Source organism: Haliotis asinina, chromosome 1 (genome assembly GCF_037392515.1).
Source record: "Haliotis asinina isolate JCU_RB_2024 chromosome 1, JCU_Hal_asi_v2, whole genome shotgun sequence".
Classification (NCBI taxonomy): domain Eukaryota; kingdom Metazoa; phylum Mollusca; class Gastropoda; order Lepetellida; family Haliotidae; genus Haliotis; species Haliotis asinina.
This window is the reverse complement of record NC_090280.1, coordinates 43,648,286-43,769,003: the sequence shown is the minus strand read 5'-3', so window position 1 is coordinate 43,769,003 and position 120,718 is coordinate 43,648,286. Positions and strand designations below refer to the sequence as shown.

The 120,718-nt window shown below is 40.0% G+C and overlaps 1 protein-coding gene across 2 annotated transcripts; it reads left to right on the top strand.

Annotated features, from left to right (window-relative positions):
* Window positions 1-64,360: 64,360 nt before the first annotated feature.
* On the top strand, window positions 64,361-120,508 carry LOC137291725 (protein c-ets-1-B-like). 2 transcript variants are annotated; one of them, XM_067823199.1, is made up of 10 exons: window positions 64,361-64,700; window positions 65,080-65,193; window positions 74,743-74,878; window positions 106,182-106,301; window positions 108,403-108,603; window positions 108,935-109,039; window positions 109,696-109,758; window positions 110,030-110,236; window positions 114,323-114,580; window positions 115,967-120,508. In XM_067823199.1, the coding sequence occupies exons 2-10, from the start codon at window positions 65,083-65,085 to the stop codon at window positions 116,308-116,310; spliced, it is 1,545 nt and encodes a 514-aa protein (XP_067679300.1). In that variant the 5' UTR covers window positions 64,361-64,700; window positions 65,080-65,082; the 3' UTR covers window positions 116,311-120,508. The 2 variants fall into 2 exon arrangements, with proteins under 2 accessions (XP_067679300.1, XP_067679309.1); XM_067823208.1 differs by lacking the exons at window positions 64,361-64,700; window positions 65,080-65,193; window positions 74,743-74,878 and adding an exon at window positions 96,406-97,027.
* The last annotated feature ends 210 nt before the right edge of the window (window positions 120,509-120,718 follow it).

Below are 120,718 nucleotides of genomic sequence, written 5' to 3'. Positions count from 1 at the left end.
ACATCGATAAAGGGAGGTTCACAGATGTTCTGTGGTGAAGTGCTGGCGGAACACTTACCATAATGGCCACCTTGCCTCTCTGTACTCACCTACAGGGAACAAGTGAAGCGGAAATCCTATTGGCAAAATGTTGCTTCATTTGAAAATACGTCCTCCATTTTGAACAAATTAAAGATGGTTCTCAGACTGATCGATTTAACGAGTCAACACTCCACGAATGTGTTGATTACAAAGTTGTGTGCGTGCGAGTGAGAGCGTGTGTACATATATTTGTGTGTATGTGTGTGTAAATCCCAAATATGCACACCAGGAAACGTATTTTCCAGTAGCTTGATGATGCATTACAACTGTATTCTTCTCCGATTGTATCTGATACTTAAGTAGTGCGATGACACATTGCAGCTGTATTCTTCTTAGGTTGTATCCGACACTTAAGTAGTGCGATGACACATTACAGCTGTATTTTACCATTTGTACGTCGTTGGTTGATCGGCCTTAATCTCTTGGGATTTGCATGTAGGATTTTAATAACATCTCATACTCACGCATATTTGCACGACACCTATCATATCAATAATTGTTGACATTATCCACTCTGCGTCATGCATGTTTGTTTTGTTGATATGGATGGTTGTTCAAGCTTCTTCTGGTACCTCAAATTACTCGTGTAGTTTGCTTGTAAGTAAAAATGTTTGCCTGCTCTCATTTACTGTAAAAAGTTATTGCTCATACACTAGTATTTGGTTTGGCCATTTCATTTACCTTGTACGTAGGTAAGTCGTGGTTAAAGAAGACCTCTGAAGGTATAAAACTATAGACCATAACTTGGTGGTACCTTCACTGTAAGATAGTTCATCCTTATTACACTCGTGAGTCGGTGTTTTAAATGAATTATTAAAATTCAATAGTTTCTTTTTGAATTCACAAATATGTAGGACTCAACATTCACTTTACTTGACACAACGCTATGTCTTGGCGGGCCGGCATCTGGAAACCATATAGCGTGGCGTGTAACGGTGTCTTTATAGTTACACATCCCTGACAACAATACCTTGACGTGCTCTCTCCACAAAGCACGGGTGACAAGAACAACAGCAAGAACCACCTGTTATCTTCCTGCCTACAATTTGTTTCTCGCAACATAAATGTCACTGATTTGCATTGCAGCATCATTACACCTGCATTTCCCCATTCCACATGTTGTTGTTCAGGTCTACACTACATTGCTATATTGTCTCCATATGGTGCGTATCAGGAAAAACACTGTTCGTTCAACTGTTCCTCATGTCTGACAGGCTTCTGCACTCCTTGTCAGGTGGGTATCTCTTTACATTCAACGATGCATGTCGCCATTCACGCCTATGCCTATGCCAACGCGATAGATGGCATTTCTGTCCAGTTGGGCATGACATCTTGAACCGCTAGCTTTAAGTATCGACAGTTGTGCACGTCAATGGTCGTGTTCAAGTTACGTGTTCAAGTGCGCCAACTGTATGTACAAATGTATTGGTGTAGATGTAATTGGGAAAGGTACCATTACCCATCTGCTGTCTTCTCCAGGTGACACGTTATTGTCCACCGTCAGAGTGTATGCAGTGGGATTTGCACATAAATAAATCCAAATTGGACAGTTTTAATGGACCGAAATCATATACAGTTGAGAAGCTGTATGTACCATTTCGGTATGGTGTTATGAGTTCACTGCCAAGTTAAACAACATCTCTTTGCTGTGGGTAGTGCTCCTGTGTAATAGGAAGAAACGCGTTTTTGTATTTTAATGATAGCTGTGACAGATATCTTCATTCTGCAGCTGGCTCGCGATTAGTGTCATTTATTTAATACATTTACATTGCCAGTCCATGGTGACATTTGTGGGTACAACAAATCCAGATGATGCCCCACGATCACCAAGGTGGAACTGGTGAAATGAGATGAAATCTGAGAATTCATCATCCCACTATATGCCAGACATCCAGTGAGTGAGTGCGTTTATTTTTACGCTACACTCAGCAATGTTCCAGCTATATGGCGGCGGTCTGTGAATAAACGAGTCTGGACCAGACTATCCATTGATCAACAGGATGGGGATCGATCTATGCATTTGGGATGCGATGAATTGTGTCAACCAAGTCAGTAAGTCTGACCACACATCCCGTTAGTCACCTCTTACGACAAGCATGGGTCACTGAAGATCAATTCTAACCCGGATCTTCACGGGTGCAAGACATTCAGATCTATAAGGTACATTAAGAAAATAGAAATATTTCGTTAATTTCCGATAATGGTTAGGATTATATTATCTTATATATATATATATATCGGATGTGACAGGCCATCGTCGCCACCCTCATCTCACAGCGGTGAGTTCCCGGCTTCTATTTGTTTATTCGTATTACCAGTCAGTTAACTACTGGCTTCCCTTGCTGTCACCTTGTCCTTGTATGATGATTACAAAGATCAAGGTGTTCTACAAAGCGGTAGCTTGTCTGTCAGACTGTTTACTAACATTATCAAAAGTTTCTCAACTGATAAACAATCAATGATGTTTTGGAACACTGAAATATGTTTATCGGCAAACACATGCATGCTATTGAAAAGCAACTATGAGTGAGTATAGGTAAAATTTGTGAATGGAGTTATGAAAACAGTTTGAAGTTTTCAAAATCCCAGACCAGCGTAGAATTAAGTTTTCTCTTAAATATCTGTGTGAACAATGTTATATTAATCCACGTTCTATTATGAAGTACTACACACACACACACACACACACACACACACACACACACAGAGAGAGAGAGAGAGAGAGAGAGAGAGAGGGAAAGAGAGAAAAAGGTTTTCTTACTCCATCCCTCCTTATATATCTGTGCAACAACAGAAGCTGCCACAAACAGGGATCTTCAACAAACTGTTCATCACTTGGTGAAACAAACATGGATCTTCACAACAAACGGTATATTACCAGTTGACACCAACTGCAATATCATGTACAGTTTCAGTAGTTCTATGATCGGATGTGAGCAAAGTTGTTTTTTCGAAATAACTCCCAAAACCTCTTTTGCAGCAATATACAAACTATTTTTCCCATTTACTTTTTTCGGAGAATTAACAACATACATTTCATAACTGCCAGCAACAACATCTTTGTCAACACGCATTATTTTTGCCGGAGATCATGTAGAACTAAGCAGCATTTGTTCTGATTAGCCGCAGATCATGTAGAACTAAGCAGCATATGTTCTGATTGACCGGAGATCATGTAGAACTAAGCAGCATTTGTTCTGATTAGCCGCAGATCATGTAGAACTAAGCAGCATATGTTCTGATTGACCGGAGATCATGTAGAACTAAGCAGCATTTGTTCTGATTGGCCGGAGATCATGTAGAGGTAAGCAGCATTTGTTCTGACAGGCCCGAGGACATGTAGAGCTAAACAGTATATGTTCTGAGAGGCACGAGAAGATGTAGAGCTAAGCAGTGTTTGTTCTGAGTGGATCGAGAACATTTAGAGAAACGTAGCATTTCTTCTGATTAGCCTGAGATCATGTTGAACTAAGCTATATGTGCTCTCACTGGCCCGAGATGCAGAACTAAGAAATATTTGCTCTCACTGGCCCGAGATGCAGAACTAAGAAATATTTGCTTTCTCTGGCCCGAGATGTAGAACTAAGAAATATTTGCTCTCACTGGCCCGAGATGTAGAACTAAGCAATATTTGCTTTCTCTGGCCCGAGATGTAGGACTAAGAAATATTTGCTCTCACTGACCCGAGATGCAGAACTAAGAAATATTTGCTCTCACTGGCCCGAGATGTAGATGTAAGCAATATTTGCTTTCTCTGGCCCGAGATGTAGGACTAAGAAATATTTGCTCTCACTGACCCGAGATGTAGAACTAAGGAATATTTGCTCTCACTGGCCCGAGATGTAGATCTAAGCAATATTTGCTCTCACTGGCCCGATATGTAGATCTAAGCAATATGTGTTCTGACTGGCCCGAAAGGATGTAGAACTAAGCGGTATTTGTTCTGACTGGTCCGAGATCATGTAGAACTAAACCGTATTGTTCTGATTGGTCGGAAAGCATGTAGAACTAAACTGTTCTGATCTAGGGAAGGTGGAGGACCCAGTAGATTTTGGTGACCTTCGCTTAATGTTCAAGGTCACGAAGACACTTTGATGATTTCAGCATGTTCACCGCCATGTTAAGCATGTCAATACGATATCTCAAGAACTGGTCACTGGATTTTGGTATTCATCAACAAGCTTCACCTAGGGAAGGTGCATTTAACTTCTTCTTAAACTACTACCTTCACTTTCACTACTTTTTAAGTTTATTTTGATAATGTACGGATTATGTCACCTTAATGACAATGGTTGTTTTAATGGGCCAGAGTCGATGTTGAGCTATGAAGTATTTGTTCTGCCTGGCGCGAGAACTTGTAGAATACTGGTTGTATGTTGCCTGCTCCATATTCTAGATGTGTGAAAGAAGAGAAAACTTTCCGTGTAAATGATTTTGGAACCACAAAAACACCCTCGAGGATAGTTAACAATCTTTCTGATTTATGACGTAAAGAGTTTAGAATTCCGGAAACACTCCCCGAGACTTTGAAATTGCATTCTCGTTAAATTCCCGTCCGCACGCGACTTTAAAAAGTCACACATTGTTCTCATTAAGGTGGCTGTTTTGTGTTAACCTGTGCCCTGGCACCATGTATAAGACGGGGCTAAAATTCCGTTAAAATCACTTAAAATATTAAATTGCGCGAGACCTCGCGACGCACGAGATTTAAGCAGCTGTGAGCACGTGGCTTGTCTTCAACCGGAAATGGTTCTCTCGTTTAGTTGATGTCAGATGTTACATATTTCAAGACACGGTGTTGGTACGATCTATTTCACATTTGACAAACAGCAAGTTACGTTTTTACATTCATGCTGGACACCTTCTTCATTTGCTTGCTTGCGATCGTTTTTTGCAGGAAATGTAAAGAAAACCTCTAGCTTCTTAGTAACACTGGATTATTCTTATCTATGTTCTTTACTACATATATACACGAGTGTGGCAAAGGTACAAAAACGAAGCTATCTTTGTTTGTGGTCGATTTAGTTTTCTTGAAAAAATAAACGAATTAGGAGGTGTTAAATATGTTCACACTACGGTTAGCTATAACTGTATAATGTATTCGATAGTGCATTGACCCACGAATCATGAAGAGCTGTGTGGTAATAAGCGCATCGTCGTTATTTTGAATCTCCATTTCAAATGACAATGCTCTCTTGGTTCGTCACACATCTGTCTGGAAATCTGCCTCCATATATTACAACATGCTGTTTTCATTTCTCCATCTCACCCCGTACTGCTCTCATGTCTCCATCTCACCCCGTACTGCTCTCATGTCACCATCTCACACCGTACTGCTCTCATGTCACCATCTCACACTGTTCAGGAGAAGGAACGGTGTTTGTGAACGTAGAGTATTCGCCTGCGTTTTGTTTCTGAAATACGAACATTCGCGAAAACACTCTTGACTTCGTGAAACACGTGGAGTTGAGCCTGCACGAGTTTTTCCCCCGATAGCAGTTTTCAATAGAGTTTTGGTAGAACTTCGGACGGGAGCGGTCGTGTTTTTGACGACCCCTTCCATGTTGTATCTGTTAGATTGGCGAGCAGTTTAGTTTTGATAGAACACTGCGTAACAAAAATGGTAGCAGAGCGTGGTTGTTAAGTTTAATGTTGTGTTATATCTGGGAATAGGGCTCAGTTCGCACGTTAGTGGTTGTTGTGCGGACGCTTTAAGGTAAGTTTAATTGAAGTTAGGTAGTCAACAATTGTACTGTGTGATTAGATCACTATTAGTTAGTGAATCTACACACTGAAACATGTCACAAACAGGACCAAAACAGATTAACCATGACGGCCGTGACTATGTAACCGAGATAGCAGAACTTAAACGCAAAAAGGCTACAGCGAAATCTGCATTTACTAAAGCAACCAATAGACTTGAGAGACTTATTGATGAACAGAATGTTCAGAACCGGAGAGAAATCAGAAATGCAATTGACATAGTTAATGATTATCAGCTGCGGGCTATCGAAATATGTGTGTCGTTGTCTGTAACATTTCAAAGAATAGGAGATAGAGATAACATGACAAAAGTTACAGACGAGATTACCCAAATGGAAGTAATTGGGAATGGAGTACAAGAACGAGCTCAAGAGTGTTTGAGAGCTAGGTCAGATGCGAGCTCATTTAGCAGTGATAGAACTGGAATATCTAGATTGTTTAGGGTTGAAAAAGGAAAGTATATTCCTGTTGTCAATTCTCACACACAGCAAGTGGAACCACAGTCTAGGTTAATTGATGATAACTCGGGTCAGATGTCACAAGTCAATGCAATTGATTTAGGTCAGTTGAATAGGCCGGAAACCCCTACACAAGAACATGTTAGGCACACAGCTTCCCAAGAAAATGTAGCGACGAGCAGTTACAATTTGGGAAATGATATGTGGAGGCAATTGAGACGCGTTTCCATTCCTACTTTTTCGGGTGATGTCAAACAGTATGAAGGTTTTAAAGCGGCTTTCATGGCTTGTGTACACAAGGCTCCAGCTACATCTGAATATAAGCTCTTACAGTTACGTCAGTACATCACTGGGGACGCAATGAAAGTCATTCAAGACTTGGGTCATAGTGCGGCTGCATATGACGTAGCACTGGATAGATTGGAGAGGAAATATGGTGGCAAAAGACGCCAAGTTACCTTACAGTTGGAAGAAGTGTCCAGCTTTAGGCCCATTCGTCCTGGCAATGTTAGGGATATTGAGAGGTTTGCAGACATGCTGGACATAGTCGTGATCAATATTAGAGATACTGACAGGCTAGAAGAGTTAGGCAGTGGAGCATTATACAATCAGTTACTAAAGAAAATGACAGAGTCCATGTTAACTGATTATCACAGATGGGTATTTGACCGAGAACGCCAAGAGTCAGTGGAAACACTGCGTGAATGGGTGTTGCAAGAGGCTGAATTTAGTGTTATGGCATCAGAAACATTGCATGGTCTATCCCAGAAGGGAAAGACTATAGCTAGAGGTCAGAGCAAATCAGGTTCGTTCTTTGGTGATCGACAGACTGACATGAGAGTTCAGTGTGCTCTCTGTAAAAACAGTCATCACATTTGGAAGTGTAAACAATTCAAGTTGATGAGTGTTCCCGATAGATGGGAAACTGCTAAAAAATTAAACCTTTGCTTCAGATGTCTTGGCACTAACCACCAGGCTAAAAGTTGTAATCGTAGAATCACATGTGGAATAGATAACTGTGCTGCATCACATAACAGGTTTCTTCACTCGACAAAACGATGTGAAGCTACAGAAACTAAAAAGCAAAAACAGCATGACACACAGTCTCCACCTGTAGTTACAATGTCATCATCTGAATCCAGCAGGTCAACGGTGTTGTCACTGAGGACAGTGCCAGTAGTTCTTAAGAATGGAAACAAAAGAATTATTGTTAATGCACTATTAGATGATGCCAGTACACAGACTTATATCAACAGGGATGCAGCCTTAGAATTAGGCTTATCTGGTCCTTCACAAAAAGTTTCTGTTAATGTCCTCAATGGGCAACATGAATTGTTGGACACCATGTCAGTTCAGGTTGGCTTAGAGAGTTTGGATGGATCAGTTAATACTACAATATATGCCTTGACAACAACTAGGGTTACTGGACAGATGCAAGTTGTTGATTGGCGTAAGTATGCAGGTAGGTGGAAACACATTGAAAACATTGATTTTCCTAAGGTAAAGTCTCCTCATATCATAGATCTCCTTATTGGCATGGACTATCTTGAACTACATAGGTCCTATCAGGATATCATTGGTAAAGAAGGTGATCCAATAGCACGACTGACTCCCTTAGGGTGGACCTGTGTTGGTAGAATACCAGGATTCAGAGATGTTCGTCACAATGCAGGCACATATTTCACAGACAATAGGGAAATTGAGTTGAGTTCAATGTTACAGAAACTCTGGGAAGTTGATGACGTTCCGTCTGTCACATCAACCCTTACCAAGGATGATGAATCTGTCTTAGCATCTGTGAAAGACACAGTCAAGTTTGAAAATGGTCGATATCAAATTGGCATTCCTTGGAAGGAGAGTGTGAGTCCTTTACCAGACAACTGGGATATAGCTTACAAACGCCTCTGTAACACAGAGAAGAAGTTATCAAAGAATGAACAGGTTGCTGTAACCTATGATGGTATCATATCTCATTATGTTGAGAAAGGTTACATTGAAAAGGTGTCTCTTGATGAAAACAATTCATCACGTGGATGGTATTTACCCCATTTTCCTGTCGTGCGTCCAGATAGGGAAACCACGAAAGTCCGAATTGTCTTTGATGCATCCGCAAAATGTGAAGGCGTATCACTGAATGACACTATTCACCAAGGTCCCAAACTACAAGGTGATCTCTTTCAGATATTGCTTCGCTTTAGAAGATACCCAGTAGCCATAGTATGCGACATAGCAGAAATGTATCTTCAGATAGAAATGTTGCCAAAAGACAAGTCATTCTTTCGATTTCTTTGGAGATCAAACAATCAGAATGAGAGACCAGATATTTACCAGTTCTCGCGAGTAGTATTTGGAGTCAATGCTTCTCCGTTTTTAGCTCAGTACATCACACAAGAACATGCCCGACGATTTCAAGACACTTTACCAAAAGCTGCTGAAACTGTGTTAAAATCGACGTACATGGATGACAACATAGACTCTGTTAGAAATGAGTTGGAAGCCATTGAGCTGTATGAACAGCTTTCGGAGTTGTGGGGAAATGCAGGAATGTGTGCAAGAAAGTGGCTAAGCAATTCTCCTGAAGTCTTGCAGAGAGTTCCAATAGAAAACAGAGCTACTGAAGTTGATCTTGGTAGAAACGAGTTGCCTACTGCTAAAACACTTGGTTTGACGTGGGTTGCTAAAGATGATGAGTTCAGCTTTCATAATACCAATGCACACAACAATTGGATACTTACAAAGAGAGGTTTTCTTAGAGAACTGGCTAAGGTTTTCGATCCATTGGGATTTGTGGCACCATTCCTCATCACAGCAAAAATCTTAATGCAGGAAATCTGGCTTAAAGGCTTAGATTGGGATGAAGAGCTTCAAACTGATTTGAAACAAAAAGCATTGCTTTGGCTCAGCCAATTGAAAGAATTAGAAAGTGTTACCATTCCAAGGTGCTTGCAATTCAGTTTGGATATTGAAAACAGGAGATTGCATGTGTTCGTTGATGCATCAGAAAAAGCATATGGGGCAGTTGTATATAGTGTGACTACCTATCAAAATGGGACAAAGACCAGTCGATTAACAGCATCAAAAAGTCGGGTGGCACCTCTAAAATCAGTCAGCATTCCTCGAATGGAGTTGGTGGCGGCAGTATTAGGAGTCAAGTTGATCTTGCCTGTTCTTAAAGCTCTTGAAATGAATATTGCTGCTGTGACACTTTGGACAGATAGTCAAAATGTGTTGTGTTGGATAAAAAACCACAGTCGCAAGTTCAAAACATTTGTAGCCAATCGTGTAGCTTTCATCCAAGAATACACCACTCCTAGTCAATGGAAGTATGTTCCTTCCCTTCAAAATCCATCAGATGTTCTGTCCAGGGGTGCAACAATTGCTGATCTTAAAGGCAAAGCATGGATGTCAGGGCCTGACTTTCTGGAAGAAGATGTAGCTGAAGAACCAACACAAACTGTGATCACACCAGCATCAGATGATTGTGAAGTGAAAATGCCTAGAAAAATGAAAAGGCAGTCATATACATTAGTGACATCTGACTGGTGTTGGCGGCTTGATGCAAGGAGACATTCAGATTGGCAAAAACTCCTAAGGATTACTGCATGGGTTTGTAGATTCGTGAACAACAGTAGGTCTGAACTAAGTTTGAGAATCTCTGGAGAACTTACTTATGAGGAGCTTCTTGATGCAGGGATCTATCACATAAGCCGTGCACAAAGGGAAGAATTTAACAAGGAAGTCTCCGCTCTGGAAAATAGAAACCAGTTGTCGACAAGCAGTAAACTCCTTGGACTGGATCCCATGCTTGATGAAGATGGGTTGATCAGATGTAGAGGTAGATTGCAACATGCCAAGTTTTTACCATTTGATGCAAAGTTCCCTATAGTATTACCAAGGAGAAACTGGGTAACAAAACTGATAGTGAAAAAATGCCATGAAGATGGAAAGCACATCATTGGTACAAACCAGATTCTTGCATTACTATCTGCACGTTACTGGATCATATCTGCTCGCGAAGAAATCCGTGAATATGAAAAGGAATGTCCATGGTGTCGCAGAGTCAAGGCGAAGCCTATTGTGCAGATTATGGCTCCACTTCCACAGGTTAGACTGAAGTACTCGTTACGGGCGTTTGATCAAACTGGTGTTGATTTTGCAGGACCTTTCATGACAATACAAGGTAGAGGAAAACAAAGAGTTAAGCGCTATCTTTGTCTTTTCACATGCCTGGCAACGAGAGCTGTGCACTTGGAAATGGCATATTGTCTTGACAGCGACTCATTCCTAAATGCCTTTTACAGGATGGTAAACCGCAGAGGCTTGCCTAGTGTTGTGGTGTCAGATAATGGAACAAATTTTACAGGAGCTGTCAAAGAGTTGAAACTACTTGTAGACCAACTTGATAGAAATCATATCCAAAGTTCATTGGCAAATCGTGGAGTTGTTTGGAAATTCAACCCACCATATGCTCCGCATTTTGGTGGCAGTTTTGAAGCAATGATCAAGGCCTCAAAAAGAGCTATATATGCAATCTTAGGCAATAGTGACATTACTGATGAAGAACTTATCACTGCCTTTACTGGCGCTGAATCATTGATCAATTCAAGGCCTTTAACTTACCAAAGCACACATCCAAATGATGACGTTCCACTTACACCAAATCATTTTCTTCACGGTCAGTGTGGTGGAAACTTTGCTCCTGAGTCAGTTGATTATGCAGAATTCAGCCCAAGGAGACGGTGGCGAAGAGTCCAAGAACTTGTACACCACTTTTGGAAACGGTGGATGTCTGAATGGCTTCCTTCTCTACAAGTAAGGAAGAAATGGTTTACACCAAGTCGTGATCTTGAGGTTGACGATGTTGTTGTGGTTATTTCCCCGCAATCACCAAGAGGGAGCTGGATCACAGGACGAATCATAAAGACATATCCAGGCAGAGATGGGCACGTTCGAGTTGTCGACATACAGACGAATCAAAGCGTTATGACAAGACCAGTGACAAAGGTGTGTCCACTTGAATGGAATGTGTCAGAAACCAACACCGAAGAATGCTTCAGGAAACGGACAGGAGGTCAACAGGAGGATTCAAGGAGCGGATAGAGGAGCGTAAGAAGGATTCAAGCAGCAGAGGAATTCATAGAGGAGCAGCAGAAGGATTCAAGAAACAGGATTCATGGAATTAAGTGAAACATAATTTGTGTGGAATATTCAAACATTAAGGACTATTGATGGAAGAATTCAAGAATTCATGGATGGAGGATTTAAAGAACAATTCAGGGATGGACGATTCGATGGAATCGAAGCCAGGACATAATCATTAAAGGGAAGTATTCAATTGACTGTATATTGACATGTTTTTTCTTTTCAGGAGATAAACTGTTTTGTGACATTGAACAGTATACTTAACGAAGTGTTATGAACAGACTTGCATTTTTTCCATTTCCAGGACTGGATATTACAAGAACTTTCTTTCAGGATGTGTTTCTTTGTATTTAAGGAAATGTGTGAACTTTCTGAAGTTTAGTTGCGTCATTGTCACATATGTTTATTTATTATGTACTGTTTTGTGATTGATTCGTTCATTTGAAATGGACCCGTGAAGGTTCCGGGGTAGAATAGGCCTTCAGCAACCCATGCTTGCCATAAAAGGCGACTCAGCTTGTCGTAAGAGGCGACTAACGGGAGGATCGGGTGGTGAGGCTCGCTGACTTGGTTGACACATGTCATTGGTTCCCAGTTGTGCAGATCGATGCTCATGTTGTTGATCACTGGATTGTCTGGTCCAGACTCGATTATTTACAGACCGCCGCCTTATAGCTGGAATATTGCTGAATGCGACGTAAAAGTAAACTCACTCATTTGAAATGATAGACTTGGATCTATCATTTGTAGGGGGGAATGTTCAGGAGAAGGAACGGTGTTTGTGAACGTAGAGTATTCGCCTGCGTTTTGTTTCTGAAATACGAACATTCGCGAAAACACTCTTGACTTCGTGAAACACGTGGAGTTGAGCCTGCACGAGTTTTTCCCCCGATAGCAGTTTTCAATAGAGTTTTGGTAGAACTTCGGACGGGAGCGGTCGTGTTTTTGACGACCCCTTCCATGTTGTATCTGTTAGATTGGCGAGCAGTTTAGTTTTGATAGAACACTGCGTAACACACACTGTACTGCTCTCATGTCTCCATCTCACACTGTACTGCTCTCATGGCTCCATCTCACATCGTACTGCTCTCATGTCTCCATCTCACATCGTAGTGCTCTCATGTCTCCATCTCACACTGTACTGCTCTCATGTCTCCATCTCACACTGTACTGCTCTCGTGTCTCCATCTCACACCGTACTGCTCTCATGTCTCCATCTCACACTGTACTGCTCTCATGGCTCCATCTCACATCGTACTGCTCTCATGTCTCCATCTCACACCGTACTGCTCTGTCTCCATCTCACATCGTAGTGCTCTCATGTCTCCATCTCACACTGTACTGCTCTCATGTCTCCATCTCACACCGTACTGCTCTCATGCATCCATCTCACATCGTACTGCTCTCATGTCTCCATCTCACACCGTACTGCTCTCGTGTCTCCATCTCACATCGTACTGCTCTGGTATCACCTTTCAGCTCGTACGGGATTTATATCTCCATGTCACATCGAACTAGTCTCTTTTCTCCGTTTCATAACCTTCTGCTGTTATGTCTCCTGATAACTTCTGCTGTCATGTCTCCTGATAACTTCTGCTATCATGTCTCTGCAGTCGTGACTGTCTGCCATGATATCCCCATATATCTTCTGCTCTCGTGTCTCTATATATATCATAACTTTCGGTTGTCATGTCTCTATACATCTCAAAACTTCCTGCTGTCTTGTCCCTACATATCTCCTAACGTTCTGCCGTCATATCTTCAATTCGTGACGCCTTGACCCTGTCTCGACCTCAGGACTTTTTTGGTCATACTTCATATTTCCATCTTTCCAAATATCTTGATATATTACCGCCTCACCACGCTATGTCAGACCCTGTTAGCATGTCTGTACATCATATCACTAACTAAAACATTTACCCTGCTATCATATATCTGATTGATTATCACATATCAAATTAAAACAAAAGGCCAGTTGGTGCTTTAAAGCAAGGCTGGTCTGGAGCCTGAGGCGGAAGTGCCTAATTACCCTTAAACTATAAACTTCATTCATAACGCACGCGCTTTGGTCACGTGATAGCATCGTACATGTCACATGTGGTGTTTTTTCTGTCTGACATTTTGATAATAGGGCGTGGATTATTTAATTATCTTTTGGAGCAGGCTACTTAACTCTAAACTGAACCCTGGGAGTCGAGTTCCTCGCATACGACTACCGCCACTTTCCCATTTGTTACTGGCCACTGCTAATGTCTGTCGCTGTATACATCTCGCTGTGTCTGCTGCCGAGTTACGACTCACTCTCACCGGCACTATCGCCATCCTGTGTGTTAGTACTTCATGGGTATAGGCCATCTAGATGTGTTGATTAGGGTTCCTACAATCTTGAAAAAGCCTGGACTTTTGGGGGGAACTAGCGTTAAAAAGCAAGAAGAATCTATGGTTGCCTTCAATAGCCTGGAAAAAGCCTTGAATTTCAAGTTAAAGCTTAAAGTGAATAGAGTGTCTGCTAACCCATGCGACACAGTAAGGACGGTTTTCCGTCCAAAATGTCACTAGTCCCAAGATACCATAGGCCGGTAAACCAGCCAGGCAGCAGTCAGATCAAAATGATATATAATTTTTAGGAACCTAACTAGTGTTAGCCAAGAGCCAATGTGTTTGGGATTTGGTTATTCATGAACATTTGGCCTCGTAGTATTTATTACATACCTTTCTAAACTGATATGTTTAGCAAGTCCTGGGAACAATCTCTATGCAACAGACTATAACATTGCTCAGAAGCTATTTCTTACTATTTTCATTAGGTTTACGTCTGTAATTACTTGTCGTATTGGCTTTAATTTTGCCAAGAAAAGCCTTGCAAAGGCCTTGTTAAAGCCTTGAAAAATCCTTAAATATTGGTCTTGAAATTCTGTGTGTTAGCTCTTATGGGTATTTATCATCAAGGTGTATTGAACGCCATTTGTACTCTCTGGCCTGCGGGTTAGTTCTCCGAGGGTATAACTCATCTAGGTGTATTGAATGTCGTTTGTACTCCATACCCTGTGTGTTGGTTCTTCCTGGGTATAGCTCATCTACGTGTACTGAACCTCACGTGTTTTCCATACCCTGTGTGTTGGTTCCTATGGGTATAGCTCATCTAGGTGTATTGAATGTCGTTTGTACTCCATACCCTGTGTGTTGGTTCTTCCTGGGTATAGCTCATCTACGTGTACTGAACCTCACGTGTTTTCCATACCCAGTGTGTTGGTTCCTATGGGTATAGCTCATCTAGGTGTACTGAATGTCGTTTGTACTCCATACCCTGTGTGTTGGTTCTTCCTGGGTATAGCTCATCTACGTGTACTGAACCTCACGTGTTTTCCATACCCTGTGTGTTGGTTCCTATGGGTATAGCCCATCTAGGTGTACTGAATGTCGTTTGTACTCCATACCCTGTGTGTTGGTTCTTCCTGGGTATAGCTCATCTACGTGTACTGAACCTCACGTGTTTTCCATACCCTGTGTGTTGGTTCCTATGGGTATAGCCCATCTAGGTGTACTGAATGTCGTTTGTACTCCATACCCTGTGTGTTGGTTCTTCCTGGGTATAGCTCATCTACGTGTACTGAACCTCACGTGTTTTCCATACCCAGTGTGTTGGTTCCTATGGGTATAGCTCATCTAGGTGTATTGAATGTCGTTTGTACTCCATACCCTGTGTGTTGGTTCTTCCTGGGTATAGCTCATCTACGTGTACTGAACCTCACGTGTTTTCCATACCCTGTGTGTTGGTTCCTATGGGTATAGCTCATCTAGGTGTACTGAATGTCGTTTGTACTCCATACCCAGTGTGTTGGTTCCTATGGGTATAGCTCATCTAGGTGTACTGAATGTCGCTTGCACTCCATACCCTCTGTATGTCAATACGTGTACTGAACCAACTACACATGTGTATGTTACTGCATGTACTGAAGCAACTCCACATGTGTGTGTCACTGCTTGTACTGAACCAACTCCACCTGTGTGTGTCACTGCTTGTACTGAACCAACTCCACATGTGTGTGTCACTGCATGTACTGAACCAACTCCACCTGTGTATGTCACGGTATGTACAGAACCAGCTCCCCCTCTGTGTGTCACTGCATGTACTGAACCAACTCCACCTGTGTATGTCACTGTATGTACAGAACCAACTCCCCCTGTGTATGTCACTGCATGTATTGAACCAACTTCACATGTGTGTGTGTCACTGCATGTACTGAACCAACTACACCTGTGTTTGCTGCTGCATGTACTGAACAAACTCCACCTGAGTATGTCACTTAATGTACTGAACCAACTCCACCTGTGTATGTCAATGCATGTACTGAACCAACTCCACTTGCGTATGTCAATGCATGTACTGAACCAACTCCACCTGTGTATGTCAACGCATGTACTGAACCAACTCCACCTGTGTATGTCAATGCATGTACTAGACCAACTCCACCTGTGTATGTCAATGCATGTACTGAACAAACTCCACCTGTGTATGTCAATGCATGTACTGAACCAACTCCACCTGTGTATGTCAACGCATGCACTGAACCAACTCCACCTGTGTATGTCACTGCATGTACTGAACCAACTCCATCTGTGTATGTCAATGCATGCACTGGACCAACTCCACCTGTGTATGTCACTGTATGTACTGAACCAACTCCACCTGTGTATGTCACTGTATGTACTGAAACAAATCCACCTGTGTATGTCAATGCATGTACTAGACCAACTCCACCTGTGTATGTCAATGCATGTACTGAACAAACTCCACCTGTGTATGTCACTGCATGTACTGAACCAACTCCACCTGTGTATGTCAACGCATGTACTGAACCAACTCCACCTGTGTATGTCACTGCATGTACTGAACCAACTCCATCTGTGTATGTCAATGCATGCACTGGACCAACTCCACCTGTGTATGTCACTGTATGTACTGAACCAACTCCACCTGTGTATGTCAATGCATGCACTGGACCAACTCCATCTGTGTATGTCAGTGCATGTACTGAACCAACTCCACCTGTGTATGTCAATGCATGCACTGGACCAACTCCATCTGTGTATGTCAATGCATGCACGGGACCAACTCCATCTGTGTATGTCAGTGCATGTACTGAACCAACTCCACCTGTGTATGTCAACGCATGTACTGAACCAACTCCACCTGTGTATGTCAATGCATGCACTGGACCAACTCCATCTGTGTATGTCAATGCATGCACTGGACCAACTCCACCTGTGTATGTCACTGCATGTACTGAACCAACTCCACCTGTGTATGCCACTGCATGTACTTAACCAACCCCACCTGTGTATGCCGCTGCATGTACTGAACGAACTCCACCCGTAATACGTGTTCTACATCGCCGTGCTGGCATTCGGGATTTAACACAGGTTATTCAAGCTCTGCATCGCCGTACTAGTTTTAAGTAATTTACAGGCATTTGAAAATATACTAAATAATACGAGTGCTTTTAACATTAACAGCTTTGTCTCGTGTCTATGTGTTGCTATATGATTACTTTACCCGAACAATTTAGAAGCGGATCACCTGTTAGCGGTATATGTCATTCACACGTGATGTGATTACGGTGTCAAACGACGCTGTATTTACGGGTAGACTGTCCATGAAACCACGTGTGCACCCAGACTGAATGTTATGAATGAATGCCTGGAGTTGGCCTCAATGTACAGTTGGCGTGTTCGGTTGGTTCGTTTTGTTCACCGTGGCGTTACTTTGTACATTATGTCATCGGATAACAGTTTTTTCTTCATTTTCGTAACGAGGATGCAGGCAATTTAGTTCATCTGGCTGTTCCAGTGTTAGTTTGGCATGTTTTGACGTGTTTTCATAGTTTACTCCCTAATAACTCAAAACTCTAAACACTTATACCACTGCATACAGTTTCTCTCTATACTTCTGTCTCTGTATGTATCATTATCGCTTTGAGCATGCCTTTGGGTGTGGAACAGGCGCATTAGAAGTATGCATCTATTAATATGCATGCTGCCTGCCTGTGCGAAAATTCGAGATCTTGTATGTCAGGGTATGTCAGGCGTTTCTACAGGAGCAATATGGTGTAGCTGCGATGTATATTTGTAACTTTGTATTTCAGGTTCCTCATTTGTATGTGAAACAGTTTGGATTAACTTTAATTTTAAAGTACTGTTACTTTACATAGGCAAGGAGGGTTAACCTTTATTTTATAGTAGAGTTACTTTACATAGGCAAGGAGGGTTAACCTTTATTTTATAGTAGTGTTACTTTACATGGGCAAGGAGGGTTAACCTTTATTTTATAGTGCTGTTACTTTACATGGGCAAGGAGGGTTAACCTTTATTTTATAGTACTGTTACTTTACATGGGCAAGGAGAGCGCGTGCGTGGGTGAATATGGTTATACGCCGCACTCAAGAATATGCCACGTATATGGCGGCGAGAAAAAGAATAATCGAGTCTGCTGGACGAGACAATCAAGTGATCAAAAACTGCGCAACCGGGAACCGATGACATGTGTCAACCAAGTCAGATAGCCTGACCAAAGTAAGAGTAAGAGTAAGAGGCGACAAACGGGATCGATATATCATCAGTTCCCAATTGATCGATCCTCATGTCTGGTCTGATCACTGGATTGTCTGGTCCAGACGTGACTATTTACAGACCGTCGCCATATATCTAGAATACTGTTGAGTACGGCGTAAAACTAAACTCCTTCACTCACATTAACTGGTCGTATGTTAATTCATAGCACTCAAAATGCGCCCCTTCACAATGGCGTGTCTGACACGGTAACTTTCAGACTGAGCGGGTTGTCGAAAACGCATGGTCTGAATTCCATGTATCAGCTCACCCTTCGCTCCGATCGAACACACCATCCGTTAGTATTGTTGGCGTGGCGACAAACTGCAAGTGTCCAATGTGAGGTGTAAATATAGCTGCAACGACTGTTTACCGGGTGCGTGAACGAAAGGCGCCAGCGGCTGAGGGAGGTCAACATTCCTAGTCTTCACCAATACATGGCCTAGCTGTTAGAGTCTGATAGAACATCAAGGTCTGTGGAGCGATAGTGAACCTGTTGGTGTGTCCCATGGGCTACATGTATTAATGCAGGGTAACCCTCACACTGGTGCATGGGTGAGTGAGTGAGTATAGCTTTACGCCGCACTCAGCAATATTCCACCTATAAGGCGGCGGTCTGTAAATAATCGAGTGTGGACCAGACAATCCAGTGACCAACAACATGAGCATCGATCTGGGAACCGATGACATGTGTCAACCAAGTCAGCGAGCCTGACCACCCAATCCCGTTAGTCGCCTCTTACGACAAGCATAGTCGCCTGCTATGGCAAGCATGGGTTGCTGAAGGCCTATTCTACCCCGGGACCTTTACGGGTTCACTGGCGCATGGGGTTACATGTATGACATGTCAGTAGGCAGAGATCTATTTGAATGCCAGTCTTACGTGGAAATGGAGATAGTCATTCAGCTTCCAAATCCCCTTGAAATGCACCCGGTGTAAATATTCACCGGTTTTTCGGGTGTATTTCAAAAGGCATACTGTCATACAGACCCTGAAACAAATATATCCAAGGAAACCCACGCAAGTATTGAAATGTGGCAAGTCTAGCTTGCAAAAGCTTAATGAAGAAAACCTACTGGATCCTTTTCATTGTATTTTTAATTTTCACTATGAGCGCTTTTTCTGTAAAATATGTTTATTTCAGAGACTAGCTGTTAGTGTACAGAGATAAATAAGGCATGATATAAAAGATGATATTTTCATACTTAAGGTCTGTATATGACGGTTGATCGAAAAACGGCACCAGACTAACTTGGTCGTAATTTACAATATTAGGATATAGGTGCAATTATCACTATTCTACGGTTCTACAGCTACGGTTCTTGTCACGGTGTGGCAACTTCAGCGTTCTACTTCCTCCTCCGACCTGACGATCAAATGACGTAAGGCTATCTGGGGGAATGTCATATCGCCTCATTAGCATATATTAAAATGAGTATAGCTTGACTCACGGTAACATGGCACTTATCTTTCCAGGAGTTGAAACTCCCGGTGACGCGGGGGGCAGGTAGAAATATGTGTGTTTACAATGTATGCTAATGTTATGCTTGCGGGCATATTTATCGTCCCCTTTAGAACCTGAGAATGTGCGTGTCATCGGCTAAATGACACAAAAAAAACCTGTATTAAGCCAGGATACCGTTACATCAGAACATTGTGATTGTGGTAACCACAATATCGCGACACAGAAACGACCGGGAGACCGTCACTACCTGAACACTGTGACTACCAGGAGACCGTCACTACTTGAACAATCTCTCTACCTGGACATTGTGACTACGTAGAGACTGTGACTACCAGGAGACTGTGACTATCTGGACACTGTGACTACCTGAACATTGTGACTACTGGACATTGTGACTATCTGGACATTGTGACTACTGGACACTGTGACTACCTCGACACTAGGACTACTGGACACTGTGACTATCTGGACACTGTGACTGACTGGACATTGTGACTACCTGGACACTGTCACTACCTGGACACTGTGACTATCTGGACACTACGACTACTGGACACTGTGACTACTGGACACTGACTACTGGACATTGTGACTACTGGACATTGTGACTACCTCGACACTACGACTACTGGACACTGTGACTATCTGGACACTGTGACTAACTGGACATTGTGACTACCTGGACACTGTCACTACCTGGACACTGTGACTATCTGGACACTACGACTACTGGACACTGTGACTACTGGACACTGACTATCTGGACACTACGACTACTGGACACTGTGACTACTGGACACTGACTACTGGACACTGTCACTACTGGACACTGTGACTGCCTGGACACTGCGACTACCTGGACATTGTGACTACCGGACACTGTGACTACCGGACACTGTGACTGCCTGGACACTGCGAGTACCAGGAGGCTGTGACTGCTTGGACACTGTGACTATCTGGACATTGTGACTATCTGGACACTGTGACTACCTGGACACTGTGACTACTTGGACACTGCGACTACCTGGACATTGCGACTCTCTGGACACTGTGACTACCTGGACACTGTGACTATCTGGACACTGTGACTATCTGGACACAGTCACTACTTGGAGACTGTGACTACCTGGAGACTGTGACTATCTGGACACTGTGACTATCTAAAACACTGTCACTATTGGACACTGTGACTACCTGGACACTGCGACTCTCTGGAGACTGTGACTACCTGCACACTGTGACTACTTGGACACTGCGACTACCTGGACATTGTGACTGCCTGGACACTGCGACTACCTGGACATTGTGACTACCGGACACTGTGACTACCGGACACTGTGACTGCCTGGACACTGCGAGTACCAGGAGGCTGTGACTGCTTGGACACTGTGACTATCTGGACATTGTGACTATCTGGACACTGTGACTACCTGGACACTGTGACTACTTGGACACTGCGACTACCTGGACATTGCGACTCTCTGGACACTGTGACTACCTGGACACTGTGACTATCTGGACACTGTGACTATCTGGACACAGTCACTACTTGGAGACTGTGACTACCTGGAGACTGTGACTATCTGGACACTGTGACTATCTAAAACACTGTCACTATTGGACACTGTGACTACCTGGACACTGCGACTACAAGGAGGCTGTGACTACTTGGACACTGTGACTACCTGGACATTGTGACTACTGGACACTGTGACTACCGGATACTGTGACTACTTGGACACTGTGACTACCTGGACACTGTCACTACTGGACACTGTGACTACCTGGACATTGCGACTACAAGGAGGCTGTGACAACTTGGACACTGTGACTACCTGGACATTGTGACTACTGGACACTGTGACTATCTGGACACTGTGACTGCAGAACACTGACTACTGGACACTGTGACTACCTGGACACTGACTACTGGACACTGTGACTACCTGGACACTGACTACTGGACACTGTGACTACCTAAAACACTGTCACTATTGGACACTGTGACTACCTGGACACTGTGACTATCTGGACACTGTGACTATCTGGACACTGTGACTACCTGGACATTGTGACTATCTGGACACTGTGACTGCTGAACACTGACTACTGGACACTGTGACTACCTGGACACTGACTACTGGACACTGTGACTACCTGGACACTGACTACTGGACACTGTGACTACCTAAAACACTGTCACTATTGGACACTGTGACTACCTGGACACTGTGACTATCTGGACACTGTGACTATCTGGACACTGTGACTACCTGGACATTGTGACTATCTGGACACTGTGACTGCTGAACACTGACTACTGGACACTGTGACTACCTGGACACTGACTACTGGACACTGTGACTACCTGGACACTGACTACTGGACACTGTGACTACCTAAAACACTGTCACTATTGGACACTGTGACTACCTGGACACTGTGACTATCTGGACACTGTGACTATCTGGACAATGTGACTGCTGAACACTGACTACTGGACACTGTGACTACCTGGACACTGTGACTATCTGGACACTGTGACTATCTGGACACTGTGACTACCTGGACACTGTACCTGTAAGGAAACTGTGACTACCTGGAGACTGTGACTATCCGGACACTGTGACTACCTGGACACTGTGACTATCTGGACACTGTGACTACCTGGACACTGTGACTACTTGGACACTGCGACTACCTGGACATTGTGACTATCTGGACACTGTGACTACCTGGACACTGTGACTATCTGGACACTGTGACTATCTGGACACTGTCACTACTTGGAGACTGTGACTACCTGGAGACTGTGACTATCTGGACACTGTGACTATCTAAAACACTGTCACTATTGGACACTGTGACTACCTGGACACTGCGACTACAAGGAGGCTGTGACTACTTGGACACTGTGACTACCTGGACATTGTGACTACTGGACACTGTGACTATCTGGACACTGTGACTATCTGGACACTGTGACTGCTGAACACTGACTACTGGACACTGTGACTACCTGGACACTGACTACTGGACACTGTGACTACCTGGACGCTGACTACTGGACACTGTGACTATCTAAAACACTGTCACTATTGGACACTGTGACTACCTGGACACTGCGACTACAAGGAGGCTGTGACTACTTGGACAATGTGACTACCTAGACATTGTGACTACTGGACACTGTGACTATCTGGACACTGTGACTATCTGGACACTGTGACTGCTGAACACTGACTACTGGACACTGTGACTACCCGGACACTGACTACTGGACACTGTGACTACCTGGACACTGACTACTGGACACTGTGACTACCTAAAACACTGTCACTATTCGACACTGTGACTACCTGGACACTGTGACTATCTGGACACTGTGACTACCTGGACACTGCGACTGCAAGGAGACTGTGATTATCTGGAGACTGTGACTACCTGGAGACTGTGACTATCCGGACACTGTGACTACCTGGACACTGTGACTCTCTGGAGACTGTGACTACCTGCACACTGTGACTACTTGGACACTGCGACTACCTGGACATTGTGACTATCTGGACACTGTGACTACCTGGACACTGTGACTATCTGGACACTGTGACTACCTGGACACTGTGACTACTTGGACACTGTGACTGCTGAACACTGACTACTGGACACTGTGACTATCTGGACACTGACTACTGGACACTGTGACTACCTAAAACACTGTGACTACTGGACACTGTGACTATTGGACACTGACTGCCTGGAAAATAACTTCCTGGACACTGTGACTACCTGGAAAATAACTACCTGGACACTGTGACTACCAGGATGCTGTGACCGCCAGGACACAAATCACTAACCCTTTTAACAGTGTCAGTTACCCATCTAATGTTCTCTTACCCACATGTTTTTGTTGGTGGTGGTTTTAGTCACTTCAGTTTGATTTAAACATCAGTTTTACAAGCCTTCAAGTAAGAGACAACATACATAGAAAGGCACAATTACATATTCAATCACATTATGTGCTGTGAATAATAGACTAAATGCAAGATCGTGGAATCACAATGAAATGCAAGTACTACATCATCGCACGATGAAGCCATAACAGTGACAATGCTGGTGATATATATATATACATGTATACATATATATATATAGGTAGGTAGGTAGGTACGTGGGTGGGTGGGTAGGTAGGTAGGTACGTACGTACGTGGGTTGGGTAGGTAGGTAGGTAGGAAGGCAGGTAGGTAGGTACGTGGGTGGCTGGGTGGGTGGGTGGTTAGGTAGGTACGTACGTACGTGGATGGGTTGGTAGGTAGGTAGGTAGGTAGGTAGGTAGGTACTCGATGTTCTCGATTACCGAACCATATACTGAACACAAATCATTATTACCCAGTTTCATTTTAAGCAACTCTTTATTTGCAAGAATGAGTATTGAAACTCTTTGAATTTTGTGTCTGTTTGACTGTCTATATTGCAGAAATAAAGTCATAATTTAAATGATCATTAAATTCGCTGTCATATATTTTACAGACTTTGGGATAAATCATTTGAGATGTGAAATTGTCATTAAATAATTTTGATCATTCAAATCATTCAGAGGGGAACAAACTGACAATTTTTAAGTATTTGTATGTTTTGTCGTATAATATCTTTTTATTTTTCGGAATACTGAGAAGAACACATTTTAGATCAAGCATCGTACTCCTAATATCATATTTCGCTTAAAGTTCTGAAAATGTAAGGAAATCTTGGTCATTGCAAATATATATCCTTACTGTGTACTATTCCTTTCGGAACCAGTTAAATACAATGAAATTAAGGTGTTTACACAGTTGAAATAACCAAATGGGTTGCATAAAAATTTAATTATATCCTTGTTCCATCTTTGTATTGTTTACTAATATTTGAGCTTGATAGATGTATGTCTTTCAAACGGAAACAAGTTAAATCAGAATTTGACAAACTTCTCTTTAAACATGCAATTTTTAGTGAATCAATAAAGGTGTTGATATCATCCATTCTCAGATCACTTCTCCATATTTTCGTATTGAATTGATTCGTTTTATGTTATCTTATTTTTCTTATCATACCATTTGATTTGAAAAATAAGTTATTCGATTTTGTTATGAAATCTTTTGGAGGTTTGGAAAGAGATTTGAGAACATGAATTATAGATAATAGATAATCTTTTAATAAAGGTTATTTTGCCAGAGTTAACTATCGCTTTTTTCCAGTTCAAAAGAATTCTGTTGATACGTTCAAGGCTCTCATTTTTTGATCACCCAATTTTCAAGATAACCATTTCGCCTCATTCCCAAAGCATCAAAATTGTCAGAATACCAATCCGGCCTGAAAATCATGGGATAAAGTTATTTTACAACCAGCCATTGCGCCACTTTTGCTTTGTCAGCGTTTATCTTCAGTCCAGATATATTGTTGAAGAGATAAGAGTTTTCATTGCTCCAATACGAGAGGTTTCCGCGCCTACAAGAATAACTCAGTATTGTCAGCATATTGGACAATGATACGTTCAATTTCGTTTAACAATATGCCCTAATTTTTGTTGTCTCTTATCATTATACCTAGTATTTCGGCTTCAACTAGAAATATAATTGGATCACCCAGTCTAAAACCCCTCTCATCATTACAATGATGATTATTGAAATTCAATATCTTGCTGTATATTGTTCTTGTTTTTGTTGTTGTTGTTGTTGTTTTTGTTTTTTAGCCCAGTTTGATTATCATATGTATGGACATTTAGTGTCTTATTTAATTCAATTTGTCATACATGTACTTATCATTTGGTACCATGCATTTAGGAGTGTGACAGGACGTCAATTCTTCAGAAATCTTTTAACTTTGCTTGGTTTAATAATATAAGTGATCACTCCTCTATTCATAGTCACAGAAATTCCAGTGATAAATTTCCCTAACGTGTCTCAGAACCTATTTTTTAGGATCCTTCCAGAAAAGTATAAAGTATTCGATGTAAAAACCATTCACATTAAGGGCTTTTGTTTTTTTGCATTGAGTTAATAAATAGTTTATGCAATTTCTTCAATGCTAATTTTCCCGTTCCAGTTCCTCTGACTGGTCTTTATTCAAATTATTCTATTATCTTTGTAAATATGTCTCTTATCCTCATTATTAATATCATTACTTGATTTATAGACGTATTCGTAAAATCGTTTTGTATGATTGTTTATCGACCCGTTATTTCTTGACCATAATCAATAATGACGATAATATAGATTAATTTGTGCAGCCTCTATGGCAAAAATAATTTATCTTCATAACATTGTATGTCATTGCGAATTTCTCTTCATTTATTTCTTCCTCTTTTATTTTTTCAAGTTCGATTTTATTTTTAGAAAGATTTGCAAGAAGTGTTTCATCGACAGTTTGAAAATCTTTACATGATTCATCTTCCAAAAAACATATTTTGCTCCAGTTCTTTACATTTATCGTTCTTATTTTTCTTTATATATGAGGAATAAGAAATAGGTTCAATGAGTAAGTGGGTGAGTTTAGTTTTACGCCGCACTCAGCAATATTCCACCTATATGGCTGAGATCTGTAAATACTCGAGTCTGGACTATATAATCCAGTGATCAACAGCATGAGCACCGATCTGCGCAATTGGGAACCGATGACTTGTGTCAACCAAGTCAGCGAGCCTGACCACCCGGAAATAGGTTCAAGCTTTCTGACTGTTCCAAGACGAGTTTACGATCTTGCGGGTTGTTAGTTTTCTTATAGTTGTTACGATCTATCGACGCGTACATAACAATGTTTCAATCTCCACATACGGATATTTAATTGTTACCCATTTTTCTATTTCCTATATAAATGCATAACCTCTTCATCTGTTTTTTTTTTCCACCGGCAGCCTATGCAGTTGGCTGATACTACACGTATTTTGAGGTCTTTACCCATGACTAATTATTCTGTAAACATGAATGTTGTTTTACCCAAGTGAAGGTTTTATGTTTAAGTATAATAAAGGATAGAAAAGATGTAAAAAAGACATCCACTATTACCATGGACAGTGTCTGTAGATGGGTAAGTTTTCCCCCACCCCCGTGGAGAAAGAGAAAATAATTAAGGAAATCATGAATATAAGATACAAAGACGATATTACCAATCGCCTTAATGACAAAGTAAGAATCAACTCAAGATCTGATTGGGTAATTCTATCCAGGAGGGTTAATCAATGTCACAACATATAGGTCGTGCTTTCTGATCCGCATCACACACGTTGCACGTATTTCACATGCGCACCTTAGCGTAGCACACTCAGTGGTGAGTAAATCAAATGTCACACCGCACGTGGAGGTCGTGCTTTCTGATAAGTACAAGAGATCGTGAACGTGATTCGTAAATCAATGGGGAAGAAATAGGGTTACTTACGTTTTGTGAATACACATCAAACAAAATACAGACATTATCCAAATTGAATGAATCACACAAGTGACACATCTACTTAACCTTCCTTTAACCAGCTAATTACTCTTCTCGTACACACATATATATTTTTATCTTACCTATCTGCTTCCCCTTCTTTTACCCATCCACTTACCCTGCTTCTTACTCTTCTCTTATTTACATGTTACTAATATCTTACAAAACTTCTCACCCTTCACACACCCGTCAACTGACTTCTCTTACCGATCTACTTACCATTCTCTCACACATCTACATACCCTTCACTTACCTTTACTTACCCATCTACTTACTTTTCACTCAGCCATCTGTTTACCCTTTACATACCCTTCACTTCCCCCATCTAGTTACTCTTCTCTCAGCCATCTATTTACCCTTCACCCTCCATATATATCTGACAGAGAGGCTTTAGGAAGCCAGATGTCCTCATGTTGGTATTGATATCTCAAAGGCAATCATTTCGACCTCAGATGTCCTCATGTTGGTATTGATATAGTCCAAGAGATAAGGTCCATTTATTTACCCCGAGAGGTCCAAAAGGTTTGAACATTGGTTCCTATGGAAAAATGTCTGAATTTTCAGAATATGTCAGTCTTACGAGTCAAAACTTGACCAATTTTTCACTAGAGGGCGCTGAAGTCATGACTCAGCAGTTTTTTTACCCACTACCCCACCACTGGAAATTTTATTTTTTTAAATATGAAATAAAAAGAAAGGGTAACATATTGTATATCATATGAAAGCCAACACTTTTGGCTTTAATACAATTACAATATGTCAATACACAGAAAAGGCAAAACTTACATAAAAAATGGTAAAACGCACAACTTTTGTTTTTCACTATACATACAAATAAACAATTAAAGAGTATTTTTTTCTGAGTTTGAATTGACAAATATATAGCCAAGTTTTTTAAACTAGAATTAGAACTTTCTATTATTCTTTAATGGATCTGCAACATGTTTTGTGAGGTAGCTGACGAATTGAATTTCAGGAAAGGGAGATAACTCTTGTCTCTTGAATTAAGATACCTCCACTGTTTTTTGTCCTTAACACATAGCTAGGGCAAAAGTTAAATTCAACTGCACTTCTTCTACATCTGCAACCAAAACTAATAGTTGGCAAACAACACTTAGCACAAAGAAATTATTTACAAGGTAAGGTAATCCATAATGTTTGATCAGATGTTGCAGTTGAGGGATATAAACAATTGCTATTTTTCTTTTAGTAAAGAAGAAAATTCACACTTTCTAATTTGTTTCTTTGAAGAAATCTTTCAGTTAGATTAGGTTCAAAACCTCCTGTTCATAAAAAATTGAAATGCCTGTAAATAGTTGTCTGGTACATATTACATAGGCGGCCATTTTTACTATGGAAACATGTCACAAGTTTTTGTTGTGCCCTGAGTTTTAGGCTTCCCATCGATGTTCCTGTGGCTTTTATGTAAGTATTCTTTTTCTATTAACATTATTAAATGTTCTGGAGTGAAATAACATATTGAAGACAGATAAAAAAGAGTAAACAAGTGAATATGCTACTGAATCAAAGTTACAATTCAAACACTGTCCATGCCAAACTTTTGGAATCAGATACTATTTTCCTAACGATTAATTTTATTTCCATATGCGTGTGCTGGTCAAACGTTTTGTTTGTGGATTTTGGTTTTATGCGTTCAAGTTGAGTATAAATTCTTTGCGTAAATGCATTGTGTTTTCTTACAACAGATTCAGTGCATGATATTGGCCTCTAACTAATATGATAGAATCCTGGATGGATTGCAGTTGGCTCTGTAAAGCTGAAGGGAGGACTGAGAAGAGGAAAATATCAGGTTTGTAGATGCCATTTAAATCTGTCGGTAAATTGATAATCTGGATCTGGTTGTTTCACAATAAAAAAATAATCATAATTAAAAATTAAACTATGATTAGTTAGTCAATGATTATCTTCTGTTGTATGAAACCCTTAATCATTCACCCTTTGTATGTTCTAGGTGCTGCATTTTTACGTCAGTGGAATGTTCAGCAATGAGTAATCTCCCTCTGACATGCATTCTACATGTGGACACAGACACCCAGGAGCCTGTGACACCGTTTGACAGTAAAACCTGGCAGACAATACAGGGAGTTGCCAAAAAAAACGACTTGAAAAATACTCTTTGTCAAAGTATATGACACTGTGTACATACTTGCGAAATGTAGATGCAATCGATGATTCACATGGTTATCATATGACTTGCTATAGAAAATTCACAGCCATACCAAAAGAAAATGAAAAGCCAAAAAGTGCATCATTATCTTTAAGATCACAACACCCAAGTGTGACTGTTACATCTTCGGGTATTTTTGACACTGTGTGTATTTTTTGTCGAACTGCCACAAAACGGAATGGGAAGGAAAGAGAACGACTTGGACAATGTGAAAGTTATGAGGCTGCAAGTAATATCAAAACTGCTGCCAAGATTCTGTGTGATCAAGATTTATTGACCCACATTCATGACATTGACTTTATATCAAAAGAGGTCAAATATCATCATTCTTGTAGGAGACTGTACCTGAAAAGGGCACAGATAAAGTCTCGTTCTACCGATGAAACTGTGAAAGAATCAGCCGGATGTGCCCAAGAAAATAGACACAGTGAAGCTTTCCGATCAGTGTCAACCTTGATTGAGGAGCATATCATTGAAAAGAAAGGTGCAATTTATTTAACTTCCTTGCATCATAAGTATGTTACGTTGCTTGGAAGTGAAAACAATTACAGTGCACAGAAAGTGGAAGCAAAATTGCTTGATAAATATGCTAATAAAATCAAAAGTACAAAGCTATCAAACAAGAAAGGAAAGGTGATTCATGCCCCTCATCTGTCTGTCGAAGTTGCCTTGCTCTATGCTGAAGCTTATGAAAAGTCTACCAAAGCAAAGCTTATTGATGCAGCACTGATCTTGAGGCAAGAACTCCTCAGTCAAAAAGACAATGCTGGTGACTTACAATTGCCTTTAACAAATGCCATAAGAAACGGTAATGGCCATCCTTCGGAGGATCTGATGGCTTTCTTCCGAACGCTTTTTACCGGCTCATCTACTTTGAGTGAAGGAAGTTGCAAAGCTGAACGTCACGTACAGTCTGTGTGCAATGATGTTTTGTACATTGTGACAAATGGGGTTGTTAAACCAGCAAAACATTTGACACTTGCCATGGGGCTGAAAAGCATGACCGGCAGTAGGAAAGTGATTGAAATCCTAAATCATTTTGGGCATTGCGTTGGGTACCATATGGTGGAGATGATCGAAACTGAGTTGGCAGAGACAATTCAAGAGTCTAACTCCTCTGTTTCAGACGGTCTTCTGAAACAATGTGGCCTACATACAGGAACAGCCTGGGACAATTATGATGAGAATACTGAAACCCTATCAGGAGCAGGAACTTTACATGACACATTTGGTATATGTTACCAAGATATCTCGTTTTTGCCCACTGCATCTGAAGCTTGCCAACCAAATGGTTCCCTGAAACCAGGCAAAGGAAAGAGATCATTTCAAGGCAGGCAGTATGACATTACACCTTACAGAAAGAAGCCTAAAATACAGACTTTTGAATACCAGGTGGCAGAGGATATGGTGCCAGATAACTATGTAAAGTACCTAAAGGTGGACATGTTATGGATGATGGGTTTTTCTTGGAATCAGCAAACACCACTTTGGGTCGGTTGGAATGCCAGAGTAACTGAGGACTTGTTACCACGGCAAAAGATAGGTTACCTGAAGAATCTGACTCAACCACCTACACAACTGAATGTTGTTGCCCAAACCCTGAAAGTGTCCCAAGATGTAGCAAGGGATTGCGGTGAAGAGGTCAGCCTGGTAACCTATGACCTTGCTGTTGCCAAACTGGCTCTGAAAATCCAAGCTGAAGAAGCACCTGCCTATGACAACCTCTTCATATGCTTTGGTAGCTTCCACATAAGCTTGGCATATTTTGCATGTCTAGGATATCTCCTTGATGCTTCAGGTGGACCATATCTCTTGGCTGAAGCCGGTATACTTGCTGGTGGTTCACTGAATGGGTTCCTTTCTGGCAAACATTACAACAGGTGCAAAAGGATTCATCTGATACTATCACTCGCCTTCTGGAAAATGCACTTCAGACCCTTCTGTGACAAATATCCTGAATACATCACTGATGAGGTGAAGAATCTCGTATGGGAACTTGGAGGAAACCCAACACCAGAGTCTGTTCAGTGTGCATTTGAAAATAAGGATCTCCAGAGAATCATGCAAGCATATTCAGCATATTCAAGTGACACAAGAAATGGGCAACATGGAAAAACTGGACAATTTTGGATGATCTATATTGATCTGATATTGATCAGCAGGGCATACAGAACATGTGATCTGGATCTCTTTGTGCACTGTCTTGGACAGATGTGTCCAATCTTCTTTGCAATGAACAGGCCAAACTATTCACGCTGGATGACACTGTATTACCTGAAATTGGTGAACATTGACACCACACATCCTGGTGGAAGACAAATGCTTGAGAATGGAGGACTTGCAATCAAGGGTACCAGTTGATATGGCACTCGAACAAACAATTAATGCTGATGCTGCATCCCGTAAGACAGGGATAGGAGCATTCTCCCACTCTGTATCTGCTCTTAGTCGTTGGATGGTGACAAGATCAGTGCGAACGACAGTCGTTTCAAACCTCCTTGAGATGGCCGGTATCAGAAGCTTAGATGAAATAACTCATGACCAAAGACCATCACGTGTCCATAGGGATCAGGAGGATGTTGCAAAGCTTGAACAGGCCATTGAAAGTAGTCTCAATCCATTTGGGGACAACTGTGACAAATCACAACTGTTTTGCATCAGTTCAGGTAATCCTGTTCCTGAAGACATAGCCTTTGACCTAATTTCTGTCAGGGAGAAAGGACAGGAGTGGTATGAACAGTTTAAAGATGGATGTTTCAGTGATGCTGACAGGTTTGAAAACCCAATACCAAGGCGTAAAGTTAAAAACTTTGCATCAGCTGGAGTCCAGGCTGCCCTGTCTGGTAAAGACAAGGTGGTTAAAGATCTGAAGTGTACCACAGATTTGTTTGGACGCTTACTGTACCTCGCAACAACAGCGAAATTAAACCTTGATGAAGTATTGAAATATCCACTCACACCCGTGCCTCTCTGCTTAGGACATATTGATGGTTCCCTGAACAAAACTGCTAAGTCAAAACTCTTGTCATGTCTTGAGAAAAGGATTGACCACAATCTGGAAACAGTCACTCCTGATGCATGTGTTGTTGATGGTATGTATTTCATACAGTCACAAACACATTTGCCAGCCACATATGGAGATGTTGCATTCACTATTCTTTGGAAACTATGTCAGATGGGCAAGCGTGTTGACTTTGTTTGTGATACATACAAATCCCCATCTATCAAGGATAGTGAAAGAAGTCTTCGTGGGAAATGTGAACTCAACACAACCATATCTGGCCCTCTTCAGACAAGACCAAAAGATTTCAGTCAGGCATTAAGATCACCCTCATTCAAGACGTCCTTTCTTGCTGATGAATGGTCAGAGGACAAATACAGTTCATCATTGAATGGACATGACCTATATGTTGCCATTGATGGAGTGTGTTACCTTTTCTGCTCAGCTGCAAATTCAGTTGATAGGTCTATTGTTCAACATCTTCAGTCTGGACACGAAGAGGCAGACACTAGAGTCATATATCACACTGTCACAATAGCAAATGAACTAACATCTCCAACTATATCTATCCGTGCATCTGATACAGATGTTCTCGTCCTTCTCCTTCATCACGTCCACCGCATGCCAAACGCCAGAGTAATGATGGATATTGGGAGTAGCAAAAACAACACCCGTCGTTACCTTGATGTGAGCTCACTTGCGAAAGCTATTGGGACAGACATCTGTCAAGCACTTCCAGCATTTCACGCCTTTACGGGTTGTGATTATATTTCAGCCTTCGCAAGGAAAGGGAAATGTCGCCCATTTCAGATAATGGAGTCTTCTGTAACTTTCACTGAGGCATTTGCAAGACTTGGCAGGATAGAAGAACCAACAGAGGAGACTGTTTCTAGAATTGAACACTTTGTCTGTACAATGTATGGGAAAAGCGCTATCCACGATGTGGACAAAGCTCGGTACAGTATCTTCAAAGATAGATATGCCCCCAAGGCAAACTGCTCACTAGACAAGATAAAGGGATGTGATCCAAGTGTTTTTCCTCCTTCCAAAGATGTCCTTTTGAGAAAACTTTCAAGAGTCAATTATGTATCAGCAATTTGGAGAAATGCTCACATCTCCAATCCTGTTTCATCCAGCCCTGAGAAACATGGTTGGATGTTGGTCAATGGCAAGTATGTGGCGTCATGGTTCACCGGGAATCAAATGCCTCCATCATTCCAAATGAATTCCTGCATTACTACGTCAACTGCTGGTGAAGATGATGATTCAGACTCATCAGATTTTGGATCTGATAGTGATTCGAGCTGTGTTGAATCCTCTTACTAGTAGGTAATGCTTTAAATGGCACCAATGACCAGACCTATATAATATTTACATGTGTGCTCACTTAAAGAATGGCTGACATGAAGCAACCATTAATAACACTTTAATTGGTTGCAATCACTTGTTTGATAATTTCATTTGTGCTAAGTGTTGTTTGCCAACTATTTCTTTTGGTGGCAGATGTAGTAGAAGTACAGTTACATTAAACTTTTGCCCTAGCTGTGCGTTAAGGACAAAAAACAGCGGGGGTATCTGAATTCAAGAGACAAGAGTTATCTCCCTTTCCTGAAATTCAAATTCGTCAGCTACCTCACAAAACATGTTGCAGATCCATTAAAGAATAATAGAAAGTTCTAATTCTAGTTTAAAAAACTTGGCTATATATTTGTCAATTCAAACTCAGAAAAAAATACTCTTTAATTGTTTATTTGTATGTATAGTGAAAAACAAAAGTTGTGCGTTTTACCATTTTTTTTGTAAGTTTTGCCTTTTCTGTGTATTGACACAGTAGTGAGTACAGTGATGCATTTAATATTGTAATTGTATTAAAGCCAAAAGTGTTGGCTTTCATATGATATACAATATGTTACCCTTTCTTTTTATTTCATATTTAAAAAAATAAAATTTCCAGTGGTGGGGTAGTGGGTGAAAAAACTGCTGAGTCATGATTTCAGCGCCCTCTAGTGAAAAATTGGTCAAGTTTTGACTCGTAAGACTGACATATTCTGAAAATTCAGACATTTTTCCATAGGAACCAATGTTCAAACCTTTTGGACTTCTCAGGTAAATAAATAAGGCCTTATCTCTTGGACTAATATCTCAAAGGCAATCATTTCGTCCTCAGATGTCCTCATGTTGGTATTGATATCTCAAAGGCAATCATTTCGACCTCAGATGTCCTCATGTTGGTATTGATATCTCAAAGGCAGTCATTTCGACCTCAGATGTCCTCATGTTGGTATTGATATCTCAAAGGCAATCATTTCGACCTCAGATGTCCTCATGTTGGTATTGATATCTCAAAGGCAGTCATTTCGACCTCAGATGTCCTTATGTTGGCGTTGCTACCTGAAAGGGAACCCACTTCATATGGATGTCTTTAAGTTGGCAATATTGTTCGTATCGTTTGCAGAGCAATTTCATTTCTGTTTGGGCTACTGGTAGTCGCATTTTCCCACAGCATTGGCTACCAGGCAGACAACGCTTTCAATGTGCAGGTGAACCATATTCCCAGCTCGGCTACCCGGCTGCACGTTCCTGCTTGGATCCTCAGTAGCAAGAGGGCGCGTCCGTGTGCGCGCGTGCCTCCAATTAGAGATTATTTACAAGGTTTTCCATGACTTCTTTGAATTATTACAACTGCGAAAGTAAATAGAAGCATATTCATGTCTTGAGTGTGTTTTTCATTAAACTTTGACGATTTCATGGGCCACACGTCTGTACTTGAAGCGCTATGGGATACTGACTGTCCCATGTGTTCAAATTATTTTGGCCCTGGTGTTTTCATAAAAGATAAAAAATATATTGTCCGGCTTGTCTAATACCAAATGTTCTCGCTAAATCCTCGCATGGATATGGTGAAGATGGATGTTTCCATGGCTCAGTAGCATATTTAGTTGAGCTGATACTATGTTGAGTCCACTACAAATGTACAAAAATGAGTCAGAATTTGCTGAACGTCAAACTCATTTCCCAGAGACATTTTCTGTTGTTAAATAAAATGCAATGAATGTATATACTTTAAAAATACAACTCTTTTGGACCTTGGTCCTACAGTGATTATGAATGCAAACTTGATCTCGGCACTGTTAGACGGAATAACGCACTGTTAGACGGAGTGACGTCAAGCCCAGTTATTCTAGTTGTTAAAGCGTTCGTCACGCCGAAGACCCGGGGTCGAATCTCCAATTGGTGTGAAGCTCATTTCTGGCCCTTGCCTGCCATGGTGGTGCTGGAATATTGCCGCCAGTCAGTCAAAAGACGGAGACATGTTGACACGGACAATGACACCTTCATCCATATTGAGTGGTTCAGCTTTAGATGAGAGTGACATAACACTGACAGAGCTAGGTTCGTTGAAAGCTCACAGCAAGGGGATAAAGCCTTAGTTAATGTCTCAGTGACGTCAATAAAACTGATATCTTAATTCGTCTATCCAAATTTTCAAATTGTTATCAGTAACAGTAGTTAATGTATGTTTATTCCCTTTCTTCAGGGTGGAAGGCAAATCCTGTTTGTTTTACGCAACACAGCAATATAGTTCAGTGAAATGTTATTATGAAAAAGGGTATGTGAAATCTGAAATCGAAATATGCTGTCTGATGTTGCCTTGACTTCTCGAAACAAATCCTCATTTGTATCTTCCACATGTATGTTCCACGAGTGAGCAAGGCTAAACTCGGCCTGCAGACCTTGCTGTATGCTGCACGCTTCCCAGAGCATGAACAAGAACTCGCAACATAGTTTTGTATTAACAGAAGACATCAGTTGAAACTTCGTTCGTCGGGAACAGTGGCATCCATGTGAATCAGTCATCTATGAAATGGAGCTTGCCCGGACAAGTTTCAACAGTATATTATGTCATTTGAAAGAAACTAAGAAACACATATGCAGCTTTAAATGTAATTAAGCCGACATTTGTTACCATTCGACGACAAACGAACGCAGTGATTAATCGAGGCAATTATTGTAGGTCAGGGTCGCCAATGATCGTGGAACAAACCGAAAAATGAAAGTAAACATTCTTTGCAGAAAATAAAATGTGCAAATGCCAGTAGAGCTGAAACTATATACCTATGAGCGACTTTATTTTCTCTACCTATTGTCTTTTTTTAACAAAAAAAATTGTAAATACAGTCAACATAACACCCGATCATATGTTGAGGTTCAGTAGTATACGTCCGAATATTCGTACATTTTTTAAACACACTATTTCACGTTATATGTTGCTGAAAAGTATGATAACATGACACATAAACCTTGACCAAAAACTAGTCTCTGAAATGAACATATTTTACAGAAAAATATAATAATTCTCATTCCACTTTAATATAAAAAAAGTAATGTAATGAAATGGCGCCCTGAGACTTTCTTTTTTTAAGCCTGAAGCTAAGGAAATCTAGACTTGCCACATCTTCTAGACTTGCGTGGGCTTTCTTGGATATATTTGCTTCATGGTCTGTACGACAGATTAACATACATCGTCAGCGTTTTATTGCTGAGGGTCACATTAATAACGATCATCGGACATAACCGTCACAAGTATCTGGTATTGTCCCAGTCAGACAGAGTTAAGTTAAGCCAGTGTGGGAATGTGTCCCATTCTGCATACACTTAAGAGGAGGGATTAATTACCCTCACTCCACAGCAATAATGGGACAGTTTAATTAATCTACGCGGTGTTCAGAAGAGTGGAGAGATTTTTGACTGAAATGAGCTGATTATTACAGTACATGTATCCGTATTTACGGCTGTTAATTTGTTCCAAGTTGCTCAAGTCGCTCTACCTGTAGGTACATGTTTAGCGTGCCATTAGGTGTGTTTCTCGGATATTCTCTTGTATAACTGTTCACAATAGCTACCTTCAGTTCTGTTTAACCTTAACTACATTATTCTAAATATACTGGACAAAAATTGTTAAGGATATATGTAAATTTTGAAATTATGAATAATGGTGAATGTATTCATTCACATACTGATAAAATATGAATCCTGAAAATACCAGTATCCCTAACTTATTTTGTCAAGTGTAAATATGATGACCATCAAGCAGTGTTTGACGTCTGGGCGGTATTCAGCAATATGTAAACTGGTTTGTGGTGTGTACCTTTATAGTACATATTGTCACTGATGCAGTCTGTACCTTGGGTAACGAATCTTTACCATGTTCATCTAATGGCCTTTACATTTATGCACCTTTATAATTGATTGTAAACATACTCTAATCATTGATTTAAATATTTCTATTGCTGAACGATTATGGGTACATTGATTCGGTGGTTCTCTATTTTACTCCGGTCTTGTGTTGTGTGGGTTGGTTGTGCCAAGATAGCTGATTCCCCAGTACTCCAACAGATAGACATATCGAGATACAAACGTACTTGCAGTTCGACTGTAAACTCTAACATGCCTAACACTAAACAAAACACAACCCCTTATACTTCTTCTCTGACCTTCGCTTCACCAGGAAGATAACGCGAATTAAATAAATTTTATGCCTGGAAATTATATTGAGAGAGAGAGAGGGGGGGGGAGAGGGAGAGAGGATGGGGGAGGGGAGAGAGAGACACTAGCTAGATGTAGAGGCAAGTCATACATGTTTGTGTACAGATTCCCTTCATTTAGTACAGACTGTACTTGCACACAAGAGACTTCGGAACTGTACGTATATATTATATAAGCCGCGGAGTTATATATACATGCATCACTATGTTCATATCATGTTTCCGCATGTCAGTCGTGAAATGGAAATATAAAACATGTGTGTTTAAAATCTAACCGAAATGCATCACTAAATATGTTTATATATATTCGAAAATCATTCGTTTGCACTGTCTTCGGACTGACAATACTACGACAAAGAGGTCTAAATATTTAGTTTAAAGTGAGAATGGAAACAGTTTTACTACATCCTGTATGTAATGCTGCACTTTCCGAACCGCTGGTGACGCGAGGTTAGGGGCGGGTCGAGCCGACTTCAGCAGCCTGAATACGTCAGGGAATGTGTACTGGGCATCCTGCCTCGGTTGCAGTTACAGCGAGCTATCCGCCCCTGCAGTGTACAGGTCTGCACTGATGCGCCAGATATGCCATATATGGGGTCAGAATATGTTTTTCATTTCGGTAATAATACCTATTTAAGTGGGGAAGTTGGGATTTCACCCAACTTAGTTGATAAATTGAAGAAAGACGTACCTGTATGTACATCTATGTCCGTCTTTGGTTTGAGCGAGCTAGCTGCAAAAGTAGCTGTTTCAGTTAATTCACGTGTTTTCAGCTTATGCTGGAGGAAAACCAAAAGCGGCGCAGCTCTAAGACACCGAATACCAGAAAAGAATGGGCATTTTCTGATAAGATAGATTCAAACTCATGAGTAGCAATGCGGAAACTTAGACTTTTGTTTGAACCCCATATTCTGGTTTGTTTGACACACATTAAGAAGTGACACGCAAACGAATGTACTTCGTTTTCTAGTGAACCAGTGTTTGCTTGTCTCATCCTGAAGAGCAGAGTCTTGTATTCCCCACCCGGATGGAGTTGCGAGAAGCCCGTTTCAGCTATTCCCCACCATGCCAGACCTAGAATGTTGCTTGAGAGCGGCGTAAAAAGATACTCATTCACTAGAGCACAGGTTGTGAAACTAACATCATAGATGGGAATGCTGGGGTGCGCACCCCACATTTTGTCCTGAAATTGTGTTAAATGACCTTTGAAACTAGGGTGAAAATTAAATGTGCACCATTCCCATCCTTTTCTCAACAGTGTGCACCCCTTCTCCCCTTTTCTTAACAGTGCGCACCCCACCCACCCCTCTTTCTATAAAAACCGCACCCGCCTCTGAACATGATTTTATGTACACGTCACATACGAAGCGTGAAACGTACGAAAACTTTACGTGACAATAAGCCGGAGAATATATTTTCCGAAATCATCCCAAACTCTGTACAAGATCAAATATTTTGTACAATTACTTTCTAATAACATTTTTCATTATGTAAGAAAGAAACTGTTAGTTTTTGCTTTCAACTTAGTTACGTGTCTTGACCGTAGTTGGAACGTTCAAATATGAACTGGTGACTGTTTTCTATTTGGTAAATACAGGGACAAGAAGGATTATATGGAAGAATAACAATACATGGATGAAAAACTTCTTTATTAATCTGGCAGCAATAAAGAACTTGATCATCCATTGTTACCCTTTCTTACTGTCTCAACTTCTAAATGCCTCCCAAAGTTAAGAAGGACAATGTACTAGACATTCGCTGCAGTGTACCTCAGTCTGTCACGCCTTGAAACAAATATATCCAAAACAGTCACTGTAGTCGATAAAAGTCGACAAAACCAGCTAACCGTAGTTTCAGGATGAAGGGAGGTTGGGGTTTTATCACATTTATTATCACGAATCAACAGCTGACTCTTTGTAAAATATTTTCAATTCCAAGATCAAATTTTAAATGTTGGTTTTGTATGGTACAGCTGGGTCGTAATTTAGCGTATCTATTCGTATGCATTGTAGAATGTACTCGCAAAGGCTGGATTTGGGTAGTCCTCTCTCATATGATAAAAATGGTAAAGTCAGTGTCTGTCTATTCTAAGGTATGATATTTTATTGGTTAAAACCAGAGACCATATACCAACGTTCTCTGGTAAGAAGATAACAGTGATCCGTGCGATGTTTTTACTGCTACTGCGGTTTGGGACAGTTTGATTTATCAGTTACATGAGGAGAGATTAGATCGGAATGTAACTTAGATTTGAATTTTAAACGTAAGTTTTGATTCACTTAAATACGGTCTTTTCCTAAGGTGATTCAACCCTGTTATGAAAGAAATAGCGATAAGTAATATTAAAGTAGGATTACCCAAATATAAATATATTTAAGCAGACAAAAACACAATATTCTCTCTACTGTACTGTGATTAAATTATACCAAGGTTGATGTGGGTTGGTAATTGACCTTATTTCAAGATGTTCTGTTCGTATGCTGTTGTCGGACAACTGCTAGTCGGTGTGCTTTGGTAATTGATCTGATATGGAGATGTTTGAATGCTATATATCGGACAACTGCTGGTTGATATGGGTTGGTAATTGTTCTGATATGGAGATGTTTGAATGCTATATATCGGACAACTGCTGGTCGATATGGGTTGGTAATTGATCTGATATGGAGATGTTTGAATGCTATATATCGGACAACTGCTGGTCGATATGGGTTGGTAATTGTTCTGATTCCGGGACGTCGAAGTTCGTGATCGCTTTTCTGAGACCTTACCATCGAGAGATATTTCATCGGAGTAAAACAAATAAGGTTCTAGAAACGACATTTCAGTGGAGTAAGAACTAAGGCCGTTAAGGGAATGAAGGGAAGGTTGTAGTTTGAACAAACTAATAGAAAACAAAATCTGTCATCGGTGATCTCCCTTTATTCAAATATCTGATATCTAATTTTAGGTATGATTTCTATCACAACAATTATTTGCTCAGTTCTCAAATTTTATAAGCCTGCATATTTCAAAATGACCAGTGTTTGAACCCTGTGTTAGTGCATGAGTCAAGCCATTTCTTGCCATTAAGTAAACTATTTTGCCTCGTTACAGTTTGTTGTTACAAGGCCGTCAAATGCAGATGGACATCTTACAGTAGTGCTCATTGAGCTTTGTTTGAGCCTGGCCAATGTGGATCACAAAATATTCAACGTTCATATTGCTCATGATAGACTTGTCAAATTGCGCTAACATTCATTCTCCAGTTATGTGTATTTCTATATTTTACAGATCCCAAGGGACGCTACTGCTGCGATCACGGATTAGGTTGCACGAGCTCTCTAGTACAGTAGTCAAATTATATTTCAGCGTTTCCTGTGAATCGTCCTATCGTATTTTTGAATCCACCGAATCATTAGCTCTCTCGGATGTGCGCATTAAGTAGGACAAGTGAGAGGAAAGCAGTGTTCAGAATATACATTTGGCCTACATTTATAAGCGTCAGGCAGCGACGCTTGCTAGGTTTTGCTCGCAGGCGGAAACGCTAATTGCACACGAGTGGCCTTTTGATCCGGTTGTCACGTGACATGGTCACGTGATGCGTGGGAGGCAAGAAGTGAAAGCGATCCATGTTTTCTCTTCGCACGTGGAGGCGCTCCTCCACGCATGACTGATCTCCGGTGAAAAAAGAACCTGAGAATATAATACCACAAATAAGACTATTACACATTAACTGAAAACAACAGACTCATTTAAATCAGCATAGAGAGGTGGACGACAACGTCGGCTCATATGTTAACGTGTAGATATTTTGCAGTTCGAGCTCTCCTTTTCTGTCATTCTCGTCGAAACATTAGACATTCAAATGTTAACACAAGCGGCATGAATACGAACATCTTCAAAGCAGCAGGTACTAATATGAAGACGACCGCAGCCAGTGGTGCTTCCTACAGTGTGATCTCGGGTATAGTGTAGAAGTACCGGCGCCAGTGAAGTACAGATAAGCATTGACATAAAACTTTCTACGGCAACATATACTCACAACGAAGTCATGTCGGCCCCAGCTACTTCACCTACTACGTGGAACCTGCTGTTCCCATTGTGGTCCAGGTTGGAACATTTTGTTTGAACTATCATCATTTTCAGGACGAGATTTCAGATGTCTTAAAAGTGGTTACTATCCCATTCAACGAGACAAGCTCAGCATTCGTTCAGTTTCCAGATTCGCTGTTGATTTTATCATCCGCTTTATCTCCTCCATCTATACGTTTCTCTCTTCAGTCTATCCATGCTTGGAGCCAGGGTGCGGGAACATTAAATTATGGAGATTGCATCTCCGAGACTACTGGCTGAATGCTTTAACTATCAGACGAAATGATGAGTGCAATTACACCACGACCTGACAGCCCAGTGCTGTAATGACCTTTTGGTCGTTTCCAGAAGGATACACTTTTGCATTTTAAACTCGTTTTGTCATATAGAGCGGTATAGTAACACATGGTTGTAGAACTGATTCTTTCAAAACGTCCACGGCGCTGTATTTGATTCCTGCTAAAGACCAGATAACGAGGTGGGGCAACATCACAGGATGGTAACGCTGAATCCTTAAATACAGGTCAAGAGAAAAGTACGGAAAAACAGTAACGCAGCATGGTAGCGCTGAGTCCTTAAATGCACGAGGAAAGTGGAGGAAAACAGCATCACAGGATGGTAGCGTTAAATCCTTAAAGACTAGTAACCAAGTGGAGGAAAACAGCATCACAGGATGGCAGCACTAAACATATAAATGCTGGTCACGTAAGGGCCTCGAAAAGATGGCCTCACAAGATGGTAGCCCTGAATCCGTAGATGCAGATCACGAGAAAAACATCACAAGACGGTAGCGCTGAGTCCTTCAATACAGGTCACGAGAAAAGTAGGGGAAAACAGCATTGCAGGAAGGTTGCACTGAACCCTTAAATATAGGTCACGAGAAAGGTAGGGGAAAACAGTACCATAAGATGGTAGTGTTGAATCCTTAAATAGATGTAGCGAGAAAAGTAAAGGGAAAACAGCATCACAAGATGGTAGCACAAAATCCTTTAATACAGGTCACGTGAAAAGTAGCGGAAAACAGTATCAGAGGATGGCAGAACTGACTACAGATCACGTGAAAACTAGGGAAAACAATATCACAAGAAGAAATATGATGAGAAAAGTAAGGGCCTCACAAGATGGTAGCCCTGAATCCGTAGATGCAGATCACGAGAAAAACATCACAAAACGGTAGCACTGAGTCCTTCAATACAGGTCACGAGAAAAGTAGGGGAAAACAGCATTGCAGGAAGGTTGCACTGAACCCTTAAATACAGGTCACGAGAAAGGTAGGGGAAAACAGTACCATAAGATGATAGTGTTGAATCCTTAAATAGATGTAGCGAGAAAAGTAAAGGGAAAACAGCATCACAAGATGGTAGCACAAAATCCATAAATACAGGTCACGAGAAAAGAAGGGGGAAAACAGCATCATAGAATGGTAGCGCTGAATCCTTCATAAAAGTAACAAGAATGGCGCTGAATCCTTCAATACCTATCACGAGAAAGACATTTAAGGGGATGTATTATTAGTGGATGGGTGTGGTAACATTTGATGTCAGACTAATGGTTATTAAGACAAACTAACAAAAATACGTTTGACATACGCTTTATTCATATGAAAATGACCACTGGCATAGCTTGGAATGTTCAAACCTTCCGCGTTTCCCAAACAATTCTTCCTTGATTCTGACAATTTTAACCGGCATTTCTAACGTTCCAATATGATATTTGGAAAACATTTTTCTGACAGACTCAGTACTGGGTGTGGCTCATTGTTGTAGGAATATGATGATATTAACATATTTATACAGGCCACCTGCCCTCTCAGATTTGATCAATTTATTTCGGTATGTATTCTACAACTGGTGAAGAACGGTAATGAGAGTAACATGAGCACACACACCTGCCTCAACAGGAATAGCGGGCCGGCTTTGTCTCAATAATAGGCCCTTGCCCAAGCTATGAGCTATGATTAATATATCACCTGACAACGCACGTGTCCACCTTGTATTTATAGGGTGTATTTTAACATGCACTGTCCATTGTGCGCTATACGGGTATGGGGCGTTATCAAGCCTTGCTTTCCAGAGTTTATATCAAAACTAGTATCTTCCGAAGATGTAACAATTAGGTGACACTCAGCTAACAAAACAAACAAAAAACTGTTAGAAAATTCTTTGTTACAAATGGGTCCTGACTGCTGTATTATCGTCTTTTAGGTGAGTAAGTGAGCACTGTAAGTCACATCGTCGATATTTCACCCATGTCGTCATTAAATCATGTTATAGATTTACAAATTACAAATAAATTATAAGCATCTGCCAACGAAGGACAGTGGAACAACTAGTTTATCACAGATAAACATTTAAAACTACATGTCGTAATTAAATCTAAAACAGTTTAACTATACAAGACAATACAATATAAAACCAGGCTGTAGATCGCCAACAACTGAAGGTAGATCACCATACTACTGTCTCGTTTTTCATGTGATGAATTATAGCAGAAAGTTAAACTGAAGGAGTATCGCTACAACAGATGAAGTATCGCTACAACAAATGAAGTATAGCTACAACCGATGGAGCAGAACTATAACAGATGTACAAGGGTCACAGCAAAATGAAGTATAGCTACAACAGATATGGTATAGCTACAACAGATAAAGTATGGCTACAACAGATAAAGTATGGCTACAACAGATCAAGTATGGCTACAACATATCAAGTATGGCTACAACATATGAAGCATAGCGTATAGCTACAACAGATGAAGTATTGCTACAAAAATGAAACATGGTTTATAGCTATAAGATGAAGTTTGTAACTACTACAGATAACTATGCTGCTCTAGTATATTTGGTGGTCATGTCGTGGTCTGAATGGTTCCGTTCCTTCCCTGGCCAGGTTTCCCACAGATGATCTGAAACACCTCAGACGCTACTTTATGCTTCTTGGAGTCCCAGCCGTCTGTGACGTGAAAATATATTCCAAGAGACGAACGCTTCAAAAATTCACTGTCACTTTGCAAATCTGAAATGGGTTCGTTCTGGAGATTTGAGATCTCTTGTAGAAAGGCCCGGCCATGTGTATGGTGGCTCAACCCTGAGAAGACATTCCTTCCAGTATAATAAACATCTATTAATCTTCTGTCGCTGAGCGAACCGCAAGGGTCACGACTCCCGTGTCATACAATGGCTTATCTTGCGCAAGGTTATCGCACAGTTTACAAAATATCGCGCGACTAACACGCTGCAAAGAGTAACACGCGTGCTGTGCCGGATATCCGGGGTCACACTTGAACTAAAGGGACAGTAAACGAGGGACGCTTGATGAGCGAGAAAAGTTTGTTTGTAATTAGGGTAGCCCGGAGAAATTGGAAAATGATATCATAGGTTAAAAGACCATTCTAAACATAATGTATCACTAAATAAAGATAAGTAAACCCATTACACTGTGCCCACAATACGATTCACAATACCAGGCAACATAAATACTGCAGCTGTACAGCTACTTAACTGACACCTAGTTTGCTACTGGTATTCCTAACATTCAGCCTTGATATTTTAACATTTATTTACGAAACTAAAATTCAACTGTGTCGCAATACCTCCTATGTTCAATGAGTGGACGGAAGTTACATCCGCATTGTCTGTGTATACATACATTTTATGACCGACTGCGAACCAAATAAATCTAAGATATTACTATGTAGATCTGACCAAACTCTACTCACTGATAAGTAGTAAAACTTCGGTTCTCCAAAATATTTTAATGTTCCTTCGCGATGTCATGAATACCCGATCTAAATCCCTTTCAAATGTAACATAACTGTATGTACTATAGGCCTGTGGTCTTTTCAATGCGAATAAAGGTTATTAATATTATACCAGAGACCATATTATAGATGGTCTCTGATTATACTTTATACTCAATGTGTCACATAAAGAGGATGGTAAAAATATTGTGAAGTGCCTCTTCTAGTTATTTCCATTCAAATGTGTCAGTTATTTCATTTCACCAAGTTAGTTTTAAGGTAAAGCCACTTTGAGTTACCAATACAAATGTTATTCCTTAAGGTCCGTTACTCTCCCAAACAATGTGGATCGTGATGTATTAATGTTATGACAGCACGTCAGATGAAAAATCAGCTTTGAAAAACGTGTGCCAGAGAAAGAAAGGTTTGTGAATTGGTAACTTTATTGCAGTATTTGTGGCCTGATTAGAAGTGCATCGCCTTCAACACGATGGACACATAAAGGCCACTGGCAAACTGCTTCATATGGCGACGGCAGAACATGGTTCTTGGTTACTAATATGTTCAAGATGTCTCTGTGTGTGATTTCGGGTCTTTGGAACTGCAGACCATGTTCAACTGAAGGTGGCAAAATAAAGTAAGGATGACCAATCTTTAATCCAACTCCTTCTTTAAAACACGTTGAAGACGAAAAGTTAAACGTCTATCTATTATAAATGCTTTCACGCACGCATGTTTCATCATTTTCGGGGGCATGACCTTTTCTTGTTCACGTTATCACACACCTTCAATAAAAACTGCACATCCGTTTTCTTTACACCAGCAAAATAATCTACTGATGCATTGCCCCAAATACTCCGTCTGCAAACCAATAATATCGATTTGAAACTATGATCGTTTGTTAAACATGTTTTATCCTAAGTTTTTAGATGTAAATGTTCAGTTGGCAAGGTAAAATTATAAGGATTTATAATTTTTATTTCACTTTATCTATTTACTTTTTTGTTAATATTGAAATTCATCGGTACATTTAATGGAAGGTGAACAAAACACTTAGACGAATTGCAAAGGCTAGTCAGATTGTAGTCTCGGTTGGTTGTTGGAGGTGTCAGTTTCAGTCCATGTACTGTCAGTCACAGAAATTCGATGTATAATGTCACGATCCAGCAAACATATGTAAACTATTGCTTAGAGACCAAGATCGATATACCTTTAGATATAGCTTGTCGTAAGAGCGAGTAACGGGATCGGGTGCTCGGGCTCGGTGACATGTCATCGGTTCCCCAATGCGCAGTTCGATACTCATGCTGTTGATCACTGGATAGGCCTGTCCAGACTCGATTATTTACAGACCGTCGCAATATATCAAGAATATTGCTGAGCGCGGCGTAAAACTAAATACAATCATCTTTCGATACTCGTCATAAAGCAACACTGAAGGATACAAAATAGAACTAAAATATAAACATAATTTGAAATAGACGGTATATAAACACGTCTTCAAACATATTCCAAGAATAATAGTGTAATTACGACGCTAGGGAGTGAGTGAGTGAGTTTAGTTTTACGCCGCACTCAGCAATATTCCAGCTATATGGCGGCGGTCTGTAAATAATCGAGTCTGGACCAGACAATCCAGTGACCAACAACATGAGCATCGATCTGCGCATTTGTGAATCGATGACATGTGTCAACCAGATCAGCGAGTCTGACCACCCGATCCCGTTAGTCGCCTCTTACGACAAGCATAGTCGCCTTTTATGTCAAGCATGGGTTGCTGAAGGCCTATTCTACCCCGGGACCTTCACGGGTCTACGACGCTAGGAGAGGACAACGTCCTTGCGCGTTTTCCGTTGAAGTGAATAATGAATGTTTGGGTTACGTCAGCTCATAACACACACTATCCAGGCGAACGGTGAACAAGATTGACTGAGTCTGGTATGTTGACTGACTGCAAGCTGTCCTGGGCTGGAGACACGGAACAACGTGACAGTTCATATGGTCAGTCTGGCCTGGGAAGTCGGTGTTAAGTCTAAATTGGCCACCGATACAATCCACAAATGGAAACCTTCCTCCATTTGAATCCGTTCCGGGTCGTTTTTGAGAAGTGTGGTGAACTTGGAGTTGAGGTCGGATTGCCAAATACACATTAGTATCACGAAGGACGTGGGGGATGAGCTACGCTAAGATTGACTGTCCGTTTCTTTTCTTTGTTCCCAAATTTAGAAGGATCAATCAGAGTCAGCTAAACATTTATGACACGTGAGAGCTGCTTGATCGAAACGAGTTTAAGAAAATGTACACAGCGTTTACATAGGTGCTAAACAGACGGATGAGGCCTGCGAAGGGTTGTGGGTGATAAACACGTGATCAGTCATTCATTCATTCTAGCAAGCAGGTCATTGAGCTGCATAGGTTTAACTAGAAAGCTGCAACGCAGATGGCGTAGCCCTTAATCAGAGTAACCCTGGTGCCTGTTTCTTGTAGTACTGTAGACTGCACCACGGTAACCTACAGGTGCCTGTTTGTTGTAGAACTGTAGACTGCACCACGGTAACCTATAGGTGCCTGTTTGTTGTAGAACTGTAGACTGCACCACGGTAACCTACAGGTGCCTGTTTGTTGTAGTACTGTAGATTGCATCACGGTAACCTACAGGTGCCTGTTTCTTGTAGTACTGTAGACTGCACCACAGTAACCTACAGGTGCCTGTTTGTTGTAGTACTGTAGACTGCACCACAGTAACCTACAGGTGCCTGTTTGTTGTAGTACTGTAGACTGCACCACAGTAACCTACAGGTGCCTGTTTGTTGTAGTACTGTAGACTGCACCACGGTAACCTACAGGTGCCTGTTTGTTGTAGTACTGTAGACTGCACCACGGTAACCTACAGGTGCCTGTTTGTTGTAGTACTGTAGACTGCACCACGGTAACCTACAGGTGCCTGTATGTTGTAGTACTGTAGACTGCACCACGGTAACCTACAGGTGCCTGTTTGTTGTAGTACTGTAGACTGCACCACGGAAACCTACAGGTGCCTGTTTGTTGTAGTACTGTAGACTGCACCACGGTAACCTACAGGTGCCTGTTTGTTGTAGTACTGTAGACTGCACCACAGTAAGCTATGGGTGCCTGTTTGTTGCAGTACTGTAGACTGCACCACAGTAAGCTAGGTGCCTGTGGTGTGGTAATATAGACTGCACGACTGTAATTAATGCTGTCTTGGATTGCAATGGCCAAGGCACTGGAAAACAGTAGAAATCAGAAATCTACAGAAATCACAATAACCTATCCATGCCACAGAATCACAATGACCTAGCCATGTCACAGAATCACAATCACTTAGCATGTCACAGAATCACAATTATCTAGCCATGCCATATGGTCACAATCACCTAGCATGTCCCAGAATCACAATAACCTAGCCATGTCACAGAATCACAATAACCTAGTCATGTCAAAGGATCACAATCACCTAGCCATGTCACAGAATCACAATCACGTAGCCATGTCACAGAATCACAATAAACTGGCCATGTCACAGAATCACAATCACCTACCCATGTCACAGATTAAACAATCACCTAGCCATGTCACAGAATCACAATTACCTACCCATGTCACAGGATCACAATTATCTAGCCATGCCGCAGGATCACAATAATCTAGCCATGTCACAGGATAACAATCACCTACCCATGTCACAGAATCACAATCACCTAGCCATGTCACAGGATCACAATAACATAGCCATGTCACAGGATCACAATAATCTAGCCATGTCACAGGATAACAATCACCTACCAATGTCACAGAATCACAATCACCTAGCCATGTCACAGGATCACAATAATCTAGCCATGTCACAGGATAACAATCACCTACCCATGTCACAGAATCACAATCACCTACCAATGTCACAGGATCACAATAATCTAGCCATGTCACAGGATAACAATCACCTAGCCATGTCACAGGATAACAATAACCTACCCATGTCACAGGATCACAATAATCTAGCCATGTCACAGGATAACAATCACCTAGCCACGTCACAGGATAACAAAAGACTGTGGGAGCACAACAGACTGTGGTGTATTTCTGTTCTAATTTTACTGTGGTCCGGCAATGCGCCAAAGTTAAGGTGACCCAATGCTATGCCGGTTATGCACGAGACTACTAGTCTAATCGTGCGTCGACGTAACAGCGGTCCACTTCTACGCCAGTGTTAGTGTGGTCCTGTCCGAGGCTGAGGTTAGGGTGATCCAGTACTACGCCAAGGCTACTGTAGCCCTAACATAACTCTTCAGACATACATTTACCTGTACTGGGAGCATAGTAACCTTTACAGGCCCTCTTTGTATATATACATCTAATCAGAGGGCACGTGGTGTGCACACCATCATTCAAAAGTCCGCCATGTTGAATTGCTTTGCTACCACTCACTGATAATGAGTTGTCCGCCCACGCACCCGGGAACTGGGGGGAGGTGTCGGAGGGGTCCGCCGTCATCTCTAGCACAGTACATCTTCATAATACACGCACGCACACACAGAGTGCATCTTCATACTACATGCATACATACATACACACGCACGCACGCACGCACGCACGCACGCACACACACATACATGCAAACACACATACATACATACTAATATCCTGTCTCCTCCCCTTTAGTCAGTACCTCCTCTCTCGGATGCCATCGTTCACACAATCAGCCTAACTTCTCTACGGTGTCTCCATTCCTACAGTCAGCGCCATATCTCTACCCTGTCTCCACCTCCAGAAGTCAGCCCCATCTCTCTACCCTGTCTCCACCTCCACAGTCAGCTCCACCTCTTCACCCTGTCTCCACCTCCACAGTCAGCTAAACCTCTCTACCCTGTCTCCACCTCCACAGTCAGCTCCACCTCTTCACCCTGTCTCCACCTCCACAATCAGCTTCACCTCTTCACCCTGTCTCCACCTCCACAGTCAGCTCCACTTCTCTACAGTGTCTCCACCTCCACAGTCAGCTCCAACCTCTTCACCCTGTCTCCACCTCCACAGTCAGCTCCACCTCTTCACCCTGTCTCCACCTCCACAGTCAGCTTCATCTCTTCACCCTTTCTCCACCATCACAATCAACTCAATCTCTTCACCCTGTGTCCACCTCCACAGTCAGCTCCACTTCTCTACCCTGTCTCCACCTCCACAGTCAGCTCCACTTCTCTACCCTGTCTCCACCTCCACGGTCAGCTCCACCTCTCTACCCTGTCCCCACCTCCACAGTCAGCTCCACCTCTTCACCCTGTCCCCACCTCCACAGTCAGCTCCATCTCTCTACCCTGTCCCCACCTTCACAGTCAGCTCCACCTCTTCATCCTGTCTCCACCTCCACCGCCAGCTCGATCTCTTCATCCTGTCTCCACCCCCCACAATCACTCCCTCCTCTCTACCCTGACATAATCAAGCAAGTACAAGAATATAAAGAAATAAGAACGAGCACACGACAGATGAAAAAAAACAATGCCAAATATACACTATCTATTTTCTTAGAAACATATTTCAGTCCCGTGAAGACAGTTCAAGCGGTTTTTGAATCAACTGTCACTCCCCCTGTACCCGCACACCTACCTCGGGGTTCAGGTTACAGTGTGATTTAGTATGGATTCAGTCGGATACAGTGTACTTTACGAGCTGCACATGAATAACCAAAGGCCTTGACAGAACCTGTGACAGTGGATATATTCCAGTGTGGAATGTGAGGTGTCATATGAGACATAATAACAATGGTCGCCATCTAAGATGAATGTTTGTACGAATGTCAAGATGTTTAATGCAACAAGTATTTTCAAACATTTACATATGGCATTTTAATGACAGTTGGGGTCTTGTTCATAATTGATTACAGATGTGTGGCTAGATTCACAAAAATGCCAAGCGTAAATATTTGAATTGTTTACAACTTATCTGCGACCCTGAAATGTAATTTGTGAACAAAAATTAGATTTTCACAAGATAATGGTATGCATACGCTTTTTGCAACCCACCCGACCTGCACAATAACTGCATCCCTAAATAATCTACATTAATCACTCACACGACTACCATATAATTGCATGCATTAATCACTCACACTACCACCATATAGATGCATGCATTAAATACCCACACGACTACCATATACCTGCATGCATTAATCACTCACACTACCACAATATACCTGCATGCATTAAATACCCACACGACTACCATATACCTGCATGCATTAATCACTCACACTACCACAATATACCTGCATGCATTAAATACCCACACGACTACCATATACGTGCATGCATGAAATACTCACACGACTACCGTATGACTGCATGCATTAAATACTCACACAACTGTCATTACAAATTGTTTTAAAATTACGACACTGAAACTGAGTGACACAGTAGTACAATATAAATGTGGGTTAAGACAACGCCATAAAGTTACACACTTCCTAGACGATTGTTCACTTTGTTTGAGATTACACTTAATTAAACAAACTTAAGAAGCGTGTTCACCACTTTCTGATGAAATTTGGGATTTCACATTTCTCCACTTGAAATGTGTGAATACAAGGTATCAGCCATTCCACTATCACCTGTACGAGGGTGCTTGCTTCAGTGGCCATTCCCTCCTTGTAATGCACCTGTGAAGGTCCCGGGGTAGAACAGGCCTTCAGCAACCCATGCTTGCCATAGAAGGCGACTCAGCTTGTCGTAAGAGGCGACTAACGGGGTCGGGTGGTCAGGCTAGCTGACTTGGTTGACACATGTCATCGGTTCCCAATTGCGCAGATCGATGCTCATGTTGTTGATCACTGGATTGTCTGGTCCAGACTCGATTATTTACAGACCGCCGCCATATAGCTGGAATATTGCTGAGTGCGGCGTAAAACTCAACTCACTCACTCACTCCTTGTAATGATAGTATCATTTGAGCTCACTGGGAAATACCTGAACATATACACTGGCTTGCGTAATAGCGTATTTCTAGTTGCATCGTAGACTGCGCAGTGTATATGAAATGACAGTTAATTGCACACGTGTCGGGCACAAGGAAGACCATGTTATGCACCATGTTCATGGTGGCTACATGAAAGGAACAAGACATGGTTTTTCTCACGATGATGAGTTGGGAGTACATGTCATGCATGTGTTTTATAACTGTAAGCAGAAGAAAGGCTACAAGCCCTTGTACAATGTATGATAATAGACAAAAGGAATGGCAAGCATAAAAACTAGAACATATTTTATATATTTACGATAATAATGCGATATGTTGCATAAACGCTTCCTTATTTTGCATACATACACATTATTGTATTAATAATTGCTATATTCTATATTTACATCAATATTTAATATATATCTTGTTCTTAATTCGTTATATTCTGTGCAAATATATATGAAATGAACCTCATCTTCTAAAAATGTTCTCACTAATTACAATTCTCATATATTATTTCTTCTACCCGTATTCTTCATTGTATTTAATTCACCTAATCTTAAAAGTGATAGAATCTTCCTAAATCTTCGTATATAAAGTTGACAAATATGATTTCAATGTTAAACGTACCTTTGACACATTAATGGAAGTTTAATTTTGAATGTTCATTTATCACAAATAACACAAGACACAAAATATACACAGGATGCTACAATCTTTAACTCGTTAAGAACACTGCTTCACAAATAGGTCAGTGTTATCGATATTTAGATAATATCGAAATAATATAAATTTATTTCCTCACTTTAGTAACACATGACTTGCGGTTATTATGGTTCAGTCTTTTCAAGATAATATAGGTTTGTTTTGGGTATACAGTATCTTCCATAATGTCATGTATGTGTTAGCAGGGACAACAAAATGCCAACGGAGCATGATTAGTGTTGTTACATTTGGGGTTTTCTTTAAACAATAGTGTAACGAATGTACGTATGCTTTCTAAAAACAAAACTAATTTGTCCTTGGTCTCTTCACCCTATGGATGGATAGTAGACAGACAGACAGACAGACAGGCAGACAGGCGGGCAGACGAACAGACAGACAGATTGAGAGTGCGTGAGTCAGAGAGTGAGTGACTGCATTAAGCAAGCCTAACCTATATCCAAGATGAATTTCTTCACTGACCAGGGAGAAGCAACTGCAAGCCCTGTGCTTATGCACTGCACAAAGGTCATGCATCAAATTGCTGATAAAGCGTGTGTAAATATCGTGCATCTGCACAGTTGCGGTTTGGTGTAAAGTTTGGTCCAGAATTCCCCAATTTTCACTGAGTTCCATTATTTACTGAACTCGTAACAACAACCTTTTCAACAGTAAGAATTTGTTTTACATTGCATCAGTTCATGTGTAAACAGTACTTTTAACGGTGTAGATTAATTGGCTTCATTTACACTAGTGAGTCTCAACTTACAGTCTACATATAGAGTCCCCTACCTACATCGCCACACGCCACACTCTGTGAGAGGTGTCACTTCAGGAATTAATCTCCTTTATTATGGGTACTTCTACTTGTAATTATAATTGCTTGCGAGTGTCTTGCGTCATTAAAACTAAATGTTCCTTATTTGAACATGTTAAATATACTTTTAGATAAATAATGTGGGGTCCAGCAATTCAACAATTATTGTGTTCAGTGTTGTTATTGTATGTCCGGTAATAACTAATATGGAATATAGTCCCGCAGCTAATCAAAAACTTCAACATCTGAATATCCAATACAGGTAACCACACCGACGGCCATACAGCCTAACAGATAAACAGTCATGCGCACAACATCATGAGTGAGTGAGGCCGACATGTGCTTAAGCTGCCGACATTTGGGCAGCACCGGTTGTTGGCCGGACTTCAAACACAGGAACACAACTGAAATGACCTGAATTTAGAAAAGGCGGCTTTTTTATGTTTTCAAAGTTATAAATAGAGGGATAGTTTGCCCAGATGATCTTGTCTTGAGCTATTGTTTGCTGGCTTACCTAAGCATACGTGAGCCCGTTCCGGCCCTGTGTGTTTAGGCTCGACTAGCGTCACGCCCAACCCATACGGAGCCGCAAGGTCACGCACAGCGCTCAAGGTCACTTCGTTGCTGCCGTTATTCTGATTTTATACTTTCTATTTCTGACGTTATAACACTTTTCACGAACCAGTGTAGATGCCCCAAAATGTTCATATAACCCTTTGTCTAACAAGTATGAGTCAGTGATATACTGCTCCTGCTGAGCAGCCTCTGTCCAGTGGGAGTGTGGTCATCTTCTTCGAATAAAGAAAACTCGAGATTGAGTTTGAAGGTTTACACTGAGTCCATATTTCATAATGGTGGCGTAATAGGGTATTGTATTGCACCATGTCACCCGTTTCGTGTTGGAGATGCGTGAGTCATGGTGTTGGAATGGTTAAAGAATTGTACAAATGTTTCTCTCACTTGAAGTTCCTTCCAGAAAATGGTCTGTTCATAAAAAAGTGCTGTGATATTGTTAAGACGCTCAAGTGGTGGTACCATCAAGACCTTCTCATCATTACAGCAAAATTACACTTCCTAACCATATGAATGGAAATTTAATGTCCTAAAAAATAAAGAACTGATATCGTACACAAGAGTTGGCTAATATCATGAACCCGCAATACAAGTAGATAAAAATATGTTGCAATGCAAAACTCACAAATATTAATGCATTTAAACAGTGAACACAGAACACCCTTTTTCAGAATCAAACCCGTGAAGAACGAACACCTTTTTCTGATCCTGTATGCTATCAGTATAAACACGTTATTCACACATTAGACTAGGGCTCAATTGATCTTCATTAGATACGATAGCTATGTGATGTAGTGGCTTCGGGTATGATTCAAGAGTCACACACATCCAGGAGCTATGTCGCACAGCCTCAGAGCAAGCTGCACAAGGGCGGAGCGGATTTGGTTTATCGATCAGTTTGAGCGTTTGACACAAGTCTGTTTGAACACTGGAAAATCTGTCCTCATTGTTTAATGGTAGTTTAATAGCCCAAGCTAGATACTGGAGGCTTTTGTGCACGTAGTGGTAAATACAACAAGTGGATGGGCGGCGTCGAGTTGGGAGCAAATATAGTTGGAATCAAGGTTACTGTTTGGGAGAAAAAGTCCGTAGCAAGTTTGAGCAAGGATTGAAGAAATACTAGGCGTAATGGGATAGATGATGTGAAAGAAATGTGTCACGATAACAAAAAGGGCAGAATTGGTGAATAATGCGCGTTTAGTAGCTTTGAGTTAATGACACAACTACTTTTTAAAACGTCTGCTTCAATCTGTATTTCATACACGAGAATCATTCATGACTGTGAACATGATACAATATAATAACAGATTAACCTCCCTGAAAATAACTACGAGACCAAAGCCAAGTGGGTCGACTATAATTATGAGTGTGTCGTGAGGGAAGAGCCAGCGAAGGGCCCGAATTCTGGGTAATGGGGTCACTGCTTAATTGAATGACGTTTGTGATAACTATTGATTGTCATTGAATGGTCGTGACAAGGTGCTGTGTATATTTCATATACTTTGTACTGTGAAATCTGTCATTTCGTGAAATGACAAAGGAGGTCAGCCATTTCGCGTCATTTTGAGTAACAACAATCAATATATACTTCAGTCATTTCATGAAATTTCACTTAATAACTTAATCTACAAAAGTGGATCAGAATTTCAACATCACTTATTGTCACTAACAATTAAAACCGCCACGGAATCACAATCTAAACCTCATAGTTCGGTCGGTACCACAAAGCCAAAATAAGTATAACTGTATTTTCAAAAATTCTAAAGATGACATTGAATTTTATGTGTTCAATCTTTTGTTAAACTTTCCAAAACACCAAACGATGCCTTCCTGGATTGAAAAGTAGAGCTGTCAAAACGTTTATGTCATGACAATGTTTGTGAAACCACAGTAATATCTACAGTAATATCTACATGAGTAAACACAATCAATTAATGTACCTCCTTCATACCCTTTTTCGTGCTTACAAAAAATGCTACCATATCATACCACCACAATTTTGGATCTATCTAATATGACATGTAGATTATGTTCCTCACATATTCATCTGCATTTTATATGTTTGTACATATTCAATGTTGTAATGAAAACTGTATTAACGTTTGCTGTGAAGTACAGAATAAAATAAAGTTGCTACCTACGTAGCTCCTGGTTTATTTGTCTTCAGTTCACTTTTAATATTATTTGACATATGCCATCGGTTCCCATTTGCGCAGACCGATGTTCATGATGTTGATCACTGGATCGTCTGTTCCAGACATGATTGAGTGCAGACCGATGCCATATAATTGGAATAATGAGGAGTGTGGCGTAAAACAATCATTATTGACTCACCATTTTCACCATTTAGAATGTCAGGTCCATTTAGACTGTTATTGGTACAAACCATGCATGAGGCGAAATGATTGACGTATGTTATCTGTGAGTGAGTGTGGTTTTACGCCGCTTTGAACAATATCCTAGCAATATCAGGGCGGGGAACACCAGAAATGGGCATGTTGGGAGTCATCGGCGTGACAAGCAAACGCTTTCACCTCTAGGCTAACGGTAATACCGTTAGCCCACATGGACAACTGTTAGCTCTTCCTCCCTGAATGGTCGTAACGCGTTAGCATGACTTTATAATTTAACATCACTGACAATAGCACCATTTACTATAAAGCCTGCATGTCTTATTTTTTTGTTGTGCAGTTTGAGAGAAAAGTTTCACACTAACAAACACATTGATTTCGAGGCCCAATTTCAAGTTTCAAGTCAAGCGATTTTTTTAAAGAAAAGCTGCACATTGAAAACTTGTTTCTTTCAGCTCAACCTGGGGTATGTGATTATAGTAATATTATGTCTTGTCAAATGAATATTGCTATGGATTGAGCTAGCATTTTATACTGGCAATATGTTGGTGTCAAAATCCTAAAATCTACATTATGTTTCAAATGTTAAATTTCCACCTACATAGAACAATAGATAAATATGTTACTTTCCTTGCTTTTAAGAAGTTTGCAGACTTGGTCGATTTCAAATGGAAAAAGTATTCCGAACTACACATGAAGGGAACCTCTACTTTTGACAAGCTAAAGTCCGTTTATATGTTTCATAAATGACCTAACCAATATTTAATCATGTTGACTGTCAGCGATTTTCCACAGTGTATATTTAGGACCAACTACCGTTTTTGAGAAAGGCACATAAGGCCCTAGGTTATAAGTGTACCATTTCATGTTCAAATCCGGTTTCGAAAAAAGAAACATGAAACTGTGTGTCGTAGCTCTGTCCACCAACACTAGGTGGGCCCCCATGCAAACAGTAATACATAGAGATTAATACACTCCGTGTCACAAAAATCCATATTTCACTCGCTCTCGATCTTGCTCGGGAAATATGGATTATTCTGACACTTGTTTCGTAAAAACAATATGACACACTCGCAAGTGTGTTAATTTCTTTATTATCCATTTGTATCTAACTTTTTATTTCTAAACAACAAAGTCCACGTGAAACGAAATCAGCTGTTGTCGCTTTACTTAAAGGTCAAGGTCGCGTAAGAATACAGTGATACGGCACTATGGACGTAAACTCCCTGTGTAATGCTACTAAGTAAAGAGCGGGATATATTCACTAGCTACTAGACAAAAATACAAACACATTTTGAACTGAAATTTAATCTTTATCATCTTAAGTAACTGTTAGAATTGTATAATTGGAAACATTGTTAATGGAAGAGTTATTCGTAATCAGAAACGTTAATGAGACGAGAGCGAGCATCACGGCGACGTTTTGTAACGGGCTCGGTCTTACTCACTGCCATAAAGGACTTGTCAGTTTTGATGTGGACTGTCCCTACGTATATTGGACCCGCGAAGATAGTGTGAACAACATCTCTAGACAAGGCTTTGCTTGTGTTTATGTACGACATGCAGTGGGTGTGTAGATTTTAGTTTGGACAACAGACGATGGAACGATTGAAGACGCGCGACGCGAGCATGAGGCTGATTTCTGGTCGAAGACAACAGATTTCCCACTTCCCTGTGTTGTGCATCAGAAAGGCGGGAATAATTGTTCACGCTCTGTACATTTTTATGTCCTGACACTTCCATGATTTTCCGTTGGTGCTGCGTTATTGTCCTGCAACTTCTGAATCAAATGTTTGCGGGCACTGTCATTAGCCGTTTGTCGCCAGTGACGTGTGCTCCACTTGTCATTATGGAGCCGACTCTATTTTTACCTCTTCTTCAAATCCCATATCAATAAACACGGTGTGTGATAAATTGTATGTTTGTAACGTTTTCCATGTGATAGCATTTCATTGGTTTGTTCTCGAAGTAGCGAGACCGAACATTCCTGGTAAATCTGTAGTAAACGGTTATGAATGAAAAAAGCAGTTCGACATTCCTGTGGGGTCATGGAAGTCATGGTCGGATAACTGACCAATGAAATTCGTTTTAGGGTTTATTACACGTGTGCGACATATGATTTGTATGTACTCGCTTATGTTTCGCTGTATTGATAATGAAAAGGAAAATGTTATGACGTCATCACCTGCGTGTAACATTTGCTATTCCATTTGAACCTGGGTGAGTGAGTGAGTGAGTGTAGTTTTACTCCACACTCAGCAATATTTCAGCTATCTGGTGGCGGTCTGTAAAGAATCAAGTCTGGAACAGACAATCCAGTGATCAAAAGCATGATCACCGATATGCGTAACTGGGAACCGATAGCATGTGTCAACCAAGTCAGTCGATCCCGTTATTTGTCGCCTCTTACGACAAGCATAGTTGCCTTTTGTTGAAGTATGGGTCCAATTTGAACCTAACCCTTGTCTGATTAACACAGGCTAAAGTGTGTGCATTTCAACAGAATCGACACCTTCTGACATTTCAACTCAGTATTCAAAATTAGAAAATAGTTTAATCTTAGGTAATTTTGGGTAAAATGGCATTGTAAGTATTGAGTTATCAATCTTCGCGACCCGTGAAGGTCCCGGGGCAGAATAGGCCTTCAGCAACCCATGCTTGCCATAAAGTTTGCCATTAGTTTGACTATGCTTGTCGTAAGAGGCGACTAACGGGATCGAGTGGTCAGGCTCGCTGACTTGGTTGACACATGTCATCGGTTCCCAATTGCGCAGATTGATACTCGTGTTGTTGATCACTGGATTGTCTGGTCCAGACTCGATTATTTACAGATCGCCGCCATATAGCTGGAATATTGCTGAGTGCGACTAAACTCACTCACTCAATCTTCGCGATTGATAGGGCACAACAGCATCAGCATGACCACCTCTTAGTCATACCCTTAAACTGACACTGAGATGGTATCTTCAGTACAATGGAGGGGTGAGCTCATGGATGATATGAATAGCATAGGTACTGGATTTCAGTAAATTCACGCCTAGATGGCTATCTACGAAGGAACTGATATAGTCATCAACGTGAGATAATGGGCGTGGGACTGTACATCGTGTACACTTGAAACGAATTTGTTGGCCAGGGTAACATGTGTTTACAGTAGCGAGAAAATATATTGTTAGTACATCCTAAGTTAATCTACTCAAATGTTTAACTCAGGACAACACAATGGAATAACTTAGGGCTGCTTCCAGAGCTCTTGGTTACTTTTCAGTATGCTCCATTCCATCTGCTAGGCAACTGCGACCGTACATTAGTCAGTCACAATGAGGAGGCAGGACAGGGAAGTCAGTTGAAATAGGGTGAGTGGCACAGGTGTACAGGGGAGGGGGAGGGTGGGCGACAGAGGAATGAACAGGCAGTACCTATGTGTGTGTGTGTGGGGGGGGGGGAGTCAGCTGAAAGGGGATTGGTAGCTCAGGTTTAGAGGAGGGTAGGGGACACAGGAATGAACAGACAGCAAATATGTGTGTGCTTAGAGGGGAGAAGGAAGTAGTTGACAGGGGTGGGTAGAACAGGTTTAGAAGAGGGTGGGGGACACAATGAAGAAGCAGCAAATATGTGTGCGCTTAGAGGGGAGAGGGAGGTCAGTTGAGAGGGGGTGGGTAGCACAGGCATAGGGGAGGGTAGGGAACGTAAGAATGAACAGGCAGCAAATATGTGTGTGCTCTTAGAAGGGAGAGGGAAGCGAGTTGACAGGGGGTGGGTTGCACAGGTTTAGACGAGGGTGGGGGACACAAGAATGAACACACAGCAAATATGTGAGCGCTTAGAGGGGAGAGGGAAGTGAGTTGACAGGGGTGGGTAGCACAGGTTTAGAAGAGGGTGGGGGACACAAGAATGAACACACAGCAAATATGTGTGCACTTAGAGGGGAGAGGGAGGTCAGTTGAAAGGGGATGAGTAGCACGGGTATTGGGGAGGGTCGGGGACAGAAGAATTAGCTGGCAGCAAGTATGAGTGCGCTGGGAAGAGAGGGAAGTGAGTTGAAAGGGTGTAGGTATCACACGAACAGATGATCAGTACGTGAATGTATTGAATTTCATATTACGCCTTATCAACAATGGAAGGAATGCCTTCGGTTCCACGAGTATTGGTGTACGTTCGAAACTTGATGTCAGGTTATCACCAGGTGTAGTCAAGTGAGGCAGTCAGACAGGAACAGTCGAATGGTGGAGATAGGGAATGGATAATCTAGTGGTGGAGATAGTGAAGTATGGAACGGATAGTCGAGTGGTAGAGATGGAAGACACGGAATTAATAGTCTCGTGGTGGAGATAGTGATAGAGGGAACGGATGGTCTAATGGTGGACATAGTGATAATGGTGGGCTTCACACATTGTATCCATAGAACCCACGTATTCGGCGAGATGAGCGTACGCTTTACCCACTAGGCTACCCCATCGCCCCTTGATAGTCTAGTAGTGGAGATATGGGATGGACAGTCTAGTGGTGGAGATATGGGATGGATAGTCTAGTGGTGGAGATAGAGGATGAATAGTCTAGTGGTGGAGATAGGGGATGGACAGTCTAGTGGTGGAGATAGGGGATGGATAGTCTAATGGTGGAGATACGGGATGGATAGTCTAGTGGTGGAGATATGGGATGGACAGTCTAGTGGTGGAGATAAGAGATGGACAGTCTGGCGGTGGAGATAGGGGATGGATAGTCTAATGGTGCAGATGGGGGTGGATATTCTAGTGATGGATAAGCGATGTATGATCTGGTTATGGAGATAAGAGAAAGGGAATAAATAGTCGAGGGGTGGAGATAGGGGAATGGATAGCTCCTATGCAGACAAACTGGGTTGGGCAGTCTTGGCCTGTCCACTGAACGTCGGTGTGGGTTATACCATCGACGAACATGTTGGCAGAATGTAGGAGAATATCCAGAGGCATTTGAAAGATTAACTAGGCAGCGAGGATGCAGACAGCCCTGACAAATCCTGCATGTACGTGGAGGTTTGTCTACCGGTGCTATCATAAAAACTGGCCCAGACCTCATAATGTAAACTGAGACAATGATAGCTGTGAGGTGAGTTGAGCTGGACTTTACGTCACATCAACGTCATATCTCCAACCATATTGACGAATTCATACACATTTTAAGTACAAAGTACAAACGAGTTTTAGTTTGAAAATAAGACACTGAATCTGTACAAACGATGAAGTTTTTAGAATGGTTCTGTTGTTTAATATAGGTCAAAGCTGTGAGGCTATGATAGAGCAAGGCATCCATCATAAGATGTCATATCATATCACTTTAGATATGAAGCCAGCTCTGGGTGCTTCGGCTGTTACCCATGGGCTCTGCGGACAGTGTGAGTGAACCGTCATGACTATTTTGGGTGACGATGGCAATCTCCTACCACATCTGCTGCAGATCCCGTCCTACCTGAGCATAACAGAACAACAACAAAATTGCTGCCATTTCTTTTATTATTATTACTGGACATCTATACAGCGCACATATCCACTAATGCACACTCAAGGCGCTGCTACTTTTTCCCTCGATTATTAGTAGTAAACCTCAACGGTACATCTTAATATCAATCTCAACTTCCTGGGGACCATACAACAAGGAGCACCGAGTTGTTGCGACACACCGATCTCGGTACTTCACGTCGCCGAATGACCAGCCTTGCGTCTCAGCCAGCTCGCCCACCGCGTCCCCAAGTACCCCAGGTTCCCATTTGCCGGACTTCTTCATTGTGAGAAGTATACCCCATTTTCTTTGACACATGCATCTAAAGATGCATGCGTATAGTCAGAATGTGTAGTGGGGTCTGACTTTGTAATAATGCATGCTGGACGTTTAGTGTGTTTGAGACTGGCTTGCAGGATTAATCTCAGACCACACGACAGAAGTAGGTTTGTTCAGGGCTTGCATGCAGTATTAAACTCGGATCACACTACCGATGTAGGTCAGTCATGAGCTGACATGCAGGATTAAACTCAGACCCCCAATGTAGATGTAGGTCTGTTACTAGCTGACATGTAGGATTAAACTCAGACTACTGGTTAGTGTAGAGCATTGGAACTCTCGTCGTTTCCTAACTGAATTGTCAACAGGATCGATATGCAACACACACCCTCAGACCCTCCCCGACTCTAAAATTCTAATGTAAGACAATTATGCGTGAGGCTCATAACACGCTGAATTTAAGACAAGAGTTCGATCAAATCCTTTCGTGAATAACATGTATGTCTGTCCTTTTCTGTGATATTGCTGGATGACTGAGAAGACATGGCCCTCAACACCACTACCCCCCACCCCCTTGATATTAGGTGACATTGCGTTCTGGTTTAGAGATAAACCTAAACATGATAACAGCTAAAAAGTCTAATCTACTACCTTAGTGAACTATTTTATCTGTGCCGTATACATTCTATGCGTTAGACGGGAATTTACTTAATATCACCCCCAGAAACACGTACAATGAAGGGTTTCACAGTTTTAGGGCGTTTCCTTAACCAGAAGGGGGTCATTTTGTAGTCAGTATTCTACAATATGTAGGCCTGAAAAGTCATGCGTCGTGAACCGCCATAGTCACTCTATTTGTGTCGCCGTGGGGCTTCCGGGATAAAATAGGTCGCATGCAGTTCATGTTGGTCTCAGGAGAAAGTCAAATAGATGGTCCGACTTGGAGGCCACGGACTCCTTAAATTCGTTCAAAACGAGATGCGCGTTTCTCTACAGTACCACGTGCTTAGACATCTGAATTATGAACTATTTCAAGAAACCAGCACCATCATATAGCATGATAGTATCTGTGGTTGGTCACTGGCATATTGTAGAAAATATTTTCCTGTAAAAATGTATGTTGTAACTGTACTAAAAGACTCCCTGATTATTCTCCAAAGTATCTATCCATCCACAGATCAATCAGCGTGTCGTTATTTATGTTCGCTGTACATGTTAATCAGCAGAAATTCTCCAAAAGTTGTCAAAACTTCATCATTGATAACTTACTGATCAGAAAGCTGTATAAAAATATCATTAAGGTCGACGAGATTTCACGGGCGGACAATATCCTAGTTATGTGACATTCAACTTATCTTGAGACTTTTTCAGGCGATTGTCTACACTGTTTTGAGCAAATTGATCATCTCTAAATATCACCCGTCTCAAAACATGCACCGCTACATGCGTACAGTTGCAAAATAAACAATTCCGTCTAAAACTTGCATATCAGCCCTTGTCTGTGACACCTCACGGGGTTCCCCAATATCTTTGTGTTTAGCGTCGGGCACTTGTTTTCTCAGGTCAGTACCGCCTACTGACCTCAGGGTAAACACCAACAGCCAATGAAAATAGATTGACCCCGGGGTCACCGCTTCCCCAGTAAACACTGTTAACCAATGGGCGCCATGTTGTTAATCCACAAACAACAGGTTTCATGTGATGCAAATCTCTAACCCTTTCCGATATTACGGAAGAAAAGATCGCGGAAGGAGCTATTAGATTGCGTGTTGTGATTGCTGTGCATCTATCTGGCGCTCATCTGGGGATATTACCAATGGTTATTGACCGTGGCAGATCAGAAATCTTCCTGGAGTAATATTTTGTCCATGTGGATGATAATTTCAGTGTTCTCACGCGATCCAGAAGGTCTTGGATAGCTTGACCTATTTCGACCGAGTCACAAGAAAGCGGCAGAGGCTGCTTGTTGTGAAGCTTCAAGTCAGCCAAGGAATTGCCATACCTTCAGTAAGTACCGTGACTGCCATTCTTTAGCCATGTAGACACCCACAGGATTAAATCACCTGCATTCAAATACGCAGGCGCAGGCGCGTGCACATGCACATGCTGCTTATTCTTCGCATGAAAGCCCTCTAATTCACTCGTGTCATCTATATTCGCTAGCCATTATCACGTTTTACAGATCCGATATTTGCCCTCTTGCTTTTATACATATGTGTTATGTGTGATAATTTTCGTATCTCATAAAATCCACCAGAACAGGTCGTTATGAATTAGAAATCGCCGTATCATATTTCAACATGGCGTAGTAGAAGATGAATGGAAATATACCCGATCGCTTACATGTAAGAAATTCAGTGTGACATGGAGTTATCGTTGGTTTTAGATCATGGAATTGGAACTTTATCAGCCTGACTACGCAATGGAAAATGTGGAGTTTTTCCCCAGTGAGTCCAAGAAACGTAAATTCACAGGGCAACCCATCGCCCGATCTGCGAAGGTAGGTATCATGAACTTCTAGCCTCGTTCTGAGAAACTTGTTTCATTCATAAACTCAAGCTGGGGTCCCGATGAATGAACCTGTGCGCGCTTGAATAGGTTCACATTGTTGCTATATTGAATGGCCTGCACATAATAACCGCGGTCCTGAATTAATGAGAACGCTTCTATAAGTCGCTAGACATCTCTTGACAGCAAGTCGAGAGGGGACAATGTATCAATGGGTCAGAGAACATGGGAACAGTTCTCAACCTATGGTTGATTTCAGAAAACCTTTCTCTGTTTGAAACCGTATCAGTCATTTTGGGGTGAAACCAGTTTATGCTGAAATTAGGGCACCAAGTGAACCAAATCGTTTAATATCGACATGTGTGTCTGTATCTGTGAAGGTTTTGAAAGAGAATATAGTAGAAATGGAAAATGTTTCTTTTTGTTTTCATCCCTAATTTACAAGTTTAATTAAACAGTGATTTACACTTTCTGTTGTTTATAAGGAGTACACATGCAGCGACCAGAGGTTAGGTAATAATCTCTGTTACTCAAGTTTCGTCAGAAGATCACTGAGTCTTTTTGGGCTTGCACTTTCCTAGTAGAGTACACATTCTAGTACTGTTTTGGTTGAGGCCCATCCAGGCTTCGAACCCACACCCTCAGAGTCAGGCACCTAATCGCCAGCAGACAAAGTCAGCCACCTAGCCCGCTCGGCCTTTGCAACTAGCTTTTTCTGCTATGACATCATTTAAGAAGTGCAGTTTGCTCTACCACCCTGCATAGTGTGAAAAAAGCACCCATTTGCCTGGAACTATTATGTATAGTGAAAACACAAGGATGCTTGCATCGGAGTGCCTTGATGTTATAATAGTTCACGTCGAAACTCATAAAAACGCAGCAAGTTATGTGAACTAAGATGTCAAATTTAATACTTTCTAAGGATAATTTTGATTAGTCTAAGGCAGAAAAGAAACGAGGGTGTCATTGACCTAAATTAAGAATCCACACATAGGACTAACTGACACATTCTTTTGACATGTCTGCCCCTCCAACATTAAGACAAACGTTACCAGAAAAACAAATGATAAACAGTTTGGTGATGGTTTTCATTCGGGTAAAATATCGCTGTAGTGCTTCTACCAACAACATAAGTTTAGATCAGTACATCAAGATGAAACTGCCTAGTCAAGTGACATTCCACAATAGCATTATGGGAATGTAAATACTGTGAACATTACCGTATTGCTGTAAAATTATAAGTTGAACTATGAGACATTTTATCTGTCAGAAATTTTATCGTCTGATAAAGTACTATCAGCGCCTTTAATCTTGCGTGGAAGCCTGTTAGAATCTTGAACACAATTATGTTTGACATGCTTCTTGCAGTATCTTGTTTTATGTGTTATCTAAGAAATACATCATATTACAGTACAGTCTGTTTGGCTCAAAAGCAGACCAATGAATGCTGTCCAGCTCGAAAACTAATAAACATAACATACTCAATGAAATACTGATCATAATCAGTATATCATACCAACTCTGTGAGGTTTTTGCAGAATATTACTTCTTAAAATAAAAAAGTTCTTTAACAAACTATCATTAGAAATATTGACACAGATCACTTATTGTTACGAGGGAGGAGTGCAGAGAAAGGGACAGCCAGACGTACGAGAAAGCATGGAGACAGCACAGGTTAATGAATATATAACTTTCTAGGCACTTCTGCGCATGCTTCTCGGACACCTGCCTGTGCCTTTCTCTGCACTGCTCCCTCGTAATAAACAGTGAACTGTGTCAGTATTTTAATGATAGTTTGTTAAACAACCTTTTATTTATTAAGACAAAAATTCTGCAAAAACCTCACAGAGTTGGTACAATGTTTTGATTATGATCAGCGTTTCATTGAGTTCGTTTTCTAGTTACCTGCTTTTGAGCCAAACAGACTATATGTGGTTTGCAAATGACTTCTTGGTTATGAGTTTTCCTTCATGTGCTTAAGTTAAGACTATGTCCTGTGACCTGGTAATGTGGCAGCCTTTCCTGTGCTTAAGTTAAAAATATGCCCTAGTAAGTGGGAGGTCTTTCAGGTGCCTATGTTAAAACTACATCTTGTGAACTGGTACTGTGGAAGTCTTTTTTATGCTTAAGTTAAAACTACATCTTGTGACCTGGTAATTTGGCAGTCTTTCATGTGCTTAAGCAGGGATTTGGAATGGCAGGGGCCATGGGCCATTTTGCACATCAGAAAGAAAACTAGCCTATTCAAATTTGTGAACTGGTAGGGTGGCAGTCTATATAGGTACTCCTTAAGTTAACACTACATCTTGTGACCTTATGATCTTGTAGTGGGAAAGTCTGTTATGTACTTAAGTTCAGACCATATCTTATGAGCTGGTGATGTGGAAGACTGTTATGTGTTTGAGCTAGGACTATATCTTGTGATCAGGTAATGGGGAAAGTCTTTCATGTGCTTAAGTTAAAGGCCACATGCAACCAAAAAATCAAACATAATTAAAACACAGTTTTCACTTCTTCATGATATTTAAAATGCATTGCTGATTAAAAAAAAACAAATAAACTAAATTATAAGCATATAATCGACAGTCAAAAGTGCAGTATTTTGTACTTTTGTATACTTCCCTCGAAATGAAGCAGCTGCAATACTGAACCCAGTCAGAGCGGGTGGGAATGCACTCAAGTGTGACGAAGCTTTTTCATTGGCCACTGATTCATTTGCCGGTATGCTTAGCCGACTCTTTGTTTATAGCTTATAAGCCCGATAAGTGTTAATTTGAAATTTCATGTGGTCAATGATTGAAATTGTGCATTGCATATTGTCATTAGTAGACAGGCAGGCATACATATAGGTGTCAATAAACAAGACATGGAGTTCTCTGTGACAGAGTCTGCTTATCACAATTAACATGTTGGATTTGTTAATGTAATGAGTAGATAATTTACTTCTTTGTGTCCACAACCAAGATTAGATTACTGCTCACGATCTCATACCCCAGGCAGGCATACTGTTTCAAGCTCCACGAACACATTCACTGCGCATGTGTTATGAGCACATCACAGCATAGGTGTTGAAACGACTTTTTCCCCAGCATTGGGGGAAAATTAGTGAATCATTTGAACTCCAATTTTGTGATACATTTTTTTCATCACATTTTTTTTTCAACTTTATAGGTTGAATGGGTATTTTTGATGGTTTGTTTCGGTATGTGCATGAGCTTCATGGCAAAACTACGTCTTGTGGTCAGAGTACCTTCTGTTATTGCGACCTCCATGTTAATCTCATACACACAAGATGCCCCGTCTGAAGTTGCTTTTGACATTCTATCATCTAAACATCCATTGTCTACTTCTACCAGATAATGCATATGTATATGGGAGAATGTTAAAAGCCTGATCGAAAAACCATTATCTGGTGGAGGGTCAGAGCCAGATAACTGCCAACAGAAGACAATTGTGCAGCACTTCCTAAAACACATTGATTAAACTGGCACAAGCACGGAGAGCAAAGTTAGCATCCTAGCGGCATGGGTGTAAATATTATCTAGGTGGAACTCAGCGTGCCAAACAATGGTGGAGGTCTACACATATTCAGCATGTTCAGATCGGTCCTCAAGACAGACCTTTGTTTGACATATTTGGCCTTGTGAGCTTGGAAAATAAACAGCTGAAATGAGAAAAACAAAGAGAATGTAGACACCTGCGATGTGACATGTTTTTCACCACCTTTTGGATTTGTGAAGTTCCTCTGATAGTAGGGATTGATTGTTCATTTTTGTGGCCATGAGTTAATTATATTACCATAATCAACTATTTAATGAAAATGAGAAGATTTTGTGGCAACCTCAAACAGTCAATTTGACAATACATGCGGACTGCATAAATGGTGTCTTGTTTTACTTTTTGCATTATTTGAATCCTGTTCTGAATTAGACTTGGTTCTTGTCTAATGACATATTCTGTGAAGTGTCTGAATCATACACATAATTTCAGTGTTTGCAATGCAATGTTCCTAAAATACACATATCTTGTATTAAATAACAAGTAAACTTTTGTTTTTTGTACTTTTTGTAACCATTGCACATGAAAGACTTGTGGTTAGTCTTATGCAGAACATCAAATTCATTCTTATAAACTTGCGGTTGATTAATACCGAGGGATTAAAAGTTGCCAAACAGATGCTTGCTTCACTCTTGCCCACCAAAGAAACCATAGACACTACTGCAAACCGGAAGTGACATAGTGTGAGGAAGGATTTTCAATTAGTTGTATATAAAGTGTGTAATAAGCTTGTCATTTTGCTGATTTCTCAACGTCAATGAAGACATGCCAAATTGTTGCATTGCCGTCAGTTGCTCACAGGGGTCGGGTGGTGTCACCATGCACAGACTTCCACCAGACCCCACAGTTGGTTATGAAAATGGTATTTATATTTGTTTTCATCGAGTTAAAAAATCATAACTATTTACTAGTTGTTGTAAATGATTGGAAAAAAAAAGAATTTTGCATGACACAACTTGTAATACAACAATTTCTTCCTCAGAAGGAAGGTTGTGGTCAAAGTGACATTAATATTGGAAGTGGTATCGTATTGACACCCACCTTGCTTCCAAGAGTGAAACTGTTGTTATGAGCTATCTCATGCAAAGTCCTATTGTTCATCAATCAAATACATATTTTACTACCAGTAGATATTAGTTTTGATTTTGTAAATGAAAGTGAAAACAAACCTAAATGGGATATATTCTCAAATTGACAGATGTTCACAACAGGGTCCTTCCCTTTTTAAAAATGATGATGGCACAAGCTAAAGTCAATTCAAGAATCAGTTAGATTATGGTTTGTTTTCATGAAGTTAAAAAATGAAAATTACTTCCTACTTGTTGTTAAATATGTATCTGAATCATGACCTAAAGGATTTTGCATGAGACTGCTTCAATAGCAACATGAATTTTATAATCGTGGTGACATTGACAAGAAGTGATTTTGACAGAATCATTTATGAAAACAAGTTGTAACTTGGAAGCTAGACACAGAAGATTCAATGACAACAGCTTGTGAAAACATTGAGCTTTCATTTTTCACAGTTGTCATGATTTTAGGTTTAGACAAACCAACCTGTTAACATGTTAACAGATAATTTACCCCAGGAAATGTACTTGAATACAGAGTCCCACATGGTCATACCTCACATTACGTCACCGAGGCGTGCTCCTCTGATTGGTTGAAATTTCATTCACTGGATAGAATTGTGCACTGTTGTAAAAAAAAGTCAATTTAAGGTAATTAAATGTTGAAATGAATAGTTTAATGTCGGGTTTTAGTTATAATGATGACAATAAATTATTTATGTATTTGTACCTCCAAGAGTGTATCTGATCATTAATGTTCACTTTTGGGGATTCTATAAGTATCAAATATTTATTAATGGTGCAGTTGGGACAAAAGTTTAGTTGTGTATGGTGTTCTTGTACAAAAGCATTTACATATACACTGAAATGCCCTGAACATGAAAGATTAAAGGGTTTCACAATTAGACTGATGTAATTTTTAAAGAATCAAGGCAAGTTTGCTGATATAATTGTTGTTGTTCTACAACAATAATAATATACCATTAGTACATAAACATACAGTATTATTTTCAAACCTTCCACCCTGCCCTATCTGCTGTGCTAAGGCTCTAAATGAATAAGTTTCAATAAGCGTCATTCTATTTTCAATAATGGCCTTGCCAGTACAATGTGAAATTCATCTTCGATTTGCTTTGAGCACATTTGAACACAATAGTTGACAGCCTTTCACAAGATGAAATATATTGAACCAACTTAAAATTTTACCTTAGTTAAATATTTCATTGATGTTCTGGTACAAAATCCTGAGCAAGCAGTTTGTCTGCTGATTCACCTATTTTGTTTAATAACAGAAATCAGCACTAATTATAATGACTTGATTTGCCCTCTATACCCCTTCAGCAACCCATGCTTGTCATTACAGGCGACTAACGGGATCGGGTGGTCAGACTCACCGACTTGGTTGACACATGTCATCGGTTCCCAGTTGCACAGATTGTTGCTCTTGCTGTTGATAACTGGATTGGTCCAGATTTGATTATTTATAGATCGCTGCCACATCGCTAGAGTATTGCTGAGTGCGGCATAAAACTAAACTCACTCGCTCTACCTGATGTTGTAAGTGATGGGCAGCTGATACATGTCACCAACCATATGTTAATACATTATCATTTCAAACTTGATATAATAGCCCCTGTTTCATAATCTATGTGAAAAGAAGGTTTTGATTGACTTTAATTTGAACCTCAGTGTATTAAGTTATCCTGTGCAGCTTTCACCTACTGTCTGTCCATGTGTACAAAACACATGTTTTATGTTCCTCTAAACATGCATAAATCTCATCAATAAATGTGTGTATATAGATGCTGCTGTAATTTTGGGATGAACCTATTTGTGTTCTCATGCAATCATTTGATTCTGTTGTTCTGGGTAGGTAAGGGGGTCATCAGTTTTATACACGTACTGTGGGTATATCAGCTATTTTGTACATAGAGATATTTAAATGTTATCATTTGACAAATAAGTGGGGAGGGGGTAATCAATTTTGTGCATGACACACGAACGGGTTGTGGTGGGGTCATTGTACATGCTTTACTACAGAAATCATCATCACCCCACCCCACCCTGCCCACCCCCAGCCATTAATTCTAAATTGCCCCTATGGTTATTTGTGGATGACTGTAAACTTTAGGGACAGTTGTAAGTGAATTTGTCCAAATGAAGACTAACTTGTCAATAAATCAGGAAAGTAGTCCGTCATAATCTGTCTCCACACTTAACCAGCCAATCAGAGAATCAGGATTTAGCATCATGCATATTTTTTATGCTGGTATTAGTGGTAATGTCACTTGGGTTTCTCAGACTTAGCTGTATGTGTGGAAGGTCAAGTCCTTGGGGAACTTTGTCTCCTTCATTCTACAGATCAATTAGTTATCTGTGTCATTAATGCAATGGTGTTCAAAAGGTGAGAGGCCTGAAAATGAATCAAAAGTGAGTGAGTGAGTTTTATGACACTTTTAGCAATAATCAATCAATATCACGCCTGGGGACACCAGAAATTGGCTTCACCCAGGTCTTCAGCATGACGAGCGAATGTTTTAAACATTTGGCTGTCCAACCACCCACTGAATATGAATCTGAGACGTACATGTATACATGTATTGTTTCTACATGAATCAAAGTGAGTGAGATTAGATTTATGCCACTTTCAGCAATATTCCAGCAATATCAAAAAGGAAATCAACTATAAGATCCATATAGATAGCACAACAAATATAATACTTAAGGATGCCTTAGAAACAAATATCAATCTCTGTAACCACAATATAGGCTAGGCCCATAAATTCAATAAAATTAAGCAAGTTTTTGAAATAAACTAAATTCAATTCAACACAACTAAATTCAATAAATTTACAATGAATAAACTCCAGTCCAAATGTGAATACATGTTCAGGCTGTCATTAAGTGATTCTCTCACATCAAACAACAAATTAAGAACCTACAGATTGGTCAAGTCATCCATAAATTTTTTGAAACAGAAATCCTGAAACTATTTCTAAAATATGTCATGATATTCATACTGCATATGATAAACTGTTGTAATGTATATCATATATGTGTCTGTAACTACTGTAACATTCATATTTGTGGTTTATAGTATATTGCTACTGTTTCTTGATGGAATGATACGCAATAAATAAATATCAATAATATCACGACCATGGACACCAGACATTGGTTTCACACATTTCACACCTGACTGAAAATGAGTCCGAGACATATAAGTATACATGTGTTGTTTCTACATTCCCTCTGATGAATTCGGGTAAAGATCTGTTATACTGGGCATAGCAGACACTAAGACATGGTCAGTTAGAGCTGCGGCAAGCAGTAGACGTGGGGATAACATGAACAAGGAATTGTTTCAATGGAAAGTACAGTTAGATAACAGCGTCAAGATTGAGAGATATGAGATTATCTGCCTCATTTGACAACGTCTCTTGGTGGTTGAAGTGCAGTAGGTAAGAATCACGCAACTTGCTCGTTAGAGGACCACTAATAGCTGCCTGTAATGATTAGTTGGGCTGCTGTAATCTCTCACAAACACAGCGTTGCCACCCCCAGCATTTATCATGTTTCTTGCTGTATTGACACATTACATTTCATTGCCCTTAAGGGCTGGATGAGACAGTTCATTTGCAGGATGGTGATGGAAAGTCATTGTACAATGTCATGAAATTTAACAAAAGTTCTACAAGTGACATTAACTTATTTAGGTGTTCATGATTATTATTGGACGAATTTCACCAAGTTTTAGAGAAAACTCCCATCAGTCACTGCAGCAACTACAGCTCGTAAGTTGGATCTGCAGGTGGTGAGAACGCTCTATGAGTGAGTGAGTATAATTTTATGCCAATTTTAGCAATATTCCAGAAATATCTCGGTTAGGGAATACCAGAAATGGGCTTCACACATTGTACCCATGTGGGCAATCGAACTCATGCCTTCAGTGTGATAAGCGAATGCTTTCACCACTAGGCTACCCTACAACCCCACAATAAGTGACATCCAGCAGGTTGTTTAGTCGTTTTGGGGTCAGATGAGAAGCATGAATTGTTAAATATGTCAAAATGTGGATAAGTGCACTAAACATAAATAATATGCATGTTCTTAAAACCTCTCTACCCAAAAGGATCTGAAATCTGACTTTTTATGATTGTGGAAAAGAAATCATGGAATATTTGCGATTTTCTCACTTCAAACCGGGGGGTGACAAACGGCTTGTGGAACAGCACCAGCACACGTTCAGGTGCAACACTGCACAGGCAGGTGAGATGACCCAAGCTAGTTTGATGCTTTTCCGTCAGCCATTTTTTCACTCCCCTTTGTGACAGATGAAAGTAGCACAATTCTTGAATGACCGATGGTGAAAAGTCAATTCAGATCCTGTTGGGTACAGATGTTTCAGGGCCATGAGTCTTATTTATGTTTTGAGCACTTACCCAAATTTTGAGTTATTTAATCATTTGTTGTTTTCATTTGACCCCAAACGGACTATACTAGGTCTTTATTGGTTAGAGGCTGAATTTGTCTCACTGGTGAAATTTTTCTGTATACACTTGAAATATTCAACATAACTTTCAGCAAGTGATACTTTGTCTCTTTGTATTTTGGCAATTCCAAATGATGAGTGAACATAGCTGAAGCAGATTAGGGGCCACTTGACCGTCTTGGCAGCTATGCTTGTTGTAAGAGGTGACTAACAGGATCGGGTGGTCAGGCTCACTGACTTGGCTGACACATATCATCAGTTCCCAGATGTGCTGTTGATCAGTGGATTGTCTGGTCTAGACTCCATTATCTACAGACCGCCACCAGGTAGCTGGAATACTGCTTGTATGACAAAAACTGCTGACTACATATACTGAGGTCTATAAGTCATAATGTTTACTTGTGTTTTTGTTTTTGTGAAGGTAACCTACGATCCCAAGCTGACAAAGGAAATTGGCCGCCTCCAGACAATGTTTTCCTCTGATTCTCATGAAGATCGCCGGGTACCAACGCTGCAGAAGGTTCCGTCCATATCTGATCTCTCCGATGAAAGTCTTGGTGAGTTCCTACAGTCAATATCGAATCAACATCCAAACGTAAATAATACACAAGCAGGGTCTTGCCATGACTCACAAGAATGGGGCTACTGGTGACCCCCACGCAGGACAAGTATTGGTTTTAGGGGTCCTTGACAATTTGTGGGTCCTTAGAGGTAATGATATACAGAACTGTATTAGAGCCTGGAATAAATCATTGATCATGTGGACTGATGAAATCAGAATAGAATAATGCATATAACTGCTGTAAAGAAACAACAAAACACTTAGCAAAGTCACAGATATGTTGTGACTCTGAGTACAGTGAATTATATTGTGAATCAAAGGGGATGCAGGGGAATTATGTCAGCATCCATTTTGTATACAGTGGAAGCTTTCTAAAATGCTTTCTAAACCGGCACTCATTGGGACTGAAGAAATAATCCGGTTTATACAATGTCCTGGATTGTAGAGCTGATGATAAATGTACAAGCCACGGATGGTACAATTAGGAGAAATTGTTATGGATAGCAACTTCTCTATTTGGTTCAGATTCTTGTACCGTTGTCAAGCAGGAATGACGGTACAAGAATCTGTACCGAAATGTCGCAGTCACGCAAAAAAGAAGTTGTTATCCAAAACAATTTGTCCTATTTGTACACCTCAACTTCTAAAAGGCCACTCAAACAAGCCATGGATGGGCCTGAGATTTTATGCCAGTGGTGACAACTTGCCGGATAAGACAGATTCAGGTTTTGACAGCTTCCAGTGTATTACTGTAATACATTTGTGCATTTTCAGTTTTCGTTATATGAGTTGACAAACTATTATTATTTTGCATTCTCACATACAGAGCCAAGGTGTTTGTGTGTGGTATTTTTTCAGGAAAGGAATGGTAGGAGGGTCATGTACATGGACTTGTGCATCCCTACTTCAGCACAAGGGCTGGATTTAGTGCCTTGTTACTTCCACTGGTGCAGTCCAATATTACAAAGTGCATCCTAGTCATGAATCGAACAGGCACATGCTGCTGTCAATGTTTTAGGATTAAGTCAACAATAAATGTAACATTCTAAGCATAAATATGTCAGCTCATTTTTCTTCTAAATTTCGAATAGCTGTGGTACCGACAACATTTTGCAGCTGTGACAGTTCTTGTAAACAGGGATCCATTATGTTTCTGTGTTTCCATGGTTTCATGGGTACTACATCAGGGACATGTTTATGTGCACTGAAACCTCTGATGTTTTAACACACTATTTTGCAAGTGGTATTTGACTGGCGCAAATAGATCTTTATCTTAGGTTGCACCTGCTGCAAGTAGGTTAACATCTCTTAAATGAAGCCCTGACCACATAGGGCAACAGAACAGCTAGTGATTGGTCCACCTTGTCTGTGTCTGTAGCAGCTGTTGGTGACTAAATGAAGCCCTCTTGTTACCTGGGGTGGTGGGGTAGCCTAGTGGTTCAAGTGTTCAATTGTTACGACAAACACCCAGGTTCGATTCCCACATTGGTACAGTGTGTGAAGTCCATTTCTGGTGTTCCCTGCCATGATATTGCTGAAAGTGGCATACAACGAAAATCTTGTCAGTCATTTAGTCTTGTTCCCTTGTAGTTAAATGATCACATTAAAAGCTGAATGGCATGTATTGGCCACTTCCTGTCTGTTAGTGTTACAGTTTCGTATATATGGTCCTCAACAATTGTTAATTATAGACCTTAGAATAGTTTTTTCTCCTTAACATTTGGCACAGTTGTAGTTTGGTAGAGGATCAACCCCAAATCTGTTCTTGAATATACAGAGAGATCAACGGATTTGGCAAGTTTATCCTTAAATTCTTGGCCTAATTTTAGCACCCCGAAACCAACAGGTAGAGTGTTTATTTTGATTGTTTTGAAGTACTAGATACATAGTGTTGCTGGAGGTATTTTGTGTCTCTCCCCACTGTGTGTTGCTTCATGCTTTTTTCTGTGACTGACCCAGATAGTTGGGTTGGGTGGAGACAAGGAAGACTGATGTTAGAACAAGGCGGTCGCCACTGCTTCATACGGCTTCTTTTGTTGCGCAAACCTATTTGTTGACAAACAAACATTTTCAAACTGGGACACCTTTGTTGACACAGCAAAAATACCAGTCACATGTCACTTGTTTCCAGAGCAACTTCAGATGTGTTTAATCGATAAGCAAACCTTGAAACCTGAATAAAGTGGTCGCTGATTTGAAGCATTAGAATCCTAACAAATTAAGAAACAGTAACAATTCTGTGCTAGTAAAATACACAAAAAAATTTCCTTTTTTATTATTACACAAAGTTAGAGAAATTACATTTACATACTGAAAACAGAGAGTGAGTTTGGTTTTACGCCACTTGTAGTAATATTCCAGCAATATCAGAAATGGACTTCACTTATTGCACCCATGTGAGGAATCGAAATGGACCTTGGGCATGACGAGCGAACACTTTAACCATTAGGCTACACCACTGCCCTCAAAACAGAGACCTACATCAGGCCAGTGTACAACCTTGAAACTGAGGTAAAAAATATCGGCAGTTTTTTTTAATGGATAACATATATACATAAACATCCACCCTTAATATGTCATGAATTATGTTTGATGTGTAAGAGAGAGAATGATGCATGTGTTGAAATGGATGCAGAAATCCTGTAAACAGTGAAATAATAATTCTGTAGGGTATCAAGAATTGCCTTGAGCTGCATATAAATGTTGTTTGCATAATGTATTTAAACCATAGTAGAGCTATCTTGTCTTCAAAGAGTTCAAGAGGTATTAGCCCTTAGGTAGCTTAAGATCTTGTTATCTGGATGTTTTTTTAAATTGTTTGAACACTTAGGCAAGACCAATTTTGTTTCTTGTTTCACAGATTTTTGTCCTCAGGAAACCTAAAGACAGGAGGGGAAAAACTAAAAAAATCACCAGTGAAAGTACTAAATATTAAATATCAAAATATGTATGAAGTTTATGTGGGGCAAAAATGCAATCCAAAAAACCACCAGTATTCCCACCCACCCTGGCTGGCCTCCCAGTGATCTGACACCACCAGTAACCCCACACCACCCCACCCCTCTGGCCTGCATGTGATCTGACACCACACCAGTGCCATTGTGCCCCAGAAGCACCCAGCTGTGTGACAAGAGACTGACTATGGTGTTAGGTGTAATTATTCACTAATCCTTTTCTCCTAATCCTTTACTCTTATTATCCACTTTGTTTGAAAACAGTCAGATCTATGAGCTATTGTACACTGCAACAGAAGTTTGTAGAAATTTACAAATTAGTGGCACATTCTGTAGTGAATTTTACCTTTTGGTGAAGATTTTTCTGCCTGATAAATGAGTCATACCGGCAGTTTCAACATCTGTACTGATTTGATGTAAATCCATCATGTACATTACTGCTATGTATCAACACTACTGACTCATTGGGTAAATTAGGAACATGGAGAATAATAAATATCTTTTTTGTCAAGATTTTGTAGCATATCAGGAATTTATGCAGGCATACTTACTAGACATATGAGCCATGACTAAATGACCTCCTTGAAATGGTGGAGATAGACAATAGCTAGGGAGGGTATCATATTTGATAAGCGCAGGATTGGGGCGTGACAACAGTCTCCTATCATTCAATACACTCAGTTAATCCGTTCCAATCACTAAGGCCCTATCAGCATGATAATAATGTCAAACCCTACTGATAGCAATTTCATTGCTGACATGTCAAAGATTTCATCAAATTGTGAAATTGTGCAGAGCTTAAAATACTTAATATAAAATTAAATGCTCTTTTAAGTTAATTAAGAATTGAAGCAGGTAATTTCATTTTTGTCTACACTAGATCTCTCTGAAGACAGTGCACTCACCCTTTCATCCCCTATAGTACATTGGACTCAAAAGCAGACTGAATAATTTTTTTAATACTCAATAAAACACTGATCATATTATCAAAACATCAGATCAACTTTGTGAGTTTTTTTGCAGAATTTAAGCCCTAATAATAAAAGGAGCTGTCTAACAAAGTATCATTAAAATATTGACACAGTTCACTATTTGTTACGAGGGAGGAGTGTAAAGAAAGACAGCCAGAGGTGCGAGAAAGGATGGAAACGGTACAGAACAGGTTAACAAATCAATAGCTTTGTCAGCACTTATGCACATGTTTCTCAAACATCTGGCTGTCCCTTTCTCTGTACTCCTCCCTATAACAATAGTGAACTGTGTCAATATTTTAATAACAGTTTGTCAAACAACGATTTTGTTTTAGGACATAAACTCTGCAAACACCTTTAAGAGTTTATCAGATGCTATCATTATGATCAGCATTTCATGGAAAATTTTATGTTTATGAGTCTTTGAGTTAGATTGGTCTACTCTTGAGTCAAGCGAACTGTTACGTCTCCTACATAGCCAGGGATACTGGGGTTAGCCAGGTGGTTAAAGTGTTCAGTCATCATGTTGAAGACACTGGTTCTATTCCCAACATGGATATAATGTGTGAAGGCGTATCTGGAGTCCCCCACCATGATATTGCTAGAATATTGCTAAAAACGTCTTAAAACTCTCTCACTCACTCACTCACTCACTCACTCACTCACTCACAGCGTACTGAATGTAAATGATATAATAGCTACAACTATGCCAATAGTCAAACCTAGCCATCCTCATCCATAACCTAGCCATGCACCATCCAGTTGTAAACCAACCGAGATCATCACGAAAAGCCTTCTGTTTGACAGAGGTACAACTTATAAGACACTTTGCAGTTTGGGCACAGTTTGCTATCAGTACCATATATATGGTGAGTGAGTGAGATTAGTTTCATGCCGCACTTAGTAATATTCCAGCTATAAAACGATGGTCTGTAAATAATCAAATCTGGAGCAGACAATCCAGTGATCAAGCATCGATCGGCATGAGCAGCGATCTGCGCAACTGGAACCGATGACATGTGTCACCCAAGTCAGTGAGTCTGATCACCCGAGTTTTACCTATATACATGCAATGGGCTGTAGGGGTACAATTTGTTGCTTATAATATATATCTGTTGTGTGAGCACCTTGGTTTCTCGTACTGACCCTGAAGCAAATATAACCAAAAACACCTACATAAGTCTAGAAACTGTGGCATGTCTACATTTCCACAGCTTCTGTCTTTGGGCTTCTCTTCGTTTCATTTTAGTTTCTTTCATAATAAACATTTCAGTACAATATCTTCATTTTGGAGACTAGTTGTTAGTCAAGGAGCACTAGCATATAAGTTCTGGGGGTTAAAAGTCCCATAACCCGACTCCCAGGATAAGTCAGTTTTCATTTTGGGCAACCAAATAATGGTATCTTACTTGTCAGTTGGCTACTAGATAATTTCTGATTACAGTTTCAAACTGCAAATAAGACTTGGATTTCATTTCGTATCTGCTCAAAATGTAGCTATTAAATTTCACCTCGATAATTAAGTTGATTACTGCTATTTATCACTTCGCAATAAATTGTGAACTAAACATTAATATCCAATATCATGTGGATTTATTCCTTCAGAATTACATTATCATGATTATGTCATAAAAATCAGGGCAAGGGGAAAATGAATCTGCACAAATTACTTTCTTAAAGTCACTTGCCCTGTGGCAAGTGGCTTTTCAAAAAGTTTTTAACCCCTGCAGTTATGAATGTGATTAACTTTAACCAGCAAGAATGCTTTTGTAATATCTAAAGCAATCTCAGGTTTGTCTTCAAGTGTGACTAAGTGTAGTTTGCATAAAGGAAGCTAAATACAGATATGGCCTACACCATGAACAAATATAACACTAGTCCACTAGCCTCCATGGAGTGTGGCCAAGATTCCACAGCAAGAATTACATGGCCAATGTTTTTGTGGGCAGGGTTGGAGTTATGGGCTTATAGTGGTGTGTTCTAGGGGCAGATCCTCTTTTATGAGAGAGTTAGCGTCACTGGAACATGTAGGTATATTACAGAGTACCACCTTCAAGACATAATTTGTAGAACAAACACGCCATTTCTCCTCATCCTGTATTTGTAAAACTGACAGTTCCCCCTCCTCCGTCTTGCAGAGATAGATGCCAACCCATGAGATTTTATCATATTTATTACGAAAAACACAAAAACATGTGACTACAACAGCAGTGACAATATTTAAAATTTAAAAAAAAATACATTAGATTAAATTATCAAATAGTATATGTATGATACCCAATAAAATTTAACCAAATTTTATGCAGTACCTAGCTGTATGTGGAAACCTACCACTGATTTAGATAAGTAAAATGTTAAGAACAAGATCTAAGAATATCTATTTGTTTTTTATTAATATCCAAATTCTTTGGAAAAGTATACACTAATTTTGAAAAAAAAAATGCAAATTTCTGCAACAGCTTTTGCCCCAAATACTAATTGGGCTGAATTAGATTAGTGATCCCTGCATCTTGATGTGTGTGGATGCCTGGAGCAGCTTGGTGTCTGCCTCACATACAGTGGTCCAGATTGGAACTATGCTTTTATTAAATTGTAGGTATCTAGTAGTAAATTCAAAATTCAAAGAATTTTATTTTCATGACATGATTGTCTCATTTCCAGTATCCATAAAATATCTTAATCTTCTGTTGAGTGTTTTTAGGGTATGGCTTTTTAGGATGAATTTCTTAATTTGCTGGTTGTTGCTGTTTCAAACCCAAATTTTGAAATTGAAATTTATAATTTCAATTGCCAGTATCAGTAGATTAAAATAAACTCTTTTTTCACATTTGCATTAATTCTCCCGTTCTCTAAAGCTGTTATTTTCACCTCAACTATATATATATATATATATATATATATATATATATATATATATATATACATATATAGGCATCCTTTGTACACTGGCATTCCCTAGTACGTTGGCATCCATTTTACATTGACATCCCTTGTACACTGGCATTCCCATGTACAATGGCATCCTCTGAACACTGACATCCCATTTACATTGCATTAGTGTATAGGGGATGCCAGTGTACAAGGGATAATGCACGGCAATAGCATACCCAACAAAGTGGTAGAGTGAACTGTAGAAAAATCTTGAACTTATATATGAAAATGAAAACAGGAAAATAGCAGTACCAGTGCATTAGTTGAGAATAATAATCTTGTTTAAGGTGATTTGATGCTGCAAAGCTCAATGCCTGTATCCCATGTACTGCAGTCTTGATGTGAAGGTAGATACACCAGGGTCAGGCTGACTGGATTTCACCTCTTGGTGTACTTCAGCTTGTGCAAGCACTCATGGCTGGTAACATGACTCCCCATAGCCTGCTTGCAACCTGTTGCTGGGGCAAAGGCCAACTGTTGCCATGCCTACAACCTATGAATTGGGTCAGCCCACTCCTAAAAGTTGGTTCATTCATAAATCTACTGTTATCCTGTTGTAGGGACCCAGGTTGGTTAAGCTGCCCTCCTCCCCCCTCCCCTTCCCCTCCCCCACACCCCCACACTCCCCCCCACACCCATGGTTGGGAAGATAATCAATGCAGCCAAGGGGCACCTGCAGCTCCTGTCCAGTGTCATATCATAAAGAGAAGAACCCATCCAAAGCTTTACTATCCTCTTTCTTTCTGACATGCAGAGATTTAACAATAATCATTAAGGTTAATAGCCATGCTAATGATCACACCGAGTCATGGTGTCTACTACAAAGTTAAAAAGTACTGTGAAAAAAAACACATTTACAAATTTTAAATGTGGGGCACTCATAATGAATGAGCAGACATCAAGAATGTGCTGATCAACAGTGAAAATATGATGTCTTTAGTTACACATTTTCCTAAGCATCTAATTACCAAAGCTTTGTGTTGTTTATACTGAAGGACAGAACAGAGGAGAAACACTTCTGTCTCTAATCATGATTCCTTAAATAAAGGAATGTGCTGACCTGACTGACAATAAGTGGGAATGTCTTAGTCTTTTGACCATCGAGAGAAATTTCTTTTTTATTTTCAAATGATGACTTAGATGACTTATGTGTGTAAGAACTCTCCTGTAGTGATGGCACACCTTCACCCATGTTGAAACCCTTGGCAGTGAGACCGCCATTCTGATTATAGTTTCAAATCACAATTATTTTCTTGCATCACAATTATTTTCTTGCATTACAAGGGGTATGCACATCAAATGAAACACTGAGAACATGTAGGGTTGGTCTAAGTTAACATTCATCATGTACCGCACGTGCATTTGTTTCACTGTTTAGCGACTGTGCTTATCATTGTTCCAAATACTCAGTCTTCAAACCAATAATATTGATTTGAAACTATGATCATTTGTTAAACAACTTTTATCCAAAGTTGAATAAAATTCTGACATTTAAATGTTCCGTTGGCAAGGAAAAATTATGAAGGACCACAATCTTAATTTCACTTTTGATTTACATTTTTGTTTAGAGTGAAGTTCATCAGTATTGTTTCACTGCAAACAGACTGTAGTTCTACGCATTTCATTACAATGAGCCCAGATAGCCATAAGGAAAATGACATGGGTGGATACAATCATTTAGCCAGTGGCAGTAATATTTTGTTGCAATAGCCAAGCAGTTCCTGCAAGTGTTCCAAGAAGATGATTTCGGCTAGCTAGTTCTAAACTTAGAGGAACTGCATGAAAGTCTTCTTCAGATTCTCAGCTCTATGTACTTGTAGGATGTTGACAGATGTTATGTAGAAATAAAGCTTGAAGTAGTAATACATGTATTCACAAAGATAACATGAAATATAAATTGAATGATTCAGTACAAACATTTATTTGTCTGATAAAAGTTTAGCAAACATGTACATCAGTCACAATAATAATTGTCACTGTTAATCGCCCTTGATTTGTTAATTATTAAATGTTTACTCTACACATGGCAGATATCAAAGAGGACTTTGAAGTATTTGTCTGTAAAGAGCCTCAAGGTTGATGGGCTCATCTCCAGAAAAAAAAACACGCAAAAACTTGTTCATGCATTGTCAAATGTTCTGCTGCATAACAATGCTTACCAGTAAAATTCTGGGTTGCAATTTTTGCTTAGCAATCTATGCTTGTCATAGTAACCAAAGGGATCAGGTGGTGAGACTTACCGATTTGTTGGTTGCATGTCGTCATATCCCAGTTGCATTGACAGCTGAAGATGGCTGGGGGAGCCATTAAACATCAAACAAAGGATGACAATATTTGACATTACATGTGAAGGTAGATGTCCTGCTACATGACAATATTTGACATTACATGTGAAGGTAGATGTCCTGCTACATGACAATATTTGACGTTACATGTGAAGATAGATGTCCTGCTACATGACAATATTTGACATTATATGTGAAGGTAGATGTCCTGCTACATGACAATATTTGACATTATATGTGAAGGTAGATGTCCTGCTACATGACAATATTTGACATTACATGTGAAGGTAGATGTCCTGCTACATGACAATATTTGACATTATATGTGAAGGTAGATGTCCTGCTACATGACAATATTTGACATTATATGTGAAGGTAGATGTCCTGCTACATGACAATATTTGACATTACATGTGAAGGTAGATGTCCTGCTACATGACAATATTTGACATTATATGTGAAGGTAGATGTCCTGCTACATGACAATATTTGACATTATATGTGAAGGTAGATGTCCTGCTACATGACAATATTTGACATTACATGTGAAGGTAGATGTCCTGCTACATGACAATATTTGACATTATATGTGAAGGTAGATGTCCTGCTACATGACAATATTTGACATTATATGTGAAGGTAGATGTCCTGCTACATGACAATATTTGACATTACATGTGAAGGTAGATGTCCTGCTACATGACAATATTTGACATTATATGTGAAGGTAGATGTCCTGCTACATGACAATATTTGACATTACATGTGAAGATAGATGTCCTGCTACATGACAATATTTGACATTACATGTGAAGATAGATGTCCTGCTAAATGACAATATTTGACATTATATGTGAAGGTAGATGTCCTGCTACATGACAATATTTGACATTACATGTGAAGGTAGATGTCCTGCTACATGACAATATTTGACATTACATGTGAAGGTAGATGTCCTGCTACATGACAATATTTGACATTACATGTGAAGGTAGATGTCCTGCTACATGACAATATTTGACATTACATGTGAAGGTAGATGTCCTGCTAAATGACAATATTTGACATTACATGTGAAGGTAGATGTCCTGCTACATGACAATATTTGACATTACATGTGAAGGTAGATGTCCTGCTACATGACAATATTTGACATTATATGTGAAGGTAGATGTCCTGCTACATGACAATATTTGACATTACATGTGAAGGTAGATGTCCTGCTACATGACAATATTTGACATTACATGTGAAGGTAGATGTCCTGCTACATGACAATATTTGACATTACATGTGAAGGTAGATGTCCTGCTAAATGACAATATTTGACATTACATGTGAAGGTAGATGTCCTGCTAAATGACAATATTTGACATTACATGTGAAGGTAGATGTCCTGCTACATGACAATATTTGACATTACATGTGAAGGTAGATGTCCTGCTACATGACAATATTTGACATTACATGTGAAGGTAGATGTCCTGCTACATGACAATATTTGACATTACATGTGAAGGTAGATGTCCTGCTACATGACAATATTTGACATTACATGTGAAGATAGATGTCCTGCTACATGACAATATTTGACATTACATGTGAAGGTAGATGTCCTGCTACATGACAATATTTGACATTACATGTGAAGGTAGATGTCCTGCTACATGACAATATTTGACATTATATGTGAAGATAGATGTCCTGCTAAATGACAATGCTTTCCTTTTCATGTGAGAGGAAATGTCCTCCTTCATCGGTGCATGACAATACTTGACATACGAGAGGGGAAATGTCCTGCTGTATGACAGTACTTGACATAACATATGAGGGGAAATGTGTTGCATGACAATACTTAACATTACATATATTGGGAAATGTCCTGCTGTATGACAGTACTTGACATTACATATGAGGAAAAATGTCGTGCTACATGACAATACTTGACATTACAAATGATTAGAAATGTCCAGCTACATGACAATACTTGACATTACATGTGACATAAGGTAATGTTAAAGTCATTTAGTAGGTTCCCTGAATCTGTCCACTTAATTGTCATAGGTTAAAATCTACAGCTATGTATTAATGGTCATGAATAGTTTATTTTAAAACATTTCAAAGTTGATAGCAAGGTAATATTTCTTCATTGTGATTTCATCTATTCTACTGTAATTTTTTTTGTTTTTCTGTTGTTGAAACTTTAATATCTTGCTAGAGATGGATGGGCAGATAATAAAACAAACATATTTCACTTTCTGCTTACCTGATTGTGAAGTGAATTTATGTTATGATCTTGTTGTCTTGTGGCTTCATGTATGAACATCTTTTTAGAAACTGCTTCCCCAATAAAGCTGAATCTTCACATTCTACCCTCGATATTATTTCCTGAACATTTTCAAGTGGACAGAATCACATGTATGCAAGGGTACCATTACACCTGCTTCTTTTTTGTTCCAAATGTAATGGAATTTAGTATAAAAGGTTTTAGTAGTGGAGGGCAATTTATAGGTATTGCAGTGTTTTAAACTTTTACCTTGATTTGACCTTTACACAGCCACCACACTGAATACCACAGCATCTAGTGCCATAACTCAACCGTTTCGTTTCAAACTGTAATGACATTCTGTATACTGTATATGTAATATGTGTACTAGGGAATTGGCAGGGAAGGGGACTTGTAAAACCATGCATGAGTTAGATCTTGCTTCAGAGAGTAAATGAAGAATAGGTGAATAGGCCTTCAGCAAATCATGCTTGCCTCAAAAGGTGACTATGCTTGTTGTAAGAGGCGGCTAACAGGATTGGATGGTCAGGTTTGCTGACTTGGTTGACACATGTCATCGGTACCCAATAGTGAGGATGAATGCTTGTGATGTTGTTCACTGGATGGTCTAATCCAGACTCGATTATTTACACCCACTATATGCTTATAGCAGGAATATTACACAGTACAGATTATTTACACCCACTATATGCTTGTAGCGGGAATATTACAGAGTACAGCGTAAAACTGAACAGACTGAGAAAGTGAGTTTAGTTTTACGACGCACTCAGCAATAATCCAGCTATATGGCAGCGGTCTGTAAATAATAGCGTCTGGACCAGTGATCAACAACATGAGCATCGATCTGCGCAGTTGGTAACCGATGACATGTGCCAACCAAGTCAGCGAGTCTGACCATACAATCCTGTTAGCCGCCTCTTACAACAAGCATAGTCACCTTTTGAGGCAAGCATGATTTGCTGAAGGCCTATTCACCTATTCTTCATTTTATTGGCTGACACGTCTGCATGTGACCGGTAATATTCTCTAGTCAGACCTCCAGGACTAACTTTATGATAGATCATTAATCGATGATCGGTTGTATTGATAATCAAATGATCAGTCATGAAAATTAAACTCCCAACACTGGTGTACACTGGGGACTAAATATGGTGACCACAATTGATATAATCTCATTTGTGGTTGACTTTTGAAAATCTATCGTATCCTTGTGACCATGTTCATCACAGAAGCCAGGGCACCAATCAAGCTTTGCACATTTCACATTACATTCTAGATTAAGACATTCCAGTCCAGTTTCCAGTAATGAAATAAGAATATGTCATACACAGTCACTTTGTTGAAAATGTAGTGAGTAGTAGGATTCAATATTTGTTCTTGTTTTGTTCTTTCTGAAAAGAGGTACATGTGATACTATTAGTAAGATTCACATGAGGACTTAATTGCTCACATGCAATCTTAAAATCAAAGCATTGTATTTTCTTGAGTGTATTTCTGATCAGCATCTTAGATGTTTAATTACACAGATCAGAGATCAGATAAGCTTGTCCAACTTCCTGCTCTGCCAACATGGCACTGACACCATTTTCTAAACTGTGCTCTGTATGATCTTGTAAAACTGAAGCCATGGAGAGCGAAAACAATTGGAGGAAAATTATGCCCGCAGAAGTCCGTTTGAAGCTTGGTAACCTTTGTAAGCACTCAACAGAACAAGTGGGAGGTTTGAAGTCAAGGTTAATTAGCTGCTGCTTGTTAAATACTGCTGCAAAACTCAAGAGCAACTTCCTTCATCATGGGGAATGTGACACTCCCTCTCGGCCAACGACAATTAATTACAGATCTTGATGAGCCCTCCAGATTACGCTAGTGGTACGAGTAGCAGGGCTCAAAGTACTATGTAGGTTCTCACAAAGTTTCTGAGCAATTTTCCATATTTAGAATAATTTTACACAGAGTCCCTCTATCAGCATTCAAATTTGAATTTTGTGTGAGGGGGTCAGTTTCTCACAGTTCATTAATAACGGTGTTGATCATGAGAATGACTGAAAACCTTATCATATTTGTATGGCAAAAATACTTTAAAATGTGCTGTTGTATTCAGATAATAAAAGTTCCTATAAATCTGAAAATATGGCAGACAACCACAATCAGATTTAACAGCAAGTAATGTCCTGTTGTTGGACACCTACCATCACAAGTTGGAGTGGAGAGGAAACAAGTCCTTCACTAGGAAACAAAATGAAGTTCAGGCAGTCCCCTTGTTAAACAGATGTATTTATGAATGTCAGATGTAGATCTCTGCCTGGATAGCATAGGCTGTGGTCAACACTTTTTCTGTGGCCAGTATAAACAAACGATAAAAAATGCTTTGTTTGGACAATGTAAGTTACTTCTTCACAAATAATTCCTGTTAAATTTCACTTTATTCCAGACCAATATTATTTCTTGTTTTACGGATCTGCGGTTCATATTGTTTCAAGAATAAGACAAAAAAATAAGAATTAAGTTTCCCCATTCAAAAAATAAAATCCTGATGTTTTTAATGGCCAAAACTGTTAACATACAGGAAACTTTTTTTGTATGTTTTTTTGCCTCATACACACGTCATAAATTGCCAGAAGTAAAATACTATAAATCTTTTGAAGGAATATTACTTTCACTGGTGATTTTTTTTTTCCATCCTACCTTTAAGTTTTCTGAAGACAAAAATCCATTGAACAAAAAATGAAATTAGTCTGATCTTCGACTGACAAATATTTAAGCATGTATTACTATTATTTATGTTTGGACAAGAAGTATGAGTTTGAAAAACACCTGCATGACTGAAAGAGGTGCCCATATACCAGCTAATGCAACAAATGTGTAAAAACCACTAATTTCAGTCACAACAAAGTTTTATTTTTTTCTAGTTTCTTAGCTTTAAGTGATTAATGGCTCATGGATCCAGACAGGGATATAAATAATGTGTTGAATAAATACACCTGGTGCAAACATTAAGCTAACACACCATCTTTGTGGTAACTTGCTGTAATTGGGATCAAGCTGAAGACTTGAAGAGGTATTTAGATAATTCATCAAATAATGGCTCATAATGCTGTGTCACTTTTCTTTCTGTTCACAAATGCTCATGATATTATCAGTTTTTGTGAAAAATTGCTTAAATTTTAGTGTATGTATAAAAGCAACTTAATCTTGAAATATTTTCTCCAAATGTACTGAACAGCAAAAGAAACGCAAGTTTTGAAAATATGAGATGTCATTAAATTAAGCGTTTATGTTTATGTCTTCTATTTGAAAACTTGACAAAAAAAAAAACAACAGTTGTGTTTCTTTTGCTTTTCAGTATATATGAGTATGAAGCAATGTTGAAAATGGAGGCTATCACTTTCTATGAACTTGTTTTACAGTAGTACATGCAGACTAATGTTTGGAGCTAGTGCATATCTCTTTTGGGGTAGATCCTGTTACTTGTTCCACAGTGTTAACTATCAACAGCATCCATTGATGCTGTCATCCTATTGGCTAATCCTTTTTTTCAAAAGTCTGCAATAAAGGTCCATAGAATATCACATTGACATAACTTTCACCCTTGACTAAGCATTTGTGGTGAGGTGGGGATTATTTACCTTGTAGGTACACAGGACCGGGCTGAACTTATGAAGCTTTTGGGTCACCTGTGTCCCAGATGTTGGTTGTGATTAATGGGATGTGAAGGGGGTGGGGGAGGGAGAATCACGCCATTCAGATATCCGCTATAAATAGATTGAGGGAGGCAGCAGGTGAAGGCGAGATAACTGCTATGGTCTGTTTCAAATGTCAGACACAGACACACAGTATACATGCAGACACTCGAGCGCATGCACACACACGCGCATGCACACACTGCCTAAATTTTCTCTCTTTACAATACAATTAATCCTCATTGGTCCTTCCTTTTGGATTGTTAAATGTTTCATAGAATACATTACTCATGAATAGTGAGTCACTTTTCTGTATCAGAAACACCAAAAAAACTTTGACAAGGATAACTTATTTAGTTTAACATTTTCTCTGTTTGTTTGCAAGTCTAGACCCAAGTGTGTGTGATATTTAGCAGAGAACAGAAACAAATAGCATCTCTTTATGTTGACTGGCACATTGATATCATCGTCAGTAGATCTGAGATTTAATGCATGGTCTACTATTAACTACACCTACTGGACCAGTGACTGTAGACAGCATTTTAATGACAAAATTTCCGACATGAACTCATGGGATACAGTCTCTTCCTCACCTCACTGATACTCAACTTGTCAAATAAATACCATACACGTACTTGTAAATACCAGCGTTTCCATGGTAATGGATATTATCCATTAGGATTCTAAGGGCCAGTTATGGATACCTGTATTAAAACAATGAGAAAACATTAACTCAATGTGTGATATGCAAGAATATACACCTTCTCTTTGTAACATAGGCATGAGTATCTTTAGAGGAATAGCCCCGTCCTGGATTTATCGCAGAAGGGACTGTCCCTGCATTTCTTCCGGGACAACAACACCTGCCACTAAATGAACTGTCTAGATGGACCTGAAGTTGATGCTTCAACCTTGTTGGTACCTATCACATGTCTAGATAGACCTTAAGTTATGAAATGTTGTTATTGAAGCGTAGCTGAGCATGGTTATTTTGTTGTCTGTTTGATTTATAAGTCAAGAATTAACTCAATTATAAGTAGGTTTTGGTTTAAAAATTTTTCTTCAACATATTGCAATACATGTCAGAATGTAAGCTTTTGCATCGCAACATTTCATAAAGTGAAAATTTCTCCACAATACCCACCCCTACATACTAGTATGGAGTGTGTACAGAACATACCATTTTAATACTGATTTTAAGGGTCAAGCAGGGACCTCAGTTTATCTATGGTAGTATACGGTAATGAAACAAAGAATGTCAGCATTAAGCATGTAGACATCCTGGTTCACTTAAATGACATTTATTTTTTTCAGATGTCTACAGTTTAGTGAGTAAATACATCTTTGTCAGAATGTTTTTCATACTGTCCATAAAACAGTTATTTTGCATCATAAATGACAAGAATGGAAGTTACGCCATCCCTCTTCCATGACAGTAGCATATCTCTACTAGCTGCCACAGTTTCTCATTAAATGTGAAAAATGGCCTCCAGTTTTATTGCATATAGTCATGTGTGGTAATCACCTCTATGCAGTTTCACAGCCAGAAGATACTTGAATAGTTTGTTTGCATGGAACAAAGGAGAGACAGTTTTCATAATTTCTCTTCTGGTTGTATTAACATGACAGTAATATGTGTTTGATGTCAACTTTTCAAGTTTTATTCCCAAAACATTGTGCAATATCAGTGTAAAGACTTATGGGTATCACAGCAAAGATCAGTACGTCGCTAGAGAATAGTGTTCTGCCAAGGATCTGAAGAAGCAAGGACAGGAACCCCATCATCATTAACACATGGGTCATTTTATGAGTCTGTACTCAGAGAGGTAACATTAAGCTTAAGACCTGACTTGCAGGTAATTGTGTCAGACTCACTGTCAAGTCATTTTCTTCATACACAGAATATTTCACATGGCATCTCTCTCAGATATGCAAAATTGGTGCTGAAAATAGATTGGGAGGCCAAGGGCAAAGAAATTCATTTAACATTCAAATATTGAACTAGCAGTAAAAAACGTGATATGTAATGAACCCATCTACATGAATGGCCTGATGACCCAGTTAGATTACTAGAAGAAGCCGTCACTGACTAGCCATCTACTGGCAACAACAATTCCTACTGTCCACTGTACCAGGACATGGTTCAAACATCACAATCAGCACAACCTACGGCAGTACGTCACCTGTACTCCACTGGCAGTATAGCCTACAGCACTACATCACTGGCAACACAGCCAACAGCACTACATCACAAGTACATCACTGGCACCACAGCCTACAGCTGTACATCACTAGTACGTCACTGGCAGCACAGCCTACATCACTAGTACATCACTGGCACCACAGCCTACAGCCTACATCACAAGTACATCATTGGCACCACAGCCTACAGCCGTACAGCACCAGTACATCACTGACAGCACAGCCTACACCAGTACATCACTGGCAACACAGCCTACACTAGTACACCACTAGTACATAACTGGCAGCACAACCTACAGCACTACACCACTAGTACATCACTGAGAGCACAGCCTACAGCCGTACATCACCAGTACATCACTGGCAGCACAGCCTACACCAGCACATCAGCAATACATCACTGGCAGCACAGTTTACACCAGTACATCACTTGTACATCACTGACAGCACAGCCTACAATCGTACATCACCAGTACATCACTGACAGCACAGCCTACACCAGTACATCACTGGCAGCACAGCCTACACGAGTACATCACTGGCAACACAGCCTACACCAGTACATCTTTGGCAGCACAGCCTACAGCACTACATCACTAGTGCATCACTGACAGCACAGCCTACAGCCGTACATCACCAGTACATCACTGGCAGCACAGCCTACACGAGTACATCACCAGTACATCACTGAGAGCACAGCCTACACCAGTACATCACTGGCAGCTTAGCCTACACCAGTACATCACTGGCAGCACAGCCTACACCAGTACATCACTGGCAGCACAGCCTACTGCCGTACATCACTGGCAGCACAGCCTACACCAGTACATCACTAGTACATCTTTGGCAGCACAGCCTACAGCACTCCATCACCAGTACATTACTGGCTGCACAGCCTTCAGCCTAACACCACCAATACTTCATTGGCAGCACAGACATCAGTGGGTTACGCTTACTGTTTGATTGGCATTCTAGAAAATTGGTGGATCATATTGGTGATGAATACAACTTTATTAATCCCCCGTGAGAGATACTTCAGTATGATATTTTCTGACAATATTACACTAGTGTATTACAGCAAGACGTATGTTGTCCTGTTAATGCAAACACTTCTGTCTCTATGATATTAGAACTTACTAGACTCGGAAAGTTGAGTCATCACACTGAAAGCTGTTTTCATCAATTTTTGCTGGAGAGGAATAGGCAAAATACATCACTCGCTTCTATATAGTAACACTTTTTTACACAAGGTAATGATTTAGTATCAATCAAGCAAAAATTACATGAAAGTTCTCTTAGTATCCTCTATTTATAGATAATAACTTCTTGTTTATGGCACTGAAGGAAGTTTCTGGATAGAACCTTCACCATTAGCAACCGAAATGCTATCATTGCTACACAGCCACCACCAGTAGTAGATGCACTAAAGACTCCATGATAAATTGGCATGTTGACCATGGCTAGCTTGTTGGTAAAAGTGATTTGTCAAGACACTGTAGGGATGATATTTTGATAAATCTGCATCAAATATCAGTAATATATATTTTCCAAGTCAGTAGACATACATATACACCACTCAAAGTTATGTGAAAAAAATCTTGAAATTCAGAAAATATAAAGTTGGAAAATAATTCAGTTTTAAACAAGCGATTATAAATTTTTCCTCAACTTACATCTTGTAAGTACTTAGTTTGAAATTGTCTATATTTAAAGTGCATTTGAAAGCTGTTGTTTGTTCTGGTTTTTGTTTAATGGAACACTTAGCAATATTTTGGGTGAAAAACAGGCTAGCTTTTCTCGAAACGTCCGTAGTCCTACGAACTTCTTAAGCCTACTCTTAACACACTGGCTACGATCAAAGTTAAGAATTCTTAGGGCTACGAACGTTTCAAGAATTATTTAATTATATGATATGCCCTTGCAGTTTCATTTGCATGTTGCTGGAAGCAGATTGCTGAAGCCTTACTTCCACAAGAACTAACATCACATCTGGCTCATGATCTTGTGCTTTTTCCTTCAGATACAATAAATGAAATAGAGGATATTGTATCAGTTGGAGGAATGAATTTAATGATTCCCTGGAAGTATCCAACACGAGGGAAGGGGACTTTGCCTTGTGCCAGCCATGTTTGCACTGCATATGACTGTCCGCATCGGTTACCCTAGGAGACGGTTACCCTTGGTGACGGTTACCCTAGGAGCCGGTTACCCTAGGAGACTGAGCAGTGTGTGATGGCCTAGTCCTGGTATCTTATAGTTTGGCATTTGTGATGTGGGTACTGTTGCTGTTAGATGGGTTTCAGCATTACCGTGGCGCTATAAGTGGACAGGTGCTGCTGTCTACTGCAGACTCACTTTTGTCTCTATCCCTCCAAGCTTCACATTAAAGATCAGCCGTTTCAGATATGAATCAGTTTACATACATCACCACATTTGACATTTCATTTTCATACCTGTTAAATTCTGTTTTTGCCGTTCATAAATGTTTGTGACGTTTTTATGCATATGAAAGACATGATAATGTGCTCTGTATTCTAGGATAGCATTTGGGACCATCGCAAGTATAGACTGTGCCATTCTGACTTAACTAATCTCATTACATGATGGCCTGAATAAAAGTGGCTCTGCTTTAAACCAACAATAAAGATGTCAAGATTTAAAGAGGTTAATTCATTGAATTAGATCAATCAGCTCGCTACTCTTGCTGTAATTTCAAAGGATAATGAAATGATGATATCCCAGGACCATTTGAGTGACGATATTTCAGACATAATGAAATGATAGTTTGTAGAACATTTGCAATTATATGGTTTCAGCCCTGCAACCAGTATGTGAATAATTGCGTTGACTTTTGTCTAACGATCAGCCATGACACCTTGCCCCTAATGAGCCCACTGCGAACATGTCGCTCTCAAAATTTAGTCGTAATTTGAGATCTTCTGTGGTGCTCTATCCCAGAGTCAACGAAAGCTGCCTAAAATTAATGGAGATTCATGCTTCAATTTTTATATCATTTGCAGTGAATGTTCAGAATTGTTTGTTGAGTGTTTTCAGTAAATTTGTCTCACGTGATAATAATTTTGATGGACTGGATATGAAAGAAACCACAGATATGTTGAGCTGTTGTCTGGAATATCTGATGGGCCTGAGACTGGACGATCTGTCACAGTTCCAGTGAGGAGTTACCATCAATAATTAATCAACTCTGCAGGTGCCCTCCAAATCACGTTTACGTGAATGTGTAATATTTCTCTACAAGCTTGGCTACAAGAGCTGGATTTGTTCAGGATAAATGGTTTCTACAGTCCACTCATATAGTTTACAAGTAGTAACTACATGTTAAGTGTTGTAAAAGTTGTTGGCTTTCTTTTTTCCTTTCAACGATCTAATTTATTTTTATGTTGATATTGTTCCAGGAGCTAATTTTACTGGATTGAAATGTTGCTTTGTGACTTTCTTCCCTCAAACATTAAATACTGCTGAATCTGGCAGCATTGCTGACATGGCCATATTACAGTTACCCTGCGTTGTCAGACAGAAAGGAAGCGTAGCAGCGTTGTAATGTTTCTGGGGGCAGATGAGCAAGAGGGGGGTGAGAGCTGGTTGACATCAAGCTTTCTAGCATTCATTCACAAATTGCAGGGAAACTGGGGGTTTGATCAGAGGGTGTCGTGTTACCACACACTGCAGCATCCTGCTAGAGGAAGGACAATCTCCCTCCATCTTTCAGCCCTTCCATTGCGCTCTGGTGTAGGAGTCTCACAGGATTTAGGCTCTGGCCTGGGGCTACTTTCTGTTCACAGCTTTCCTGCTTAGCCAAGCAGAAAGTCTCTCTCTTTTGTAGACTGCAACCTCAAGTCTCATTATAAGGTGCATTAAAGTTGATCAAATTTGAATTTTCCAATTCATCATTTCTGTTTATCACCAATATATGTTGCCGTTAAACCGCTGTCATGGAAGCGTTTAGAGAGTACCTGCCAGCTGTGTGTTGTGATGACAGGCACTATAGTGAGGGATGTGGCAGCTTACTGTAGTTTCCATATGGTTGCTATTCTGGCAGGATTAACAGCTGGGATGCCTTCCACACTTCATTCATAAATCCCAGCCCAGTAGCAGGTGGGTGGAGCTATGCATGAATTATGTTAATGAGCTGGTTGGTCATTGGATGGCAGTGAAGTGTGATTTATAGAGCTGCCTGTTGATTGAGGCTTCATTCATAACACTAGTAAGTGTATTGTGAGAGAGTATGGTAAGGTTTTTGTGCGATAAGCCCAGAGAAGTGTCGCCTGGCCAGCGTAGTGGAAGTATTACCACTCAGCAGTGTTTGTGATCAACCTCACTATGCCACTACACAAGATTGCAGACCAATGATAACTCAGGGGAATTTGATCAACAGTATATCAAATGTGATTAGATTTGGGAGCACACTTACATGCTGTCATGACATTTGGAGTTACATTACTAGAAGACCCCATCACTGACTAGCCATCTACTGGCAACAACCATTCCCACTGTCCACTGTACCAGGACATGGTTCATGAGAAGTACAGTAGCAATTTGCAAGCCGGTGAAGGATCTGCGTTTTAAAATAGTTAGGAATATCTGCATTAGTACATCTGGTGGGTGATGACCTGCGGAGTGCACTATTTCTCATGGAGTTGTGTATGGTGTAGCTGTTGAATGACTAGTATGATCACCCCCGGCAGCAGTCCTGCCACAGCAGCGGCAGCAGCAGCAGCCAGTATGATTCTCCCACGGAGCAACTACTACTCCCATCTCTGGGCACCTCACCACCGACACCATCATCTTCATTTACACTCAGGCTTGAGACATGGTAAGTTACCGAAATATTGACAAGTTGTAACTCCAACATTTCATGAAATAATATTTAGGTGAATAATCGTTAATAAACCTCTGAACATTTCGTTGAGTTACCTAAATATTCTACAAGCAATAGCTCCTAGTGTTTATGAAGTAATGTTTCCAATGATTAATAGTTGATAAAGCCCTGAATATGCCTAAATATTCTGCAAGTAGTAAGTCCACAATTTTGAAATGATATTCACAATGATTAATAGTTGACAAAGCATTGAACATACTGCAGAGTTTTACTCAGTCCTCTTCCTTCTGTGTCAGGTATAATTCAAGAAATTCTGATTGAATTTGTATTGAAACAAACCTTTCATATATTATTGGGAATATTACCCATCATTCTGTAACAAATTGGGATGGCTTTCTGGAAAAGAGTGATTAATTTGTGAGGGTCAGTATTACGACAGAATATTGCAACAGTCATTATCATATATACAATTGTCAAATAATTGTAGGAAAGGAGAGAGTGTTGCAATATTGTTTGTGAAGCAGAATACAGGTCCAAGATTCATAAGTAATTGTCCATGACGTAGCAGATTTGTGTGAGCTAAAACAATTCAATTCAAAAAGTAATTGTTGCAAGTCCATGATCACAACTTGAGATCAAGACAATTACAACAAACTCTTCCAATTTCTTCAGTGAGTTGAAGATAAGAAATCTTGACATGAATAAGGATGATAAACATTTGTCATGGTTCCCCCAATCTTGATAGAATTAAAACACTAGAGGAATGTGTCAGTTGTTGTGATGAACTGGCACAGAAGAACATGATATATTTCTCTCCTCATCATGGAATCAGGTGATCAATATCTGTGTAAATGTCAGCTTTCAACAGTCCACAAATCAACAAAAATACATGACAGTAGGTAGTAAAACTTTATTTACAACATTCAATATAATAAACAAATTTTACTCTTCCTCAGCAAATTGTACCTTCTTCAGCAAATTGTACAGAAAACGTATTTATGAACTGAGATGTAATGGCACCAACTGATTCATTTTCTGGCGTTCTAAGCAATTTAATGTAAGAAAACAAGCTCAGGGAAGATTTTAAAGTGTGTTCATTTTCCAGATAAACACCAGTTCCTGTTTTTGTTATAAATATACGAGAAAAGGGAAAATTTGTTTATAGTAGTTAATGATGTTTTTGGTGAGGATGCCAGGGAGTTAGACCATGAGATACAAGGAGAACCTCCTTCACTATTAGCAGCTTCACATCAACATCACTGATTGTCACTTTCAATTCCAAGTCAGCAATGTGAACACATTACGTACTAGTTGATGGGGAAATGTTGCTCCAGTCAACATCTACTAAAATGTTGACAAAGCATAATCTAATACTTTCCTCATTGAAACCAACAACAACAATTGCAAACCAAAGTGAAATGTAACCAAAAAGTGGAATTTAAAAAAAAAGTTGTAACCGGAATCTAAATGAAGAAATACAGTTTTCTTTACCCATAATACTTAACGAATTTAGCAGCATGTAAAAGGCCGGTCAGAAGTCTATACAAAGAAAACTCCATAAAAACAGAAAGGTTAAAGTTAATGTGAAATGTAATATATTATGGAGATATATATATATACAACTCTTCTTTTAAGATCTATGTTTTCTCACTGGTTATTACTATTATTAAAATATAATTCCTAAAATATCTGTGACAGCAGAGTTTAGTAAACACAGTTGTCATTACCGTTACTCCACGATACTTAACGAATAATCACATTTAGACCAGCCTTTGAAGGAGTACTTACCGTCATCACAATACACATGAAACAATTAGTAGTGTATAATCTACTAATTAGAAGCTATTAGCCAGTGTGTACTTTCCCACTGGACTGGCCCAACCTGACATCTGGGTTGAAGATGACAACCAATGATGCACAACACCTCAGTCAGCCAGAATTCCATAATGATCCATCTAATTGTTGCATTTCTACAGCCTGGGGTCATAAGAGGACACTTGTAGCTTTGTTTCGTCATTAATGTAATTACGGTGTTTGCCATTTGACACCTTCAGTGTTGACATAATGTTGGATTGTTTGCTTTCCAATTAATTGCCTTAAGACAGTGAGAAAGGAGATTTAAGACAATCAGGATTTGTTTTGACAGAGATTGTTCATTGGTTTATAAGTTGTGAACATAAAGTTGGTATACCTTCTTTCCCAATAACCTGAATTTTAGTACACTTGATAGCTGCAGAAACAAGATTTTGTGATGCCTTTTGGAAAGAGGTAATTATATAAAAATGCAATGTTCAAGAAACATTTTGATGGATAACATCAACATAGAATTGTGGAAGTTAGCAACTATTTGACTAGGTGTGTCATCGGTCATTACTGAAGAGAGGTGTGAAGTGTAAACAATGTTTGCTGTGTGTATGGAAGTGTTCAACTCGAGTTTTGTAATGGTGAAAATTCCATGCCCGACATTAATGGTGTTGAAGGAGAGAGTAAGTAGGAGAGAATGGTTGAGCCTGTTGACATAGCTATGTGTCATGTACAGAAGACTGGGGAACAGTCTTTTTCCACCAGTATACGGAACCATTACAATTTGTCATGCTTGTTAGAAAAGCATTACAGAAGTGTACAAGGAAACACGATACTCATAAGCAACATAGCAGGCAATGGCTTGCAGCAGATATAGTTGGGGATATGTACTGGGCAAAAGTAGGTAGGGATATATATTTATTGTAGAATTCTGAATATTTGTTTTATTTGTTCATTGACACACTGATAAAATATCCGTCTTAAAAATACCAAAATCCCGAACTTTTTTTGTCCAGTATAAACTCAGGCGCTCATGTTGTTGCTTTATATTCACCTTATATTCATATTTGATGCATTTTAAATTAGGCCCAAAACACATCACGTAGCATCATCCATGCATGATTTTGTTATTTATGTATTATACATTCTTAAACATTTTTATTTTATTTTTTTTTTGGGGTAGCTTTACTCTCATTATTAACTTGTTGCCAGACAATTTATACCTTTGTTTTCAATATTTATAAACAAACTTTACACCAGTCAGCATTTTAGTTCACCCCTGTAATTATGAATTTTGCTTTAGAAAGTGGTCAAATATAATCAGTGTTATGTTTGGGAGTACTGACTTAGTAAAATTCTAGTACTTTCTCCATTTTTCAAACCCACACTCTCATAGGTACCAAATCACTAGCACACAAAATCACCTACCGAATTAACTCTGCAGCGAAAGTGAAAAAACTGTCAGTCTAGACCTGGTACTTTGTGTAAGACCACTAATGTAATAGTTTTAATGTTATATACATCTATATTTACAGTTATTGATTGTTACATTTCTAGAAAGCTGTATGTTTGTTAATAGCATGCTTTTCTCCTCAAAATTGTTATATCTATAATTTATTTGTATTCCCAGAGGGATATTCAGATAAGCAACATACTGCTTGTTGACCAATTCAGTTCTTCTTTAGGAAATAAATATGTTTAAAGCACCTCTCTCAAGTTTAGAGTGGCATATCTAACAGTGAATGCACAAATCCTTTCAGACAGTTATTTATTCATCAAACTATAAATTCTAGTAGCACCATAATTTGCAGCGACTAGTACATTTCAACTTTTAACAGATGATGTGGGCGGTGAGGTGAGGTTCAGTGCTGTAGATTGCGTCACTAAGTGTTCCACTGTGAGACCATATCAGACAGATTAATACAGCCTTTCCTAAAACTACAACGTTACAAGTTTCGCAACCCCAGGGGTGGTTCTCACCCTTAAGAAAACATGTCTTCAAAGATGCAACAGCAAATCTTTCACAAGCCCCTACCCCCCATAATGAGCTTCTTAAAGGGGCAATTACATCCCCAGTTAGCTGAACACATGGGGCTAATTTCTGCGTGAAATCCTCCTGATGATGACGGGCCTTTGTGGTGTGAGAGGTGACACATAGAAAGAGAGCTATCTGACAGATAGCTACAGGATGTGATGGAATAAATTAATGTTGTTGCTTCATGATATGCCACTTGAATATGTCATATATTCTTGGCGTTTGAACAAGACTATTGGCAGCCATTCATGCCATAGTTTGTATAAAATAGAGTTTGGTGTTGTTCCTATCCATATTTCTTTAGTTGAGAATTTTTCCTATCATTAAGTATAAACTTTGTGAATGACTCTGGTGTAAACATGCAGACTTCAGTCACACGGACAGTGTACAGTCACTGTCCCCATCTGACACTATGTCAGTCTGTTCTCAGTAATCACATGTTGAGTGAATGGAACACATTCCTGAGAGGTACTTGTTCCAGCTTTCAACAAGTCAACCATTTTTCAGTTTATAACAAACTGATAATTTCAACTTCAGAATTTCTTAGTCTGTTGATTAGCTTTGATGATAAAAAACAGTTTAATACACAGGAATGTCTGGAGTGTCTTGACATTTCTGAGGGCATCAGTGAAACTTGTACTTTAGTTTTAGGGGGATGAGGACAAACGTATTCCATATTGTGAAGGTGTTTGGAGATGGAGGTGTGCCACAGATTCATAGGTATTCATGGACTGAATATAGCCATGCTTTAAGCTAAGAATATCGGATACATGCTTTAAAGTAAGAATAACTGATTAATCGGATGCCAGTACATCATTTCAAATGTTGCATCATTTTAGAAATGGTTGACCTGGTTTGTCTAAATGATATCACTTGAGTTGTACTTCATTATACATTTCTTATTTCACTTTCTACGTTGATTTGTAAATTATTCGTAATTTATGTTAGATACTGAATGGATTTTCAATAAAGGAAATGATTAACAGGTGCATTTGGCCCATGTGTTGATTGCTGGTGACAGTTTTATTCCTTTATGTAGTGAGGGGAGGAGAATAGACAGGCAGTGATACATGTCCCTCCACTGGCAGCTTAAATGGCTTTTGTGACTGGGATGATTTCACAGGCCTGGGAACCAGTCAGTAGCCACTACCAGCTTCACTCAGGCAGAAAATAGAGGCAATAGCTGTGTCCAGATTAGTTGCCAGGTGTAAATAATGTGTGTTCATGGTCAACACGAGACGGCACACAAGTACCACAGAGCATACCAATGTAGAGGTGCTGAAAATCTGAATTTATGAAAAACATTCATAGAAGCTTCTTTGAAATAGTAAAATAACATTATTTCGATATGTGTGTTAGAAACAAGATATTTGTCTATTTGAAAGACATGAGTATTGATGAAAAACACTTTTTCTGATGTACATTGAGAAAAAAGGTACAGAGAGGAATGGCTAGTTGTATGTTATTGTGTAAAAATACTAATTTCTTGTAGACAAGCATCAACATCCCAAGGTGTTGTTGAAAAGATTGTGGGTAAATGTTATGTTTGGGATGTTTTGATATGGAACAGACTGAGCACTTGTGGAACCTGGCAAGGATTTGCAAAGACTCCAATCAGATGCACCCTCCTCCCCCCTCTCCCTCAAGCCTTTTCCTCTCTCTCTCCCCCTCCCCTCACTCCTCGCCCCTCATCCAGCTGCCTCAAGTACCCACCTTTCATTCATCCCCCTCTATAGGTCATAGGTCAAGGAGCTACATTCTCATTGGTTACAGTTCTGATCCCATATCCTTATATGGCAGAGAAGCCTAAGTGAGCCCTGTCCATTCACCCTGGTGGATGAAAGCCTGTTCCTGGCACTTTGTTCTGTGAAAATGCTCTACTCCTCACTTTTGACTTTGAATTAACCTGTAAAGATACATTTTAGAATTCCAAAAATCAATTACGAAAGTTATTTTGATATGGTCATAGTGCAGAACATCATCAATAAATATTTGTCTTTGCAAAATAATGTTGACTATATATTTTTGGAAGGAAGGACAATGAGGAGTGTTTCTGATCCACCTCTTGTTTATTGGTGCTGCAGCAGTGCTGTTTTCCCTGCTAATGTATGCCTTCAGCATCAGCTAGGTAAATGTTGGCTGTCTACTTCTACAGGCATTAGATCAACTAACGCAGAAAATGTATTGATCAGCAATAATGGCTTGCACGACATGGTTTTGTTTGTCAGGCTTTTGATGGAAACGGAAAAATATTTGTTCTGTATATTCATTGTTCATGGGAACAAACCGTACTTGGCGTGGAGGGCAGAGGCATTATTGTCCAGTATTGGGGTAATTCACAGAAGAAATTACCAAGACAGCATTAAATCTATTGTGAACATTAGAGACTTAATTTTGTCAACCATCGAAGAAAATGAATTACCAGAAAATAGATGAAAAAAATAGGAAAGTCCTTTTGCAGCATGCAGTCATGTATTCTTAGTAAAGTACAGTACAAGGTTTTCATTGTTTGGTGAATCGGCATAGTGATTGTACGCTGGTTTAGGACTACAGTCACCATGTTAACAGCAACCAAATCCTATTACTGAACAGCATGTATTTATTTATCTGTTATTATGATTAATGAAGAGCCTCTAGAAATAATGAGTAGCTATAATTCGGACCTGTGGTCAGACAGGATTGACGTTAACTGGAAAGCCCTGAAGACAATTGGTCAGTACACAGGCAGGCGGAATTTTCTCACGACTAGTCCGTAATTAATATCCCACAGCCATGGTAATGTTGCACAACCTGCTCATCCCCGGACATATTGCATCAGTATGTCAGAGTGGTATATTTGGCAATTGATTTGTTGTGATTGATGATGCTGCTGCTGCCACAGAATGATATAGCTGACAGTAGCTGTCGCACCAGGAGACTGAAGTGGGCAGTGACAGGCTCCCTACAGACCTGTTAGTCATGTACTCTGTAGTCAGCTACAAGGGGATTATGTATGTAGAAAATCAGAAATTCTTACCATGTACTTTCGTGTTAGGGAACAATGACTAGATTTTTTGCAGTATGCTTTACAAAGTTATCTTGTTTTATCAATTGTTAGGTACGAAGAACATGTTTATGAAAACATTTCATGAGAGAAAGGGTGTGTCTTGTACAAGTTGGGAAGTTTATTGTTTATGGCTGACTTGCCTGAAGTTGAGGCGGTCATAGGGCCAGCCAAGGTGGGGTGTAGAAGCCAGCTGCTACTCCCCCTCATACTGTCTCCAGTCAGCTAGTATTTACTGTCTACAGAGATGAGGGATGGGAGAGCTCCTCCACTAGTTGAAGCTGCCATGGATTTTGCACCTCTATCATGGCAGTGTGGGACGTCCTGGTATTGGGATGGCTGCATGTTGTCAACAGTCAGCTCACCTTGTCATGCATCATGGCGTTCCTTTGAGCTACGTCAGGTGTCTTCCACACATGGCCGGCCACACATCCCGCCTGATCACTTAGGCATATCTAGCACAGCTGCTGGCAACGAACCACCAATTAAAGATAGACAGGAAAATTTAAAATCTTAATGAGCCCTTCTGTCTTACTTGACATCCTGTGCCAAATGGTCCCAATTTTCAAGGAAAAAACATGCCCGTCTGTCCCATTTTCGCATCCCATCTCTGGAACTAGGGAGTATTTTTTTTATTTTAAAAAGGTTCATGCTAATTTATTAGTCTCCCTTCATAATGCAGAAATGGAGAGTTTCAAAAGATTTCGAGCAACATGTTTTCAAAGCATGTTAATTGTAATGTGATTATTTTGACTTAGCATGCGTTTGTCATGGTACAGGGTTTACTTCCTGTAGTCTGTGGAGGCGGTATGTAGGTACAGTTGGTTTCGTGTGTTGTTTATATTTGCTAGCCAGATAAGTGGAGTCCCTGAGGCCCAGGCTCACATCCGAGGAGTGCACCAGCCTGCAATGGCTTTCGCAGGATCCACTAGTTATGAATGGCTGGCGTTGGAGTGAAAGCCCAGATGCGGAAACACTTCTGATTGGTTTTAAACCTGTCCATGCTTAAGTTGATTCATATGGGAGAAAAAGACAACTGACATCTACCACTGACAGGGAGCCAGATCTCACTTTGAATTAAATACAAATGTGTCTTTTTTGTGAAATACAGACTCTAAAATAATTTGTTTTAAAATAGGCAAAAGCTGCATGAAAACATTCAGCACAATAATCGTTCACCTTCTAGTTACACACTTCATTACAATTCTACAATAATTTTTTTGCCTTTTTTCCCTCGAGGTTGAAAAGCGTTTTATAAACTAACTTCATAACAAGTTTCCATTCAACACATGAATAACCTCGTTACCACAGATACGATCTTTAGCGTAGATTAGAAATGTGTTTTTGTCCCCAGCATGTATATGTGTGTATGGAGGAAATGTTAGACTAGGGCTAAGGAAATGTCTGATGAGTGAGCATCGGCGCGAGATGGAAGGTCCAGGAATCACACGCAGCCTGGTACTTGCTTTCTCTCCACCAACTCTCCAGCTGTTGAGTTCTGTTACCTTATGTGTTGGCCATCTTAACTATCTTCCTTCTCAACATCTAACAGTCTAACGATGGCTCCCTAATTACTGTCAATTAATGCTAATTAGATTTCCATCCCGAACCAGGGCATGGGTATAAAATGTAATTACTGGGAGGACTCTTTAAAGATTTGTTTACAGCCATTTGTAAACGGGGTCAGTTTGTGCTTATGTTACTGTCTGAAGCCTGATAGATGGGCTTGAACACAAGAGAGGCAGAGAGAACTATCTCACATGTGCTGAACATCAGAGGCTATTCTAGCACTGAGCTGATTTTATGTGAAGCTACTTGCCTCCTGCATCTTTATACCTTGCACATCTTGTTCTATTTATACAAATATTTCTTTACAAACCAGTCAGTTTTGCGACTGATAGGTCAGCCTATGCTTAGTTAACTAGATCCTAATCCCCTGCTATGGAGAGCCTAGTCACTGTTCCGTGTGTGTGAAATAGCCACTGTCCACACCATGTACCTCATCACATCCAACAGGCACATATGATTATATATCCACTCTGCATTACAGATGTCTTATCATACTGAAAGGTGTTTCGCAGACCTATTTTTCATGGAAATAAAATCGATTCTATTTTTGATATTCAGTTGACTGTATGCTCATTGGAGCCCCTTCATTGTGTTCAAACTGGCTGCTGCTGTGTGCTGTCAAAGGATCTGTTTGCATGAGTGTGATGGCTTGTCTTTCTGAGTCAGTTTGCTGTATGGTGTATGTGTTTTTTCTTCAGATCTACCCTCCTCCCAAGTCCCCCCTCTCACCCCCGGTACCACACAGAAAATGTCCCAGGCCCTCATTGAGAGCTTCAAGGCTTTTGAGAAGGAACAAACTCGACTCAATATTCCTAAAGGTAAGCACATCGTTAGCTAGTTACCTGCAGCACTGCAATCAGAAAAAAAATAGTCAATTTATTTATAAATTTTGTGACATTTTACATAAGTTCAGTTTTACTGTTCCTACCTGTTCAAGAATTCAGTGCGTTGGTAGAAAACTGACATTTGTTGACGATAATTAGATATTCCATTGCAGATTGGATTCATTTTAATAAGTGTTAATAATTTATCACGATATCTGGTTCTGGTTTGTTGAGATTCACAAGGATATTGCATTTTAATTGGCAAGGTATCAAAGTGTGTTACAAATTATGTAATTGAAATCAAAGCCCGACATTAAGCTTCCTGTATTAATATTTATCAATATCAAACAGTGGTTCAGTTTGGTGTGGACAGCCAACAATAGCAGACAACAAAGACACAAAATGAAATTAACAGATTTTAGATACCTGTGACAATGAATTGTTTTCTATTACAATAATTTGAGCAATATCCCAAATTAGAGAGCAGATGATGGCAGTGATGTTTAGCATATAAAGGGCAGCCACCGCTATTAGGTGCCGTCTGTCTCCGAGTTACACCGGAAGTTTTTGATTTCCTGTTCGTTACTTGGGAGACCCCAGGTCGCTTGAATCCTGGCATATACACAAATTTCAGCGCAAGGTAAAATGATTGCAATTTAGTACCTGGTCACATGAGTCCATTTTGATATTAAAAAGGTGGACAAGAGGGATCTTCGGGGCACCTGATAGCTAGTGAGCATGCCTTTGCAAATAAATCCCCATATAAAAACATAATCAATTGAAGGGTTAGGGGATTATTTTCCTTCCAGTGTGGGCACAAGGGCACTGGCAATTCCGTGTACTCCATTTCACTAATTGCTCACACTGTAACTGAGATATTTGCTTTTTGATTGATGCGAGCTAAATGATAGTGATTTCCATGCAGGACCTGATGATGAGACTTTTCCATGTATTTGAGGGGAACAGGTAGGATTATCTTATATGTGTTGGACACAGGAAAAGGCATCACATTTTCACACTTGAGATGTCGTATGTGACTTTCTTACAGCTGAGGGACAGTGGGGTAGCAAGGTGGTTACAGTGTTTGCTCATCTCACTGAATACCCGGGTTCGATTCCCCACATAGGTACAATGTGTGTTCCAGCTGTGATGTTGCTGGAATATTGCTAAAAGCAATATAAAACCAAACTCAGTCAATCAGTCTTACAGCTGAAGACTTCATTGTAGGTGTTTCAATGTTCATCCAACCACTGAACAGTATGATTTATGTGCAACTTGGTTGTATGGCTGGAGAGTTGAATAGTGAAAGGCAGATTAGCTGTAAGAACTTGAATGCCTGACACTGGTGTATTCCCCAGAGAGAAGCAGAAGAAATCATCCCTGTAATTGTCAACCAGCTATCATCCAGTATGAAATACGTAAAATATTGATGATGTGAGCTCTATTTATAGTTCAACTGTTGAACACCAACTCATTACTAATTAACAAATCCATTTAGTGGAGCTGATGTGGGTATATAAGATTGCCTGCAGGCAGTGTGAAGCCAGCACACCTTGACTGTTTGAGCGGGAAGTCAGGTAGCAGCGCTAGTTAGTTATATGAACAAGAGAGGTGACAGCAAGGCTTCACAGACCAGGCGACATGAGAGACTGTCTGTATGCTCAGCCTCTGCTTCAGGCAACATGGGGTTAGTTGATACTGTACATCTTCAAGAAATAACTGTCACCTGCTTTTATGGGAGATCTTGTCTGTTTCAGGAATATGCTCATCAGGGCCATTATTCTCAAAACGTTCATAGCCCTAAGAATTCTTGACTTCAACCTTAGCCAATGTGTTAAGAATGGTCATGTTTGGAATGTTTGTAGGTCTACAAAAGTTTCGAGAATACCTTACCACATTGGGTCATATCTAAATGACGTTTTGTCAAGTTAGTAAACTAAATTGAACTTCCCATAGAAAGCTATTGCTTGATGTAAGTTTCTTGGACTTTGTGGAGCATGTATGTTTTGACTTGATGAAATCTATGTCAGCAGTTCATTCACAAGTAACTCTATATTGGAAAGGGTGAATTGAGTTGATGTGACTTTTGTTGTAGACCCCATGCAGTGGTCACCCCTCCATGTGGTGCAGTGGTTAAACTGGGCAGTACAAGAGTTCAGTTTAGAGGGAATTAACATGGCCAACTTTGCCGTGAAGGGAGCAGATCTCTGTAAAATGGAAAAAGAAGAATTCCTAAGTCGCTGTCCACCATTTGTTGGCGATATCTTATGGGAACATTTGGACATTCTACAGAAAGGTAAATATGACATATGTATCTGTAACGGATTTGCGAAAGATAGTAGACTTGTATATACATGACATGTTCCCCATATTTTTGATGCATTTTGATTTGATGTGACATTAATTATCACTTTTGATTACTTGTGTTGTGATATTGGACTGACCTGTTTCCAGTGTGTTGCCTGTTGCACGGTCAGTACAAGAAAGAACAATACCTAGTACCCCCATGTCGGCACTACGTACATGACTGCCCAGTGTACCAGTGTGTGCCAGGTATACGCAGATAGTGTCATTACTACAGACACAGTAGAGGTAGTTTACTGTTGTGTTGTGTTGTTGTGTTACAGAAGTTGCTCAAGAGAGGTCACTGTTGTGCAACGTACCACCAAATTACAGTGAGCCAGTTTGCATGCCCGAGTTTGGTGAACGTTATCACCAGCACAATCAGCAAAGTAAGCATTTCATCTTCATATCTACCTGAGTCAAGTTTGAAACAAAATACTTGTAACTTTTGAAAACAGTTGGCTATCTTTTATATTTATATTGTGTGCATGCTATTGTTATCAGTAAATAAATATATACACTGAAGAATGCGGAGCATACCCACATACATTGGTAGTAATGCATGCTACTGTGCTGCATTGAGTTCTTAAAGGTTTCCATGTTGCATGAACTAACACTGCTGACAGTGTAATCATCAAGGAGGGTATAACATTAATATTGTCCTGCAGTGTCATCATTAGATTGAATATAACACTGATATTGTCCTGCAGTGTCATCATTAAAATAGATATAACACTGATATTGTCCTGCAGAGGCATCATGAATCTGGTTACAACACTGATATTGCCCCACAGTGTCATCATTAAACTGGATATAACACTGATATTGTCCTGCAGTGTCATTGTCAAGCTGGGTAGAACACTGATTTTGCCCTGTAGTGTCATCATAAAAATGGATATATCACTGATATTACCCTGTAGTGTCATCATCAAACTGGGTATAGCACACTGATATTGTCCAATAGTGTCATCAAGTTGGTTATAACACTGATATTGTCCTGGAGTGGCATCATCAAGTTGGTTATAACACTGATATTGTCCTGCAGGTTACAGCAGCTCTGAAGGAGGTAGCGTCCCGCCAGTGTCCACATCTCACAGCTACATGGAAGGTCCGTACGTGTTTTCAGTTAGCCGCAGAAACGACATAAAAAATTCATGTTTATTTTGGTAAACATCAGCTAACATGGTGCTGTTTAAAGGTGGCGGAGATGTTATGCACATGACTCCAGTAAACCTTGGTGTGTGTGAAGAAACACCTGGTCATTCCATTTTAATGGATATGGGGTACTTTCTTTACAGTTATGTGTTTTATGAATACTTCAAGCTAAATGTACCTTGTAGGTATTATAGATGTTTATGATGAGTAATATTTTGTTACAGGTTCCTACCCGATCTCGGAGTCGCTGCAGACACTGAATGACATGAGCAGCGGAGGAGGGGGAGGCGGCAGCTATGAGGATACATCAGATTATCAGAGTTTGGAGCACAGTAGCTACTATGACCAGAGCCCTACCGATTTCTACCCAATGATGCCCGAGCAGAAGTTCCGCCCACCTACCAGTTTACACGCCAAGAACCTGTGTCGAGGTAGGACTTCTGCCTGTATCAGCATTCATTGATGTGTTGTACCGCCTTGGACATATGTGAACGTTGTCTGATTCCTTAACATAACCGTTTTATAGTCACAAAATGGCTGACACACTGCTGATGTGACTTGAGATCTTAATTTACTCACCCAGATTCTGAATGCAAGTAACATGCACATACATGTAACTTCAAATATATTAGCATCATCAAGCCTGTGTTCCGCTGCTGGTTTACGACTGGAGTTGTGTATGCATGACACCAGGTGTCATTGAGGAACTGTGGTGGATGATACCTCAGTTTTGTGTACTTATTTGTTTCTGGAAACATTGCAGTAATACTATTTCTGTATACCTTGATTGAGTATATGCTACTATTTCTGTGTGCCTTGATTGAGTATATCAAACTCTTTCTGCATCCTTTTCGTAAGTATGCCAACTGTTTATATGCATGAATTAATATGTTTGTGCAAAAGTGCTTGTGTATAACGCTGTTACTGCATAGCTTGCTTACATGGCCCACATGGGAAGGTGCATATGGTGTGAGTGAGTGAGTGAGTGAGTTTAGTTTTGCACCACACTCAGTAATGTTCCAGCTATATGGCTGTGGTCTGTTAACAGTCGAGTGTGGACCAGACAATCTAGTGATCAACAGCATGATGACACGATACTGTTCGTCACCTGTTACACATATAGTGTTGTGCTGTGTATGATAGTGATGTGCTAGCCCAACTTCTCCTGTACTGCTCCTGTCACTGTGAACATGGCTGCCACAGTAGCTTCAGGTGTTTACTACAACCATCTGATCTCCTGATCCTCCTAACTAACAAATAAAGTTCTGATTCAGCTGAAATTAAAAAAATGAATAAATGGTGTAAAATGTCCCTCAAGACAAGCTACACAAGTTCTGCGTGGCTTCCAAGTGTAGATTGTGAAAGGAGGGAAGGCAGTGTAATAGTAAGGCAACAAAGAGGACTAGGTTGGCATGAATGGTTGGCGGAAAGTTGGACCATTGCCAATGATGCACTCTCGGCACTGACGCTAATCTTGCCAACAACTTGATATGCAGTGATATACCAACACAAGCCGTGACATTACAATACCGTAGTTCACATACACCTGTAGCCGCCTCACTAGAGGAGCTCCATGGAGGAGTCTAGTGGATGCTTGCTCTACATGCCCATTCCTCAGGTCCATCCACTGTCATGAGGGAGTTATTTTCCCTCATATATTCCACGAAATGCCACTTAAACATATGCAGGTTGATAAAGCTTAGAGAACTATCGGGGATCTTGCTGACCGACAGAGGCCCATAAAGGGATTCTGGCTAACTCAATGAGGCCCATTAAGAGATCTGCCTAACTTGCTGAGGTCCACAAAGGGATTTTGTCTAAGTGGTTGAGGCCAAGGAATTCTGGCTAACTTGATGAAGCCCATTAAGGGAATCTGGCTGAGGCCCATTAAGGGATTATGGCAAACTGGCTGAGGCTTATTGAGGGATGCTGGCTAACTGACTCAGGTCCACTAAGGGTTTCTGGCTAACTGACTCAGGTCCACTAATTGATTCTGGCTAACCTATTGAGGCTCATTAAGGGATGCTGGCTAACTGACTCAGATCCACTAAGGGATTCTGGCTAACTGACTCAGGTCCACTAAGGGATTCTGGCTAACCTATTGAGGCTCATTAAGGGATTCTGGCTAACTGACTCAGGTCCACTAAGGGATTCTGGCTAACTGACTCAGTCCTTTTATAGGATTCTGCCTCCTACATTTACTCCTGTACGGTATACAAATCATGGCGAACTAGACCACATCTGGAGGCAACTAAACACGCCTTTTGTCTGCACCCACCACAATTAGAGAATGATTGTGTTTTTTATTCCAAGAGGCCGCAATTTCACAACAGATCAAGTCAAGTTGCCACATCTGGAACAGAGTGTCGGTTTCCCTGTTCTAGTGGTAAATCATGTATAGTGAAGCATAGAAATTGGAAAATTTTGGAACCATTGCCAAGTCACACACTATTTCTTGTAATTTGCCTGTTTACTCTGTAAGATGCTACCAACTACTGCTTCAATTCGGGTTATAAATTGTGTTTTGATGAGGAGAGGGCTGTATTTATAGACAGGGGTAGCTCTGATCCCGATCTGCTGACAAGATGAGAAGCTACAGCTCTTTCATGTCTATAGCTGAAGGTGGTGGAACAACTGGTCACTTTTTAATTTCCACATTTTCATTGTACGTGATGTCAGTCTGTTGCTAATTCTGTTACCATAGTTACCATATATTTTTTGTACTCGTTGACTGGGGAGGTTGGAGTCAAGGGCAGATAATAAGAATAAATATAGCTTGCTGAAGAGATCCAGGCCGAGTAGAAAAACAAAGCTTGGTTGATCACAGCCAACACTGCCGCAGACTATAGGTGATTGCTCTGTTCCGCTATACATTCACAACAAACAAGGCATACGACTCATTCTAGAAAAACATTGCTGGCAGGATTTTCCCAGTAAGTGCATCAATGGCTAGGGAAAAATGGGAAATTTAATAGGTACCACATAAGGTGTCAATCTGTTTTCAGAAACAGGGATTTACAACGGAACCCATTTATCACATATGACTCTACATGTACGTTGCCAATACTTAACATTTGAAACTTTAAGAAATGCCTAAGATGGGGAGACATTTCATGTCATTTTGTGTAACAGCAATCATTATCTTACCTCACACATAAATGTCATTTTCTGATTGGGTAATCACTCTTCTATTATTTTCAGTGTACCCTGTAAGCGAAGTACATTTCAATATACCCTGTTGCCAGTGGCAGCTCATTCGATACTTCATGGTGTCTGAAGTAATATTGAATCACACATGATGTACAGAAATTACCCATGTTTTCTGAATGCAAATCGATGGAAGATAGATAACACCAAATCTGTTTTTCTTGTGTTGTCAACAAAATCTAGCTACTAAAAGCCTTGCATTCCAATAAATGAAATTTGACAAAATGTTCCAAATGTAGTCCCTATGAATATTAAGAAGTCAAATTTACTAAGAAAATACCTGTAGGGAAAACAGCAAGATGCAAAATTCAAATCATTTGATTCACACAGGTTGGCTGAAATGTACGATCCAATATCCTTGCTTCAAACAGTTCTAAATTAACATTGAGGTGTTGGGTAAGATAAATACATTGGTCACTAGCTCGTACAGTAAACTACTCCATAGCCTCCCATTTCTTGGCTCCTTCAGGCTCAGGGAACATGAACAAACATCAAGGGTACATCAACCCATGTCCCCCTCATGACCAGTGAACAACTTATGATATGCTTCAGTCATTTCATGAAATTTTATTTCACCTATATGTGGTAGACAGGGGTTTGTGAGATGTGGCTGCTCTGGACACAGCAGATGTCAAGCAATCAGGTGTAAATTCTTATAAGTCAGGTTGAAGTGCAGCAGTCACTGCCACAACAGTTTTAAGTGTTAGTGACAATAAGTGATGTTGAAATCCTGATCCACTTTTGTAGATTAAATATTAAGTGAAATTTCACGAAATGACTGAAGTATATTGATTGTTGTTACACAAAATGACATAAAATGACTGACCCTCTAAGTAAATTTCTGAAATTTTTAGTCATTTCACAAAATGACTGATTTCACAGTCTGACTGTTATATTAGGAAATATGCTGCATAAGCAAATTATAATATCAGCTACACTGATTCTGACACAGCCTTGTGGAGAAGCCTAGCAGGTGCTTGTACATCATTCTAGTTGTCTGGTGGAGGTTTATGACCATCACGTTGTGGATGTCCCACACACTTCATCACTGCCATATTGCTAAACACTTCCCCATTTTCATATCATGTTGCTAAAAGCAGATATTTTTCATCCACTGAAATAATAGAAAGTGTCAACCCGTATTTTACCTGCTGGGGTTTTTTCAGACTCGCCTGAATTGTTTTCAAGTCAACAAAAGTGCAGTGTTGTGTATCAGCAGCCATTCAGATATAAATTGTCACATTCCAGTTTTGCTGTGTTGCAAACTAATGACAAGATACATATATATTTTGGAATGTGGCATATTTCAGGTCAGTACTTACCAGACACCCCACCACAAGACTACTATGACCAGCAATCCTACCAAACAGTGCCCAGCATAAAAACAGAAATCCCATGGTCAACACAAGAGTATGGCCAAGATGTCAGTGAGAGCTGGTCAGGAAGTGACCATCGCTCCAGCCTGCCTCCTGTTGGTTTCCGAAACATTCAGTCAGGAGGTTCTGACTCTGGCAGTGTGGATGCAGGGAAACCCATGATCCAGGCAGCAGCCCTTGCAGGGTACTCAGGTGAGGTGGCGTCACATGCTGGACAGTCTAGTTCCTAGTGTTGTAGCATGAGAATGGTATAGGGTATATAGTTCGTAGTGTTGTAACCTGGGTATCCTACATTTTATATAGCTTATAGTGTTATAACCTGTGACCTGTGAAGGTCTGGGGTAGAGTAGGCCTTCAGCAACCCATACTTGCCATAAAAGGCGACTATGGTTGTAAGAAGTGATTAACGGGATCAAGTGGTCAGGCTCGCTGACTTGGTTGTCATCGGTTCCCATTTGCGCAGATCAGTGCTCATGCTGTTGATCACTGGATTGTCTGGTCCTGACTCGATTATTTACAGACCACCGCCATATGCTGGAATATTGCTGAGTGTGGTGTAAAACTAAACTCACTCACTCACTAATAATCTCTGAAACATTTTTCGTTATGTAGTTCATAGTGTTTTAACCTGTGAATCCTATATTTTGTAACAAAAATGATAATGATTAAAATATTGAAAAGTAGTTGATGCAAGAGATAGGAATTTTTAGTCTGTATTACAAAGACAAAACCACTCGCACAGATGCTAGTACCACGTAGTCAATTTATACATGAGCTGTGAGAAACCTGTTGAAGTATCTCACAGTTGTGCTTCCTGATTGTTGCCATTAAGAAATTAGCATTTAGACAGACAAATTAAGTAGGTGTGTGGACAAGAGTAGCAGATATGCTATGAAAACGACACTAAAGTCATAACTGTGGCTGATATTGCATACAAAATCCTTCCTATTGTCATACTGTTTATGGGGTAAAGTTGATGTAGTGTCAGAAAGACGTTAAGTCATTTCCTGTGACAACTGATGTCAGATATTATAAATATAGCTCAGCTAAGTTGTCTTTGTGTCTCTGGCGGAATACCTTATGTGTTTATTTATAGAGAAAGCCTTACATTTCATGCGTGTACAGAGTTAAGCAAAACATAGTCTCGTTTTAGTGTGTGCTAACACATTTCATAAAAACGTTTCATTTTGTCATTAATTTTGTGTGCTAACACATCTCATATTAGGGCTTCATTTTTATTGACCAATTATTTTTCAGTTTACGCTTTTATTCAGTTTAAGAGATTATGATGACATTTTGATTGTGGCACAAGTGGTAATGAATATAATGTCCCCAAAATGTCTTCACACCATCACTTACACAACAGGACATGTATGTGACAAGGTTATCTTAAACTTTGTCAACACACAGCTTAGGATTGCTTCCATGCTACATACATCTGAGGCTGTCCTATTCATAGTTGATTATTAGCATTTTGACATGAGGAAAACTCTGAAACCATTCAGCAAGATGATGATTTGTTTTAGAAAGATGTTGGTTCTATTGTTAACAAGGGGTTATAATTATGTCTGTTGACAGGAAGTGGCCCAATCCAGTTGTGGCAATTTCTGTTGGAGCTTCTCACAGACAAATCATGCCAACACTTCATCAGCTGGACAGGAGATGGCTGGGAGTTTAAACTGGCAGATCCGGATGAGGTAGCACGGAGGTGGGGAATAAGAAAAAACAAGCCAAAAATGAACTATGAAAAATTAAGTCGTGGGTTGCGCTACTATTATGACAAAAATATCATTCATAAGACGGCAGGAAAACGCTATGTGTATCGCTTTGTGTGTGACCTCCAGAGTCTGCTAGGCTACACTCCAGAAGAACTGTTCGAAGCATGTGATATCAAACCACAGAAAGACAAGGATGATGACTGAAAAGGACCACAATAGTCATTTGTGGCAGTTTTGACCGATCAAGGACACTTTTGTGATCTCAAGGTCAAGGTTACAGATTTGGCTTTGGCAGCAGAAACTGAGAAAGAATGTTGCCTGAAGGCAAAACCACTGTTACCCAAGGTCATTCACTGACATTTGACCTCTCAAGGTCGGCCTAATTTTTATGAAATGGCAGATAAGTTTTGAAGGTTTCTGTACAGCTGATTGTCGGTGATTTAGTGATCACTAGATATGTGTATAAAGGAGAAGCTAGCAGCTTTTGCTGGACAACTGCAGATAAGTTGTTATTTGATGGTTCAATTGATTTACACAGCCGCTTGTACTGTTTGATCCAGGCTGAACGCAAGTTCAGAAAACAATGATAGAAAGAAAATACATGTGTCATTACATGATGGCACAACACAAGGATCACATGCTTCTGTGTACATGTGCAGCTCACAGAGACACATACGTTGAAGTGATGAGCTTACCCAATTTTCATCAAAATGACTTGAGACAGATAATAAACGTTTCCAGTGTGTAAACAGCCCACGGCTGCTAAAGACATGTTAAAGTGCCTAAACCTTGTTATTTGCTTGAATAAACCACCCAGAGTTATGTTGTGGATACACCTGGGGATTGGGGGATCTGAAGGCTGTGTCAAGCATGGTCTGGAGGGGAGTTGCAGGAACCCTCACAGAGTGCCATCCGACACCTCTGCCAACAGGGAGCTAGCAGCACTTGCTGCAGACAACTCATGCTGGATGCAGCTTTCAGATTTTCTTGTTACATATTGTGCCAATTGTGGACTAATCTTGGGATCAAATCCAGCTAATTTGTTTGTCCAAGTGCTCTTGTGAAAATAATAAAGTTAATGTCAGTCATATACTGAATAAATGTAGCAATTTATTTTTGATGTTCAAGAATGATATTTTAATGTTGTGTATTTTTTCAGTCTTATCAACAGAATGAATATGTGTATATAAATGACTACAAAGTAACATGTTGAACAAATATTTTCATACTTAAAAGGTAATGTTGTATTTTTATATTAGAAATTGATCAAAGTTTACTCTTTACTGATTTGATGGCATTCTTTGTTGCCTTATGGACACTTATCCTAACACTTCAGTGTAATTGTGTCAGTCTATTTTTGTCATTTTGCAATAGTCCTAGTAGGAAGTAATTTGACATGCAGTCATATTTAAACTGGACTTTAAAGCAATATTTGATTTATTAATAGCGGTGTGACGATACAGAAAATTCACAATACGTATTGTAATATCTTGGAATGATACGATACGATTTGTTACACATCACGATATGCTATCTTTAGTTATTTTCTTTAGAAACGTATATTTTGATATCAAGTAACAGTGTAAATTTGGGCATAAAGGTTAATTTCTGGTGACAATTAATAATTTGAGGTAAAAGATACGTATCACGATGTGAAAAAAAGTATCAATATATTTATCATTCAAATAAAGTATCACCATTATCGATACTACGATGTTTCGTCACAGCTCAATTTACTACATGTTTTCACATGATATTCCAAAATTTGAAAGTAAAACACACTAACTTCCAAGTTATTTCCACGCTGCTCTTATCACAGTGTTGAACAAGACACAGTTGTCCAATAATGAATGCATTTGTGGATATGTCTCATTTGGTTTGTGTAGGCCGACTGAATTGAGTGTTTTCTACATAACTACCTAGTCTCACCCATGTGTTCCGTTGCCATTCAGATATTTCTTTGCTACCTTTACATACTATTTTATATGCTTTATGCAGTGAAAAAATACCAAGACTGACACTAGTCTTTCCCCTGGTGAGCTGTGCTATGTTGAGAGCAGCTACTCACCTAACCACACCCATGGATAAAGATAATGAATTGTTGGCAGCATGCTTTCATTTGTGCTGATATTTTTTCACCTTTTCAAAATTATTCCCATGCATAAAGTAAAACTGCAATATGCTTGATGCTGACGCAAGGCAATATTTTTTAAAACTTTGCAGTTATATCTTATATTTTGATAGCCTTGAACTTATGGTCCTAAATGGTGCTTAAATCATGTTCTTTTATTCCCCGAAATGGGGTGTTTTACGGTGACTTGTATTGTAAGCTGAGATTTCCAAGTGCATTTACTGTTAACATCCCATGTAAACATGATTGTTGTTATTGTTGTTTTCTTTGAAACTCTTATCCAGAGTAGGTTATGTTCTAGTTTTATCACGTTGTTATTTCTAACAGTTTTATTTGATTGGGTGGTTGATCTGATTGGTTGATTGAGATTTGAAGGAATCTGTGAATGTCTGTTAAAGTTGTGGTAACTTGGATTGACCGACAAATGAGTTAGTGAGTGAATGAATGTTATCCAGTTGGGAAATCACAGTATGTTTTTAAAAGAGGAATTTTAAAGGAATTTGTCCACCTCTGGATATCTGTTTTGAAGAAACTGTTAAACATTCATAACATCCAGCCATAACCATCTGGATATCAATGCATTACACATTTTACTGTAACAGTGTCATCCTAAATCATGTATCATCTGAACTCATCAAAATGTAAGTCATATGTCTCACCAACAGTCTTGTAAGATCTGAGCTAGGGTCACATGTCACACCAACAGTTTTATAAGATGTGGGGCCACAAGTTTGAATCAAAGTCTTGTGAGATCTGAGCTTGGGCCATGTCACACCATCAGTCTTGTAAGATCTGGCCTGGACTGCATGACACACCAACAGTCTTGTAAGATCTGGCTTGGACTGCATGACACACCAACAGTCTTGTAACATCTGGCTTGGAGTGCATGACACACCAACAGTCTTGTAAGATCTGGCTTGGAGTGCATGACACACCAACAGTCTTGTAAGATCTGGCTTGGACTGCATGACACACCAACAGTCTTGTATAATCTGGCTTGGACTGCATGACCCACCAACAGTCTTGTAACATCTGGCTTGGAGTGCATGACACACCAACAGTCTTGTAAGATCTGGCTTGGAGTGCATGACAGACCAACAGTCTTGTAAGATCTGGCTTGGACTGCATGACACACCAACAGTCTTGTAAGATCTGAGCTTGGGCCAATGTCACACCATCAGTCTTGTAAGATCTGATTTGGACTGCTTGACACCATCAGTCTTGTAAGATCTGATTTTGGGCAATATGTCACACCAACAGTCTTGTAAGATTTGAGATTGGGTCACATATAACACCAACAGTCTTGTAAGATCTGACTTGGGTCGCATGTCACACCAACAGTCTTGTAAGATCTGAATTTATGTTTGACAGACATGCTATGTTATTATTAATAGTACTACTACTGGGGGATTGACAAATCTCAATTTCCTGATGATAATTTGGCATATGTCTTACAAAATTGTGAAACATTAAGTTGCAAGCTATGACAGGTTTATATAAGGGAAACGTCGTCAGTGGATAGGTGTGTCATATGTGTAAGATGGATGCATTGTGGGGCCTAGGTTTGGATTACATGTTACGCTGATGTGGTGTGGGGGCTAGATTAGGGCCACGTCAGGTGAATGTGTTATGGGCCAATATTTGGGCCATGTTTCGGGTTGATGTGATATGAATCCTTGATTTGGGCCACACGTCAGGTTTTTGGCGAGTGGGAGCAAGATTTGGGCCTCATTTCAGGTTGGTGGGATGTGGGACCTAGATTTGGACCAAACATCAGGTTGGTGTGATAAGGTCTAGATTTGGGCTACACATGTAATGTGGAGTCTTGATTTGGGTCATGTCTCACACTGATGTATTGTGGTGCCTGGGTTTAGGTGAGTCTCCATTCTCACTTTGTACCTTATTATATTTACATGTATTTTGTACTGTGTATGGATCAAGTGACACTGGACGGACCATGTGTGCCTTGTGTCCTCTATCACTGCTACTGCTGCCATGTTTTTTATGTTTTTACCTGTTGTATAGATGTGAATTATTTTTGTGTACAATAATGAGGCCAGGCCCTCATCACTAGCCGAATTCTCTGTATTTAATTTTCTATGTGCATACTAGATTGACTTAAAGGAACAGAAAAAAAAATATGTAATGAAATTAAAATGTTAATTTTGTATGTTGTAAACTGGAGCTAAAACCACCCAGTGAGGTTTTCTCTTTATGAGAATTACAAAGATCCGTCAGGTGTTGGATATTGAAATAAACAATCATACAATCGCCATCACTTCTGTCTTTGTTCCTGCATATTGTGTCATAGCAGCATTTGGGAGGTGAGATGGCCAATCTGCTCTTATTGTCGTATGCCACCAGTGCTGAAAAGTGCTGTTAAGTTTGGCCATGTGATAGGACAACCCTCCTAATAGAATGGCAACCCTCCAGAATGTTAAGACAACAGGTATGTTTCACAGGTATTTAATGAAGCAAGTG

Bases quoted from the DNA above. Each gene is read 5' to 3' on its own strand.
- LOC137291725 (XM_067823199.1), top strand. From the start codon at position 65,083: ATGGAATTGGAACTTTATCAGCCTGACTACGCAATGGAAAATGTGGAG. The intron at 106,302-108,402 runs GTAAGCACATCG...CTTTTGTTGTAG, and splicing joins TCGACTCAATATTCCTAAAG to ACCCCATGCAGTGGTCACCC. The intron at 108,604-108,934 runs GTAAATATGACA...GTTGTGTTACAG, and splicing joins TTTGGACATTCTACAGAAAG to AAGTTGCTCAAGAGAGGTCA.